General features: G+C 41.5%; 1 protein-coding gene across 1 annotated transcript; it reads left to right on the forward strand.

Annotated features, from left to right (window-relative positions):
* The first annotated feature begins 2,554 nt into the window (after positions 1-2,554).
* Positions 2,555-104,676, forward strand: gfra4b (GDNF family receptor alpha 4b). The gene is made up of 8 exons (XM_070550577.1): positions 2,555-2,741; positions 83,320-83,595; positions 84,911-84,991; positions 85,515-85,860; positions 87,294-87,403; positions 88,203-88,337; positions 103,283-103,443; positions 104,305-104,676. Exons 1-8 carry the CDS (start codon positions 2,699-2,701, stop codon positions 104,443-104,445), a joined length of 1,293 nt encoding a protein of 430 aa, XP_070406678.1. The 5' UTR covers positions 2,555-2,698; the 3' UTR covers positions 104,446-104,676.
* The last annotated feature ends 39,503 nt before the right edge of the window (positions 104,677-144,179 follow it).

A 144,179-nucleotide genomic window follows, 5' to 3' on the forward strand; every position in this document is an offset into this window, starting at 1 on the left:
TTTCTGCATTAATAGACTGAGGGAAACCCAAGGGTGATTCAAATCACTTTAGTTTGGCAGTTCTCTGCATCCAAGACCCACTGGGAAAGAGGGCAAAAAACTTTAACGTGTTGAAGGAAAACTAAAACCCTCTCTTTAATTCTCCCCATATGTTCTTTTTATTTGCACATTTTGATGTTGACTTGAATTATAGAGGCATTGTGCAAATATGTACTTCACCAAGAGATCCCCATGGCACCGAGTTGCTCTTTTAAGATTCAAAGAGCAGCTTCAGAGCCTTTCTCCCCATGTTTAAGCACTCCAGGTCCCAGCAGAGATGTTAATATATTGTTTCAGATATTCACACAGCACGCTTGTTAGAGAGTCAAAATTACAGTCGTTGAGGCGTAAAGACGTTTTACAGTTAGTTTTCCATATTTGTTTCTGCAGCAAAACTAACGTAAAATCTTGAAACAAATAGTTTGAAAGGCTGGAAATGGTGTTTCCAGGGTTGAATGTCCAGTGGAGAACTGCTGCTGAGCAGCTTTTCTGACGTCTTCATCGTCTTGGACAAAGCTGGATCATCCTTATGGGCTTCTGGGTTGGTGCTCACACACACACACACACACACACACGCACGCACGCACGCACGCACGCACGCACGCACACACACACACACACACACACACACACACACACACACACACACACACACACACACACACACACACACACACACACACACACACACACACAGAGCCTGGGTGATCCAACATGGTGACCATTTGTTATCTGCTCCTCAACAGCTCTGTTTGCATGGATCATCTGGAAACTGCATTTCTAAGGAAGTGTTTTAGAGATGCAACAAATAAATTATTCAGATTGTAAATGTAAATGATAAATGTGGCTTTCCTGGGTAGATTGCCACATCCTTTGATGCAAAACCTTAAGATAGTATTTTATTCTACTAATTGAAGATGTGCTAATAATCCAAATTTGGTCCAAGAGCACAAAAAAAAAACTTTCTGAATGGAAAAGAAAGACTTCTGGGAAATGGCCAGAGCTTTTCTGTTATCTTCATCTGAACAGCTATAAAAACTGAGGACTGCACATCTGCTGCCAGTTCTCTTCAGAAATTGTTCACACCATCCGTCAAGAACTGTCATTTTGATTTTGCGTTAACGACAACAAATGTGCAATTCTGAACAAAAGAAAAATAAGAGTTTTTATCACAAGCTTTTGCACTGAGTTTTGTGCTTAGATATAAATTTGTCACTGGTGTACAATATAAAATGTGATCATATTTAAATAAAACAGAATAAGAAGACCCAGGACACGTTGGAGGTACTATGTCTCTTGGCTGGCCAGTGAATGCCTTGGGGTTCCCCCAGAAGAGCTGGTCCAAGTAGCTAGGAGAGGGAAGTCTGGACCTTTCCATGTAGGCTGCCCCTGCGACCCGACTCTGGATAAGTGGCTGAAAATGGATGGATGGATGGATGGATGGATGGATGGATGGATGGATGGATGGACATAAAACAAAAATATACAAAACAAAATTAAATACAAATTTCCTATGTAGGTCTTTGCTGATGACTAGATTTTTCTGTGTTAATTAGAAGTGTGTTAAGAACCCAATTTTGACTGAGAAGAGCAAAATAAACTTTCTGAAATTAAAAAATAAATAAATAAACAATTCATGAAATACAATTTAGGTCAAGATGAGTCCAAAAAAACGTCTCATCTGAGAGTTCTACATTATCAGGTGGTGCCATTAATCTTTTGTTTCATTCTCTGGGAGCCCTGGAAGACCTCTTTCAGCATGGATCACAACACGTGTGTGTGTGTGTGTGTGTGTGTGTGTGTGTGTGTGTGTGTGTGTGTGTGTGTGTGTGTGTGTGTGTGTGTGCTGCTATGGGGCCAAGAGCTGCAGGTAAAATTGTAACTACACATAAATGTCCCACAGTAACTTCAACATGCGGTTTCAACTCAGTGTTTCTGCTTCTTTATTTGCTAATTTTGAGTAAAAATAAAACTTCATGAGCAAATTGAGTCACTAATGTTGAACTTAAGTATAAGAAAATAAAAAAAATTAAATAATGTAATTTTATAGCAATACTCCCCAAGATAACCAGGTATTTAAATATTTAAATTATTGTGTGTTACCTGAATTTATTAAAACAAAATATCACAAATTACAGAAGCTGAAGAGAGAAGATTAATCTGTGCATAATACAGACCTGTGTACACCTCATTGACCTCTGGGGGAGTGAGATAATGGTGTCTCCACTGCAGAATTAAAAGAAAGACACCAGTGAGAGCAGACTGCTCGATGTGCTTCCCTGCAGAAACAGATCTCTCTCCCACCCGTTTCCGCTCTTCCCATCATCCCCTCAGCAGCGGACTCAACGATATTTGCGACCACCTCGACGGGTAACAGAAGGCTTTCCTTACCGGACCTCAACGCAGCGTGCAGGGCAACTCTCCCCTCGCAGCATTACGCATGGCTCTGCCTCTGCGCAAAAGCGCAGCTGTAGGAGCGCCTCAGAAGGAACTGATGGGATTTTAAATTACTGAAACAACACCTTTATAGACCATTCAAGAATTAAAAAAATCTTAGCGCGAATAAGGATTTCCAAATGCGCGTCGATCATCCTTTTACCTTGTGAACATTCCGCTGTAGGTGTTGCATCTCCGACGCAGAGCGCGAATCCCGGCGGAGATGGATCTGTGGGGAGTTTATATGAGTCTCCTCATGACTTTTGGTGAGTAACAACTTCTATCATAATTTTGATCTGAAGTTATTTCTCGTTAGTCGGGGAGAAAGCAAAACAGCCCGCTACAGTGTTTGTGGTAAACTAACAGGAGTTCATCATTCCTTGATCATCTGGTTTGCTTAATTGATAAACTGAGAGTAAGAAGATGTGTTGCGAGTTAGAAATCAGGTGGATCCCGGCGCAGTGCGCGTGGTGATTAAAGCAAAGTAGTTTCCCACGCGCGCGCATGTGCCAGAATGTGGACACCCGCGAGCAGGCGTGCTCTCAGACATGACAGGACATTCATTTATAGCTTCTGCGTTTACTGAGGGTGTAAACCGATAGGTGACAATAAATCTCACATTTTCTGCACCCAAACTGAATACCAGGTCCTTCCACATGAAGTTTTATGGTAGAGTCGGTTTATTGTTTAATCCTGTGACCCCCCCCCCCCCCCCCACACACACACACACACACACACACACACGGGTGATCACGGCAGCTAGACATCAGTCATCACTAACGCACTGGCTCTGTGTGTAGCTGAATGAAGCTGGAATATTGATTTTTTTTTTGTGGCAGCAGAGCAGAGTCTTGTGAAAAGAGGGGTGCGTGATGTTATTTTTCAGTGATTTTGTTTTTATTATTTCACTGATAAATGTGTCCATGTCCCCCCTGCAGCCAGAGCGGCATGCTGTGTGATTACATCCTGTGTGTTTCCTGCTTTCACAAAGACAGCAAAAATACCTCACAGTATATCCTAACCCTGGGATTATTTATTAATAAGCTATCCTCTTTGAAAGTCATTCATTAAAGAAGTGAAAGGAGATGAATGGAAAAGATTTGTTATTTGAACCTCTTTGTGTCAAACCAGACCAGGAACACGTTTTAAAATCATTTAAATAAACAAAAACAATAGCAAGGTTAACGTTTTAATCCTCTGGATGGAGTTGATGTTGTAAAAAATAATTCATTAAAGTGCGGGCGACGGTGGCACAGGAGTTAAGTGCTCGCCCCTTAATCGGAAGGTTGCAGGTTCAAGCCGCACTCAGTCTGTCGCTGTCGTTGTGTCCTTGGGCAAGACACTTAACCCACATTGCCTGCTGGTGGTGGTTGGAGGGACCGGTGGCGCCAGTGCTCGGCAGCCTCACCTCTGTCAGTGCGCCCCAGGGCAGCTGTGGCTACATCGTAGCTCATCCCCACCAGTGTGTGAATGTGTGTGTGAATGGGTGAATGACTGGTTGTGTTGTAAAGCACCTTGGGGGGTTCCAGGACTCTAAAAGGCGCTATATCGAATACAGGCCATTTACCATTTACAATGTTTGCTTCACCAGTCAACTCAGTTACCCAAAGTCCCTCTGCACAAGCCCAGACGCCACAATCTGTTATGCTGAATCCACGTTTTATTTGAACAGAAAAAAATGAAATCAAACTTGATCCACCTTTTCTAAAATACCTGCATCGAAAACCAAACAACCACACATTTTCAGAAGAAGCTCTTGCTGGAAATGAGGGCCACTAAATGCTGCCATTCTTGGGTTTTCTTTTGTTGCCTTTTTGTGGGGAAACATCAGGAGAGAACGGTAAACAATGTTTCTGTGCTCAGAAACAAAATCATAGCCAGATAAATCCAGTGGATATTCATACAAACCTCAGGATTTTAGAGGTATAGGGGACCATTGTTGTGGTTGTGAAAGCAACATGCTTTATACCTGTCTCCATATTCAAAAGATTATGTTTTCATGTCACAAGAAAAATAATCATGGATCTCTCACGTGTTGGCTTTGCCTCTTCAGGTGCGTTCACGACAATCTTATTTTTTAAAGATTCTGTTGGATTTTTTATCCTTCTAAAATATTTAATTACCTTTGTTTTGATGATGCGTGAGGTCATAGGGTTGTAGACTCATCATCTGTGGTACTTCATGATAACAAAACAACTCTAATATCAGGTGAGCCTGGAGTTGTAGCAATCCAAGTCTGTGGCTCCTGAAGTGATTAAAAAGATAATTTCACGCATTTAAAGAAACTGAAAGCTCATATTGAGTCAATTTTGCTTCTACTGTTGTAGAAAAATATTTCTAAAAATGACTCCAATGTGAGTAGCTGACTGCCCATGCTTTGATCCTATCTGCATGACGAATGTACACTGGTACTTATTTTGACAGATGCACACTGAAGCTCAACATTATATAATTAAGCATTACTGTCCAAGTTGCCTCACTTTCAAAGAGTAGATTGGCATTTTCCTGCTGCATTAACTTCAAATGAGAAAATGAGCACCATGCTCACATCACAGGCATTTCATATCAGGGCCCAACGGTAGGGCAAGGTGAATATGTTTGTTAGTAATAAGCCAAACTGAAAGCACGAGGAATAATCTCAAGTGGCACACAAACTACTATAGATTCTCTGCAATACATCTAAACATGAAAATTGTAAGTGGAGTAAAGTGTGTGGTGTGTTCCTCATCTTCAGCCGTACTGCATCATATATTCATTTAACGTTTCTGACATCAGCAGGTTTGACTTTTATCCCTATAAAAGACACAGAGAAACATGATTAAGATGATTTCATATAAAACTGCTCCTGCTGGGAGATTGCATGGGGATCTGTCCCAAATCTCTCTGTAAATACGCATTTAGGAACTCATACTCAGCCAAACGTGTTCTCATGCCCTCTTCATGTGGAGGAGAATGCAGCTCAGACATTTCTATCTCCAGAGACGGAAACTTCCCTTTAGCCACCAGATGCCTATTTCCATTGATGCTGAAGTAATCAATTATCAAAGCCACGCAACATTTATATTAGCACCTTAGATTAACTGTCTGTGCTGTAAAAGGTTATTGTTTCTCAGAAGTCACTGCACTGGATCATAAATGTTTCTGCCATTTTTCACAACATTTATGTAATCATATGATATTTTAGGAATTACTTTGTGACCTTATCAAGCATAAATGCCATAACTCACCTCCTAAAGGCATTCCCGAATGAGGCTGTGTGACTGAAATGAGCACAACAAACAGTTTTTATGGCCTTGTAGTCATGGTTGTTGGTGTTGGATGTGTTTACATTTGGATTTTTACTTTTCAAATTTTGAGAGTTATATTTTTTCATCTTAACCTGTTTTATTTGGAAAAGGTTTACATTGTGCTCATTATAGTGAGTCTGGCTGATTCACTGACCACCTGGGATCAGTTTGCTGATTTTTACCACCTGGTATTCATTTGTAATCATGCTGCCTTGATCTCTTTCTTCTCTGCTTGCTCTTCTTCTCACCACTCACCATGTGGTCCTCTCTGGTTTTCTGAATTTTGCCGACTCTTCTCGTCTGCTTCTGAAAGTGTGTGTGTTCACAAAGAATCTCCTGAACCACAGGATGAATATTAATTAAGCTTTCACAAATCATCATTGGATGCACATTTACTGCTTAACATTTGGTGTCTATTCATGGTAGCAAACCTTAGACAAGACAAAAATGGCTTTAAAGGTGTGTTCTATAGTGTGACGTCATCAAATTTGAATGCCTACTGCTTCTGCCCCTGCTCCGCCTCTCGTTCTGGAAGAAGCTAAAAGCCACACCTCATAGCACACAAATAGCCTTGTAGCACTAACGGATAAATAATGACGTTTTGTTCTGTTTCGTTCCCTCCTGACTGCCAGTGGCAGTAAACAGAGTGGATGTATCTCCTCGCGCTCTGCGCAGGTCGAGTACTAATGTAAACAAAGTCACGCACGTGACACGTAGCGCACCTGGTCGCGAGTCTATAAATTACGCGCCGATAGCTACGTTCGGGTCTCTTTGATTTCTCGCTGTTGGCCTGGCGTGCTTCGCTGGTCAATCGCTCCGTAAGTCCGTGATTCGGATCTTATCGGTCTTGAGAGGTGAGTACTGTTTTTACTTGGCGTCTTCCTGCCCGGGACCGTGTGGTCGGAGCGCTCGAAGGAGCCCTCTGGGGCGGTGGATTGACGCTGTTATTTATCTGCTAATTGTTACCGAGTGCGGGTGGTGCGGCCGGCCGGCGCCGTTCGGACCGCCGCTGCCGGCTCGGATAGGGCTCGCTGGCGGTCGCAGGTTTTCCCCTGTGGAAAGGGGAGGTGAGTGCGGCCGGCGAGCGCTACAGGTAAGTGGGGCTGGACGTTCTGACCGTGGTGGTGGCACGCTCAGATTACCTAGCCGACACACACACACGTGCGTTGTTTTACAACTCCAGGACTGAATCGCGTTCTTCAGTTTTCCTCGAAGTCCTCGCTCAGTTCCTGTGGAGTCGCTGGCGTCTCCCACACCGGTAAGGATGTTGTAGTGTACGTCATGCGGGGCTCCCCTCCAGGTGGAGGACGGCCACGACTTGTGTCCTAAGTGCCTGGGCGTCGGTCACCTCAGAGAGGCGCTGACTGACCCGTGCATGAACTGCAGCATTTTGCCGCTGGCGGTGCGGGAGGACAGGCTACGTCAAGTGGAGTGCCTCCTGTTTGAGTCAGACCTGCCGCCCTCTGGTGTCCCTCGCCCGTGTTCCGGGAGACGGAGGGATAGACCGGCTGAGGAACGCGGCAGCCCGAGGCGCAAGAAGCGGCGTGTGGCGCAACCCTCTCGCCAGGAAGTGGACTCTTTGCGGGCGGAGGTGGAACAGCTCAAAGCGCTGCTGACCAGAGCCCCGGACGAGGGGGGCCCGGACGACCTGATCTCTGTGAGGGCCTCAAATTCTGAGTTTCAGTCCCTCGAGGAGGAGGGCCCCTCTCCTGGCCGTAGTCAGGGGCTGGTGATGGAGCCCCCGGGCCTGGGAGGTCACGGTGACTCGGGGATGTCTCTCCATAGCTCAGCAAGCTCGGAGCTGGCGGAGGACCCCTATCAGTTGCGGGCGATTTTGCGAGCGGCACTGGCCAGGATTGGACTGGACGACGTGCCGGTGGCCCGTCCGGCGGGGAATCTCTTCTTCCGCCGGGCTCCGGCGGCGCCCCCGTTTCAGGTCCCACCATCGCCAGCCTTTGTGGAGGAGCTGCAGCGGTGCTGGGGGGACCCGAGACAGCTCTCCCACCATGGTAGGGATGCCAGGACCCTGGCATCGATGCGGGAGGCAGGAACCTACGGGTTGGACCGCATGCCCCCGGTGGACCACTGCGTTGCCTCTCTGGTGCTCTCCCCGGATGAGGCATTGAGGGACAGGGTCCGCTGTCCGAGCACCCAGTGTCGGGTGACCGACAGCTTACTGTGCCGGGCTTACGACATCGGGGCACGGATGGCACGCACCAGCAATTCGCTGTCGGTGCTGTTGCTAGCCAAGTCCCAGATGCTGCAGTCGGGCGCAGCGGGGATGGCACTGGGCGATACGAACGACGCAGCCCTGCAAGCATTTGGGCTGATGTCCAGGGAGCTTGGTCGGTTGTTGGGCACGCTGGTAGTGGCTCGCCGTCAGGTCTGGTTGGCGCAGGCTCCGGTGTTGGATGATTGCCGACAGAGCCTGCGCGGTCTGCCCGTGGTGCCGGGCCAGTTGTTCGGGCCCGAGGCTGAGCGGGCGTTGGAACGTCGGCGGCAGTCCAGACAAGCCGCAGAGGCCTGGAGTGGGCGTAGCGGGGCAGGGGTCCTCCCCATGCCACAGTCCAGGCCACGAGGGGCACGGGACCCTCGGCGCCGGTTTCGTCCGGCCGCCCCCTTGCAGGTCGCCCAGCAGGCCGCGGCTGCGGCAGGGACTTGGAGACGCTCGGGGGCAGGTCAGGCCCCGCCCCGGGGATCCTCGGGGCAGGACAGGGGCCGCCGCCCCCCAGGGCCCCAAACAGGCGTCGGGACACGGCCTGAGGGCTGTGGGCCGGCGGCGGGCAGATTTACACCACAGCACCTGGCCCTCTGGGAGGCCCAATGCGGAGACGCTTGGGTGGTTCGAACTATGTCCCAGGGCTACAGGTTGCAGTTCCGCCGTCGGCCCCCACCCCCTTCGGGGGTCAGGGTGACTTCGGTCACAGATCCTGCACGGGTCAGCATCCTGATGCAGGAAATAGATGTGCTCCTGGACAAACGGGCCATAGAGGTCGTTCCGCCGCATTTGCAGGCAGACGGCTTTTATTCGACGTATTTCTTGGTGCCCAAGAAGGACGGGCCCCTGCGGCCGGTACTGGACCTCAGGGGTCTCAATCGGTTCCTGAAGGTGCTGCCCTTCCGCATGCTTCGGACTCGCAATGTCCTTCAGGTGGTTTGTCCGGGAGAGTGGTTTACGACCATAGACCTCAAGGACGCATACTTCCATGTCCCGATCCATCCGGGGCACAGGAAGTACCTGCGGTTTTCTTTCCTCGGGAGGGTGTACCAGTTTCTGGTTCTGCCATTCGGCCTGTCTCTCGCCCCCCGAGTTTTCACGCGGTGCGTGAAGGCAGCCCTGAGCCCCCTGTGTCGGGCGGGGTTGAAGGTCCTGCCATATCTCGACGACTGGCTCGTCTGCGCGCCGTCGTGTCGCGAAGTGGGTCTCGCCACGGCCAGGGTCCTTGCCCACGTCGAGGCGCTGGGGATGACGGTGAACCTGCAGAAGAGTTCTCTGGTTCCGACTCAACGGGTGGATTTTATCGGCATTGCCATAGATTCTGTGGCCATGCGGGCGAGGCTGACCGAGCAGAGGAGGGTCCGGATTCGGTCCTTGCTCCGGGCCTTTCGCCTTGGGGCGGCACCCCCGGTCCAGGTGTGGCTGCGACTGTTGGGGATGCTGGTCTCGGCTTCTGCACTGGTGCCTCTCGGGCTGCTCCACCTTCGGCCCTTGCAGAGGTGGTTCAACGGCTTCCGCCTGGATCCCCGGCGACACCGACGGGTCGAGCTGGAGGTCACGAGCAGCTGTGTGGCTCTTTTGCGTCGTTGGGACGATGTCGCCTACCTGAGTCTCGGCGTCCCGCTTGGCGCGGTTCCCGCCAGACGGGAGGTGGTCACGACGGATGCGTCACCCCGGGGGTGGGGGGCGCATTGGCAGTGCAGGTCGGTCCAGGGGTTGTGGAGCCCCCGTCAGGCACGGCTTCACATCAATGTCCTGGAGTTGAAGACCGTCTACTTGGCGCTGAGGCGCTTCTTGCCCTTTCTGCGGGGCAAGCACGTGCTCATCCGGATGGACAGCACCTCGGCGGTGTTCCACATAAACCATCAGGGGGGCACCAGGTCGTTGCGATCGTTGAGGGAGGCTCAGACGCTGCTGACCTGGGCTTACCCTCGCTTGGCCTCCATCAGGGCGCTGCACCTTCCGGGGTGGAGGAACTCGGTGGCGGATTGCCTGTCCCGGCGGGGTCTTCCCCCGGGGGAATGGAGGTTGCACCCTCAGGTGGTGCAGAGGGTGTGGCATCAGTTCGGAGAGGCCCAGGTGGATCTGTTCGCCTCGAGGAGCAGCACACATTGCCCTCTGTGGTTCTCCCTGGCAGAGGCCGACGCCCCTCTGGGGATGGACGCCCTCACCAATGCCTGGCCGTTGGTTCGGCTGTACGCTTTCCCACCGTCTCCGTTGATCTTACCAACCCTCCATCGGGTGAGGGACTCGTCACACGAGGTCCTTCTGGTGGCGCCAGACTGGCCCATGAGGCTCTGGTTTCCATTGCTTCTCAGTCTGCTGAATGGAGAGCCATGGCGGTTGCCGGCAAGACGGGACCTCCTGTCTCAGATGGAGGGGAGGGGAGGATTTGGCATCCGTCCCCAGATCATCTTCGGCTCACGGTGTGGCCATTGAAAGGGGCAGGCAGCCCCCAGTCGGCTTAGAGCCCTCCATCCAGCAGGTGCTGGATAGTGCCAGGGCTCCGTCTACAAGGGCCACGTACGCTCGCTGTTGGCAGCGGTTCGCTACCTGGTGTTCTGGCAGGGACGTGGACCCTGGTTCTTGTTCCCTGCATGAGGTTCTGCGGTACCTCCGGCACCTGTTCGACAAGGGCCGGGCCGCCTCGACCCTTAAGGTACACCTGGCGGCTATTTCGGCCAACCACCTCTTGGTGGATGGCAGGAGCATTGGGGCTCACTGTTTGGTGACCCAGTTGCTGCGGGGCGTGAGAAGGTTGCGTCCTGCCTTGTGCAGGCCGGCACCTGCTTGGGACCTTCCCCTGGTCCTGCGGGCCCTGTGTGGGCCACTCTTTGAGCCAATGACTACCGCCCCGTTGGCAGTGGTGTCTGTGAAAACCGCCTTTCTCTTGGCAGTGACGTTGGCTAAACGGGTCAGTGAGCTGCACGCACTGGACATCAGCCCCGCCTGCCTGCGGTGGAAGGCAGATGGGTCGGGGGTGACGCTGTGGCCCAACGTCGCCTTTCTTCCCAAGGTTCTGCCCGCGGGCTACGTGAATGCCGCAATCGAGCTGGGGGCGTATTCTCCTCCCCCATTTCTTTCGGAGGAACAACGGCGGGCGAATTTGCTGTGCCCGGTCCGGGCACTGCAGCTCTATATTGTGGCCACAAACACTGTCCGGCAGTCGAACCAGCTGTTTGTCTGTCACGGAGGAGTGAACAGGGGTCGGGCCCTCTCGAAGCAGAGGCTGTCGCATTGGGTCGTGGACGCCATTGAGCTGGCTTACGCGGCAGTGGGTGCCGTGGCTCCCCCTGGGATCGTGTGCCATTCCACCAGGAGCGTTGCTACATCCTGGGCGGCGATGAGAGGTGTGCCACTGGCGGACGTCTGTGCTGCGGCGTCCTGGGCAACTCCGTGCACGTTTGCACGCTTCTACCGCCTTAACGTTGGCCACGGGTCCGCGCTCGCTTCGGCGGTGCTGCCTCTGGCGGCTACCTCCTGAGTGACGGTGAGTTTTATGTTCCTCGTGACACTTCTGGCATAAGTCATCCACTCTGTTTACTGCCACTGGCAGTCAGGAGGGAACGAAACAGAACGGAAGTTACGGTGTAACTATGGTTCTGTGAGTTCCTGGATGACTGCCAGTCACAGGGGTCACTCGGAACTTCTCGGGCGAGAAGATCCCGGGAGACCCGAACGTAGCTATCGGCGCGTAATTTATAGACTCGCGACCAGGTGCGCTACGTGTCACGTGCGTGACTTTGTTTACATTAGTGCTCGACCTGCGCAGAGCGCGAGGAGATACATCCACTCTGTTTACTGCCACTGGCAGTCATCCAGGAACTCACAGAACTATAGTTACACCGTAACTTCCGTTCCTGTACAGACACACCTGATTCTAACTGCTGAATTATCTCGTCAGCCTTTATGGGGTTGTGCAGGAGCTGCTAATCCCTGATCACATCTGCAGTCTTTAAGCAGGGAAACGTCTAAAACGGACAGGAATCTGGGACTTGCCATTGTTGTAAAGCTACAACAGTTCCGATATAGCGTAGGGTTGAAGACAAAAAAATGACTTAGCTCCAATACACAAAAGATAAACCTCTTTTTGTTCCCCTCCCTCCTCTTCCACAGTTAGCTTGAAGTTGCAGACTGACATCAACTCAGTGCAGGTTGAGTTAGCTTTTAAACTAGTTTATGTGCGGATTGAGTGTCACCCTTTAATGATTCATTTCAGGGGACCTAAGGAACATAACAATTATGAAGGATTACCTATTTTTTACATATTTGAAATGGGATAGTCACATTTAAGAACTTTTTAAGTTACTTAAAATTTAGAAACTACGTACCTCAGCTTTAACTCAGTCAAGTTTAGAGACATGTAGCTACAATTGTCATTGGCTGAGTGCTGACTGGTGATAGAAATTTATTCAAGAACATCAGAGGCTTCATAAATTTTCTGAGCACATCTTCGCCTGAACTTTTACCTCAAAACATGAACAATTTGGTTTTTCATTACTATCTGCATAATATCAAATCTAAAAACAGATTATTTTTTTCACTAAATTGTTGGAAAATTTATTTTTCCTGCTTTGAAAAATATTACTCACCACAGAAAAAATAGCCTTCTCATCCTGACCCATACTGTTGAGAAAAAAAATCCCAAAACGAAGTAATCAACCAGGATGCTTCTTAAATCTATAATCTCCCAGTTTGATGCAACTGAGTTGATCAACAACACTTTCAGACACAATCTTTATGTTGGGGTTTTCTGCTAATAAGAAATTTGTGTGAACCTTAATAAAAAGTCAACCTTCATCTAATCTCCCCAGATTAATCACAATATAATGACCAGTGTTAGAAGAAGATGGTTCAGTTTGGGTTAAAATGTGATTATCAAGCTCTTTCCAGTCTAACTGGTGGGCTAGTGAGTTTTGATGAGCCTAATTAACTGGATTCATTTATTGTAAAGTTGGAACACATTCCTCACAAAGAGCCCTGTTAGAAGTTATTAAAATGATTTTGTCTTCCTGTGTAGGTAAATGACTATAACCCGTGAAGTGAGAGGATGAGTCATTGGCTTTGCATCTCCTCAGTACCTCCACGTGCCCCCCCCCCCCCCCCCTGAAAAAGTCTGGTTTTCTCCTGTAATCCAAACACCTGCCTGTTAAGCTAATAGATGAGAGAATTAGCAGCGTGTTGAGCCCTGTGGGCGAGACCTGTCCCAGCTTTCCTCTAAATCTCCCCTAGTGTTGACTAGACTTCAGCATCTCTGACCCAGAACAGATACACGTATAGTAAGTGCTATACCACATGACTCAGAGGGGATGCTGACTTTAAAACTAAAAGGGACTGATTTTCTCTCGAGCTACAGCTTCTTTCACATATTTTCTGACATTTTTTGAAAATTCCCACCTTTTTTCCTGCCATTCTCCCAAAAAAAAGCTTCTCTGTTTAATTATTGAGGTTTGAAAATCTGCACATTGACATTCACTTGATATCAGTCAGTCTGATGGCGCTGACCTTTAATGGTGACATTACTCACTTCCACACATAACAGTCTGCTTGCTGTATTAGAAATATGATAACTTTAAGCAATACATAAAGTTTCGGAACAAAGGAGTTGCTAAATGTCTGAACGACTGAAACAGACTATCTGTTGGTGGGGGTGTCTAAAAGTCAAAGATGAGCCATTGATTAGGAGTGATGCATGCTGGTAATAAAAATGAATGGGTTTAAACTAGGGCCCGGCCGATATGCTTTTTTTGGGACCAATACCGATATAAAACTTTTAACAAAGGCCGATAGCCGATATAATGGCCGATAAATCTCCCTCACAAAAAAGAAATAAAAATAAGATTTTTCTTAAGCTTAAACCCTTCATTCTCTGCCTTTTTGATGCAAACTTATTTCTCTATTACACACCAAAGAACTGTCTCAATGACTCACTAGGGTTTCCAAGTAAAGAAAATAAGATTTATTTAGCAGATCTCAAAAACAACAGAACACACAAACTCAGTCACAGCATAAATCTAACATTCAAGTTTTTTCTTGTAAACTGTGGTTTCCACAAATACATTTTAACTTAAAGGAATATTCCACCACTCAGTAAAATTGTGTCTTATTAAGATTCCCCAAAGTTAGACAAGTCAGCAAAAGCATTTTATAACCAGCCCAATATGATCTGGCAGCAGTTGGTTGTCTTAGTTTAGCATAAAACATCCATCCATCCATCCATTTTCTGAACCTGCTTGTCCATGTAGGGTCGCTGGGGGGCTGGTGCCTATTCTCTAGCGGTCAATGGGCAATCAGGCAGGGTACACCCTGGACAGAGAGCCAGTCCATCGCAGGGCAACACAGAGGCACACAGGACAACCAATCATGCTTTATGCTAAAACAACTGGTTACAAAATGTTTTTTCTGACTTGGCTAACTCTGGGAAGTCTAACAACACACACAGGTTTAGGGACAGAAGATCCCTATAAGAATATTAAAATAATAAAAATGCAACAATAAATAAAACGTAATACGTGTGCTTTGTAACAAAGTAACACTCTGTGGAAGTTAACTTGGTGAACTCATTCACAAAACGTATTCATAAAGCTGGCGCCATCTGCTGGATAGGTAGCACAATATTGGCCATTTCGGCCGTCTTTTTGGCCGATAGCCAATAGTGTTAATGACCCCAATATCTGCCGATAATATCGGCCAGCCGATATATCGGTTGGGCCATGTAGTTTAAAGCCTTAATCCATTATTGTGGTCGATTGCCTACAGTTATATCCCTGTTAACTAATTAGTGAGTGTGTTTGTGCTTTGTTCAGAAATAATTAATTCAGAGATGAAACACAGTGCAATGATGTTTTAGGTACATATTATGCAAAACTCACATTTGCATCATTTTGTGCTGCCATGTGGGTCTCTACTGCCTCTATAAACACTCCAAACATGAAAACATTCTGTCCTTCTGTTTTCCATCAGTGATTGGTTGTAGGAATCATGTGGCTAAAATGAACAGATTTAAAAAGTCTTCTTGCATAGAACATTCACTCATGATCAAGAGCGTGCTGCTGGAGGAGTAGCGACTGTGCTCCAAGCCCCTCCCAGATATTGGAGTGTGGCAGTGCACACCTGTGAGAGCCTGTCTGTGCAGACAGCCTGTCTGGCTCTGAGACCGGGGGTGGGTACTAAGAGTGCACAGAGAGCTTAAATAAAGAGGTATTGCATGGGTGCTGTGTGGTCTGAGTGATGTATATGAGCCAGGTGTAGCTGGTTCTGCTACAAGGAGATTCTCAGCTTATAGCAGCCTGAGAGAGGGGGAGGGGGTGTGGCCAGCTCCAGCTTGTTTTCTTAAAGTGACAGAGCCCTCAAACGGCTCATTCTGGAAGATTCTGAAACTGTCAAGAATAAAACTGCTGAAATTGCTCAGTGTGAGAGAAGTTTTATTCAAAAACTTATGATTTTTGTAGACCAAGGCTATTTAATTCCGGGCCTCGAGGGCCGGTATCCAGCACGCTTTAGTGGTTTCTCTAGTCCAACACACTAGAGTCAGTGGTTGAATCACCTGTGAAGCAGCTAATCAGGCTCTGCAAAAGCACGCTAATCATTTGCTGAATAAAATCAGGTGTGTTGAAGGTGTGTTAAAACCTGCTGCTTACCGGCCCTCCAGGCCCAGAATCGAATAGCCCTCTTATAGACCATAGGACTATTATATAACAATATATCTCCTTTAAGTTTATTCTGTACCTTTTTACAGTAAATTCAGAATCAAAGTACTTTAATGTGTTAAAGTATTTTTCCCTAAAAAAATGGCCATCCAGATGCAATGTCAGTCATCATATGCAGTAGTTTGTCTAAGCTATTTCAGAGTACTTTAGAGTTTGTCTGACCAACTTTTAGTTTCCCAGCCTGCAGCAAAATAAGAGTCAGACAAAGTAACAGTTTTACAGCTGAAAAAGTGCAGCCAGAATTATCCTCAAATAATGACAAACTGGGATGAAAGCAGAGATGGGACACATTTAGCAAACAGCCAGAGACTTGACCAGTTAGAAATGCTACAGTGCTTCATTACTGCTGGGTGCATTTATGACCTGCAACCGTGTTGTAAAATCTGGTAAATGACTCGCAAATTGATGCTTAATGAAAAGTTTTAGGACAGTTCTTTGGAAATTCTCATGGAAAACCTCATGCTGTTTAATTTAAGAGATAATTATTATTTTGCCATCAGATAAATCAGCTGTAGTTTTTCATTGTTTTAGTGAATAAATTATACAAATATGTTAAAAAGGATAATGTAAAACATAACAAAAGAATTCTGAATGGAAGTTGTGAAAATGCAATTTTTATTTTAATTCAACTATAAAAAAACACTGCATGTGTCAAACATTCAAAGTCTGTAATGCTTGAGTTTCATCTTCTTTCAGCTAACGTTTTCTCTAATTAAATATTGAAGCACTGACTGGTTGAAAACAAAGCATTCAGTTTGTTGGATCAGGCCAGAGGTTATGCAACAGCAACCACTGACAAGGGTTTTAACAAGAGAAGCCAGTGCGGTTGAAGTTGGAAGAACACTCTAACTTGTGGTTGGATGCTATGCTTCTAAAGGGAACACCTAATACTTAGTGACTGCACGTCCAGTTTTATCAAAAGTACAAATTGTTTTGTTCTATTTGAAGGCTTTAACGTTGAGCACGCTGGTTCTTTTAGTCCACAAATTCTACCCAATGGAATATTTTAGATTTGTTGTACTAAAGGGGAGTGAAAAAGCCTGCACATGCTGCAGATAGCTTTGGGGAAAATTTGCAGCAGTTTGTTGGAAAGTAAACTTGATTTAATACAACACAAGTGTGCTAGTCTTAGCAGCACTAAAAACAAATAGCTTTGCACTAACTGACATAGAGGATCTTAATTATTTACTAAAATGAAGCAAAAGCTTAATATTTTGTTCCTGGTTTGAGGTAGAAGAAGGATCAGGTGGTAAGTTTCCCATTCAAGTAGTTATGAAACTTTATTAATGTGAGGTGGGGTACAACTTTATTTATAAAGCACCTCTCAGGACAAGAACCACTGAGTGTTGTACTTTGGAAATTAAACCAATTTCTCTTTGATCTGTAAAACAAAAAGGGATTAAAACACAAAACAATACAGTACTTGGACAAATAAGCTTACCAGAATACAATTTGTGTCTACATTGGGTCCGTTATTGAATTCAGTGTTTTTCCACCTGCAGTGTTTAGCTTATATAGCCAAATTAGTGTTTCCCTGTAGTGTGGCTTGTGTACACAGATGTGAATACATTGATAGCATGGTGGTGCAGATCAAATAACTATACTGAGACTTTTTGGAGGAGGTGGTCTTCAGAGTGGTTCATTCATCCAACTTTGATCTGACACAACTACATGGGCGTTTTCCTAAAACTCAAGTTCAGCAGAGCTTTGGTCCATTAAAGGCCGGTGTTCTGTCGATGTGGTATACCGTGTCAAAATGACGTACCAGAAGATGATTTATATAGCACTATTGCAACAGTATACCAGTGTTTGGTCTTTATTCATAGAAAACGCAGGAGTGGAGGAGTTTAAGTATTTTGAGGTCTTGTTCACGAGTGAGGGAAAGCAGGAGCGTGAGATCGATAGGTGGATGGATTGATGTTGCATCTGCAGTGATGGGGGCGTTCTCTCTGTCGTGGTGAAGAGAGAACTGAGCCAGAAGGCAAAGCTCTTGATTTAGTGGTAGATCCGTGTTCCAATCCTCACCTCCTTGAGCTTTGAGTAGTGACTGAAGGAATGAGATCATGGATACAAACGACCAGAATGAGTTTCCTCTGGAGGGTGTCTGGACACCATATCAATGGCAGTGCACAAATTTTGCGGCATTCGTTCCACCTTGCTTGGATGTAATATTGCGGTAATTTTCTGTCAGAGACCGCCCCCATACCCCCTTTATATCACCATCGTGCAATCCTTTGTCAAAAGAACAAGATTGCCCAACATTACTGCCACGGTCTAACCACTTATAAACAACCTAAAGCTCAGTGATGCCACTTCAGCGACATTGTTAGAGATAAACTCGGTTATCCGGGAGTGGCTCGGAGTACAGTAGATCCGCTGCTCAACCACATTGAGAGGAGACATTTGAGGTGGATTGGTCATCTGGTTAGGATGCCTCCTGGACGCCTCCCTGGGGAGGCTTTCTAGACACGTCCAATCGGGAGGAGACCTAAAGGTAGACCCAGAACATGTTGGAGGGACTATGTTTCTTGGCTGCCCAGGGAACACCGCTGGAGGAGCTGGCCCAAGTGACTGGGCAGAGGGAAGTCTGGGCCTCTGCTTAGGCTGCTGCGCCTGCAACCAAACCCTGGAGAAGTAGATGGAAAACTTCTGTTAACAGTCCCTGTGGATTTACAAGGCATAGACACTATGTCTATATTACTCATAAACTTACCACTTGTAGTCTGAGGTATGCTGAAATTATGGTTTCAGTTTAATGCATGCATAATTCCACAAGTGTCACTGTTGTGCAGGTACATTACCCAAAGGTATGTCATTCTGATGGGTATGGTGTTGTCTCAGAGTGCAGGTTCACACAGTACAGTTTTTAAACTCTCAACATGCCACACAAGGTAGGATGATCTCGTAAAAAAAAATCTTAAGATCCATTACGATAATAATCATGCACAGGAGAGGAACAAATCAAAATGGGCATGATTGTCCTGTGAACCAGAACCACATTTCCAAACAGTGTTCATATCTGTAATCATAGGCGTCATTTTAACCGGGGACGCCGGGGACATGTCCCCGGCAAAATTTGTGATTGGCAGCTGTGTCCCCCCTACTTTAAAAAAAGCCTGCTGATGAGGATTTTTGTTTTACCAGCTCAGATCTTATACCAGGGGTCGGCAACCTGTTCCCATCAAAGAGCCATTATTACCCGTTTCCCACAGTAAAGAAAACACAGCAGCAGCTGCGGCGTTGTGGGCGGGGCCTACCCTCAGACGGCAGAGAGCTGCTCACAACCAGGTGACAGCAGCCGGTACCGGTCGCTCGCATGGGCGTCGCACCCGTGGGGAATTCAACACCCACACTTTTCCTTCTGTTTTGCTCACCTCCACACCAGTCTGGTTTCTCTATGTCACACTCACTCTGTTTGCCTCATCTCCTTCTTCACCTCCCGCTTCTGACAGCCGATGTCGGGTTTCCAGGAGCGCAGGAGAGGGAGGGACGGAAGAGCTCGACTGAATTCATAATTTTACATCTTGACATTAGCTGTACAAAGTCTGAGTTTGATAAAGTGAAGAACAACAATTTGCAGAGGTTTATAACAGGCGCGGCGCCAGGTTTTCATTTTTGGGTGGGCCACGGTAATTCTGGACGGACCTTAATAAGCAGTGACTTAGTGAAGCAGGCAGGTCGCGCTAGAAATTTTCGTTTAAAAAGACGTCATAAACGTGTTCCCCCGTCATTTTAATTTATAAAATATGAAGTAAAAACTCCCAGTTTAATTTTCATTCATTTGTCATTAATATGTAGTCTACACCCGTGCGTTAAGCGGACCATCTTCCAGTAAACGCAAAGCATCCAGCCCACCTCTCCAAATGCGTAAAATGTGCATCAGCTGCTAGTTAGGCGCACCGCGCGCACCATCAGCTACGTCAGCCCAGACAAGAGCAGAGCAAATAGAGAAAGAATAGAGGATAATTGTGTCTGGATGTGGATGTAGATTACATTTTACAGCAGCCTGATCATCATTTAAATACGTAAACCATCACCTGTCTTCTAGTCCACGCTATCAGCATTATTTTAGTTGGTGTGTGTGTGTGTGTGTGTGTGTTTTCCACTTCAAACACTGGTCTAACCAACCAGACCAGCATGTCCAGTAACATATTAATGTTACAATTAAACAGTTACACTACATGTAGGCTAGGAACATTTCACCTGCCGTGGCCCGACCGCTTCTGCTCCACATAAACTTTGTGCGTGATCAAATGTCTCTACAGGAGCTTTCTGAGGTGAAGAGGCTATTCTGCCTCAGACTGGATGTGTCATGCGTCTCCATATTAGAGACGGGAACAAGCGCTGTTCAGCCAAAGTTTCATAATTTCATAAAAAGAAAATTTTTCCAAGTGACACATTCCTCAGAGAGACCGGGTTTCCAGACCGCTTCAGTGGGAGGAAATCATCGCATGCACCGTGGTTCTGCGCTGCGCTGCGAACCCCTCAGATCTTCAGCCCACTGTCCACCGTGGGCGCTCCGAGCCGCGCTGAACACAGTGTCCAGTATAAAGCTCTGATGTTCTGATGGGAATCAAGTTACCTCCGCGATGTGCATAACGATTAAAATGTCAGCTCATCCATGCGCATCAGTGTGCGTCGGGGTAATTCTTTCAAAACAACCAACATCCTTGAGTTTATCTGTCAATATGTGGCAAGGTGGAGAAACGAGGACCCGGGCAGGATTCGATCCCCGGACTCCCGGGTGAGAGTCATACGCTCTAACCAGTCAGCCAAAGTGACATCCCCTTGGCCAAGCAGCCAGGGCGCATTATCTATCGGGACACTGTGACAGGACGCTCACACTGCCACACCTGATTATGAAACTTTGGCTGAATAGTGCTTGTTCCTGTCTCCAATGTAGCGACGCATCCAGGAGCCTGTCTGAGGAGAAGCCCAGAATCTGACATACTCCAGCTCAGGAAGCGCCTATATGATTACGCACAAACGTGACGCGTCAACCCGGTCTCACAGTAAGACCGGGTTGGACCTGTTCAGGTTTATGCAGACAATCTTTACATTTAGAATTAGCATACAGATGTAAAATTAATGCAGTAAAATATAAAGCTTTTTATTTAAATATCCATTCATTATTTTACAAGCACAGAGAGCCGCATCAGATGGATGGAAGAGCCGCATGCGGCTCCAGAGCCGCCGACCCCTGTGCTAGCCTACTTTATTGTCCCCAGCAATTTTTAAACCCCACTCAAGTGTATGGTTATTGTCCCCAGCAATTCTGAAAACAAACTGACGCCCTTGTCTGTAATACTTAGGCTCATAGGAGAGAGAGTTTTGATTAGTTTCTTCTAGTAGGCACGGGACTTTAGTAAGATAAATTTCTATACATTTCTTTTACCTGCCAACAGTTTAGGCTCCTAGGCTGAAGCCTTCTTCATGGGCTGTCATCAGGTGGATGTGGCCCACTGCATTTCTGGCATTCCCGGAGCTCGCCATGCAGGGATGAAGGAGCATACGGGCTCTCGAGAACCTGGAACACGCTCTTCAGTTCCACCACACATGTGGAAGTCCCCTTGGACACGACATTTCCACATGACTGGCCTTTTTTTTCTAATTATTCAATGAATGTCACGTCGATGAGGATGATTTTGACTTTATATAAAAATCAACAGATTAGAAAATATAGAAAAAGTTAATGAAATTATATATATTTTTTCTGAGTAAGCCATCTGTTGCAGTTAAATAAAACGTCTGATCAGTGCTTGCATACTGTGAGCTCATTGGTTCTGAAGATAATGGGAGGGTTTATTTGACAATCTGGTGTTTATTAAAACTAATCCTGAGTCTAATTGAACTATGACAACATCTAAATGTTTCTCTTTAATTTTACCACATGTGTTGGGCTTTTAACACGGAGACATCACCTGCAGGTTACGTCACACTCAGCAGAGTTGGCATGGAAAAAAAATCCCGTTTTTTAGCCCTCAGGTGTGTGGTACAAGTTAGAGCCAAACTCTATCTTTTAACCAGGTGATTTTGCATTCTGGGGTTCAGCGGAGTACAAACTTTTATATCCAACGCTTCCAAAGACAAACAGCGTGATGTGTTGCCTCACTGATATTTGGGCTGGAGTAAATGATGTTTTTCAACCCAAGTTCCTAAAATTCTTTTTTCTCACCTTCAGAAAAATCTGACCAATCATCAGACTGAGCATTCTCTGTCAAAATGAACTGTGGAAAAAAGCCACAAGTTAAACTGATTTAGGCCGGAGTAAAGGAACTATAGGTATGAAAACAGCCTAAGGTCACAGAATCTCATTAGCTGAGTGCTGAAGTGGTTATGCAGGAGGAAAAAAACGAATGTTTTGACAAGTATCACATCTCCCGTGTGACGAAAGTTTGTTACAAGCTTTTTGTTTTTCTCAGAGAAACAACTTACTTTGTTGGAATTAGGTTTTCAGAAGAAAAATACATGGTACAAAGGTTTTAATACACCGTTGTGTGTTTGGGTCCATTATTTAGCTCACATACACTGTGCCATCATAATAATCTGAAAACACAGCAGTTGTAGTGAATTTGCTGAGCTCCAGAGAAATCCAATTCTCTTAAAAATGACCACATTAGCAGATATGTGCTAACGGTGTTTGCGCTTATTTTTGCGTAGTAACAGTGAATCAGTATTGATCAAAACAGGTAGAATCTTTGGTTCCTCTATGACTTTCTGGCATTAAAAAAAAAACACGTGGAAGAAAGAGATTATTTGATGAATCTGTCACTTCGTCCTCCACAACAGCTGCTCATAATTCGCTTCTTGCTGTTTTTATTCCTTGTGTGATGACCAAAACATTGTCCATTATAATCCTCTTAAAGAAAAACACGTTTTTCAGCAGAACATCTTGCAGTAATAATAATTTAAAGCTTAATTTAAAACAAAAAGAAGCTGAAAATGTAGAAATTGTGCAAATCACTTTTTAAAAAAATGAACTCTCTCTAACTGAAAGTTGATGAATTTGCAACAATTAGAGGAAACACGGAGAAACACTGACAGAGAAGGAGCTCACACAATGTTGGGTTTCATGATGGATGCTGTTGCTGTGTGTCTCTGTGGCACCAAAGCTTCTTGCCACGGAGAACGAATGAGCTCGCTAAGAGAAAACGGTACGATGTCTTTGTCTTTGCATGTTAGTTTATAACTGCAATAACTCAGTTAAATTAGATATGACTTGATAGTATGTAATTACTGTTTTGTTGTTTGTTTACATTCCCAGGCAAATAAATTACTCTCTAGTTTAGCCTTCAGAGGACCCAGAGCTCCTACACAAGGCTATATATAAGTAAAGCTGCAGCGCCAACCAGTTTTACACTGACAATAATTTGATTTCTCATGCCTGCGGGAATCTTTTCACTTAATTAAATCAATTAAATTCGTTTATGGACTTACTGTGGCTACAATAAAAAAGAAATGACTGGAAATGCTTGTTTGCTCTAAATGTAAATGTAATTATTTTATGGAATGAAAAATAAAAATTAAGAGAAGCAAAATGGCTGTGATCCACATCTGGCTGTACTCCAAAGACCCAATGAAACCTCATGTCCTCTGTCTCTGCCATCTGAATCCACTGTTGTAATAAATAAAAATGTTTTGTAGTCTTTGACAAGAAAAAAGGTCAAATTTTGTCTGTTAAATGTCAGGCCTGGCTGTCCATTTTTAGTATATGACTCAGACCCACTCATTTACAATGAGAGTAGATCAGTTGGTCAGTAGATCAATTAAAAAAGATTTTTTTTAAAGTCTTTGAAAACCTGTAATTTTGTGACAGTAAACGTGCAATCAATATTTGTATAAACACCAATAATAGGAGTAATTTACTTAAAATGTATGATTTTAATGTTTATTAAAATGTATTTACATTGTTTTACTTATATTTTTGAGTAACAGTTTACAATAAGTGTGTCATTATTAACATTACTTAGTGCATTATTAAGCATTAATAGTCTATTAAAGTATTAACAACTGCTTAACTGTATTATATAATGCATTACTATTTTTCAGAAAATCACACTGATCAAATTATTTCAACAGATTCTTGCCACAATAAAAATATGCACCATATGTCAAGGTCAGAGGTCACTACAATACCCACTGTTAAACAGTTACAGATCTAAAGCCCATGAGGACATTGTCCTACGTGGTTCAAAAATGTCCAGCATGAGACACTCCCATGTCGGCCAGTTTGGCAGGTGTGTTTAAAAGTTTTCGCAAACACTGTTGAAGGGACCCTCGTAAAGAGTTACCTGCTTCTGTTCTTTTTCTGTTTCATCCAAAAACCAACAAAATAAGTAAACAATCTAATGACAGAACAACATTTCCATTTGGATGGTAGATTCACTTTTCTGAATCATTTTGTAGATATAAAGTAAAAAAATAATGAACAAGTAAGCACAATATACACCAGGAAATGCTGAAATGAAACAGAAAAAAACTAGCCATTTTGTTCAAAGCTTTGAGTCATCCTTCACTTATTTATGTTTTGCCTTTGAGCAGCCAGGCTGTTTTATAATCTTGTAAAGCTGTCTTGATCAATATTATTTCAGGCATTCTGCAAACCTTTCAGAAGTTTTTCTTTAGACTTTTGCAGCCTTTTTTTTAATAGTTTTTTCAGTCTATCCGACCATTTTCAGAGGACTTATTTAAATACATTTAACTTTGACTTGTAACTCGTTCATTTAGCCATTCAAAGCTCCCAAAGTCAAGAGATGAACCAGAGCTGTGTCAAAACACAATAAAAATGGGTGAATATTATTTTAACTAGCTCTTCAGACACTTGAGTACCTGTGCTTGTTACAGAGACAGTCTAATTATTGTCCTTTACTTAAAGGTACAATAAGTACACATTTTACAGTCTAATGTGGTGTTTCTCAATTCTGGTCCTCAGGACCCTCTGCTCTGCATGTTTTCCATGTTGCCCTTTCAAACAGCATTGTTTCCCTGCTACCAAACACCAGGCTTAAATGACTGAGTGATTAACAGGCATCAGTTGCACTTGATGTCGTCCTGAGGAGGGAATGCAAATATGTAAATCAGATGTGCAGTGGCAGATAAATGGAAAATATGCAGGATAGGGTATCCTGAGTACCAGCATTGGGAAGCTGGTCTAATGTCTCAATAAAGTTGGAAGGAAAGTTAGATTGGAACAGATTTCCTTCACAGCCAGCCCTTAACTGACAACAGTTACTCAAAGTGGACTTGTTTGTTTTGATACATGAACTGCAGTACCCACATTTGACCACAGGATGTCAGTCTTACTTTCTGCACCTTTTATATTTTAAATCAAAATATAGCCTCTTTTGGAAATCAATGTCGCCAGTTTACAACACTGAGCTGGCATCAGGGAGTCTTAGGTCGTTTATAAGTGGTCAGACTGTGGCAGAAATGTGGAGCAATCATGTCTTGTTTACAAAAGATTACACGGTGGCAGTACAGGGGGTATCGGGCCAGTCTCCGCGCTGCCACGGACTTCCATTAATCTTATACGCAACTTGTTTTTTATTGCGATCGAAACCATGCTAGTTACGTTTTTTTGACAAGTCGTTCCTAAAGGTGTCGGTCCCCATCAGTCCCTGTGCAGTCTCTGGTGACCTCCATGTCTAACGGAAGGAAGCTCCTGGAGCACTCCTTTGCTTCAGTTTATCATCTCAGCTGGTTCTGATAACAAAGGTGAAACTCATGGCCCGTGTTTACTTTCATTTTTAGTATAGATGCCGGCCGGAGCTCGGCAGTAACTCCCCGTAATCATGACACCACCCTCTGTTGTGCTAAGGCGTAATATGCATTCACAGGTCCGACGTTGTGGTAATATTACTACCAAGCATGGCGGCACGAATGCTGCAAAATTCCCACATTGCCATCCCACGATGCATTCATAAGACACACCGTGGCAGCAGTATTATGCTGATTTGCTGGCATGGTGTCTTCTAAAAAGGGCTTATGGGCAACATATCTGGTCCTCTTTCAAGGTTTTTCTTGCATCTCAAAGACATTACTCTCAGCCACTTTTCATTTGCTGTGTAGAGTTCTGGTTTTCTTTATGTGTCTGACACTTCTTGTGTCCTCTACTTCCCACTGAAGCTTTTTTTACGTTGCACGCTGTGTTGCCATGGTCAGGAGCAAAGAATGGCCAGAACATGTTTTGGAAAAAGCAGTCAAAGAAAATGTTAGAAAAACCTTCAGCAAACCTGAATAACAATTGATGGAGACCACTTGAAAAGACAGCAATGACAACTGGACTCCCTGGAAACAACTGATCAGAAATATTTGAGAGGAATTTGTGAAGGTTAAAATGATGCAGAGCACAGACTTAACAACTGGCTTGTAGATGTCAGCTGGAGCCAGCGTAATTTCCACTGTTGTGTTTTACTTTAAAGCAAGTGTTGATCAGAACTTCTTTTAGGGCTGACAGGTACCAGACAGGTCTGACTGTTGTAGTGACAGAATAAAAGAAGGTGTTTACTTGTAGTTTTGAAATAGTCCAGTTCTTTGGTAAATGATGCTTCAGATGCTCCCAGGAAGCTTCTTTGTCTTTGCCATCATAAAGAAAGGAAGGAGAAAACAAATCAATTGTTGCTTTTTTTTAATTGTTGGCTTTATGAACACAAGTGAGTTTATATTTTTCATTTTGTTTGCAGAATCAACCTAAATGATCAAGAAATGACAATAAATTTCCCCTGGAAACATATTTCCCCCCCATGACAACCCATTTGCTTCATTTTATGCTAAGTAACTTCAGATTTGGCATTTGAATTTCCTGTCATATCTAAACATGTTACAATTATTTTTTGTAATGAAATGAACAATTCATTTATAGAAGCAAACCAGCCAGGAAGTCAAGTTTTTGTTAAAAAATAAATAAATAAAAAAAATGCATTGAGTGAGACTTTTTAAGTTTTCCCTCTAACTCCCAGAAATGTTACATTTATTTTAGAGCAGTTCATTTAAACAAAACAGTCAATAAAGCATTTTAAAAATGACTCAACCATCTGGATATGCGTTCATGCTACAAACATCTCATTCTAAAAAAGCCCTCTATAGGTCATTACACAAACCCTGTTGTTCAGCCTTTTGATGAGGAGAGCGTAGAGAATGTTACTTGATTCCTGTGGTCTTCCAGGAAAGGAAACACATCATGAGCAAAGTAGCAGAAAAAAAACCAGCTGGAGGGCAACAGTGAGTGGGATGCAATGGCTTTACAACATCTGCTTCACACAGGAGAGGACGTCACCTTCATGTATTAACTGTTTCTGACCAGGAAATGATGCAGAAGAAATGACTGCAACATGCTTCTTATAGAAAGAACAAGATCTCATTTAGAAATGAAAAGTTACAAAATCTTCAGTTGACTTTTGGGGTTTTTGTTTGTTCTGTTTATATTTGTAAGGAATGGCATGCACCCGCTCAGAGATCAGCAGAGATCTACTGCACACTGGAAGCATCAACAAATCCATTAGAGTCTATGGGGGTGATTCAAACCAGCCACGGCGCGGCAATTTTCAGGCCTGTCCCAGAAGAGGCACGCCACACCACTAAAGATAGGATCGGGTTCTGTTTTTGCCATGAGCCGCTTTTGGGAAATGATCATTTCTGCAGTTACCATAGGGCTAGATGGGAAATGACATGGTTTTAGTGTAAAATCCCTGGTAATTTTCAAAATAAAAGTCTATTGCAACGATACAATTTCATATCAATGTAAATTGCATCAATACATGTGACCTAACAGCTCATTTAGTCGTAGCATCATTCCAGAAGTGCAGCGGTGTGTTTGTCATGGCTCATTTTAATCATGCCAGTGGAGAGGAACATGAATTTTCTTCTTTTTGGTTTAGTGGCAGACGGCATAAACTTAAAGAGCAAGTCACCCCCCAATCAACTTTTTGTGCTGATAAACTATATAAATGAGTGTCTAATCGTGTTGCAGACATGTGTAGTCACTAATTTGGTACTTTAGTGTATCTTAATTAAAATTAAAATATTCTGCCTAAAACTGTCAGTGTTGCGCCGTCAGGTAAACACTCTGCACTACATTTGAATTTAAATCTGCCATCGCTTTTGGCTAAGAGGTACCCTATGATGTTAGCTGGTACGTTATGATGTCACAATGTTATTGTGAGCCTGTGTGTGACTTGCTCCTTAAATGTACTTTTCGGACTTTTGAATATTTATGCTCACGATTGCTCCCTCAGGCCAAAAGCGTAACGGCAGCTTCAATAGTAGGCTCGTGTACGAGGCGCGCATGCTGTACGTGCACACTCCTTAATGAAAATAACAGCTGAGACAGTCCCGTGTGTGTGTGTGGCCCGGAGGACAGAAGAAAACAGCAAATTAATAAAAATAATGTCCCTCTGTCTCTGCAGCTGCACTTTCTCGTTGGCCGGCCGAACGTGCAGTGTGTGTGTGTGTGTGTGTGTGTGTGTGTGTGTGTGTGTGTGGCCTGGAGGATAGAGGACAGGAAAACACGCAGCTAATTAGATAATTTGGTTCTGTACCTTTCTCTTCAGCACAGCCGACAAAGGTTTAAGATGGTCAGTCCCCCTGCATGCTCAGATCATTCCCTTCCCTTGCTTGAAAAATTGTTCCAAAATGAAAGTTGAACCCACATCTTTTTTATCTGTGAATTCAATGCCTTTCGGCGAGTCTCAAATAAAAATTTGGGGCGTCTTATTACTGTAAAAAAAAAATACCATTAATGTAAAAAAGAAACTCCAAATAAACTATGTTCACACCCAGAATCAACCCCACGTCTTCAGCATGAGAGTCAGACATCTAACTAAGTGAGCTAAAGCACCAGTGACGTTCTTTGTATCTGTAACATTTATATCCTTGATGACAGCTGAAACAACGTCAATCCAAAGAACGGTTCGGAGCGAAAATGGCTATTTTGTTGCTAATTTGCAGGAAATATCTAGAAGAAAGTTCTACAGAAAGTAACTAATGGTCCTCAGAAATGAAGCTAAATTTGTCACTAGGTGTTAGGAACAGCGACAGAGTCACTGAGTTGGCACTGCCTCTCTCTCTCTGCTGCTAAAGCTACGGATAGCATATGCTACGGGCTATGCGTGAGCGTGAACGCGCATGAAGCAGCCTGCTCGACCCGAGCAGCTCTCTTTTTCTGTGATTTTACAGAAAAACAGGCAATCACAGTAAGAATGCCAGGGCTCATTCTACAGGACCAGGGTATTGCAGGAGAATGTATGAAGAAGGAATTTATTATTTCTATACATGTTTTGGCTGTCAAACTTCCATATAGTCCCTTTAAGGGATTTACTTATCTTGCGAGTTGAGCGAGGAGCACAGTGGAGAAGCTGCTTTGTGGCTGAGACTCTCCCGGTGTGCAGCCATCATCACGAGTAAACCATTCCGTTGCCGTTCCGTGCCGCTGATGCTTCCAGTGTGCAGTATGGGTAAGAGACAGATCTGCTCACCCCGCTATATTCTCACACCTATGCTTTTTTGCACGTCCCATTAATGGACAGCATGCGATAAGAAACTGGCTCTATTTGTGGAGGCCTTTGACTCTATCACCCAATAGATCCAAATCTGGTTCCTCTTCATGCCTTCTTAGGCCCTAATTAATTGGATCAAGCCAATGCCACTAAGCATTTGACAGTCTCTGTGAGTGATAACAGTGAAACCAGAGACACTTTCAATGCACATGCCTCAGGAGAAGCAGCACTCCAAATTAGGCCCATTGACTCTCTGCCACACACGTCCTGAGGGATTCAACCCTGCTGCTGTGATAAGAAGGGTGGTGGGGGTGAGTGCTTTGAAAGCTGGAGTGGGTTTGAAGGTTGTTTTTTTTTCATATTTTGCAGTGTCACGCTCTAACATACAGTAAATGTCTTCATAAATACTTATGGCAACTGTAGCGTATTTCTACATACTAGAATCAACACTGTTTGCTATCAGTTGTTAGATTCTGAGAATGATCAAGCACATTAGCATATGAGATTATATCATGTATAAATATCCAAGATACTTATATAATCGATAGAAGTTCATACACCAACCTGCTTGGTCTATATTTAATCCAAGGATTAATATTTAATTTAAGATGATTAGATTTAATAGCAAAAGTTTATTTTTGAATCAGAAGTTAGGAATCTTTGCTTTTTCAATAACCAGAAATATACACCATTCTGTGTTTAATTTCAAGAAGAGAGTCACGTTTTTAAAGTTAAGAATTTATTACTAACAATTTTAAACTTGACAATTAGGAACGACAATTCAGAAATGACAATTAAAAATGACAATTCATGGATGACAATTTACCAGCTTTGATATTAAAACTTGTTTTAAAGGCAAACCTGTGACTGAATGAAAGCTACATTGAAAATGCGAGTTTGGATGCGTGAATGTTCTCAGATGGTTTCTTTCAGAGAGAGAAGCTCGTTCTGGGTTGAAATGATGGTTTTGCAGCTAACTGTTGTTACTTAGAGAAACAGCATCAGACGTCATCTGTCAAAAGTGTCTACCTCACCCAGTTTCAGGAGACCCCCTTCTGGATCCGAGATGTCAGGTGGAGATGATTTCCTCCGGGCACGAGGCTGGTAGAAGGACCTCAATGCGACCAAATCAGTCCTGGGATGTCTCCGTGGGTCACATGACTGATGAAACTATTTGAGTCTCAAAATCAATAACTCTGAAGGAGTTTTGCATCAGCTGGTTATCGTGCGTTTATTCAAAGCTATTCTATGAGCGTGACAGAACAGCAGGTAGAGATTCAGGGCGGCCGTTCCCTTATCCTCAGGATGGTGGTTGGATCACGAACTGAAGTTTCGCTGCTGGAAAGTTAGTTTTAACAAACCCCTCTGAACACGCCCACTCTCAGAGCAAGAAAACTTTGGTCATGAGTCAAAGGCATGTGATGGCAGTTTACTTTTACCCTGTGATACCCTCTGTGTGAGGCTGGTTACGTGCAAATGACCTTCTGGTCTGCTGAACACACATTACTGATTATCATGAATAATAAGTATTATTCCCAAAGCATGATACGTCATTTCAGTAATTAAAAATACATTTATACTGAACCAAGAGATTATTTATGATGATTATAATAACAGTAATAAAGTCAAAGAGTTTATTAAAATTATTATTTAAAAATTATTATTGTGATCTTGAAGTGTCCTTCAATCTGGGACGGAACAGCAGCAGATATAGATGATATTCAGCAGACTTCATGGCTCCTCGCTTGTTTAATCTGTGGGGCAAAGTTATAGTCGACCCAGCTGACCCAGCTGGGAAAATGTGACCTTTGTCACAAATTAGAGGACCTTTGTGACGCTACAGCAACTTAAAGACTTTTAAATTCTGCACTCAGAAATATGTGACAGAAATAATGTGTTTGCCATTTTGTCTTAAATCTTTCTGTTGTTAAACTAATCAGTAAGCATCTTTCTAATGCTAAACAACAGGGCTGAGATGTAAAGAATGTTGTTGTCTTTATAGTACATTGAAGTGAGTGTGTAATGTGTGGAGGACCCAGAGAAGTGCAAAAATGTCTGTTTGCAATAAAAGCTAATGAGTAATACAGTCAAAATTTTTTTGTTATTTCAATTACTAACTTTTGTATTGTTTTATAACCTACACATTATAACTCATTTACCTTGAACATCTCAGCTGGTGGTTGATCTGAGTCTTTCATGCTCTGATTTGTGTATTTTACATTTAATTTGAGCTCCATAGAAGAACTCTAGTAAGTCTTTTATTAAAACAATTATCCAAACTGTAATAGTGTCCCATAATTATCAGTTATGCACTTAAGGTATTTTACATTGGTTTTGTTGCTTATAGTCTTAAGTTTTAAAGGTCTCGGTTACAACTTTAATTTAAAGCTTAACTCGTGTTTTGTTATTTTTGTGTGGTTAGAGGGTTAACAAAGAGTAAATCATGAGTTTAAACTATTAGATTTGATTTGGAAAGAACCGAGGTTGTGATAATATGAATAAAACTTTGAAATATCCTTCTAATGTTCCCAAAATTGACAGACGGAGTTAGACTGGCTGCAAGGTCTTCTTCTGAGTTTCTTGCAGAATTGTTACCGTTTTAGGATCTTGATCCATTGCTCTGCACTTCACATGGATTGCATCATTACAAGACACAGCTTGATATGTCTTTCAGACTCCCTCATTTGGACCATCAAAGATGAAGGAGGCTTTTTAACAAGATGGAAAGTAGGAAAAGGAAGAAGAATAGGGACAAAGGTGTGTACGAGGGTACTTTTGATCATGTCCTTCAAGCTGGATAGGGTTCAGGGTTACAGAGAAGGCACACGGTGAAGTGCATGATGTCATTAAAGGCTGATGTTGGTTGTTATGTCAAAACGTGGTGTTGAACGAGGTTCAGTATTTATCAGCATTGCATTCTGAGTTCCACTTGGGAACAAGGTGAGATTAACAGTTGTGGCAGAATGGTCTAGTTATTTTCTGCAACTGATTCTTGTCTAAGTAAGTTTAGTGGCACATTTTATTAAATGTCAGAAAACAGCTTGACAATAATAATTTGGTTCAATTATACATTGTTTTTGTTCTATAAAGAACAGCTTTCAGATTCTTGAGAATATTCAACATTTAAAATGATAAAAGCTTAGAATTATAGCTTAAAGGGCTTTGAGTCATACTTCTTGAAGACCACATCTGCAGCAGTCACTGTGTATACTAATAACATATAATCATATATTGTTCCATTTGCTATTGTTCCTGTTTCTGTGACTGTGGCTGAAAGTAAAGTGCCCCATGGCCTTCCTGGTGTGCACATCTAACCTCTGATACATTATGCAGCACACAGTTAGATCCACAACAATCTTTATAAAACATTTAGTTATTATCTAGCCTTGTCGGACTCAGGACTATCATTAAGGAAGACTGCTTTTTGTTATACATGCAATAATTAGAACATTTATCAGAACATATGCATTCATTTTTTCCAGCAGATTAATCCACTAGGAGACCTTGAGCAGGTAGTGGAGGTGACACACGCCACATTCAGTATGAGCAAGCCTTGGTATTCAGGGACAAAGGAAAGCACAGAAAGCAATGTGATTATCATACAAATGGTAATGTAGCACTTTTACAGAACAATGTAACCTACAGTTGTTGAATGCTTCTACGGGCTCTAACTGTGTAATCTTCAACATTTCCCTTTATTCTCTTCCACCAAGTATTTTTTTCTTTTTTATGCTGAAATCACAGGGGTGCATTCAGTTCACACAGGGACATTTAAGACACCTGTCAAGTTTGTCTCTGCTTGAAATCAGACAAATTGTCCTTTCAATTTCTGTACTTTTATCACACACCCATGTATTTTTAAAAAGGTGGCTTGATTATCAAATAGCAGTGTTAAGACACACAAATGCACATCTCATTATTTTACCTTACCTCCTTTCTCAATCACTGTTGTTTTCTTATTTTTCCAAACTACACTTTCACATTTTCTATCCTGTTTCCAAATATCTGTTTTATCTTTTTTCACTTATCTTGTTCAAAGTAGGAAATAATTTAAATGACATGTCTAAGTTGGTATTATTGGGGAATAACCACCCAAAAACTAGTTGTCTAACTGTATTCAGTCTCAGACATGTGGGAGGTCAGTTGATGATGTTGACAGTTTTTTTTTCTTACTAATTTCTTTTTTAAATTAGGATGTCATTTTAAATATTTCTTTCACTAAGTGTAGAAACAGGGTTACTGGAGTATTTTATACTATTTTAACATTATGTGAGAAAAAATACATTTATATAGAAAGTTAAAAAAACAAAGGATGGTGTGTGAGAGTAATGGCACTTACAAACTAGCATCGGGTCTACTTGGCCTGGATTGGGTTTGGAGTGTTCTCATTTGGGTATCCTTGGATTTTGCTGTACACAACCAGACATCTTTTAATGCCACTTCCAAAGGCTGTCAAAAAGTCACAGTTGCTGTATTGAGAAGAGTTGAACATGCCAAATAATTTAAGAATGTTGATTCAAAAGCTTCCTTACAAGCTTAGAGAAAAATGGAGAGTTAAAGCAAATGAAATTCTTGAAAGAAATGGTCAAAGAGCACGTTTTCTGGACATTGTCACTTTCATAGAACGCCAAATAAGAATAACTACTGATCCCATATTTGGGGACATACAGGGTGTAACACCTGCCAAGAACATTTCTAAGGTGCAAAGATCTTTAATAAAACCACAATTCAAAAGAAGCAGCTTTGTAACTAACGTTTCTGTCAAAGGAGAATGTCCACAAAACGTCTATCAACTAAAAGAACTAAATCAAAGTGAAGCAGACTGTGTGTTTTGTACACAAAGTGGGCATAATTTGGAAAAATGTAGGGAATTTGAAAAAAGGTTGCATAAAGAGAAACTAGATTTCTTGAAAAATAAGGGTCTATGTTTTGGGTGCTTTAATGTTGGCCATCTGAGTAAGAGTTGTGAAAAACACAACACCTGCAAATACTGTAACCAAGCTCATCATAGCATGTTGCACATCGGTCAAAAGGAAAGAAAGTCAAATTTCAGTTCAGCAAAGGCTCCAAATCAGGGAAATGAGCAGCAGTTTGAGAATTACTCTACTTGTGGTCATACTGGGGCTGGCTATCAGCATGGTATACTGCCAATAGTACCTGTTAAGGTGAAAAGTTCAAAGGGAGCTACTATAGTGGAAACATATGCGTTCCTAGATCCAGGAAGTACAGACACGTTTTGTACTGAGAACCTTCTTCATCTGCTTAACATGCAAGGTCAAAAAACTCAAATACATCTCCGTACTATGGGTCAAAGCAAGATCATAAAATCCTCTGTTGTAAAGGGACTTGAAATTTCTGATTTCTCTGGTGAACATTTTTATGCACTTCCTACAGCTTTTACTCAAAAAACTATGCCTGTGTCAATCGACAACCTAATAAGCGAAGAAGAGTTGGCAAAGTCGTCGTACTTGAAGTGATTAAAGTTTCCTAAAGTACATGCTGGGGTGGATTTGTTGATCAGAACAAATGCTTCCAAACTAATAGAACCTTGGGAGGTCATAAACAGTCAGGGTGAAGGGCCTTATGCCATTCGAAGTTTGTTGGGCTGGGTTGTAAATGGCTCAGCCAAAACCATCTACAGTGTAAAAAGTCAGTATCCATTGGTTCAAGTAAACCGAACCTCAGTGGATAAGCTCGAACAGTTGCTAATCAGTCAGTACAACCATGACTTTGTGGAGGAATCTTGCATTGGGCAAGAGGAAATGTCAAGGGAGGAAAAAAAGGTTCCTAGACATAATGATGTGTTCGGCACAGGTAGAGAGTAGCCAGTACAAACTTCCACTGCCTTTTAAAAAAGAAAACATTCACATGCCAAACAACATTAATGTTGCTCTGCAGCAACTATCGGGCCTAAAAAGAAATCTAAAAGCAAACGAGAGTTTTCATGTGGATTACACCGGTTTTATGGGAGAGACCATAGTCAATGGGCATGCAGAAAAGGTACCGCAAAACCAGTTACAGCCAATAGCCGGTAAGGTCTGGTACATACCCCATCACGCTGTGTACCATCCACAAAAACAGAAGTTGCGCATAGTATTTGATTGTGGAGCAGAGTACAAAGGCATCTCTCTGAACAACCAGCTTCTGCAAGGTCCTAATTTGACTAGCTCACTGGTCGGAGTTTTAGTTAGATTTCGGCAAGAGCCTGTGGCACTAATGGCAGATATAAAGGCAATGTTCCATCAAGTTAAGGTGGCTGAAGAGCACACAGACTTTTTACGTTACCTTTGGTGGCCTGATGGTGACTTAGAACAGATTCCAGAAGAATACAGTATGACTGTTCACTTGTTTGGAGCTGTTTCGTCCCCAAGCTGTGCCTGTTATGCCCTTCGGAGGACAGCTGAGGACAATGAAACTAACTATGCCCCAGATGTTGTGGAAAGCGTCCACCGAAACTTTTACATGGATGATCTTCTTAAAAGTGTGCCAACAGAACAAGATGCAGTCACCATGGCAAAGGACCTTACGTCCATCTGCAGCAAGGGAGGTTTTACCTTAACTCAGTGGACTAGCAATAAAAGAAACGTGCTTCAAAACATTGCAGAAAGCTGCAGAGCACAAATACTCTGTGACTTGGACTTGGATAAAGATAATCTACCCGTGAGTAGAGCATTAGGCTTGTTATGGTGTGTTGAAACTGATAACTTCATATTCAAACCAAAGGTGAAAGAAAAGCCTGCTACCAAAAGAGGCATGCTGTCAGTCATCAGCTCATTATATGATCCGTTGGGATTCCTAGCTCCTGTCATTCTACCTGCCAAGTTACTCTTGCAGGAACTATGTAGACTAAAGTGTAGTTGGGATGATCATGTACCTGATACTTTCCAAAAGGAATGGGAGAAATGGTTGAGAGATTTGGAAAGTTTAACAGATTTCCAAATCGGCAGGTGCCTTAAGCCAGAAGGGTTCGGAAAGTTAATCGGCGCACAAATGCATCACTTCTCTGATGCAAGCTAAAGTGGGTACGGTACAGCTACTTACCTCAGACTCAGTAACGACAAGGAAGAGATACATGTGTCATTTCTTTTTGGCAAGGCTAGAGTAGCCCCATTGAAATCTGTTACCGTCCCTCGCTTGGAGCTTTCGGCTGCAGTTTTAGCAGTTAAACTGGATAAAATGTTGCGTGCAGAACTTCAGTTACCTTTGAAGAAAACCTGTTTTTGGACAGACAGTACAGCTGTCCTAAGATACATTCAGAATGAAAATAAGCGCTTCAAAACCTTTGTAGCGAATCGCATAAACACCATCAGAGAAATTTCTGAAGTGGATCAATGGAGGTATATACCTTCTGGGTTAAACCCCGCTGATCATGCCTCACGTGGGTTATCAGGTGGAAATGTGAAGCAAAAGTGGATAGAAACCCCAAAGTTTCTTTCAGAGACTGAAAATAGTTGGCCACAAAACCCTACAACCCTGCAGTTACCCACTGATGACCCACAAATAAAACATATGATATTGGCATGTGCAACAACCAACAGTGTCAACCCTACATCAAAGCTAATAGCTTACCATTCGGACTGGCAAAAGCTAAAGGTAGCTGTTGCATGGCTTTTAAAAATAAAAGAAGTCCTGCTAAGGCTGAGCAAAGAGAGGACACTAATTTCCATTTCAGATGTCCCAGTTGTAAATCTGACTAGAAAGTTACAAGAATTCAAAAAATCATTAGGAAATCAAGGTTTATCCTTGGACAACCTTAAGGAAGCAGAAAATTCAATCATTGCCTTTTGTCAGCAAGAAAGATTTTCTGAAGAGATAACCTGTTGTCTTGTTCCAAAATGTCCATGATCCATTTACAGCAGTTAAATTGGGTTTCAGTGAATGCGTTACTTGCCCCAATGACAGCCCGCAGAGTCCTTTACACACAGCCACAGTCCTCGCCACACATTAGAAAACTGTTTGTCCCATCCAGCCACACCTGAGTCCAATCTGTGTTGGCTTAAGTAGGCTGGTGCTTCCACAAGCAATTCACCAATAACACGAGGCTAAGCCTCCTCTCAAGTCAAAATCACTCCTAGCATTACGGGAGCCTCCGATTGGCAGATAGAATTAGCATTGGGGCCTCATGCATGCCCAATTCATTATTGTTCAGCAAGTATTTTTCTGTCTCTCACTGCTGTTAGGAGCATGTGCGCGTGCACACACACACACACACACACACACACTCACACACACACACACACACACACACACACACACACACACACACACACACACACACACACACACACACACACAGTGCTGCCAGACACAGCAAAGCAGGATGCAAAATCAGAAGGCGATTTTACAAAACAATGCCATTAATTTGCCGCAAAGCTGTGGCGGCATCAGGGAGCCTTAGGTCGTTTATAAGTGGTCAGACTGTGGCGGTAATGTCGTACAATCTTGTCCTTTTTATAAAAGATTAGGCTCTATGGCTGCATAAAGTGGGTATGGTGGCGGTCTCTGCGCTGCCATGGACTTCCGTTTATCTTGCACATAACCTGCTTTTTATTGTGGTTGAAGTTAAATTCGTTAAATTTTTGGGTGTTGTCAGTCCCTCACAGTCCATGTAAAGTTTCTGGTGATCTGAGCTCCTGCTCTAATGGAGAGAAGCTTCAGAAAAGCTGCCGGCTGAGGCTCAGCATTAACTCCCTACGTCATCATGACACCTCCTTCTGTTGCGTCAAGGTGCATTTGCCGTTTTTAGAGCGAACAATTACCGTATTATTCCTACCAAGCGAGGCGAAACGAATGCTGCAAAATTCATGTAACGCCATGCCGGCATGGCACTTTTATAAGACACACGGTTGAGGTAATATTACGCCAATTTGCAGGCACGGTGTGTCTTGTAAAATGGTTCTAGAGTCTCCAAAAGCAAGACTGCTCAGGCTGCTTTTATTTAACAATGAAGACACTGTGAACTTGTCTGTGGTCTTTTGCCTCGCCTACGTGTCAGAGATGTGCTCATGGCATCACTGATATCTATTTTTCGCGCCAATTTTGGAGACTGCCCATATGCTTGTACACGTCTAATTCGTCCCTCCACTTCTCCCTTGGGTGCTGGTTTCTTCTTTGTTTCAAAGAAAGATGGTTCCCTGCGTCCTTGTATCGACTATCGAGGTTTAAATCAAATCACTGTCAAGAATAAATACCCTCTGCCTTTGCTTTCATCTACCTTTGACCCCGTACAGAACGCAACAGTCTTCACCAAACTGGATCTCCGCAATGCTCATCATCTCGTCAGAATCAGGGAGGGTGATGAGTGGAAAACAGCCTTCAAGACACCTCTGGGCAACTACGAGTACCTCGTCATGCCTTTTGGCCTGACCAATGCTCCAGCAGTATTCCAGTCCCTGGTAAACTCCGTTCTCACAGACTATATCAACAAGTTTGTCACTGTATACCTCGATGACTTTGATATTTTCCAGTAATCTCTCAGAATACCGTCAACATGTCCGTGCTGTCCTACAACGCCTCAGGGAGAACCGCCTTTTCGTTAAAGCTGAAAAGTGTGAGTTTCACGTTTCCTCTGTGAAATTTCTTGGATTTGTACTGGAGAAGGGACGGCTGAGAACAGATCCTGAAAAAGTAGAGGCTGTCCGTGATTGGCCAACCCCCACAACCTGCAAACAGCTACAATGTTTCCTTGGGTTTGCAAATTTTTATCGGCGGTTTATTCGTGGCTACAGCCAGGTGACTTCTCCCTTGACACAGTTAACTTCTGTTAAAAGAGCTTTTGTGTGGTGGGCTAACGCTGAGAAGGCTTTTCAGGAGTTAAAGACTCTTTTCACTCAAGCCCCTGTTTTGGTTCGCCCTGATCCGTCCATTCAGTTTACCATGGAAGTTGATGCTTCAGATTCTGGTGTGGGTGCTGTCTGATCCCAAATGTCGCCTTCGGATAACCTACTTCACCCCTGTGCTTTCTCAAAGAAACTCTCTCAGGCGGAGCAGAACTACGATGTGGGAGACCGAGAGCTGCTAGCCGTCAACTTGGCTCTGGAGGAGTGGCGCCATTGGCTAGAAGGTTCCGAACATCCCATCATAATCTGGATGGACCATAAAAATCTTGCCTACCTGAAGGAGGCCAAAAGGCTAAATCCCAGAAAGTCCCGGTGGTCCCTGTTCTTTACTCACTTCAATTTTATCATCTCTTACACCCCTGGAACCAAGAACGTCAAACCAGATGCTCTATCTCGCCAGTGCGCCTCAGACAGAGATCTTGAACCCGCCACTATTCTTCTTCCATCCTGTGTTGTAGGAGCTGTTTCTTGGGACATTGCTAACAAGGTGCTGGACGCCCAATGCATAGACCCTGACCCAGGTAATGGTCCTGCCCATAAACTGTTTGTGCCTCAACCGGTACGAGGAGCCGTGATTCACTGGGCACACACCGCCAGGTTTTCCATTCACCCTGGAATTGGTCGCACTCTCGCCCTGATCTGCAGGTCTTTCTGGTGGCCCTCCACGTTTAAGGAAATTAAGGAGTACATCAACGCCTGCCATGTCTGTGCCCGGAATAAAACTGCCAACCAACCCCCGGCTCTCCCCAGTCCTTCTCGTCCATGGTCTCACATAGCAGTGGACTTTGTCACCGGCCTGCCCCTCTCCAAAGGGTTTTCTGCCATCTTCACCATCATCGACAGATTTTCAAAGGCCTGCCATTTCGTCCCGGTAAAGTCCCTGCCATCCTCCACTGAGACTGCTAACCTCCTAATAAAACATGTTTTCAGACTTCATGGCATCCCATTGGAGATCTTGTCAGACCGTGGTCCCCAATTCCTCTCCAGGGTCTGGAAGGAGTTTGCCACCTTATTGGGGGCTCGTGTTTCCCTGAGTTCTGGTTACCACCCCCAAACTAATGGTCAGTGCGAACGGCTCAATCAAGAGTTGGAGGCAATGCTCCGTTGTGTCTGCTCCTCTAACCCTACCAGCTGGAGTACCCAACTACCCTGGATCGAGTACGCGCACAACGCCCACGTTTCGAATCCTCCCTTGGTTATCATCCTCCCCTGTTCCCTTCGGATCTCTCAACCTCTGTCACTATCCCTCTGTTTATCCGCCAGGCTAGGAGAACCTGGATCCAAACCCGGGCGGCTCTTCAACGCACCATGGAATGCAACCAACGGCTGGCAGATTGTCACCGCAGACCCGCGCCCATATGCAGTCCGGGTCAACAAGTCTGGCTCTCTACCAGGGATATCGGTCTCAAAGGCACCAGTAGGAAACTTTCCCCTCGTTTCATCGGTCCATACCCCATTCAGGAGCTCCTCAGTCCCTGTTCAGTCCGCCTTGTCCTGCCCCCGTCTATGAAGATCCACCCTGTTTTTCATGTTTCTCTCCTGAAACCTGTCTCGTCCAGCCCGTTGTGTCCTGTCCCTGCTCCTCCTTCGCCAATTTGTCTCACCGATGGTGGTCTGGGTTATCATGTTCGGCGCGTTCTGGACATCAGGTCCAGGGGCCGGGGGCGTCAGGTCTTGATGGACTGGGAGGGCTACGGTCCGGAACATCGCCAGTGGGTTCCCAGCTCCTGGATTGATGATCCCTCCCTTATCAGGGATTTTGACGCTGCTCGGGCTTCCTCTGCCTCCTCCTCCGCCTCCTCCTCCTCTGCGCGGCCGCCGGCCTTTTTGGGGGGGGGGGGGGGGGGGGGTACTGTCATGATCTCTGCTGAACTACCATCTCTGTTTGAGTTTTGTTTACAGGTGGGTGTGCCTTGAGAGCTCAGCTGTACCAAATCAGCTCATCAGTGGTCAGGGGATTTAAGGAGCAGCAGGACAACTCACCAGTGCCAGGTGATACTCAGTCTTGGGTAGTTTCTAGCCTTCCTCCTGATCTTTATAAAAGAATTTAGAATTTGTTTGTCTGCCCGTTCCAGCCCTTCAGGCAGTAACTTGCTCTGCCCTCCCGATTCCTCCAGGTTCCAGTCATCTTCTCATTCGTTTCTGCAATCTTACCGGAACCATCACCAACATCCCTGTTCTGCCGTTTGCCCCTGACCACCAGCTCTCTGCCACTCACCGGTACACCTACAGCTCCTCGGTCTCCCTGTTCAGCCAGGTCTGGCAAACCCTCCCAGAAAGACCCGGATAATCCAGGAAACCGTAAGCCTTTAACATTCCTCATCATGATCTCACGTTGTTCCAGATTCTGACCTCTCTTCCTCTCTCAGACCCCCACGGATCCTTTCCTGTCCGTCGGAAGAAACTTCAACCGCACCATACAAAATAAATTATTTGTTACTTACCTTCCAACTCTCTGTGGTGATTCTTCATGTCGTGGGTTAAGAAATTACCCTCCAACATGACATAAATAAAGCAAGAGGATCATCTGAACTTGCTCCTCTTGTTTTACAATCTAGAAAGGCCTCTGAGACCTGAGCGATGCTGAGGAGGGATAAGAGACAGCCGTAGTCTTTCCAGCAGAGGAAGTACATCTGCAAAATACATCAGAAGATAACAACGTGGTGCTGAGGAGACATTTGCTGTGACATATATATCTTTGTAGCTAATTTACAGGAGAAACAGGTTGAATGTTGGGTTCACTTCCTCTTTACTTAAAATCTTTAATACTTTTTTTTGCTGGAAAGCGTTTCCTCTATGTTGTCCATTCTTTCTTAAAATAGTCAAGCAAAGTGAATTGCTACATGTCCACAATGTAAATTAGTGATGGTCTAAATTATACCTATAGTCAGGGGCGCAGATAGGATTTTCAAACTGGGGGGGACAAAGTTCCAATGTACCCTCCCACACACACACACACACACACACACACACACACACACACACACACACACACACACACACACACACACACATACACATACACAAACTATCGCAAGTGCCTTAACTAGAGCTCAGTCAGTTTGTGTAATTTTATCCAATGGTTTACGTAAAAACTAACATTTATATACGTGTTTGAAGCCATTATGCAGTGAACCGCTGGCAACAAAGCTCTGCCTGATCAACACTATAAATGATAAATGATCCGCACTTGTATAGCGCTTCTCAGAGTAAGGACTCCAAAGTTCTTTACACTACAGTGTATCATTCATCCATTCACACACTGATGGAGATAAGCTACGATGTAGCCACAGCTGCCCTGGGCCACACTGACAGAGGCGCCCCACTATTTAATTCAGTCATTTGTTATTCTCCCAATCAATTACTAACCAAAACCTCATGTTTTATGCAAAACATTAAATGATTTTCAGCATACCAATCTTTACAGAAAACATAAAAGCCCTAAAAAACGGCACATAAAATATAATAAGAAACAATATTCACTTATCACTTAAAGCAGTGGTTCCCAAACTTTTCAGCCTGACCAGCAGATGTTCCTTCGTATTTTTATGTTATTTAGAAATTTTCATTATATTTGGAAAGTTTTAATTTATATATAAATATATAAATCACTTCACTTCCATACCTAACGCATCGGCATCTGCCTCTTTTTTACGGCTTTTTTTTTTACATTCTTGCTACATCTGTCACGTTTGCGGTGTTTTACCATCATTTCTACATCCATCACATCCCAGAGAGGGTAAAACCAACATCAAACCCAACGTTTCGAGCTTGTAAACTCCACACACCTCTCGTGCAGCACCAGCTGTCTGATGCTGCAGCAGCGTCAATCGTCCCAGCTGGATGAGTGCATTTCTTCATCAGAGTCAATATTCTGCTTCATAATCAGAGTCAGTCATGACCAGACAAAGTGATCAGTCAACAAAGACCAGACCTGCCTGCAATTAAACGTTTTATCTAATATTTGCGATCTTCATGCTGCATGCATCTCCTCCTCTCCCCGACTGGGAACCTCTCAGCGGGAGGCGATTTTCAAACTCTAAAAACTCCAAAACTTTGCTCAGCCTGAAGGTTACACATCTCCAATATCTTCTGATGTAAAGTAGTAACTTCATGAGGGATCATATTTGTAGATGAGACTTGTTAAAGTCAGCAATGAGGCTTTGGTGCCTATAACGAGTAAGTCCCAACACTGACAACAACGTACTGAAACTAGAACCAACATGCATAAACAGACAGATCGGTCCCGCCTACTTACACTGTTGGTCTTTTTTAAATACGCAGTAATCGTTGCTTGCCTTTTTCGCTTCATCCTGCAACCTAGCAGCAACCACTTTGGCGCCTCGGGAGTCAGTGTTTGTTTACGTCATGCTGCATTCAATGTAATTGGAAAAAGGAGCTTCAAGCGCTAAACCTCCGATTTTGTTTTCTTTCTGGCCTTAGTTGGGGGGGACGGATCGGGGTCGATCTGAATCTGGGGGGGGACAGATCCCCCCCGTCCCCCACCCTATCTGCGCGCCTGCCTATAGTGGCCTAATGTGAAATATTGATTTAAATAGCATCATTTCCACTGGCTTTCTCATTTATGTTTTCTTAATGCCCATCTATTTTTACTGCATGCTTTAGGGCTGCCCCCAAATGTCCCTGGCATAGGGGGCAGGTGCCTTCAGGGTGGTGAGGAAGCTCTTAGACTCGCTCTCAAGATTGACAGAATATTTCAAGCATTCCCAATTTAAGTACTAGACTAAATTATAAGGCATAAACATAGATTTTATTTCACAATTTTTATTTTTTAAATGTCTATTTTATTGTCTCTTCTATATATGGATATAAATGTGTATCCAGAATGACATAAATATCTTATTATCAAGCACCAGTTTATTTCCTGGTTTGTTCGAATAAAGAACATAACTGTCATGTAACTTTTCCTGAATACTCTGGTTAGTTTTGGCTTACTTGAGTATTTAGAAGACTTGGAAAAAAACAAAACAATAAAAATATTCTTACTTAATTTAGATACGCATACTGGGGTGGCTGGTGAAAAAAAAGTCTAGGAGGTGCTATGTGTGAAAAGATGCCTGCCATTTGTGTCTTTCTACCAAACAAAGCAACTGCAGTCCATAATTTCTATTTTTGTCCTTATTCACATTTTATTTAGATTTTAGTTTGTTTACTAGCTTGAGTTTATAGTCTCTGTCCCAGTTAATCAGCTGCTCCAAGCATGCACACCTCATAGCGCAATACTCCGTTCCACCAGTAAGTGGCACAATCATGACATAGAGATTGAATTAGATGTCTTGTTTAAACATTATATGCACATAAAATGAGAACAAATAAACACATTTTCTGAAACAGTTACTGGTATAATTGCAGCTCTTTCTATATAAGTAAACACTAAGGCCTTGTCCACACGTAGCCGGGGATCTGCCAAAACGTAGATATTTTTCTACGTTTTGGCCTGTCATCCACATGAAAACTGAGTTTTTTCACACGAAAACGGATCTTTTTAAAAACTCCGGCCAAAGTGAAGATCTGCGTTTTCTCCGTTTTGGGTGTCTGCGTGTGGACAGACAAAACCGGAGTTTTAAGGTCCGCAACGTCACTTTCCGCGACAAAAAAATGCTGACATCACGTGTGCGACCTGTGTTTACACTAGCCGACAGCATGGATGCCCACAGAGCTGCGCTCGCTTTATCAATTGTCTAAGCGCTTTTTGCTTGTTTGTTTTTGCAAGCGGAATTACTGCTCCTTGCGGAAGACCACAGACGAAGGACGAGGTTAAGAACGGGGGAAGTACTGCCGCCTACAGGTCTGGCATGTCCTTAACAACGTATTTATCCGGGTACGTGTGGACAGAGTTTTTTTTAAAACGAGGTGGTGGATGCAAGTTTTTGGAGGGGCGGATATTCGTTTTTAAAAAAACCCGGCTACGTGTGGACTAGGCCTATGTGTGTGTGTGAATGAGGGGGTGAGACATACGGGAGGAAGGAGATCCGACACCTTCTAGCATGGCAGCCAGCAAGTTTCTGTAGCTAGGGTGCTTTAGAGAACATTGGACAGTGGGTCCTTGGAAGAATGAAAAAATCAATGCAAGTCAATGGGGCTAAAGACGCTATTTTCTTAATCCGCTTGTAATGTGCAATGGATTTCACTTATGATGTCCGTGAATTTTAAAGACACATTCTGATACCTAAAAAGTCCTTATTTTCGAATGAGGGGAAATGTTATTTTAGGTTTTGTGAGAAAATAAGTCCAGGACTGAAAAGGCTCATCACCAAAGTGATATCAATGAACCAGACACAGAGAAATACAAAAGAAATGGCTGTAAGTTCAGTGAAGCCTCAAATCCTTCCTTCAGTAGAAAAGAACCACCACAAATCTGACCATGTGGCGAGTAGCAGCTGCGCTAGGGGAGAGGCGATTCTGTGGTGATGTCATATATGTGCTGACGTCCGACTGGTAGTCATGCTAATTACAAACTTTTACAAGCTGATAAATCTCAAAGTACATGACTGATGTGGTTGAAACACCTCTCTCTCTCTCTCTCTCTCTCTCTCTCTCTCTCTCTCTCTCTCTCTCTCTCTCTCTCTCTCTCTCTCTCTCTCTCTCTCTCTCTCTCTCTCTCTCTCTCTCTCTCTCTCTCTCTCTCTCTCTCTCTCTCTCTCTCTCTCTCTCTCTCTCTCTCTCTCACACACACACACACACACACACAAACCAGGTGACTGTTATTTATTGAATGACAATTATAAAATTTTTTGATGACAATCCAATTCAACAGGTCTGTCTTTGAGTGGCAGCGTGATATATACAATAGTTTGTGAGTAGGAACCAAACAGCATATCGTTTGTACGACGTTGTTGTATTCTGTGGAGCTGTGAGGATGAGTCAGATGTGGGTTTGTACTAACTGGACCTCAGCAGGGCTCCAGCATGTGCTTTGGAACTGTACATCCACATGCTTATTCAAATATAGAGGGGAAGTGAGATCTAAGGAGAAGTGATGTCCTGAGACACAGCGAGGTCAGATGTGAACAGATGCAGTAAAAGTAACCTATCTGTTGTCAGACTACCCAAAGTGCCTGTTCATTTTAGATTTAGGGAACTTCTTTAGTGTTTTTATTGTAAGTTTTGTTGTATTAAATGTGTCCTAACTATGTAAAGGTTCGAGAATGACTAAAGGATGAATATGAGACATTGAACCATGACTAAGCTGGAGCAAACAAAATAAAAACACAATATATAAAACAGGAGTAGCATACTTGGCATGTTTCAGTTACCGAGCCCTTTTTTTAATTATTATTTGTTTTTTTTTTTAAATATATACATAGTTTTTCAACTGATCTGTGCTTCTCTTGATCATTCCCTTTGAAGATGCATGTTTACTTAAACCACTTGCTAAATTAAATTTTAGATTTGGTTGGTGACTGGCCCTTTAAGCTCTAATCTAGACAGTTTGACTGAATGTGCAACTATGAATTTCAGAGCTGAAATTAATTAGGACATTGTTATGGTTTATTGCCAGTGGAAGTTAAACTGAAGTGAGTGAAAGAGAAATTTGTAATCATCTCATACAAAGTGCTTTTGCTCTACAAGCTGAGATGAACATGCGTAATGGGTTTTTCTTAGAATAATGGATGGCAGTTTCTGTCACTCAATGGTTCTGCCAAAAAGTTGCCAACAGAATATTAATCTGTATGCCATGCCTTTTTATTTTATGACAAATTATGATTTTTGTCATATTGGCACAGTTTATCAGCAAACATGTAAACTAATGATTTAGTTTTGGCTCTAAGATCATCATCATTATCTGTCCATTATGAGATGTCAGCATATGATTTTAGGTTTTATTTATTAAAAAAGAACACTCATGGCAAATATGTATAGTATAAAGTCTAAAAACTGTGTTTACATCTACAGTAGACATGAAATAGCCAAGGTTTTGCTAAGATTGCAGTGGCCAGTGTCAGAATTGTAGTGCCTTAATTCTTTACTGATTGAAGGCTTATGCTCCTTTTGATCTCTGGGCGATATGTTTTGGTGTCTCATCCCTCTGCAGCTTTTATTTAGGTTGTGTTACTGAGCTACTGCAGATCCCCGTCTCTTCCCCATGGGCCTGAATGATTGAGTTCTTTGCTCTGGAGTTTACAATAATGGGTTCATGTTTGGTCATGGTGACCCATATTTCAGGTTTTCTCATCATAATGTGGGCCCTAGGTGAATGATAATTTCTTGATTTCCTTCAGAAAGAGTTTTGATTATAGGTGTGAGGGCATCAGTCACAGAAGCAAATGGATGCACATCTAAGATCTAGTGCCATGCTTTGTATTATCCTGCATAAAATACATTTTAATAAGACACAGGCAACAATAAACAATTATCACATCACATGTAGAATGTGTCAATTCAACTAATAAAAATAGTTGTAAAACATTTTATTTTAACTCATATTATCTGAAGATGGCTGTAACATACTGAACGTCTTTTTTTTTACTCTGCAAAGCCTGTATTAAACATTTGCATGCTTCATTTTGTTGATTTATCTCCCCATAGAATGGCATCTAAAGACTGGCAATAGGTTGTCACGGCATCCTTTTTCATAATAGGCTTTGGGCAACAACAATGTTAAACAATGAAACAGACTTTCTGCATTAATTAATGCTAACTCAGTTGTGCCCAACATTTCATTAAATGAGTTAAGTACCTCTATCTGCTCATGTCTTAAATAAAAGTTCAGGTGCGAATCGTCCAAAGGTAAAGCCAAAGGCTTTTCAAACAAGAGCTGTTCCTGAGTCAACGCCATGTTTTTGATTTTTATCCATTGCAGCTGTAGTACTAAGCCTGCCCAACCCAAAGAGCGCTGGGATTGGTGAGACCCAAACTGTTGAGTCCAGTGGTAGACCTGCTGAGCATACAATGAAGCGTGGCCAGACCGACCTGCAGACCATCTTTTTGCTACTGCTATGGTTGGACTAGATTCCTCGGCTACATTTTAGCTAATATAAATAACTGGTAACAATTACTAATCCTGCTACCTTTTTGGCAGCTGGACATGAAATGCTAACAGTAGCTTCCATAAAAATCATATGTAGAGATTCAGTTTCAGAGATTACTATTTTTTTCTTCTGCTTTGTAAGAGTGCCACTGATAACAACATTTTTACTTGCAAAAACAAATCTAGATTTGATGAACTTTTGTTATTTCAAATTAAAAGTTTCTGTTGAGCTTGCTTTTGTGTCTTTGAGCTACCAGGAGGTTTGAGGCTCTTAACTATTTTGATTAGAATGTTTTGCTTTTTAGGGAAACACAACTCCTGGTTTTCCATCTTAATGCAGTGGAAACCAGTGAGGATGCTTTGTCTAGAAGCCTCGTCTCAGGTTTTCTGTGTGAGCTCTGCACATTGAGGATGTTTTTGTTGCATTTTTCAGGGACTAGAGACATGCTGGGAGCCTGAGTGGCACAGAGGGCTGTTAGATTCTCTCATCAGTAATCGTATCAATCAATCAATGTAGTGGAATGCATGCCCCTTCCCCATCAGGTAGAAGCTATCGAGTCACAGCCACAGCTGGAAGGTATTACGGTTCTGCTGCTGAATCACATCTGACAGAGCGCTAACTGCATACACTTTATCTAAAAGCTGAGTCAACACCAACCGTTATTGGCTTGTTATGAGTTTTATCTTCCATGACAATAAAAAGAACAGTTTGTTGTCTGAAAACAAACAAAAAAAAAAAACACTGAATAAACCACAGTAAAATAGCTCTTCTCAGGCCCTATAATGTAATTTTTAGATACATCGATTTTTAAAAAGTTTTCACGTGCTCTGTTTTTTTTACACCATTCTTGCTCCCTCAGCTTCCCGTTATTAATTAGCTCCCTAACACATGTTTGTAATCTGCCCTACTGTCCTTAGTAACCATCTTCGTGAGTAACAAGTCCTTGGTTTCATTAATGCCTTTGTGAGAATCTCCATGCCCAGCTTACTATTTGTACTCATAATCATTTTACTCTGTGTTTCATCTTATTAGCATATCTAGTTATATAAGTTGTGCAAATTGTTTCTAAAACAGACTTTGCTAAAACAAGATAGTTATACTGATCATCCACCCTGGTGCATTTAAAAAGATCATGACACATACACACATACATGATACATGCTATACTCATAATTTCTGCCTGTAGTATTTTTGACATTATTTGTATGCACTTGCTGGCTCATGTTCTGCTCAGTGCTGCAGACAGTAACAATAACATGATGTGCCATGCTCATACCCTCTGGAAGAAAAAGGATCATATGCTGATAAGTTAATTGCAATCATTACGGTTGATTCCCCCCACAGCGTCATCATTCCCAAGCACAGATAAAGCTTTTTCTTTTGTTGCATGACATTGAGCTTGTACTTGACAAACTATGACACTGACATTCAAATTTCTCCACATAGACACAGACTTTCATTTATTCATAACCCTTAAATAATCAGGGCACCTATTTTACTCACATATGAGGAAAGTGACAGAATTCAGCTTCTTTCTGTCAGTCTGATCTCCATACAAAAATAACCCTTTTATGGTGTGTTTTGCTTGCTGTTATCAGAAAATAGGTTGTGTTTCTGAAATTTTAGAAGAAAAAAAAAACCTCTTTGGACGTGGCAAAAATATGATTTTACCAGAAATCTAAGGAGTAAAGAAGTCATGGAAAATGTTCACTTAAGTTGGGGATTATATTTTTGCTTAGAGAAATTAACCAAAAGTGAATTTCTGGACAATGATTAGAAATGCTGGACAAACCCTCTGTGACATCAACTATATAGGTTGGTAAAGAGCTCAGTTGAAGCTCAGTGGGCGGGTCCAATCACCTCCATATTGATGTGTCAAACATTTCAGCACTCCCGAACAATACAAAAACCTGCCAATCAAATCTAATCATTCATACATTTAAGCATTTAATTACATCTAAGTGGAAGAGTTACAAACAAACCCCCCCCCCCTCAGAGTTGTCATGACTGTAAACTAGACCTATTAAATCTAAAATGCTTCTTTGGACCAGGCTGTAAACATGCTTATTTCTGCTGTGAAGTTGGACTTCTGAACATGGGAGTCGATGACAATTTGCTCTGTTTTGGAGTCAGCACCTAGAGGATGAGGGGGGAACTACAGTCTTGTCACTTCCTGGTTTGCTCAAAAAATTCAGACAAAGGCTGGCCCTTGTTTCTGGATGACTCTCCAATGTTTTTAGTGTGTCATTGTACCCAGGCAAATGCCCCTTGTGCCCCTTGTCAAGCCCAACAGTACGTAAGGATGTGCAGCTGAAATGCAAGTATACTAGATTTACTAGATTTAGAAGAGTGAGAATTATTGATTTTCTGAATTTCTAAGAAGCGTAATGTGAATCATATAAGTTTGGACTGACAGCGATAGCATGTGATCGGGCGTTTGCAAGCTACCGTATTTTCTGGACTATAAGCCGCTACTTTTTCCCCCACGCTTTGAACCATGCGGCTTATAATGAGGTGCGGCTTTACTGAAGATTTTCATTCACCTCCAGGGGGCGCTTTAGCAGAAAGTGAAACAGGTGGAAGTCAAAAGTGGAAATCGAAGAAAGTGCTCATTTTAACTTAGCACATGCAAGCAGCCGGCACGACGAAGAATAGTTTTTTTCAAATCCATACCCCCTCATCATGGAAACTACACGTATGAGTTCATATGATGCCACGTTTAAGTTGAAGGCCATCGATCTGGCAGTAAAGGAGGGAAACAGTGCTGCCGCACGTAAGCTTGGCATGAATGAATCCATGGTTCGGCGCTGGAGACGGCAGCGGGAAGAACTCATTCAAGCCAGCTTCACCCGGGGATGATGACAGCAACACGGACAGCGACACTGACATCGCCACAGAAAAGGTATGTGACGAAGCTCTTCTGAGGCCGTTCAACTCCGACACTGAAGAAGAGGACTTTAATGCTTTTGTGCGCAAGAGGAAGATGAGAGTGAATGACTTTTTCTGGTAGGCAAGTGTGTTTTATTTACTAACCATGCATGTTTTGTGTGCAGTTTTTATTTTCTAATCATCCAGGGCTTATTAATCCTGTGCCAGCGCTGTTCTTTTCTTCTAAACATGCATGCAAATTACCGGTAATAATGTGTCAGTTCTGTTTTTATTTTATAACCATCCAGAAATATGAATGCTATCAGTGCTGTTTTCTTTTCTAAACTTGCAGGCACGCTCACCCGTGTTTAAAATTAATTTTGTTGAATTAAAACAACAATGAAAAACCTCTGTGTAGCGTCTTCCTGTCCAATTATCTTATGTTATGGTCATACATGCGCTGTGTGCTAGAGACCTGCATGTGGCTGCTGCGCCGCGGCTTGTATTCGGGTGCGGCGTGTGTGTGTAGAAAACCTTTTTTTTGGCTGTGCGGCTTTTATTGAGGTGCGCTCTATAGTCTGGAAATTACGGTATATTGAACTATGTCAAAGTTTCATAGTTGGATGCAGGTATGATGTGCTCATTTATTAGCATTGGAGTGTTAATGGCATATAGTGAGTGAAAATTTAAGGGAAGGGAAGTTACAGGAGAATAAAAGTACTAAGTATTTAAAGCTGAATTCTTCTGGTAACTATGATTGCTTAGTCACAGAAACAAAGTGGCTGAGGGTGGTTTGAATTAGTTTATATTAACTCCAATGGTACTCAATATAGATGCATAGTGGTCCATGTTAATTACTGTGCTATTCATTATCTGCATTCTTTTTTAAAAAGATAATCTAAAGAGAATCTACAGAAAATCTACAGTTTTGCAGTTGTAACAATGTTTCATGTTTTGGATGCTGTTGTTTCATCTTGGCTCAAAGTCTTATTGTTTCAATTAAATTATGATTGCCACACTTCTTTTTTCTTCCCTTGTGCATTTGGAGACAAGTAAAGTGATGTTGTGTCTGACAATGACTCATTATGTTTCAGGCAATAAGATCTTATTTCTGAATCTAAACATGGACAAACATTCCCACGGTGCCAACTGTCTGAAAGCAGAAAACAATCCTGAGGGCAAAAGGCTGCAGGATGCAGATCAAAAAGGAAAGTTTTAACATTAATTGTTGATTTTGTTTTGTATTGAAAAGAAGCTCTCTCTCTCTCTCTCTCTCTCTCTCTCTCTCTCTCTCTCTCTCTCTCTCTCTCTCTCTCTCTCTCTCTCTCTCTCTCTCTCTCTCTCTCTCTCTCTCTCTCTCTCTCTCTCTCTCTCTCTCTCTCTCTCTCTCTCTCTCTCTCTCTCTCTCTCTCTCTCTCTCTCTCTCTCTCTCTCTCTCTCTCTCTCTCTCACCGGTCCCTATGACCACCACCAGCAGGCAAGGAGGGTGAAATGTCTTGCTCAAGGACACAATGATCGGCACAGATAGAGCCTGGCTTTGAACCGATAACTCATGGAGCACATAACTCACAATACCTTTTAAAGTGAAGTGTATTGTCAACACTCTCTTAGTCCAACTGATTTTCAGGGGTTTACATTATAATGTGTTACAAATAGGCAAATAATAAACAACACAATAAACAACAGATTTAAGATGAATGTGTGACGAAATATAACTTCACATACAGTTATATACTCTTTACCCTCCTGACCAATTTTCTCTCAGCAGCAGGTGATAGCTTGCGTTTTCTTCCTGATCTTGGCAGTGATGAAACAGTGCCATGCACCTTATACTTACAAACAATTGTTTGCACTGTTGCTCTTGGGACCTGCAGCTGCTTTGAAATGGCCCCAAGTGACTTTCCTGACTTGTTCAAATCAATAATTCGCTTTTTCAGATCCATGCTGAGCTCCTTTGACTTTCCCATTGTAGCGTTTGTGGGCGTTTGTATCCAATGAGCCCTATTTACCTGGCCTAAGAGAAGTCACCCGCTGTAGTCACTCATAATCACTCACAAGAAGTTAAGAGGCCATGCTATGAAGCTCAGTTCACTGACACGTTTCTAAGTCACCAATATTGCTAGTTCATGTTGCTGTATGTATATTTGTGACCCAGCAAATGTGATCACTTTTCTCTGTTAACCCATAATAAAGACATTAAAGAACCAAACTTCATGAATGTTTTTTGTGACAAAGAAGTATCTGTTCCAATCACTCTATCAGAGAAAAATCAGAGTTTTAGAAATAACGGGACACTCAGTAGAGCCATTATATTACATTTTTTACAAGTGTATGTAAACTTCTGACCACAACTGTATCTTGTAAGCCTCTTATCTTCACAGTCAGAATAAAATGAAGTCATGAGACTGATGTGATCTGAGGATGAATCACAGCTGATCAGATTGGACTGAGATATAATCTTCCTGTAACACTTCCAGGAGGTTTGCTTCACTGTAAAGCCTTTCTTCTTCCCCCATGGCAGCAACAACCCTTTGTGACTATCAGTGATCTGATGTAATATGACTGACAGGACTTATAGCCTGAGTCCTCTTAAAGTGGCTTTGATAGAACTTGATTAATGTCAATAAATATTTTTAAATCCTGAGCTTCTTAAAAACTCTCTTTACAGGTTTGACTCAACGATTTAAACCCACACCACTTTTTAAAACAAACACATTCAGAGTCAAGTTGTTACTAGTCAGGTCATACTTCCAACAGCCAAACAAACTTTAATGCCAGGGAACCTTTGTGACTGCACTTGTCTGTTTCACAGCATCGAGTCCTCGGATCAAACTGACATTGATGCTCAGTTGAAGCAGCAGTCCGAGTCATGAATATCAACTATGTTCTTTGCCTCATACAGATATAATCTTTTGTTTATGATTCGTTTCCTTCACTCAGCAGCTCTGGCATTAGGGGATCAATTTGCATCTTTCTTGCTTTCACAAGCAGGATTGAGAATTTGTGAAATTTGAAGCTATGGATGAAAAAGTAATTTGAAACATGCATCAAAAAACATGTATGGACAATAAACAGTTCTGTTGCTGAAGAGACTGAACTTGCTGTTTACATGTTTTGGTTCACAAACCTGTGTTTCAGTGTGAGGATATGGATCATATCTAGAAATGCAGCGAAAGGGAAGGATGAGATGTTAAAGGTGTGGTTCACTTCATAGCCATTTTTAGTCATTATTGGCTCAACACTAAAGTGGCTCACTGCTAGTTCCTGAAACAGGTGCACCAGGGCGTTTACACATGTTGTTAAACACTCATTTTACCTATAGTAGTAAAACCTTAACTCAACAACTATTTCTCAGGAACTATTTATTCACCATAAACATCCAGATGATTAATGCAGAAAACACTAAAACATAGAAACTTCCAATAAAATGTTGATTGCATGTTTGTTTTATTTCCGTTCATAATACGACTACCAGCAGGTGGCTACAGACTAAATTTGAATTTAATGTACCATTATAACAGTTAATAACAACCGCACCTCTTTGTTGTATAACAGGAATTTTGTTATTAGTGACATTTTATGTAAGGGTATCCAACAACTGCACTGATTTGAGACTTACTCAAATCCTTAAAAACACCTAAGCAACATTTATTAGGCAGATTGGATATATAGTCCAGATACCCATGATGACATTCTTACTATTTATACAACACTTCAGATATTGGACAAATGATGTCACATTTCCCATTCATGTGTATTGGGTTTGCAGCACAAGACTGAAGTTCTGACTATCTGATATGAAAATAGTTCTAGTTTAAATGTAATATTTTAGCTATTGTGTTTATCTGGAACATTCATTTTTACCAAGAACAACAGATTGGATCAGAAACACATAATCAGAATCAAAAGGGTTTTATTGCCATCCCAGTGAGCATCTCATTAGGAAATTGCTGCAGTACTTGATGCAAGAAAAAAATAAATGATAAGCAAAATTAGAATTAAGAAAATAAACACAATTAAATGATAATAATTTAGGGAATCAATAATTAGAGAAGCTGTTGCCAATAACCAGTCTGCCTAATAAATGTTTAAACAGCCAGAGAGCCTAGCTGATGAATAACACTGACTAGCCAGCTAACTCTACTTAAACATGTCCTTTGGGACGTTTTAACTTACTTTATGCTCTTTTATGAGAAATCTCCTGATGTCTTTGGAGGGATTAGACATGGACACAACTTATTGTGGGATAGTGACTTCTCTTCCAGCCTCAACAATCCTGCCCTGAAGTTAGTTTCACTTTGGCTCATTTTCATTTTAATTTTATTTTATTGACAATCCTGTCCACATGTGTGTGCACCAGAGCAGAGCAACCAGGAACACATGGAATGAATTTCAGCAGACTGAGTAATTTCTAATGGATTGAGTGGAATGGATTTCTTTGAGAACGCTGAAAAGAACGCAAGGCAGACCAAATGTATGGGGGGAGGGGACCAAATGCCTCATTTTCCAAAGTGTGTGTGTATGTGTGTGTGTGTGTGTGTGGGGGGGGGGGGGGGGGGGGGCAGGTCCTCTACTGACATAATGGTTCCATTGCCTATGACGTTTTTAATCCATATTGAAAATTTATCTTGAATATCAGAATACCTTCTGACCTAAATCACATAATATTTGTGAGATCCGTGTCCATTAACATTCTCATCAAAGCAGTTAAAAAGCTCAATGAGAACAACCAGAAACAGAGAGTGGTCTATGAACATGAGAAGTAGACATTGTATGTAACATCTGTAACCAGTTTCAGAAAATGTTCATCCCATTTTACCTGTTTTGTCTTGGTAGCCCTTTAATATCGCCTGAAATCTGAGCAGACCCTCTACTTGATGCATTTAAGTATATATGTATGTTCCACCCAAAAGTTCCCACAAAGTGTTTGAGTCAATGTTTGTTGAGTTTTCTGAGGAAAATCTTCCAGGCTCAAATTTCTCTGAGTGAAAGCATTGGTTAAAGAGACAGCTTTTCCTGCAAAGCTGCAGAATGGGAGATGGTTATCAGAGCTCTAAATGGTTTCATCCAGGACCTGATGCAATCTCAGAGACATGGAACATCACTTGGAGGAATATGGGTTTTAAGTGCCTTAATACACTTATGTCAGTGTCACTCAAATGAGGCAATTCTGCAAGTGCCGCGGTGGTGATCGAACCTCACATTACGGAGAGTTTACAGGAGCTGTGCTGAAGGCTAGAAAGTGGACCAAATCTGCTTGTTTCATTACTTCACTAAATGATCCCTGAGCCTCTAACAACAAAGGAAGGGCACTGAAAATACATTTCCAAATATTCATTTTCAGAGTGAACAAAGCGGAAGTTTTCTTGGTTTGAAAATGAAGAACTCAGCATGTTCTAAATAAGAGGTAAAATACACAAACTGATTAAGAAAACCTCTTTAAGTGGGAAACACCAGTTACCTGCAAATCCACACAAATCAATGAGGGCAACTGATTGACAAGAAGTCAAAACAGCTCGAATGGCAAGGGCAAATAAACAAAAGCCCTACAAAACACCAGAGCTTCTGAACCAGACTATTTCAGCACTTGGAGGTGTTTGGTGGTAAAAACTCTATTTTCACTTTTTAGCAGCTGTATTTATTATTTGATTTATTCTCAGATGTTTTCTCCGTTTGTCTTTGGAGGTGCATGTCAGTTCTGTAGGGTCAGGAGGATATAACCACAATCTGGATAGGAGGTATAAAACATTTTATTAGTTTGAATCATGTGCTGAAAGCAGAAACTGTTCTAAAATGATTTAATAGATGTTTTAAAGAACTCTGTAACCTCATGTGTTCTGCTGAAAAAGCGATTGTGTATTTTATTTTAATTTTATAACCTTCATGCTGTGGAGCATACTGACCAACTTATACCGTTTACTGACTACCTCATGCTATTTTTGTCTTCTTGTGATGTTTATTGATAGTTGGTAAACTGAGAAAGCTAACTGCTAGCATTTATTAGCTATCGGCAGAGTAGTCAGCTAACAGCCTTAAAGTAGGTAAAAACTTCCCACATGGGCTTCCTACCTGTCCCTCAAAAAACCTATGAAATGCAGTTTGTGGTCAGCAAAGAGCTGTTGGTAAAGTTTCTACCTACAGGATCACTGAAACTCACTTTTAAAGGAATAGCCTGAAGTGTTAAATACTATTTATTGTTGCTTGATAAACTCTTGGGCAACGTACAGCAAATGTATAAATCTTGTTCAATATTATATAGCTGAAACAAATAAATTACAAAAGTTAATTTTTGTTAGTTTCACCTCTTAAGTTGAATTACTATCACATGACATAGACTCTTCGTCTTCGTCTTCGTCTTCCTCCGCTTATCCGGGTCCGGGTCGCGGGGGCAGCATCCCAATTAGGGAGCTCCAGGCCGTCCTCTCCCCGGCCTTGTCCACCAGCTCCTCCGGCAGGACCCCAAGGCGTTCCCGGACCAGATTGGAGATGTAACCTCTCCAACGTGTCCTGGGTCGACCCGGGGGCCGTCTGCCGGCAGGACATGCCCGAAACACCTCCCCGGGGAGGCGTCCAGGAGGCATCCTGACCAGATGCCCAAACCACCTCAACTCATAGACTCATTACATGCAAAGCCAGATACTTCAAGCCTTTACTTGTTATAAATGTGATGATTATGACTTCTCAATTAGAATATTGTGAAAAGGTTCAATATTCTTAACTCAAAGTGTCACACTCTAACAGCTAATGAATCCAGAAAACCTTCAAAGGGTTCCTGAGCCTTTAGGTCAGGGGTGCCAAATCCTGGTCCTGGAAGGACAGTATCCAGCACGTTTTATAGGTTTCTCTGGTCTGACATGCTTGATTCAGTGGGTGAATCACCTGTGCAGCAGCTCATCAGGCTCTGCAGAAGCCTGTTAATTACCTGCTGGTTGAAATCAGGTGTGTTGAAACAGAGTTAAAACTGAAAACTGGCCCTTCAGGACCAGGATTGGGCATCCCTGCTTTAGATGGTCTCTCAATTTCAGCTGAATACTGACATAAATTGCGTTTTGCACTATATTCCAATTTTTAGAATTTTACCAGTAAGTGAAGAACAGACCAATGTTAATTGTGTCTACTGTGCCAAGACCAACAACATATCTACAGTATGTGAATCCTATTACCATGGAGGTTTAACATGTTTAGAATAGAGTGAAAGTGTGACAACTGCAAAAAACTTAGGATTTCAAGTGAAATACTCCACATCCTTTAGACCAAAATTTACTCAGAGTGATTTAACAATATGTAAGGACATTTAAATAAGAAATTAAGTTGCCAACTTGTAATGCTTTCAAATCACCATATCCTCTCTCTCATGTCAGAGACTATAAATGAAACACACATTTCATTCCTGAAGTCATGTAATGACTACACATGTTTAACTGCACAGGAAGAGGGCTCTAGGCTGCCAGCGAATCAAAGAAAACAGATTTTATTCTCAATATTTTTACAATTTACGAGCAACTGAAATATTTTATTTGCATTCTTACATCACATTTTCACCTCCAGTTTCACACATTTAAAGTGTTTGAAGGTGAGGGTAACATTCCAGCTGACTTCATTAGGTTTCATTTTTTTGTCTGTGCTGAAGTGGACCATTAGCTTGATGTGCAAGGGTAACTGATCAGCTAATCTTCCTGTGATTTATGTGGCAGAGAAACAGAGGGCTTACTGAACACACTGATTACTGACACAGTTAATAGGCTAAACCTACTGGTACACCAAGACGGGCTTATTGGAAATGTCAAATCAAGAGACTCATTTGCATGCATGATGTATGACATCTATTTCAGCATCTGCCAAGGCAGCACAAACTGATACGTGTGGTTAAAAAAAGTTCCTATAATTTTTGGCCTTGAATTTTCAACTGACGATCTGGCTGTCCAGGTTGCTGGCACAGGGTTGAACCTGTTCTTACCCTGATCCAAATGTGTGTGTTGACTGTAGCCGACGTGTGAGGAATAGTGGATGCGAGTTTGCATTACTCCTGATGTGAAGCTCAATACACCTGTGGAGTTGGAGTAAAAATCCAGCCATGGGAACTCTGATAGTATATGATAACGATAGAAAACAAGTTGTTTATTTAACGTTCTGTGAATGTATGTTTTAGAGATCAAAACACATCTGAAGAAATCTTGCTCCAGAATACAGTGCAAACAAGCAGCAGTAGCGTGGAATACAAAAACGTGGATTTGAGGCGAAGGCTAAACAAAACTGTGAAAGCCAGAGATAATATGAGGTTTGGGCACGTGAAAGAGGAAATGCATTTTGTTTTCTGCAGGTCAGATTTTTAAACATGTTTTCAGAAAAATGTTCAGAACAAATGTGAAAGTTTAAAGGATTCACAAAACATTCTCACATTCAATTCAAAAATACTTTATTAATCCCAGAAGGAAATTGGAGTATCAGTACACACAATTCAGAGATCAGACATACATACATAGACACATGACAAGAATTGGTGACTGTGGTCATTCGCAACCCGAGTCGCGCTACTGTATCAACAGGGTTTATATGAGGACAGAGTCAGGGGGAGGGAAAAAAATGCACTTCAGAGTTACCCTCCACAGAGAGGGCAGCTTTGCTATGCAAAAAAAAAAAAAAAAAACCTCAGACAGATATGCACACAGACTTCAGACATTACAAAACATAAGTGTCCACTAGGTGGGGAGGTAGGGTTGGGACTCCTCACTTCAGTGCGTGCAGCCGCATGGAGCAGCGCTCATCACCTCTGTTTGGACAGGGGAGGGAGATAATGGGTTAGAGGGCACAGCAGGGGCGCAGATAGGATTTTCAAACTGGGGGGGACAAAGTTACAATGTACCCTCCCCCAAACACACGCACACACACACACACACACACACACACACACACACACACACACACACACACACACACACACACACACACACACACACACACACACACACACACACACACACACACACACACACACACACACAAACTATTGCAAGCGCCTTAACTAGAGCTCAGTCAGTTTGTGTAATTTCATCCAATGTTTACGTGAAAACTAACACTTTTATATACGTGTTTGAAGCCATTATGCTGTGGAACGCTGGCAACAAAGCTCTGCCTGATCAACACTATAAATGATAAACGATCCACACTTGTATAGCGCCTCTCAGAGTAAGGACTCCAAAGTGCTTTACACTACAGTGTATCATTCATCCATTCACACACATTCACACACTGATGGAGATAAGCTACGATGTAGCCACAGCTGCCCTGGGCCACACTGACAGAGGCGCCCCACTATTTAATTCAGTCATTTGTTATTCTTCCAATCGATTACTAACCAAAACCTCATGTTTTATGCAAAACATTAAATGATTTTCAGCTTACCAATCTTTACAGAAAACATAAAAGCCCTAAAAAACTGCACATAAAATATAATAAGAAACAATATTCACTTATCACTTAAAGCAGTAGTTCCCAAACTTTTCAGCCTGACCAACAGATGTTCCTTCGTATTTTTACGTTATTTATAAATTTTCATTAAATTTGGAAAGTTTTAATTTATATATAAACATATAAATCTCTTTTTAAATGTTATATTTTACTTTTTTTATGATTATGTGGCACACTTGACTTCCATATCTAACGCATCGGCATCTGCCTCTTTTTTACGGCTTTTTTTTTTTACATTGTCGCTGTCACGTTTGCGGTGTTTTACCATCATTTCTACATCCATCACATCCCAGAGAAGGTTAAACAAACATCAAATCCAACGTTTGGAGCTTGTAAACTCCACACACCTCTGGTGCAGCACCAGCTGTCTGATGCTGCAGCAGTGTCAGGGGCAGATTTAGGACTGAAGAAGATCCGGGGCTTAACACACACACGCGCACACACACGTGACACACACTAGTCAACAGCATTTATGTCTTTTAACACATAATTTTTAATCTGAAGCTACATATTAAGCATTTTCAGGGCAGAGTATTGTTCCTGTTAGTGTTTAGTGTGAGATGATAGTAAATATTCCCTTTCTTTCTCCAACAACTTTACATGATAGTAAGCTAACTTTAGGCAAACCAGCAGCACAACAAATATTTTCAAATAAGACTCACAAACCTGAGTCAACACCAGTCTCATCAAAGCTGGGGTTCTGTTGCGGTACTTTTTGTCTAAAAAAATGTCCTTATGTCCATCGTCACTCATGCGTTTCAGGCAGAGAGTGTAGAAGAAGCCGGCTGCTGAAGGTCTTCTTCTTCAGTGGTGGAGGCTCAGTCAGGCTGTATACAAACTACTGCCAGCTGCTCCCTCTCTGTTGGACTTTGGTACTGCATGTTACTTCCGCGATTTAGATCCGGGGCTTTTCATGAAACATCCGGGGCTTCAGCCCAAGTAGCCGGGCCTAACGCCGCGGCTGGATGAGTGAATTTCTTCATCAGAGTCAATAATCTGCTTCATAATCAGAGTCAGTCATGACCAGACAAAGTGATCAGTCAACAAAGACCAGACCTGCCAGCAATTAAACGTTTTATCTAATATTTACGCTCTTCATGCTGCACGCATCTCATCCTCTCCCCGACTGGGAACCTCTCAGCGGGAGGCGATTTTCAAACTCCAAAAAGTCCAAAACTTTGCTCAGCCTGAATGTTCCACATCTCCACTATATTCTGATGTAAAGTAGTAACTTCATGAGGGATCATATTTGTAGATGAGACTTGTTAGTCAGCAATGAGGCTTTGGCACTCATAACGAGTAAGTCCCAACACTGACAACAATGTACAGAAACTGGAACCAACATGCATAAACAGACAGATCGGTCCCGCCTGCTTACACTGTTGGTCTTTTTTAAATATGCAGTAATGGTTGCTTGCCTTTTTCGCTTCATCCTGCATCCTAGCAGCAACCACTTTGGCGCCTCTGGAGTCTGTGTTTGTTTACGTCATGCTGCATTCAATGTATTTGGAAAAAGGAGAAAGTGCTGTGCAGGGAGGGAGAAGAGAAAAAAGCGTCTGTACTCACCAAGAGCTGGAAGAAGAAGTACATGACACTGAGGTCTGGGGAGGGTTTGCATAAGAGCTGGATGAACACTTTAGTTGCTGTGGAATTAATACAAAATAATAGGCCTAACTAATAATGATTATTATTAATTTTTTCTATAAGAGTAAATCAATAGATTTTAAACAGTGTGTCATAGAAGTGCCTATTCTATAAAGTGTAATTTGATGAATTTTGTATTGAATTATTTCAGTGTGACAAACTAATTATAAAAATGTGAGAATTTGTTACTTTTTCCCAAAGACGAAAATTACTTCTCAAGTTTGTTCAAATATAAAGTTGACAAAATATTTTGAATGTTGTTAATCTCATGATTCCAATAGTTAACTTGCAAATAATTGCAAATTTATCACAGATTATAAATGTGACATGACATATTTCAAGTTTTCTAAAGTTCTTGTAATTTATTATCCTAGAAATCTTGACAGACTATAGCAGAAGGCAAAAGGACTCTACAGTTTAATCGCACTCCATTGGCACCTCAGCAGGCCCAAACGGTTTTATGTCTGGCCAATCACAGTGCTCCATTGGTTTGGTGGGCAGGATGTTACTTCAACTGAGCAAAAAAAGAAAGATGGCGTTGGCTCCTTTGAAACGTATTTGGCCTCACCTTTGGACTACTTAGACCAGGGGCCTCAAATATAAAGCTTGCTAATGCACGAAACGGCATCTTGAATTGCACAAGTGACCTTCCATGCAAACTTTGTGATTTATTAAGAAAAACTTCATGGGAAAATATGCGCAACTTTAAGCAGACTTCGGACCTGGCGTAAGAACATTTGGAGACGGTATGATGGTAAAATGCTTAATTTAGGACACATTTTCAGCCTTGGAGACCCTCGCACGTACAGTCCCCCATCTCTGAACTGAGAATAAAAACTATATAATCAAAATAGTGTTTTAAGATGTGATCATATGTATCTACGTCTTCAAATTACTTATTGATGCATTGATTGTGTAAAGCTCAACAGCGTATCTATGAATTAAAATTAAAACTGCACTGCAGCAAACCGGTTAGAGGTTCAGCTGTCGAGGTTTCCTTAAATCCACTCATCCCAGCAGGGCTGATATTTGTTTGAATTGAGGAACAATATTTTCAGCCTAAAGCCCTTTTGGGTTAAATTAAATGTTTTCAGTAAAAGTTTCCCTTAGATCTGGAAAAACTGGGTGATTGTTGTGTCCCACAGGGCCGCCTTTATTGATAGCATCAATATTTTTTTTCCATCTTAGACTATAGCTGACCACTTCTTTTTTATTTTTTTTCGTCAGCTGTGATAGTTTTGCAGCTCAACAGCCCACTGCTGCAACAGAGCAGTGCCGCTTGAATGTAATAAAACTTTTTAGTTTCATGCCGACATCACCCCCCCGAGTCTAATAAATAAAATTTATAATTTATGGTTATGAACGACACAATACAGTATAAAACACAGCTATAATAATATAATGTAATAATATATTGTCACTATACACAAGTACAATGAGATTAAAAGCAGCTCCTTTTGCAGTCAAACAAACAGTAAAAACAATAAGCAAATGATGAAAAGTTGCATTATATACATATTGGATATTGCAGTTATTGTCAATAGCATATAGATATTGGACATTGCACAGATTGATGAGCAGAAGAGAGACTTGAGGTTGAGTTGTGTCAGTGCATGTGGGAGTTTAAGGTGGTTATGGCTCTCAGGGGAAAAAAAACTGTTCTTGTGCCTGTTTGTCCTGGTTTTGATGCCTCCTGGAGGCCAAGGTGTTGTCTTTGATGATGGTTTTGGCTCTGCTGAGGTGTAAGTATCCATCAGGGAGGGTAGGGAGCAGCCGATGATCTTCAGTGCTGACTTCACAACCCTCTGAAGTCTCTCCCTGTCTGCCATTGTGCAGCTGCTGTACCATACTGTGATGCAGTAGGTCAGCAGCTCTTGATTGATGAGTGTTAGAAGGTCAGTAGCAGGCTGGAGTCCAGGTTGTGCTTCTCAGGAAGTGTTGTCACTGCTGAGAGTTCTTGATGACAGCTGTGATGTTGTCTGTCCAGGAGCCATTAGTACACTTTCATTTACATGGCCATGCTTGGATTACTACTCACCTACATCTTAATCTTAATTTCATGGAGAAGTGTAATTTCTCACAATCTGCATGCAGACGATCAGTTGTTATTTTGTTTTCCATTTGCTCGCACCAAACTGGGCAAAAGGGTCTTCGTTCACTCTGCTCCTTCTGCATGGAACAGGCTGCAGGAAAACTGGAAATTAACTGACTTTATCTCCTTAAATACATTTAAAACCAGCCTGAGAGCCCTTGAGACAGATACCCTGTGTTGTACATGTAACTGCCTTCTGTAGTTTTGTGCACAACATGTCTGTGTAACAGAAACATTTTGTAACTGTAACTTTGGCTGCCTCTTGGTAAGGAATGAGGTTTTTATTCTCAATGGGTCCTTCCTGGTTAAATAAAGACTAAATAAATTAAATTAAATATTGGCAGAGAAGAGCACGCCAAGAAACAGGAATGCATGGACCCTCTCCACACATTCCCAATTGATGAAAAGGGGGGCTAACTCAGCACTGTGCTTCCTGAAGTCCACGACGATGTCTTTAGTTTCCTTGGTGTTTCTTGGAGAAGAGGTGGGGTCCGAGTCTCAGTCTGGAGACGGTGGCAAAGTCCTTTACAAGTGAGAGGGGGGAGTCTGATGGTAACCAGCTTGGGGTTGAGAATATCAGGAATTTTTGTGTTAAAAGCCGAGCTGTAATCCACAAAGAGCATCTGGATTTATGTTGTCATAGTTAGAAAAAAAAAACAGATTATTGATCTTATTTATTTAGGAAAGTTCCTCCTGTATTGTTCTTTCTTAAAATATCTTTACAGTCTATTTTTCTCTAAAAAATATATCACTAATACTTTCATTTGGATGTTGAGTGTTTTTCAGATGCTGATTTTCTTTTAAATAACGTATTAGGTCTTATTAAAGCTAAATAAAATGTCTTTGTGTTGAGTTATGCCAACCACATGGCTGCACTTAAAAGCTAAAAGAATACTCATGCTGAATACCAGGTTTTTGAAATATTAATACTCTTTCAGGTTTAAAATAATTCCAAGTATAAAAATCATCATTTGTTTTAGTTTTTTTTCCTCTGTGCCTACACAACCTGTACTGCTAACATACATTTCCCCATTTGGATTCACATGAACAATGTTATCACCTCAACAGAGAACTGTGGCTTTTAAAAGGGACATATATTCAACTTTTGCATAATTGTCTGCTACCATGTGGGTCAACTAGAGCCCTGCACGGGCCTAAAATCTGAGCCTGTGTCCGGCCCGGCCCGAGGGGGTGGAGCCCCAGCCCGACCCGGTCCGAAAAGGTTTTCAGGATTCTCTGGCCCGACAAGAGCCCGACTTTTATTTAACTTTTCATAATGTTTTAGCGTGATAGAATGCTCATCATTCTAGTTATCTGTGAGAAGCGTTCTGCAGTAAAAAATAAAATAAAAAAAGAAAAGAAAGAAAAACAGCATTCATGCAGCTTCTTTTTCTAACAGAGCGTATTTTTCGAGCGGCAGATAAAATTTACGAACACTATATTAGTTGGATGCATTTGTAAATTTAATCTGCTCTGAAAATCCAAGTGGTGCTCGCTGCAGAACCACAAAGGTGGAGCTGCACCAGAGTCAGCCCCGCCCATTCCATCAGAGTCAGTCCAATTCTTTCCAGTTGTCAGACTTGATAGCATTCTGGAACCAAAGAGGGTGTTATAGCTAATATCATCTAAAATGCAAGATTGAGGACGGAGTTGAGGTTCCATGTCATAAAAAATCTAACTTTTGGAACTTTTTACCGTGTTATATTGTCATTCCCTCATAGGAAACACGCCAAAGCCATTTTTGGCCTCTTTCATGCATTTTCCTCCCATCTCAGCTTCAATTTGGTCTCCTTCCCTGAAGCGGGTCTGGTCTTGGTTCTCAAATTGGATATTCTGTGAATTTTCTGACAAATAATTTCTGAAATGACTTCTACTGAGACACCGCCGGAAAAACCATACATCCCATCTACAAAGACACACTGGATGGCACAATTACATGTTACAGGTTCGCCTCCCAGTAGCGGAAGTATAAAGGTAGTTTATAACACTTTTTCTTCTTTTCTAGCTACACTTGCCAGTACTATGTTTACAACAATTTATTGGTATACCGTTTAATATATAATGACTAATGTGTTTTTTTATTATTATTTATTCATTTATTTAGCCAGTGTGAGTCCATTTGTGAGCAGAGTTTCAACTAAAATGCTGTTTAGGAATGACCAAATTCAAAGAACTTTTAGAGACATAAATATTTTGAAGAAAATAAACATTACAACTAAAATATAAACAAATTAAATGTTTCAGCTGGCTAAATAGATTGTTGCCGACCCCACCGAGAGTTGAACCAGTATCAACTGAGGGGAAAGCAAAATTTAAATCAGACAATCTTGCCACTGGACTACCAGAGCACACAATACTGTAGGCTGCTTTTGGTACATCTTTTGTGGGCAGATATTTGCTAAAAGGAAACCTTTTTGTTTCGGGATATATCCAGGCTTTGTCATGTAGCAAGTTATATTTATCTTATTTAATTGTAGCATAGAACATAGCATTAACAATTGTAAACTAGTAACAGCCGTAATTCATGTGGGTCAGGTTAGTTTGCGATAAAGTTGAAAAACCAAAACAGAAGTCAGTGGGCTAGGCTGAGTTTGCATGAATGGGCGAGGCTGACTCTGGTGCAGCTCCGCCTTTGTGGTTCTGCAGAGAGCACCCTCTATGAAAATGCGCTCTTGTGCAATTAGAAAAAAAGCTGCATTCTAATTTTCTAAACGCAGAGCACATTTTCAGAGTGGCAGATTGAATAAACGCCCCCAATTAATATAGCGTTTTTAAATTTTATCTGCCGCTTTGAAAATGCGCTTTCCAGTTAGAACAAAAAACAACAATGAATGCTGTATTTTTTTTAACTGCTGAGCGAATTTACTCACAGAAAAATAGAATGCTGCCGTTTTCATGAGAATAAACGAATGGTTTCTTACATCAAAGTGGACATAACATGGCATATTAGAATAGGGGCACATGTTTCAATCAGCAGTTTGAATATTTGTTTATATAGGCACATTTATAAACCACACAGACCTTAACTGAGCTAACGGGTGCCGGTGCGTGAGAAGCAGGCAATGCTGCGTTTAAGTATTTAAGTTTTTTTTATGAATTTGATTCGGCCCGTGTCTGAGGTAATTACACAGTTGTTGGCCCGAAGGGCCGGGCCGGGCTTCGGGCCAAGGGCTTCAGTGCAGGGCTCTAGGGTCAACTGCCTCTATAAACAATCCAAACAGGAAAATAAATGTCCATTCATGTTCTGTCAGTGTTTGGTTCTAGAAATGATATAACTATAAAATCCTTACTGCAAAAATCACAATAAGGAACATTACCAAAGATTATACACAACTTTTTGATGCTGGAGCAGCAGCGGCTCTACTCCGAGCCCCTCCTGAATATCAGGATTAAGCAGGCTCAGTGGGGGAAGGGTGGGCCCTGAAATGTTGCATTCTGGAAGGTACTGAAAATGTCAAGAGTTAAACAGCTGAATTTTCTTTATGTGAGAAGGATTTAGTGCAAAGAGCTTCATGATTATGCTTTGCATAGACCTAGTATAACTTAGAAAAGGGTTTTATATGTCTCGTTTAACATGTTCTTCAGTTTATTTGTAAAATGCAATACACACTTTCAATGTAAAACATTGGCTTTACCAAACAGGCTTTACTCTTGCAGAAGAACTGAGAGTCAAATCCATCCAGGAGAAGGATGAATTATTGAGAGTAGATTCTCACCAACATAAGTCAGGAATGCTTTACCTTCACTTTCTGGAGCTGAACACCTTCTTTAGCCTTGGAGGTTTTCTCTTGACAGGTTGCTAATGTTGGAATCTATGAGGCTTTTCACATAACAGAATACAAACTTAACTCAAGACGATCTTTCTTCCAACTCATATTAATGCTTGGTCAGGATTCGAGGTTTCTAGGTTAGAGCACTGGGTTGGGCAGACTGCCCCAGAATGGTTTAAAGGGATACTATGCATTTAAAAAAAATATTTATTTTTTCTTCAGCCAGTATGTGCTAAAGTGACCTTTTACAGTGTTGATGAAATGTCACTCAGACCCCTACTGGCCTGTGTGGACAGAATACCCCACTTGCAACTTCAGAGTGGAGGGCCACTCTTTAGGTTCCACTTTAGTCTTGTTAATGTGGAGCTGACGTGCCTGGCGCTGGAGTCTGCTTCCAGCACATTTCCTGATTGATTTAGATAGTGAACACAGCTGATTTGTTTGATTTAGTGATGACCCACACTTGTTGAAACTAATGAAGGTTGAGGAGAAATGTCCGCTGTTAGATTAAGGTGTTAAAAAGATGAACACACAGGGAGGAGATAAGTTTCACTTTTGGTTCTACAAAATAGACACTGGCGGTGCTAAAAGCAAGCTAAACTGCCTAGTATCCCTTAAATCACATCTTTCAGATCAGTGCATGTCTGTTAGCTTAAGTTACTTCCCCGCTACTCGGGTTAGTTGTGGAGTTCTACAGGGCTCCATTTTAGGTCCCCTGCTGTTTTCTTTTTAAATGCTACCTATTGGGTTTCTGTTTCAGAAATACATCATCACCTTCAATTGTTACGTCAATGACATGCAGGTTTGCATTCAGGTGAGACAATGACTCCTCTTCCATCAAGTTGCTCTTGGACTGTCTAAACTATGGAAAATCTTGGTTGTTGCACAACTTCTTTTGATTGAATGAAAACAAGACAGAACTCACTGTCTTTAACCCCAGTGGCTCCTGCAGTGGTGCTCATCAGTCCCATCCCAGGACTGATTTGGTCGCATTGAGGTCCTTCTATCAGCCTCGTGCCCGGAGGAAATTATCTCCACCTGACATCTCTGATCCAAAAGGGGGTCTCCTGAAACTGGGTGAGGTAGACACTTTCAACAGATGACATCTGATGCTGTTTCTCTAAGTAACAACAGTTAGCAGCAAAACCATCATTTCAACCCAGAACGCGCTTCTCTCTCTGAAAGAAACCTTCTGAGAACATTCACGCATCCAAACTCATATTTTCAATTTAGTTTTCATTCAATCACAGGGTTTGCCTTTAAAACAAGTTTTAATATCACAGCTGGTAAATTGTCATCCATGAATTGTCATTTTTAATTGTCATTTAAATTGTCGTTCCAAATTGTCAAGTTTAAAATTGTTAGTAATAAATTCTTCAATTTTTAAACTCTGCCTAATCTTTGAAATGAAACACAGAAAGGTATAAATATTTCTGGTTATTGAAAAAGCAAAGATTTCTAACTTCTGATTCAAAAATAAACTTTTGCTATTAAATTTAATTATCTTAAATTAAACATTAATCTTTGGATTAAATATAGACCAAACACGTTGGTGTATGAACTTATATCGATTATATAAGTATCTTGGATATTTATATATAAGCTTCATATGCTAATCTGCTTGGTCATTCTCAGAATCTCTACAGCTGATAGCAAACAGTGTTGATTCTAGTATGTAGAATACGCTACACTCATCATCACCAGTGTGTGAATGTGTGTGTGTGAATAGGTGAATGACTGACTGTGTTGTAAAGCGCCTTGGGGGGCTCCAGGACTTTAGAAGGCGCTATATCAAATACAGGCCATTTCCCATCATTGCACTGTTTCTGTGCTGGTCGGCTGCACAGTGGTTAGCAGTGTTGCCTTGCAGAAAGAAGGTCCTGAGTTCAAATCCAAGGCTGGGTTCTTTCTGCGTGAAGTTTGTGTGTTCCCCCTTTGCATGCGTGGTTTCTCTCCGGGTACTCCGGTTTCCTCCCAAAGTCCAAAAACATGACTGCCAGGTTGATTGGGTTTTCTACGATTGTTCTTAGGTGTGCGTGTGTATATGCTTGTGTGTCCTGTGTGTCTCTGACTTGCCCTGAGACTACTGGAGATAGGCACCAGCCCCACGCAACCCAGCGTGGACGAGTGGATTCAGATAATGGATGGGTGTTTCTGTGCTATATAAATATTTTTATATCTTGTGCAGCACTTTGGTCAACGCAGGTTGTGTAAATGCGCTTTATGCGTTAAGTAGAGTTGAGGAACTCTTCAACTTTAAACAGCAGGTTTGTCTTCTTTTGAAGAGAACATATCATGGGTTTCTCTTTTTAAAATGCATCTATAAGCTCTTCTCTTATTTATTTCTGCAGTTTAAGCGAGAAATCAGACCCCGCACTTTACCCCACAGCTTCAGTCAGCTCAAGAAGCTATCTCAGGTGAATAAAAGATACATGTTGGGTTCACTGGTTGAATTATCTTCATACTTGAAAACCTGTTGTAGCCCATGGCTATGTTTTCACTTTACATGTACATTAATGTTTGCACAGCTGTTTTAGCAGATGGATGACAGGCTTCAAGGCTGTAGACATAGATAGTATGATGTCAAGCAAAAGAAAGAAAATTTAACAGACAGAGAAAATAATGACTTTCCTTTTCCTGGGAAGGTTTTGCAGGTATGAAATACATTAAATAAATAAAAAATGCTGAGATCTACATAGTAAGCAGATGAATATTTCTGGTTAAATGTTTTAAAGGAATACATTTAAAAACTACATTTGTGGGAGGATTAGATTCGGGCAGCAGGAAGTGTTATTAGTGTAGGATCAGAGTGATTTTAAAGAACATTATCTCAATTTATCCTCGAAGGATAATAGAAACACAAAAATTGTTGAGTGCCATGTTTTGTTTTGCTCCTTACTAAAGCCTTTCATCTCATTGCTTTGAGTGAAGTGCTAGTTTAAACCAAGGGGCCATTTTGGTCAGCATTTTTTGAAGCCAAGAAGGAGTGGCTAAAATTGCAGTTCCACCCTCCTCCACTAGGGGCTGGCACCAGAAATGAGCAAATCCTCATTGACTCTCATGTTAAAAATGCCATGAACACAACAGAAATCAACATCTTTAAAGCCTGGTTTAATATATAGTTTACATTCATGCGAACTCTGAGGGGGATTATTTTTTGTAACTCTTCTGTTTAGATGCAATTAAAGAGTAAGTAACATCTAAACCATCTCAATGGTTCCTCAAATAAACACTGTGGTACAATTGTGCTTTTTCCAGTTGTGTCGACTTACATGTCTGAAACCATTACTGAAGAGGAGGCACTGAGAATCAGTGATTCACACGTTTATAACCTCCCACCTTAACTATGTCAATGCTCTTGGCACCCCTGACTCGGCTTTGAATTGCCTTCAGGTGGTTCAGAATGCTGCTGTCAGGTTTCTGACAAGCACCAACCACCATAGTCATATTACTCCTGTCCTACGGATTCACTGGCTCCCTGCTACTTTTAGAGTTTGTTTTAAGGTTTTGATTTTCATGACAAACTAGTTCATGCATTTATTACATCAAGACTGAGTTACTGTAATTCATTACTCTCAGGAAGTCCACAGAATGTAGTTTAAAGTCTTCAGCTTGTCCAAAATGCTGCAGCTAGAGTTCTGATGAGAATTAAAAAGAGAGATCATATCTCTCCTGTCTTAGCTTCCCTACATTGGCTACCTGTTAAATTCAGAATATATTTTAAGATCCTCCTTCTCACATATAAAGCTCTAAATAATCAAGCTCCATCATACATCAGAGACCTGATTGTTCCATATGTTCCTAACCGAGCACTTCGCTCTCTGACTGCAGATTTACTGGTGGTTCCCAGAATATCTAAAAATAGGATGAGAGGCAGATCTTTTAGCTATCAGGCTCCTCTATTGTGGAACCAACTCCCAGCTTTAGTCCGTGAGGCAGACAGCTTGTCTACATTTGGCTTAAAATAGATTGATAGTGTAGCGTCACACATGATAGCGTAACGACTGCATATTTACTTATGGCCAATAAGATGTGATGATTCCATATAAATATGAAAAACCAACCTGATTGATCTTTGAATGTTTAATCAGAAGAGTTTAGGATTATTTGCTTGTTCAGGGACCATAAACACACTTCGTATTAAAGCTGCTTTCCGGAGTTTTCCTCTTTCAGAAATTATGTATGATTTGTCAGAAATCCGTAAAAGTGATTATCTTGTCATGTACTGTGATATAATATAAGCAATACGTCTTTTTTTTTGCTAAGCACGCCCCCTGCCCGGCAAAGCTCCGTGCCATAGGAAACTGAGCGCCGACTAGAACTAACCATAGTGTTCGACTACCGCTTAGATGCTTCACATTGAAGGAATACCTCGACTGATGCAGAGTTGATGAACTTTTCACAGACAAGAAAGTCTCTAAAATATAAATATATGAAAACACAACATGACATGAGAATAATACTCGTAAAACAACGTGTTTTAGCTCTGTTTGCTAAAGAAGCACGTTTATAAACAGAAATGTGAAGTAGCCATCTTAAAAAAAACAGAGGAACAGCGGTTTTGTGTGATACGCTTGTCAGCCACTAGATGGTGCCATTGGATAAGAGAAATACTCCGGAAAGAAGCTTTATTTCAGGCAGTCAAGTATATAGTTAAAAGGAATTGTATTATTTTCTAAACTGATAATATATGACAAGCTATGAATAATGATATGTGATGGAGTGCATATGTGGTGATGTAATGTGAGTTGTAGGTGGTGTGGTGTAAAGTAGATGTATATCAGAACCTTTGTATTTGTTGTGTCTCCAAACCCTGATTGGAGACCCCCATTCAGATCTGGAATCTCAGGAAGTCATACAGTGGACTTCAAGGCACCGAAGTTCGTAGAATAACCGCAGTGCGACCATTCCGGTCTCGAGATGTTTCCAGGTCACAACAGACAGGAAGGTTTGTTGCGTCTAAGACGGATGCTCAAGGAGCCGTATGATTTTTTCAGCTGGCAGTGTGCCAACAGGTTTGACTGTGTGTCAAAGAGAGAGGCGTCTCAAGGAGGCTGGTTCCAAATTGGCCGCTTTGGAGTTCCGCTCAAAACTGAATAACTCGGGAAGTCACTCTAGTTTTAATAATCTAGAGTTTATGATTTCTGCAAATCAGAATTTGACATGTTTGTTGGCTTTACCAAACATCCCTCAGAAAACCACACCTTCCAGAAACAAGATTTTCTAGTTCTGTGGATAAAGCATAAAGAATAAAGATGGCTCTCCCTTGCCCTGCCTCCAACATGCCTCTATCTAAAAAGCTAGGTTATCGAGAATTATCTCTGTAGTTATGCTGCTATAGGCTTAGACTGCCGGAGGATACACTGACCACTTTTCACACTCTACTACTTTCTACTACAATCTACTGTTTAACTGTATTGTTTTCTGCAATTTCAGCGGTTAACTTTATTTTTTCTCTAAGTGTTTTTCTCCCCAGAAGAAGCCACAATGATGTTCTGCTGAGCTGTGGTGGCCTCAGGGAGGGGGCCATCGTCTAGCACACTGCTGCTAACCACTAAAACATTATCCCTCTCCTGATAATAACTTTTTGCTTTCCTTGACGTTGGATGTGCTACTGCTAGTTTACCCGTTTAATTATAGAGTCACTGGGATGAATACAACAAAGTTTATCTCTCGCCAAATAGAATATTTACTAAGAAATCACAATGTAATCATAGACACATTGCTTGGTGCGTGTGTGTGTGTGTGTGTGCCTGCTCTGTCTTCTCGATCCCCAGTGAGTCGTGGAGGATGGCTAAATGCTTAGTATCAGGATTGCTGTAAAGTCACTGACACTAGTCAGTGACTTGATGCAGTTTGCTGGGTTCCTTATATAGGAAACACTTTTTCTGGCTGGCTTAATGAACTGACCTGGATTGGAATGTTTATTATGTGAAGTGCCTTGAGACGACTCTTGTCGTGATTTGGCGCTATATAAATAAAATTTAATTGAATTGAAAGAATCTTTTCAAACTTATGTGAGATGGCGTTAATCTTAACTTGCATCTAATGAACATTGTGTATGAGTGTAGATAATGATTCACTTGTTAAATCAAACAGTACTGTGTAAAAGAGTTAATTTACATCTAATTAAGGACCCGTAAGACATAAGATTCCATAATGAATATGAAATCAATTTTACGGACCGTTTGGTTATTTAACCAGAAGATTGGAACTTTTTATTGCAGGGATTATGTAACACCTTGTATTAACTGAGAGACAAGAGAAGAGAGAGAGTCCTTTAAAATGTTTAAGATGATTTATTTCTAAACAATTTAAGCAATTTTAAACAAGACTAACTCTAAACTCTTAAGTGATGGATGGATCTGGTGTAATGAGAAGTGAGATGAATGGTGTATGTGTGAGTGATGTTATAATCAGAACTCTCATATCCGGAGAAGCAAGTCTGAATGATGTTGTGATGTTTTGCTTCAAGCTATGATCAGAGTTTGATCAGAGTTTCATAAACACATGAGACGCCATATTGTCGCTCCACACATACCCCTGAGATGAGACCTCCGTACAGATCCAGAATGCCAGGTCCTCGGACCCCCCTTTTGGTACAGGAGCCGGTGAAACAGCGTCAGCAGTACGACAAACTGGTCTTTGGATTGTCTCCAGGTAAAAAGCGACAGGTGGTTCACAGCGTTAGATGGACTCCCCTTGGGTCAGTGAGTTCAGCTTTTATTCTGAAAGGAACCGTTGCTTGGTTGATAAAATGCAACAGATTTTATCCAGCTTGTTGGTTCTTTGCTTAATAAGGAAGTCCGGATGGCCAGTCTGATACTTCGCTTAGCATGCGGTGAACTCCAGTGAGATCTTGAGAACTGAACTAAGATGGCGTGGAAACTGGTTTTATTAATCTGGATGTTTTGATTTCTGGTCAAATCAAAGTTGGCAGATTTATAAACACCATAGAGACTATGCCACGCTTCAGAAAGCAAGGTTCTGATTGGATCAGTAACAGCAATGTGTCATGCGTTTACATTACGTGTAGTCAGCGTGTCTAGTGCACTAGATTGAAGTCATGTTACTTATTAAAGCATATTAATCATAGCATCGTCATTTCACAGATCGGTCAACATTATATTATTGACTAACACTTTGTTTGATTAGCTTAATTAAAAATAGAGTTATTTGATTTATTGAAAGGAAAGAGTCCTTTATCTTCAATCTTCTCTTGAGCTGGAAAGAAAACAGTTTTAGAAGCGAATGCATGACCTTGAGGCAGTCTCATGCAGTTTAGTACTGTGTCAGAGGCATCTGTGGAGAGAAGGTAAATAACCTTCGGAGGAATAGCTCCTCCGTCACGTTACAACTGATCATAAGATGTAAATGGATCATTGTAAGACAATATTCATTTCAACTTCACTGAATTAGGCACAGAATATTCAAACATTTCATATAACATCTGGTTCATTCAACCATATTATTTATGATTATTTAACTTAAGAGTTGTAAAAGTTCACTTTTCATTCAGGGTGTGGAATCCAGCAGTCTGAGATAAGTTTGACAATCTTGTCTTCATGGATAGTCAACACGCACTGCAGAATCTTCTGGGTGTTATAAGATAGAATAGAAAATCCACCTAGATAGTGGAATTATTTCTGTAGATGACCGATCACTATGCAGGTCAATATATAGGTCAAAATTGACTCTTTCTGGATGTTACAATAGGGTCTATGGTTAAAATCTGATGTTAGCCCAGACCTGGACAAGTGAGGGAGTAGAGGGAGGTGGAGTGTACAGTCGGTAAAGACGGCTCTCCCTTGCCCTGCCTCCAACATGCCTCCATCTAAAAAGGCTAGGTTATCCAGAGTTATCTCTGTAGTTATGCTGCTATAGGCTTAGACTGCTGGAGGACATACTGACCACTTTCCACACTCGACTACTTTCTTCTATAATTTGCTCTTTAACTGTAATATTTCCTGCTATTTCAGCTGGTAACTGTATTTTTTCTCTAAATATTTTTCTCCCCAGAAGAAGCTACAATAGTGTTCTACTTTCTTTGACATTGAATGTCCTACTACTAGATCACCCCTTTAATTATTCACTAGGATAAATACAATAAAGTTTATCTCTCACGAAATAGAATGTTTACTAAGAAATCACAATATAACCATAGAAACATTATTTGGCATATATGTTGTGTGTGTGTGTGTGTGTGTGTGTGTGCTCTGTCTTCTCGATCCCCAGTGAGTCGTGGAGGATGGCTGCTTATACTGAGCCAGGATCCTCTGGAGGTTTCTTCCTGTTAAAAGGGAGTTTTCCTCTCCACTGTCGCTGCATGCTTGCTTAGTATGAGGATTGCTGTAAAGTCACTGACACCAGTCAGTGACTTGATAAAATTTGCTGGGTTCCTTATATAAGAAACTTTTTTTCTGATTGGCTTAATGAACTGACGAGGGGCCTCATTCATCAAGCTTGCTTACGTACAAAACGGGGTCGGAAAACTGCGTAAGCAACTTTCCACGTAAACTTTGGGATTCATGAAAGAAAGCTTAGCGGGGAAATGTGCGCAACCTTAAGTTGACTAAGGACCTTGCTTACGCACATTTTGGACATGGAGAGCACCTGCAGTGCTGCTGCTGAGAAGGACACAATTATGAAATCCTGCAGCATTATCACTTGTACCACTTCGTTTTCACACAGAACAAGACCCCCCACATGCACACTAGGGGTTGTATGAACTAGTCGACTAGTCGACTTCACTCCTCTGTAGTGACTTTTTATGCCTGTCATCGACTAGTCGCTGTCACGTGATAATGACAAGATGCAGTCCTCGGAAAAGACAGCAGGTGACGAGCCCCTGCGCGTCTGGATCGAGTCGGAGGCGACGCGCTGTGCCAGAGCATCGGTACTGACACCTGCCGTAAAACGGACGTTTAACCAAATTGTGACCTTTTCCCTCTTGCGATTTAACCTTCCCCTCACCCCCATCCTAACCTTAACCAGCTTGCGCATGCAAAGCTCCAATTGTTGACACGCTCCAGACATCTGCGTCCTGAGCACGGCCACAGTAACATTATCAAATCAGGTGTCACCACTCAAAAACAAATGTAACGCGATCGTTCATGTCGGCTCATTTCCTTTTATGTTTTCTGTCTTTTATTCTTGCCTGATGCACCCCGCTGCTGTGGAGTGGGGCGCATCATCTGATTTGTCCTCCAGTGACGCACCTCACTGATGCGGCCGGCGAGCAGCTCACACTCTGCTGTTTTTGCGGTCGGTAGATCTTTTAGAACTGCAGTTCAAAGGTAACTCATAAGGTGAATATATATGAACCCAGGTAGCAGTTTTTCTTTAGGATTGAGAGGAGATGCAGGAAGATAATAAACAGACAGGACAGAAAAATAGTCAGATAAAAACAAGTTAGTTTTTGTACCTGGTTTTTGCAACAAACAGACACCATTGAAGGTAATCAGAAGTGAGGAACAGACATGAAATAATTATTTTAATGTTTAGAGCAGCAGGAACTCTGAGAGGCAGCAGGCACATCAGTGAGTTTGCAGCCGCTGCACGGGGGGAGGGGTGTGCTGAAGCAGGAACTACCGTTGTTGAAAGAAATGTGTTTAACTTTGAAAATGTGGGCTCAATTTTAATTGTCAAAAACTCCAGCGAAACAACCAACTGCCCCCCCCCCCTCCCCGCGCCGCCTCAGGTGTATGACGTCATCAACGACTAGTCGAAGTCGACTCGATTTTCATTACTTGACTGTCAACTTTAAAAAAATGAAGTCATGCAACCCCTAACGCACACACACACGTGCGTACACACTCTCACACACACACACGCGCGTGCATGCACACACACATACACAGCCTGAAGCGCAGAGTACGACGGGGACAGATTGAGACAGAATGTCATGCGTCTGTGACAGTGTGTGTCCTGTCACTGTGACCCGATTGATCATGCGCCCTGGCTACTTGTACAGGGGAGATATCCGTTTGGGTGACTGGTTAGCACGCGTGACTTTCACCTGGGAATCTGGGAATTGAATCCCAACTGGACCATTTTTTTATAACCAACACAGATCTCTTTGAAGAATTCACAACCTTGACGGCTTCAGCAACAGTAAGTGGGCGTGGTGAGCAGGGCCGTGCAGAGAACTTTGACGGGGCGGGTGCTCAAAGTAAAAAAAGGGGCACTTATAGAGCAATCCAGTAAGTTAGAAAATTCAGATAATGAGACCCTTGGGTTCAAACAACATAATAAAAATATATAAATTAGTGTAATTACTGTTAATGTTAGTTCATAAATAAAAGTTTTAGTTTTTAAAGCTGACTTATATCTAGAGATGTTTCAACCACATTTCTGCCCCGATCCGAGTCCAAGTTGTTTGATTTTTGATTATCTTCCAATACTGAGTCCTGTTCTGATACCAGGTGGTGATGCAACACATTATAAAAGAAGAAATAAGTCGTCCTTCTGTCTGTATTTGTCATTTTGTTATTTTAGCCTGAAAAGGTCACTCATTCAGGAAGTACATTTAACAGGAATCAAGATACTTTATTGCTATTGCACAGGTGTACAACCAAAGATATGTTGTGCTTACTAAAGACAGCTCTAGTAAGAGGTAGTAAAATAAATGTAAAATAAATGCACCACAGAGACTTATCCAGTGTGATCTACAGCTATGTTAGCTGAGATCTTTTTCCTGTCAGTAGAAAATTCTTGATCCCATTCCATGATCTCACTGAACTTAACACTAAACATGAGAGCTCTCCTACCAACCCAACAACAACACCCTTTACACAAAGGCACCATCATCACATACGTGGCAGGAGTCTCAGAGAAACTTAGAAGAATCTTCTCCAAACACAAAATCCCGGTAAACTTTAAACCCAACAACACCCTCAGACAGAACCTGGTCCATCCAGAAGACAAAACACCCAAATAGAAGCTCAGTGGGGTCATTTATGCAGTCCAGTGTAGGAGCACTGTCCAGATGTTTACATTAGAGAAACTAAACAACAATCACACAAGAACATAACACAACACAGGAGAGCCACCTCTTCAGGTCAAAACTCTGCAGTCCACCTTCACCTGAAGGACAAGGGACACATCTTTGAAGATGACAAAGTCCACATTCTGGACAGAGAAGATAGATGATTTGAGAGAGGAGTAAAATAAGCTATCTATGTAAAAACGTGAAAACCCCACTTTAAATAGGGGCGGGGCTTAGATTTCACCTTTCCAGTACCAATAATGCAGCTTTAGTCAAGGTCAAGGTCAAGGTCAAGGTCAATTTTACTTACAGAACGCATTTACAGCAGCAAAGCTACACCAAAGCGCTGTACAAGGTAAAACAAGTCAAGATACAACAAATCAGCAATAAAAACCTAAAATATGATGAGCACACAACAGTCACAATCTATGATAAAAACTGTTAAAAACTATTAAGATGCTAAAGTCAGCCTGCATTAAAAGCCAAATCAAAAAATTGCGTCTTAAGAAGGGATTTAAAATGCTCTAGATTCTGTGTGGTCCTGATGTTGAGAGGTAGCTTGTTCCACAGTTTGGGCCCAACCACAGAGAACGCTCTGTCGCCGCGAGTCTTGTGGCGGGTTTTTGGAACTGTTAAAAGAGCTTCAGAGCTGGACCTCATGGTTCTGGCAGGGACGTAAGCAGACAGCAGCTCAGAGATGTAAACGGGACAGGCCATGAAGGGATTTAAAAACAAAAAGTAAAATTTTGAAACGGATCCTGTAAGAGACAGGAAGCCAATGGAGAGACGCCAGAACCGGGGTTATGTGATCCCACTTGCTGGTTCCAGTCAGCAATCGAGCCGCTGCATTTTGGACCAGCTGAAGTCGGTGTGGGGAGGACTGGTCCAGGCCAGAATACAGGGAGTTGCAGTAGTCCAATCGGCAAGACACGAACAGGTGGATGACATGTTCGAGGACATTAGCAGGAAGGCATGGCTTCACCTTTGCTATCTGCCTTAAATGAAAAAAACCTGATTGGACCACTGCACTCACCTGTCTGTAAAGATTAAAAGAACCATCTAAAAACACACCAAGGTTTTTAACACAGGGTTTTAGAAAACCAGAACAAGGACCAAGAGGACCAACAGCGTTGTTTAAAAGATTAGAACTTTTTTTTTGAATCTCATTCAGTTTCTGTCTAGGTCACACCTTCCTGCATCTAATCAACACGATGACTCACCATCAAGGCTAACGACTCATCAGGAGATGGAGAGGTGGGGTACTCAGAGTAGTTTCTGCTCTTTAAATAACAACAGACAGCTACAGCTTATAAGCTTGACTCTCCCATTTTCCAGTTAGAAATGACAAAGCTCCTCAGAGGAGAAGTGAAATGTTTTAAAGAAACCAAAGAAGTCCAGTTGCCTTCATCTGAGCTCTTTGGAGTAATAGTCAATAATAAAAAATACATAATAAAGTAATAAAACATATATAATTATGCTCACATTCACTTTTACCATCTCTTTGTGGGAGGCGGAAAATTTATCACGTTTAACCCTCTTATGATCATAAATATAACAAGTATTTTTTTGTTTTATGGCTTTAAAATTGTAATAAAAGTGTAAAATGTTTGTAACTCTGCTCCTTTTTTCAGAACAACCTCAGCTTTCAGTGTCTGGTTTGTATTTGTGTTTATGTTTATTAAAGTCTGTAAAACTGCAGCTTAAATGAAAAAAAAAACAGATTTGAATTTTCTTTACATTTATTACTAAACAGGAACTTCTAAATGACTTGAGCAAACTATGTCAAAAGAACTACCGGTATTTAAACTCAGAACTGTGTTGCAAACACTCAGAAAACAGTGTGACCCCTGACCTCATGTTAACCAGTTTAATGACTGCAGCCTGTCTGTGACCACAGGTCTACGCTCTGGTCCAGAGAACGGGATACAGAAAAATAAATACTAGGTATCATAAAATAACACTCATGGGCTACTTCACACCTGTAGCATTTCTACCAGCATTATGAAGATCAATAAGCCAGATAAAAGGTTAAATCTAAACATTTCATTACAAAAAGTCAACTAATAAAATTCTGCACTGATAACATTATATTTTCAGCTAAATAAATATTTATTGTACGCATAAATAATGCTGGAATGAAGCTGAATCATTTTTGTAAACAGTTGAGTGTTCAAATAAAAACCAGTGTGGCTTTAATCTGTCCCTCCTCGTGTCACCATCTACAGAAACAGCCTTCTGGGACACCTGACCAACCAGGTGGATTTTATTTGTGACATTTCCATAACTTTATAAAAGCTGCTGATGAAGATGATCAGACTGTCTCCTCCCTTTGGTTCTCGCTCTCCCGTCGCGGTTCGCTCCGTTTCTTTCTGTGACGCTGCAAAGCTGGTTTCCTTCTAATAGCGATTTTTGGAGTAACATGAATTACATCATGTAATACCTCGTTGGAAAGCTCGTTTCGTGTACTTTTAGAACTCGTTTGAAGTATTTTTATTCGATTAGTAATTCAGAAGTTATGACCCAGAGAATCTAGAGTGAGACACATCCGTGATTCTTTGAGTTTCTGCAACTCTTCAGGAGAACTCGCTCTCATGTCTCATTTTCTGTCCCAAACATGCAGCTACCTGACTCTGCTCCACACACTAACCACGGACTCAAACGCACGCAAACAAAAGCTCTGATATTAAAATCTATCCAGCTGACGTGAAGCAGGCAGAAAAAAAACTTACACATAGATGAACGCAGACTCCTGTCCGCAGTGAAAACACCGGTCTATCGTCTCCATGGCTACAAGGTAGAGCGACAGCAAGGACAACCAATCACACGCTAGTATGATGCGGCAGAGCCAATCAGTGAGCTTGTAGGCGGGTCTAAGGGAAAATAGCCTTCAGCTTGAGGCGGCTGCCTCCGCATGGTCCTAGTGCCCGATTTGTATCACAGTATAACAGTTTTGTATGGTAAAATCTGACGAACGACCGGAAAAAGGGCACTTTGGGCACTTCGCACAAAAGGGGCAGGGTCTCAAGCACCCTTCGCACCCCCCTCTGCACGTGCCTGGTGGTGAGGGCGGGATGTGACTAAAAAGCAGCTGAGAACATTTCTAGATAATGTCTGATTTATGAAGCAGAGATTGCGTGCAGCTGTGCGTACTCCATGTTTGATAGATCACAAACCTACTTGGCGTAAGTACATTTTTTTTGCTGAGCTTAAATACGGTTTTAGTAAGGATTCTACGCAATGTTTGATAAATGAGACCCCTGCATTGGAATGTTTACTATGTAAAGTGCCTTGGCACGACTCTTGTGATTTGGTGCTATATAGATAAACCTATACTGAATTGAAAATATATGATCCTGAATTAGAAGTTTGTATTTTATTTTGACCTTGAATAAAATAATTAGTTTTAAAACTTCTTGGTTATGAATTAATCAACTCCATACTATTCAACATTACACCAACTAAACTAAACTAGAAAACAAAAATAATATTTTATATTTCGACACATTTGACTTAAAATATATTCATTGCTTGTTTATCACACTTGAAAATTGTGTATGGTCTTACCTTTAATGAAGTCCAAGAACCTGACCTCTCCATGATCACTCTGTTGTAAAAATCATCCTCTAACATCTCCTGTTCTAACTGAAAATCCAGTTGAAATAAATCCTTCAGTTTTTTGTCATAAATCTTCCATTCAGTCAGAGCAAATTTAAGTGAGTTCACTCTTACAGACCTGTCGGCTCCACTTACCTGGCGTGAGTGTGTGTACAAGCAGCCAGTTTGCACTGGTGTCTATGGAGCTCAGCACTGCCCCCATCAGGGAGGCAGGATACTGCCTGCCTCCCCCAGTGCATTTTCACTCAGAGTTTATGGCCCCTCAGAAAGACTACATTTGTCACACACTGTTATTGAATATACCAGAAATACTGTAGAACATCATCATGTGCAGCACATGGTAAATAAGAAATATATGTTGGCGATATAAAGACAGAAAACGGTGAGCATGCACCAACTTCCTGTTTCAGTGAATGTGTGCAGCGCTGCTCTGCGAGAATGGAGGCAGCTCTCATCTCTGTTTTCCCTCTCGCTTCTGCATATGTATTTGATCAGGGAACAGGTACATTTAGCGATTTTGACCATAAACATGAAAAAGGAAAACTAATGTGTAGACCAGTCAGTGGACACGTTGACTTTAGATTAAATCATTATTAGTATTTCACTTGTCACAATGACCACACGTCACTGGTTCAAACGTGAAAAACCCACATGAAATATGGGTGGGGGGCTTAGATTTCATCTTTCCAGTACCTATAATATATATAAAATGTTCTAAACAGTAGCCTGTTGTTTTTGTTGGAGTCTCTGACCCTCCCTTGAAGCGCCTCATTTTTATCTTGATAAAAGCGCTATAGAAAAGATCTTGTCTTCTTCTTCCCTAATCCTTCTGGTGTTTGTGTTGTGGCTTTCTCTTCTACAGCCCTGTTAGATGTCATACTGACCAGCACAGACTGTTTGGTGGCTGGAGACTTGTGCTCGAGTGATGAGGCGTGTAGTCCACGTCTACGAACTTTGCGTCAGTGTGTGGCTGGTAATGGCAGCATGAAGCTTGGTCCAGGCGCCAGGAGCCAATGTGCCAAGGCGGTGTCCGCCCTTCTGTCCAGCCCCTTGCATGGCTGTCAGTGCAAACGAGGAATGAAGAAGGAGAAGAACTGCCTGAGCATCTACTGGAGTCTTCATCAGTCTACTGTACATGGTCTGTAGAGCTTATTTAACATATGTACAATATCCTTTATGTTTTAGCCATCTGACTGATTAGAATGACTGTTATCTGTATTAACATTTAGAATTAGATGCAGCGACCTTTCACCACTGCAGAGGATTTTAAGTATCTGTCTACGACACAACGCTGAACTATAGTCATGAGATTTGGATCTCGACTAAAAGAATGAGATCCAAGCAGTTAAAAGGGCTGCCTCCTTGACTTTGCTCTGTCTCAGAGATAAGGTGAGAACCTCCATTTAGGTGTTTCTCCGCATCAAGAGGAGTCAATTGAGGCTCAAAAATATCCATCTTCTGAGAATTTTTGGGTTCATCCCACTGAGAGGAGACCAGGATCCAGACCTAGAACTCACTGGTGGGGTTAGCTTCGTTTCCACTACCGGAACTTCAAGATAGATTTACAGGAACCTCTTGACATGCGCAAGTCTCCACTTGACCGGCTGGCTGAAAGGCCTTTTTCCTGGCCATTTTCAGGAACTTTCTTAGTACCTGCTCAGGGGTAGGTACTCCGAACGGCCCGGTGGAATCAGCTGAGCAGAACCTCCGGTTAACTCACACTTATTGGTTGTAACTCAGTAGGAAATGACATCAGCAGACGTCGTCCAAAACAATCGGCATTAGTAAAATTAGAAGAGTTGCTGGTGAAGCAGACAGGATGCAAAGGAAAATAAGCACTGATCGCATTTAAAATCTTACTCCCAACACCGGAAAACACAGCAAAATTCCCTCAAAGACTTAATTAATGGGGCTTGTCTCACAGAGCGCCGTATAAAACGACACTTCTTCTGGTCATTGAACATCAGATATCTGCTCTTGTCCTCTGAATGGATTAAGACATGATATAATTTGATAGAATAAATGCTTTTATTTATTATTAACATTACTGTGGATGTTTTTTGACGCTGATCAGTGACATCATTCACTGCCAAAGCAGTCTCGATATGCTGACGTCTGTGCAAAGTTCTGAAAGAGTTGAATTTGAATGGAGACACAACAGCTGAGAGGACTGGGAAATCCTATCTCATGGTCAATGTCCCCATCCCAGGAACTACCCTGGAGTTTGGTAATGGCAACACATCTATAATCTGTCTTCTCTGAGCTGAATACAACTTGGGATCCCCTAGAAGGATCCGAAGAGTGCGGCTGTTGAGAAGAATGTCTGTTTTCACCCTCTGGATCTGTCGCCATCAGAACCTTACCTTACATAAGCAGCAAGAAATACTGTAGAATAGTTAGAAATATTACAAATTTCTTGTTAATGTTTCTTTACAAATGTTTCTGTCTTTCAGGACTTAATCTTGTGGAGCGTTATCCCTATGAGACAGTGCAGAGGGATTACGATTATGTCCGTTTAGCATCTATCACAGCAGGTAAACTGACTTACCGTTAAACCCATAAAAAAGACCCTTAAATCTGCCAAAATAACAACATGTATTCAGCTACTGGTTACACATTTTCCTGTTGATTATTTTAGCTTAAAATCAAAATACTCATACAACATTAATTCAACATTACAGCCAATAACCGTTATACAAAACACTGTAATATTGGAATGGGCTACCACCTTAAACATGATTCTCAGTTACTGTTGAGAAAGGTTGAGTAATCTATTACATCACGTAGTCATAACTATAGGACCAGAAAAACCACATACTCATATTAAGCTCCAGAAAAAGTATATTTAAGCCCACAAGTCTGTGTTTACATATTTTATGAAGCTGTTGTCAAACAACATTTTTGCAGAAGGTTATATTTTATGCAAAAGTTATTTCTCATTATAATTATCAAGAAGAGAAGTACACAGGTTACACACACTTACCCACTGAACATTATTGACCTTTTGCCATTAGTGTTCCAGTGACATCTTGTCTTTGACCCTCCTTTCATCCACAGACACGGATGTGGGCATGACAACCGTAAATCGCTGCCTGGATGCAGCCAAGGCTTGCAATGTGGACGACTTGTGCCAGAAGCTTCGCACAGAATATGTTTCAGCTTGCATCAAACCCATTGCCAAGTCAGGCTTGTGCAATCGGCCAAAATGCAATAGGGCCCTGCGCAGGTTCTTCGACCGGGTTCCTGCTGACTACACACACCAGCTGCTCTTCTGTCCCTGCACAGACACAGCATGTGCAGAGCGTCGAAGGCAGACCATCGTACCCAGCTGTTCTTATGAAAGTGTGGACAAACCTAACTGCATCACACAGATGAGGATCTGCAATGCTGACTATGTGTGCAGGTTAGAAATGAGCTCAATAAAAACATTTAATTGGGTTGTCTTGATGCTAATTTCTGGTTTGTGACCATTAGAAATTATGTTATCTCATGTGGACACAAATTTATATAGGTGTACTATTACTGTTATTTATCATTTGATTTTGTTGGATGGTCCATTAAATTTTTTGTGATTTCCCTAAAAATTGATATAGGTATTGGAGTTACTACGTGTTGAACAAAGCTACCGTAATTTCCGGACTATAGAGCACACCTCAGTATAAGCCGCACCTACTACGTTTTTAAAAACACATGGAACTGTACTTATATAAGCCGCACCGGGCTAAAAGCCCCAGATATCTACCTGATATCTACTGAATTGAAAACGTAGTTTAACTGAACGTAACTGAACTGATCAGTATCAAACAAATCAGAAAAGTTATTGATTAGTTTATTCATCATCCTCCTGCGCACTGATACCACTGAAGTCCTCTTCTTCAGTGTCGGAGTTGAACAGCCTCAGAAGAGCTTCGTCACATACCTTTTCTGTGGCGATGTCAGTGTCGCTGTCCGTGTTGCTGTCATCATCCCCGGGTGAAGCTGGCTTGAATGAGTTCCTCCTGCTGCCGTCTCCAGCGCCGAACCATGGATTCATTCATGCCAAGCTTACGTGCGGCAGCACTGTTTCCCTCCTTTACTGCCAGATCGATGGCCTTCAACTTAAATGCGGCATCATATGAACTCATACATGTAGTTTCCATGATGAGGGGGTATGGATTTGAAAATAATTCTTCGTCGTGCCGGCTGCTTGCATGTGCTAAGTTAAAATGAGCACATTCTTCGATTTCCACTTTTAACTTCCACCTGTTTCACTTTCTGCTAAAGCGCCCCCTGGCAGGTGAAGGAAAATCTTCAGGAAAGCCGCACCTCATTATTAGCCGCATGGTTCAAAGCTTGGGGAAAAAGTAGCGGCTTATAGTCCGGAAAATACGGTAATCCGGATCAGGATTCTTTGAAACTTAATTAACAGCTAGTCAGAAAACCCAATGGTTCAGTATTTTACCTTAAAGCTTTCTGCCACCATTAAAAAGAACACCCCAGAGAGAAAGTGTTAGAATAACATGTTAAATATTTAGCACAGATAAAGAACCAGATGGGTTAGAGTTATCGCTCATTGCTATCTCTTGTGCATAGCCATTATTTTTCCACAGCCACATTACGCTCAGAGGGCTTTACTAATGATCCCAGGTCTGGGGGATGAAATATATTACTCTATCACTTTTGCATCACAGTTCGGTGATTTCCCTCCTCTCTATGAAAACTATATGTCTTCATCTAAGTTATATTAATTAAAACCCCAACAGAGAAAATTGACAATAAGAATTCTAACAAACCCTGGAAAAAGTAGACATTTCTAGGGTGTTTTTACCAACCCGTGCCCATTTTGTGCTTTTTCAGGTCTCGTCTGGCACAGTTTCAGTATGACTGTGAACCCTTGGAAACATCTGCCAATGGCTGCAAGCAAGGGAACTATGGAGCATGTCTCCTCGCCTACACAGGGCTTATAGGTAGGTTTGCTTTAGAGATGTAGCATAGAGAAATAAAAACACTTCTTGCAATGTAGAGGAAAAAAAAACAAGTATAGAAGAAAAGGGGAGTGAATAAATGGAGTGATGTGCCATATGCTAGGGGAGAGGACGGTGCAAGTAAAACATGAAGGAATGAGAGAAACCTGGCTGGAAGCTATATGAATGTTTACACAACAGGTTAGGAGTGAGTGGGAGACTGGAATTAAATTCAATTTTATAAGCCAAACGACAAAGTTCAGGTTGCTGAAACTTATCAAAGCGTAAGGCTTTCTCATTATTGCAAAACAGATGCACTTTCTATAATGTAAGGGTTCAGTTTGCTTTATAACGGTCCGTAAAAGGAAAAAGAACAGCCACTTCATTTTCCACACAGTGGAAGGAGGCGCCAACCTAATGCATTTGAAGACCGTCAAATAGTGCCCCTCAGCACAAACACACGCTTGGCATTTTCATTCCGATCTTGTATTTATTAAGGCACTTGAATCCCACCTCCAGTGCGTTGGAACAAAAAAAAAAAAAAAAGATTAAAACTTCTGTGACCTAAAAAAATGAGAAAATTAGAGCTTTCTCTTGCATTTCTTCATTTCTCAAGTCAGTGCACAAGCTCTCAGACCTGTAAAATTACATTATTATTATTATTATTATTATCTCTTCACTGCAGGTCTGTGTACAGGAAATCCGGTGTCCATTAATGGTTTAGAAAATAAAGCACAGCGTAGAAACTCGGAGGAGAATGAATATTTAATACTGATCGAAGCCTGGTGCTGTCTGTCTGCAGGAAGCACGATAATTCCCAACTATGTCGACAACTCAACATCCAGTGTGGCCCCGTGGTGCTCTTGCTCAGCAAGTGGGAGCATGAGGCTGGAGTGTGATCGTTTCCTGGGATTTTTCACTGACAACATCTGTCTCAGTAAGTGTCACTTTATTTACATCAAACAGAGAGCTCTACACGATCTCTACCATCTTGTTATAAATCAGTTTCTGTATCTTCCCATGTATGTCGATGTGGAAATAGGAAACTCACCTATTGTTTTTGAATCAGTGGAATGCCAATGTTAGTGAGCACCAAGATAGCAGAGAAATGAAGAGCTGGATAGGGAGTTATGAGAATTGCCCTTAATGCTATAAAAATGTCATTAGAGGACGTACCAGAAAGCACACAAGAGGTAAAATCACAGGTAAGATCATGCTTTCGCTGTTTTGGCACCTACACTCTGGAATTAACTACCTTTGAATATTAGACAGGTGGCATCATTGCAGGTTTTTAAGTCAAACTTGAAAACACATTTTTATGCTCAAGCCGTTTCAGGCTTCAGTGGATTGGCAACATTGTGCTAACTTTTTCCTTTTAGGGTTTTTATTTTCCCTTTTGGGGCATTTATTGTTACTGCTTTAATATTTTTATTGTCTTTTTAAATTGTTTTTATTGCATGTTCTTACTGGATGCAGTTTTTTATCAAATGTTTGTATTCAGCACCTTGGGCTTCAGCTGAGGTAATAGAAGGTACTTTATAAATCAAACAAATAAAAATGAAATGAAATAAAATTAAAACACACAGAGCGTGCAAAATCTACCTTACAAACCTGTCATTCATTGTTAAAACAGATCATCTATAGGGGTGTGTTGTCTTAGGTATCTCACGATTCGATTTGATTTTGATTCAGTGTCCTTCCATTATTAAGCCATTGTCATGATTACCATGATTACCACTATTTTTATGCATTTTTTCACCTTTTAGGTTTTTGTTCTCACGTCATAGCTTTTTCATGCATTCAAATTAATTCAGCACACATTAATTTGTTACCAAATACATTTTACTCCACTGTCTTATTCATGTAAGACTGAACAAATACCCTACATACTTTTGCATGAAATCTACAGGGTAAATGTGAAAAATGAAAATGAAAGTAAACATGGGCAGTCATTTCTGATTTTGTAATCAGCTGAGATGGCAAACTGGGGTGATGCAGAAATCCTGGAGCTTTTGGATTTCGATCTGAAGCTTAGATCACCAGACTGTTCAAGGGGACTGTGAAGGACAAACACCTTTTGGAGTGGCTTGTGAAGAAACTTAAGGAGTGTTGCTTCAGTCAGAATAAAAAACAAGTTATGTTTAAGATAACAGGAAGTCCGTGACAGTGCAGAGATGACCCTTGCACCCACTTTAGAACCACCAAAGTGTAATCTTTGTCCAAACACATGATCGCACTACATTACCGCCACGGCTCAGCACTAATACAAAATGACCAAAGTGGCGCCGTAGTTTTGTGAAAAAGTTTGGAGTTGTGGGCAAGTTTTGTTAATGTTTCCTTGATTGTTAGCTGGTTAGAAAGAACAACCAGTAGGTTCTTCTCTTCATCTAACTTGGGATGGAAACGTGTAAGGTGTAGTTGCATGTTGGTAGTGTTGCTGTTGTGTTTTATTTTGGTTTTACACAACTTTTCTTCAGTCCTGAGGCCTCATTTATCAAGCTTGCTTACGCACAAAACGGGGTCGGAAAACTGCGTAAGCAACTTTTTGCGCAAACTTTGGGATTTATGAAAGAAAACTTAGCAGAAAAATGTGCGCAACTTTAAGTTGACTAAGGACCTTGCTTACACACATTTTGGACATGGAGAGCACCTGCAGTGCTGCTGCTGAGAAGGACACAATTATGAAATCCTGCAGCATTATCACTTGTACTGCTTCGTTTTCACACAGAACAAGACCCCCCTCACGCACACACACGCACACACACATGTGTGCACACTCTCTCTCTCTCACACACACACACACACACACACACACACACACACACACACACACACACACACACACACACACACACACACACACACACACACACAGCTTAAAGCGCAGAACACGGAATGCAGAATATCAGCAGGGGGACTAATTGAGACAGAATGTCATGCGTCTGTGACAGTGTGTGTCCTGTCACTGTGACCCGATTGATCATGCGCCCTGGCTACTTGGACAAGGGAGATCTCCGTTTGGGTGACTGGTTAGCACGCATGACCCAATTAGACCATTTTTTAAATATCCGCCACAGATCTCTCTGAAGAATTCACAATATTGACGGCTTCAGCAACACTGTACCACTCCATGGATTTTCTCTTATTTGTTTTGCAAAAGCACTTCCTTTCATTTCTCCACCTCACCCACAAGTACCTCAACTTCTGCTTCTGTGAAATTGTGCTTCCTTGATCTGCCTTGATCTACGGTCGCCATGTCATTGGCGGAGCTCTGCAACAGCCGGCTTATGTATATGCCTGAGATCCACAAGGCACTTTGCATTGACTATTTATGGCAGTAAGTGGGCGTGGTGAGGGCGGGATGTGACTAAAAAGCAGCTGAGAACCTTTCTAGATAGCTTCTGATTTATGAAGCAGAGACTGTGTGCAGCTGTGCGTACTCCATGTTTGATAGATCACAAACCTACTTGGCATAAGCACATATTTTTTTATTTTTATTTTTTGCTGAGCTTAAGTATGGTTTTAGTAAGGAGTCTATGCAATGTTTGATAAATGAGACCCCTGATGTGTAAATCTCACACTCAGCGGCTAAAGCTAAGAAACAAGCATCTGGGCTGCACATGTAACTCTTTATGATTTTTCCACACTTTGGGGGGCAGCTTTTTGGCATTTATTTATAATCGTTCGTTTACAAATCAATTTTGAATCGGCTCATAGTGATGCATCGATTAAATGGTGAATCAGCACACTTCTAATAATTTTGGACATACATTTTGCAATTTTCACTAAAATCTGCAATCCTAAATTAGTTCCACATTGTCACAATACAGTGTTTGAGCATTTTGTTCTCTAAAGCTCAAAAAGAAAGAATTTCTACTATTAAGTAATCAAGTTCAAGTCAGTGTGTCCAATAGTTGTCAGAAGCTGCTATCCTGCATGCTTTAGATAGTTCCCTGCATCAATGTGTCCAATAAAAAAAATAGCTCATTAAATTTAGCAGAACTTCGCATGTAGACATAATTTTAATAAACTCTCAGATCAGGAGTGTTTAGAGCAGGGAATTAACTAAAATGTGTTCTGTGCTATGATGAATTTTGTCACAAATTGGTAAACTGCAAAATAATTTTGAAGAAGAAAGAAGAAAATATCATTTCTATAGCGCCTCTCAAGATAAAAAACACGAGGCGCTTCACAAAAACAAAAACGATAAAAGAATTGTAAAAATATAAAAAAGCATTTAGAAAATGTTTTAAAATATATTTAAAATGAGCAAGAATAAGCAATTGTGATTTAAAAGAAAAAATGTTAAGAAAGAGAGAGAGTGAATAGGAAAGAGGGAAATCAGTGGATCCTGAGGAAGGTGGAATAGGTGGGGAGAGCAGAATAAAGAGAGAGTGGTTGAAGAAGGTCATACAAAAGCCAGCTTGAACAAGTGATTCTTCAGCTGCTTTTTGAAGGAGACCACTGAGTCCACTGATCTCAGGCTCAGGGGGAGAGGGTTCCAGAATCTGGGGGCCACAGCAGCAAATGATCTGTCACCTTTGGTCTTTAGCCTGGTGTGCTGGCCTCAGGGACCTGCTGGGGGTGTAGGGACTAAGAAGATCACCAATGTAAGATCGTGCTTGTCCATGTAAGGCCCTATAGACCAGAACCAGGATCTTGAAATGAACCCTGAAGTTGACTGGCAGCCAGTGAAGCTGGAGGAGAAGTGGGGTGATGTGGGTGTGTTTGGAGGACTTGGTCAGAAGCCGAGCACAGGCATTCTGAACCACCTGTAGAGGGTTCAGGGAGGTTCTGCTCAGACACGTGAAAAGAGAGTTACAGTAGTCTAAGCGTGAGGAGATGAAGGTGTGGATAACTGTCTCAAGTTCAGAGCGAGACAGAATGGGACTCAGCTTAGCAATGTTCCTGAGATGGAAGAAGGAAGAGCGAACAAGAGAACTGACATGAGAATCCAGGGTGAGAGCTGGGTCAAAGGTCACGCCAAGATTCCTGATGGAAGGTTTGGTGTGGGAAGCAAGCTGACCAAGAGAGTCTCTGACTTTGGGAACCAGCTTGTCTGGGGCACAGATGAGGATCTCAGTCTTATCTTCATTCAGCTGAAGAAAGCTCCCAGTCATCCAGGTTTTGATAGAGTCTAAGCAGGTGTGTAACAGCTGCAGCTTAGACATCTCATGGTGCTTAAAGGAGATGTACAGTTGGATGTCATCTGCATAAAGATGGTAGGAGATTCCTTTGAAGGAGCTCAGGATGTGCTGAAGAGGAAGCAGATATAGGAGGAAGAGTAGAGGCCCCAGCACAGAACCTTGTGGGACACCATGGGTAAGAGAGGTGGTGGAGGACCTAAACTTTGAGACGGCCACTGAAAAGGAGCGCTCAGAGAGGTAAGAGGAGAACCACTCCAGAGCATTGCTTGATAGGCCTACCCAGTCTCTCAGCCTCTCCAGTAGCAGGTGATGGTCAACAGTGTCAAAGGCTGCAGTCAGGTCAAGCAGGACCAGAGCAGAGCAGTCCCCTGCATCACTGTGAGTCAGAAGGTCATTAGAGACCCTAAGAAGAGCTGTTTCAGTAGAATGAGCTCTACGAAAACGTGACTGGAAGCTATCATAGATGTTATGTTCATCAAGAGCAGCTGTGAGTTGTTTAGCCACAACCTTTCCCAAGATCTTGGAGATGAACGGAAGTTTAGAGATGGGTCTGAAGCTACTACGGAGAGAGGGGTCGAGACTCGGTTTTTTAAGAAGCGGGTGGATTACATCATTCTTAAAGTAAGCAGGGACCTGACCAGAAACCAGAGAAGCATTAATTATAGAGAGCACGCTGGGACCGATGGACTGAAAAGCACTTTTAAACAAAGATGAGGGTGAAATGTCGAGGGGGCATGCAGAGGTCTTCATAGAGTTAACTAGTTTGGTTAACTCAGGCAAAGAAACAGGAGCAAAGCTATCTAGGATGATGGGCCTGGTTGCAGTCGGGAGAGGCAGCGATAAGGCTGAAGGAGAGATGCTAGATCTAACCTTATTGACTTTGTCCACAAAGAAAGACAGAAAATTCTCACAGTCTGTAACAGAGTGGATGGAGGCTTTAGGAGTAGCAGGAGAGACGATGCTGCTGATGGTGTTAAACAGCACCTTGGGGTTCCCTTTGCTCTGGGACACCAGGTTGGAGAAATAGGAAACCCTCGCATCTCTGACTGCAAAGTTAAAGGATGTCAGAAGATCCTTTAGGTGCAGCAGATGGACGTGGAGATGGGTTTTCTTCCACAAACGCTCAGTTTTTCTGCATTGGCGCTTCAGGCTGCGAAGGCTGTCATTAAACCAGGGAGTAGGGTTCACTGCAGGAACTGATCTGGTTCTGACAGGACAGATGTTGGCCAGAATGGAGAGGCAGTGCTCGTTAAACTGAGAAGTTAAGGAGTCTGGGTCGTTATCAGAAGAACAGGGTGGATCAAAAGCAGCAGAAAAATTGCTAGCTATGCTCTCATTAAGAAAACGAGAACTAACCAGACGGCGAGCAGGAGGTGGGGACGCAGAAACTGACAAGTTAAAGAAAATGCAATGGTGATCTGAAATATAAACGTCCTCAAGACAAACACTGTCAGCATTTAGACTCAGGGTAATAACAAGGTCTAGAATGTGCCCCCTGGTGTGTGTGGGGCCAGAAACATGCTGGGTAAAGCCGAAGGTGTCCATAAGGCTGGAGAAATTCATGGCAAAGTGATCTGAGGGATCATCAACGTGGATGTTAAAATCACCAACAATCACCAGTCTAGACAGCTTCACAGTGGGGGATAGAAAGTCACTTAACTCCTGAAGGAAAGAACCGCTTGGACCAGGTGGACGATAGACCACAGCACAGTAGAACGGCTCCTTATGCCCGACTTTAATCAGCTGCAGTTCAAAGGAAGCAAAGTGACCAGAGGTTGTAGAGCTACATGGAAGACGGTCTCTGAAAACAACAGCTAGGCCTCCACCACGACCAGAACCCCCGAACTGGCTAAGAAAAGAATAACCACTCGGGCAGAGTTCAATCAGACCAGAATAATCAGATGTTTGCTGCCAAACTTCAGTCAGAAACAGAAAATCCAGGTTTTTAGACAGAATTAGATAATTGAGCAGGAAAGACTTATTGTTAACAGAGCGGGTATTTAATAGAGCCATGCTGAGTGAGGTGGAGGAATCAGAAACTACAGAAACAGCTGGAGTTAGTGGACGTAAATTGGCAGGGTTAGATCCACTGTGTTTATAAAAACCACTTATGGAGGGAACAGGAGGAGAAACCACTGAGGAATGAGGATAAACCGACCTTAAAAAACTTGGACGGATGAACCGCACTGCAACGCGGCCTGGCGGGAATGCGGAAGTGGCGCTCAGGTCACCAAACAAAGGACAAGAAGCTAGAAGATTGCGCCGATGTTTACCAGATAAACCACGCTTTAAGAGAAGTCTTATTCTCACCTGGATTCCTGCTCGTTTACCTCTTTTCCTCCGACGTTTTCCCGGGACCGGACAAACATTGCTAGAGGTGCGCAGCTCTGGATCGTCGTTTGGTTCCCGGCCGGTGCGTCGCTCAGGTAAACAAACTGGATGGTAAATCCTCGGTGCATCTTGGGCGATCGTGAACGAACGGAAGGACAAAAGAGTCTGGCGATCATAGGAGATGGTAGCAGGGACACTACTGAAGAAGATCGCAGACAGGAGCAAGGTGGAAAAGAGGAGATTAGTGGAGAAAAGTTTGAAAAAGTGGCCGGTGGCTGCGGCTAAGCCAAGCACAGGCGCCATCCTGTTGCCGACCACACAACAAGGACTGTTGAAAGCAGCTCATCACCACCAGGGTGTGAATTGAGATTAAAGAGCACAGACTCACTAAACCATTAATGCTGCTCAGAAAATGATAACTTAGCTTCAAGAACTTGAGAAGATTTAGCTTTTTTTCCTACTGTTAATTTAATTCATATCATGAACTTCAACTTCATATGAACACTTGTAATTATTGGTCAAATAATTAAACAAAAAGCATGGGAATGTATGTTTGTTTTGTTATTTCTTTGCTGAAACCTATTAATCAAAAACCTTTACAAGAACACACTTGGAAGAAAAGGTTTGTTTTTAATGACAGTGGACCCAATTCTAGGAAGCAAAAAAAAGAAAAAAATGTTGCTTTACTTTAAACTGGTGAATATATTCACTACTTTTTTTTACTTGTACACTTACATAAACCAGAATGTTACACTATAAAAGATCTTAACATTAACACTAGGTCTCAAGCTCTGACAGCAACTACTATAAAGTCCATCTAACTCTTTTCACATCACATCACACACTGCAATCACCACTCTGACTGAGTAAGATGGCGCTCGCGCGGGTGCACGCTGCGAGCTGCTTGTCCTCTTTATGCAGTGGTACCTTGCTTTTTACTGGTTTTTATTGGCGTTTTATTGGCTTTTGTGCATTTTTGTTGTCTTTGATGACTTTTTTTGAATGGTGTGGATCCTCTGCTGACATACGATCGAGCTGTGCTGCAGAGGCTTCGTCCTCCCGTTGATGTAGCGGGTAGCGCGAGCTGGGAACCTCACGGATGGTGCTACTGGTTGGACTGCCCATGTGCTCTCTCCCCCCAAGCCGTGATGTGTCAGCCCTCTGTCCGCCCCAGCTCGAGAAGGAAGCATCGGAGAAGACGGGGAAAGAGAGGTAGCCGGCGCATGAGACGTCGGGCTGGATCCCTGAAGAAGCGGCTGGTCCGATTCGGCACAGCTTCTGACCCGGTTGTTCCGAGATGTCTTACGGATTACTCCGCGCCCTGCCTAGGGAACTTGGCCGGCTCTGAGGGTGAGCTGGCACAGCGCCACGGCCAATCGGCTCGAATACCTCGCGAGACTGGGGTTTGCTGGGAGAATCTGCGCTCGGTTACAGGCACAGAGTTGGAGAGGACTGGGCCCGTGCGCGATCCCGGTGCTGCAGCCCCGCGCAGACCCAGTTTGGTCTAGTCAATGCCAGGCCTGTGCTGAACAAAACTTTTATTCTTTGTGACTTTTTTATTCAGCATGACTTGGGTTTTCTCTTTATCTGTGAGTCATGGATCCCGTTTGGTGACTCAAGCGCCCTGCTGGAACTGGTACCACCTGGCTGCTCCTGTTTTAATATCCCCAGACCACGGGGCAGAGGTGGTGGGCTGGTTGTTGTTTTTAAATCCAGCTTTCCTTGTAAACAGCTTACACCCACCATGTCATTTTCTCCCTTTGAACTGTGCCTATTTGAACTGTGCATCTCCCCCCGCCTGCTCGTTGTGCTGATTTATCGCCCTCCAAAGACTGACTCTAACTTCCTTAATGATTTCTGTGATCTTGTGGCAGACTGCATCCTAAAACATGACTATGTCCTATTTTTTGGTGATTTTAACATCCATATCTGCTGTCCTGAGCTTGCTAAAGGCTTTTTGAATTTGCTAGATTCATTCAATTTGACTCAATGGGTATCGTCCCCAACTCATGCCAGGGGACACACCCTGGACCTGGTTATCTCTTTTGGTCTCCCTGTCATGAACCTTGTGACTTTGCCTCCTGTGTTCTCTGACCACTCTCCTATACTCTGTGATGTTACGTTGCCATGTCCTGTCCCTGTGTGTGAAGCTCCAGCTACTAGTTTCAGAGCCCTGGATGCAGAAACTATTTCAAAGTTTGTGGACTGTATGTCTGTAAGGTTAGAGACCTTTAACCCTGATCCATCTAACGTTGATCACTATTCACAACACTTTGATGTACGTTGTAATCAGGTCCTGGACGTGGTTGCCCCTCTCAAGCTTTGCAAGTCTAGGCCTAAGAGGGTGCCTTGGCTATCTGATGTCACACGGGCTTGTAGGCGGGCGTGTAGAGCTTCTGAGAGAAAGTGGAAAAAGGATGGCCTACAGGTCTCGCGTGAGTTGTTCAGAGCATCACTGGTTGCTTATCATGATGCTGTGAGGGCTGCTAGAACTGCATATTTTGCAGACATCATCGAAACAAACTCCAAGAATCCCAGGATTCTCTACAAAACACTTAATTCTGTTCTGGTGTATCAAGAGCCTAGCTCCATGTCTCCTACAGCTGCTGGAAAAACTGAAGATTTTCACAGATTCTTTGTTCATAAAGTGTCGGGCATTAGAGCAGCTATTTCTGGTAACTCTGTTGACCCTGTTCCAGTTCCTCCATTACCACCCACCCTGAGCTCCCTCAATACTGTTTCATACTCTGAGCTGAGTAAGCTTGTTGCGAGGCAGAAGCCATCTGGCTCTCCACTTGACGTTCTGCCGCCTCGTCTCTGGAAGGCTGCCTTTCCGTGTCTTGGCCCTTCACTTGGACAGATTATCAATGGGAGCCTCAGCACAGGTGTTGTCCCAGCAGCTTTGAAAGCAGCAGTTATTCCGCCAACCCTGAAGAAACCTGGTGCTGATGTCTCTGTGATCACAAATTACAGGCCTATCTCTACCCTGCCTTTTACATCAAAACTGCTTGAGAAAATCGTTCATCAGCAGCTGGTCTCACATTTAGCTGACTCTGATCTGTTTGAGGTTTTCCAATTAGGGTTCAGGTCCGGCCATAGCACAGAGTCGGCTCTACTGAGGGTCTTAAATGATATCTATCACTAGATCAGGGTACATCTGTGGTGCTTCTGTTGTTAGACCTGACAGCAGCCTTCGACACAGTTGACCACGCGATTCTAGTCGATCGCTTGGAACGATGGGTTGGGATCAAAGGGTCTGCTCTGGACTGGTTTAGATCGTACCTCCACAACAGGACATTCTGCGTTAAACTGGGTGATGTTTTTTCATCTTGGGAGGGGCTCCGCTGGGGGGTCCCACAGGGGTCGATCCTTGGTCCTCTTTTGTTTGCCATTTATCTGCTACCTCTGGGGTCAATCTTTCGTAAACATGGCCTATTATTCCATCTCTATGCTGACGATTGCCAGATTTACTCTCCATTGTGTCAGGAGAAAGGTCACTCTATCCAATACTTTGTGTCCTGTCTTAACAAGGTGAAGTCTTGGCTAATGGCCAACGTTCTACATCTGAATGAGGGAAAGACAGAGCTCATTGTTTTTCACCCCAACAGCAGGAATGTGGATCGTTATGTTGATCTTAGCCATCTTTCTCCCTACTCAAAACCAGTTGTTACCAGTTTGGGGGTGAAAGTTGATGCTGGACTTAAATTTGATGCTCACATCAATTCTATGATCCGGTCCAGTTTCTTTCACCTGAGACGCCTTGCATATGCTGCCGAGAGCCCACCTGGAGTGGGTACTGCATGCATTTGTAATTTCTAGGCTTGATTACTGCAACTCTCTATATGCAGGGTTGTGTCAGTCATCACTGCGTCGCCTACAGGTTGTGCAGAACAGCACAGCCAGGTTCCTGACTGGGACCAGGAAACGGGACCACATCAGTCCGGTTCTGGCCTCCCTGCACTGGCTTCCGGTTTGCTATCGCTCACAATTCAAAATCCTCATCTTTGTCTACAATTTCTTCCAGAGTAATGCTCCTCCCTATCTGGCCACGCTCCTGAACAAACATTCCCCATCACGCGCTCTGCGCTTTTCTGACCAAGGCCTGTCCCTCGTTCTAGGTGTCGTACTCCCTGGGACCGGGCTTTCTCAGTCCTAGCACCAACACTCTGGAACCAGTTGCCACCCTCTGTTAGGCTGTCCCCATCTCTGCCAGTCTTTAAGAGTCGCCTAAAAACACACCTCCTCTGCTTGGCGTTTCCGGAACATGTTTGATTTTTGTCCCGCTTTTATGTTGAATTTATTTCACAGTTTTCATTGGTTCACTCTATCCATTGTCTTACACATTTGTCTTGTACCAGAATGTTTCACCTATTTTGTAATTTGTATTTTGTAATTTGACTTGCTTTTATTTTTGATTTATTCAATATATTTACCTTCAACTGAACCATGTTCAGCGCTTTGGGCTTCCTGACAGGGTTGCCGAAGGCGCTTTATAAATAAAGCTTTCATTGATTGATTGAACTCCAAGGACAAAATATGAACTTTTTTTTCCACAATGTTCCATTTTCCATAGAACTTTACACACACACACACACACACACACACACACACACACACACACACACACACACACACACACACACACACACACACACACACACACACACACACACACACACACACACACACACACACACACACACACACACACGCTTTTAAATCAACTGGCCCGCATTGAATGTGTGAGTATTGAGAATGTGCTTTAATTTACTTCGTAAGGGCAGGAAAGGCAGCTTAGTTATCTTTCCCACTGCCCAAATGCTCTATTCATTTATTTTTCTTTCTATTCCGGACTCTCACATTTAATACATCTACCTGTTCATATCCAAATATTATAAATAAACGTTTGGTCATAAATTTGAACACACATTCTAGGAGGCTTTTGGACATCTAAACAGAAATAATAAAAATGCAGAAAAATGAAATTGCAGCTTGTTCTGATTTCAAAGCTTAGCATTTTTAGTCAAATCAAACACAACCGTGTATGCACTAATCAGAATAATTTGTATTTTATAGGCTGTATCTGTCATGACACCCAGTCTTTCACCCTCCTCTGCCTCTGCTGCCTCCTCATCAAGCCCTCAGCCACTTCACTCATCTCACCTGTCCCTGTCATCAGCTCATTACACACACCTGCTCCCCCTGCTATATATATTCACCAGCCAGCCACCAGTCCTCTGCAAGATTATTGAACACTTTTTGTTTGTAGATCTTCCAGCTTTGCACCTTGCTTTCACAGCCTCTGGACCTCGTTTTTTCACCTGACCCCTGCCTTGAACTCTGCCTGCCACCACGACCCTCGCCTGTCTACTACCACATCTCCAGCCTGCTCCCTGTACCTGCTTGTCCTGATCTGGTGTTGATCCACGCCTCCTCTCCGACTCTGTCTCCTGCCTCGCCCTCCTCTAGTAACGCTACATCAATAAAGACTTTTTATGAAACGTTTACTGTGTTTGGTATCACAGGTCTTCCAAGTTCTGGTCGTGACAGTGTCAGGGACTATTCAAACAGACTCAACATGTGTAAAAAAAATCTAACTGAGCACCACCTCACCCCTGCCACGTGGACCTCAAGGGATAAACCATCAATCCTGCTCAATGGTCAACTTTCCTCGTGGGGTCACCCATAAAGACAGTGGAAGGGTATAACACATGTTTAAATATCAGTACCCATCCTCTGGGGGAGCTGTGGCTGTGCTCGGGAACCATTTGGTGGTTTAACACCCCAATCCAATCCCTTACAGCTGAGTGTCAAGCCGGAAGGCATTGGGTCCCATTTTTAAAAAGTCTTTGGTATGACCTGACCAGGATTTGACCCCAATCTCCCAGTCTCAGAGCAGACACTCTACCACTAGTCCACTGTGCTAGGTTTCTGTTAGTGAGGTGTTTCCAAGTTAGACCTTTTGTAATTTGTGCAGCATTAATGGTGTGCTCTTTGTTTCCCATTTACACACTCACTTTATCCTTTTCCATTATTACACCATGATTTTCTTAAGTTCAATTTTCAGCTAATTTATACAAGCAGAAAGATAAAAATGAAACTAATGTATTTTTTTCTGAATGTAAATCCCCCCAATGCAAACAAAAACGCATGAGGTGAACTTGTTGGGTCGTTTGGCTTCAGGTTGCTATAGTGCATTCGTAAGGAGTCATTTATTTGCAACAATGTAACTGTGGGTGGTGTTGCTAAACACCAGCTACAAGAATGCATGGACATGGGATGTCCAATACAACAGAATTTTTAAACTCTAATCACATGCTGCTGACCTCATGTTTAGACTTCTAATCAAATGTATTCAGTTCAGCAAAATCACACCTTTATCCCCTTTTTGTATTTCTCTGTGTGTTTCCGTTTACCTATTGGTTATTTCGTTTTTGTCTATAAATTCAGAGTTAAAGAAATCCTGAATTACTTTGAAACAGTAACACAAAAAGTGAGTAGCATTATGAGTTGCTTTTATTTATGATGCAGTATTTAAATCATTTTCATTTTAAGTCAGTGAGCCTAAGTGGTCCATTAATGCAGTTTAACCTATTTAAGTCTCCATAGGTGTAATAGGAAGAAAGAAAAACAATCCCAACATGAAGACTGAACGTGTCCTAGGATTAACCCCATGTGGGTTGCTACGATTCAGCCACGCAACGTCCATTTGAAGGATTGAACCATTTCCACACCACTGAAGTAATTTAACTGCCTTCCTTGTTTTATTATCCTCTTCCACAATCATTAACTCAAGACATGCTAATTGCAAAGTATCAGCTAAAGGGTAAAAGTTTGAAATGCTGGCATGAATCCACAGGACTACCAGGAGCCAAAAAAACCTGAAATACATTTTTTAAAGTTTTTGCAAGGGTGACTATGAAACAAACAATTCTGTTTAAAACCGTAGTAAGTGAATCATTAAAGCATCAAAAAGTTGGAAAAAGGAAAAGGTTGATTGTCATTTGAGGTCTACTGAGCCCAACAGTGGTCAGGCGTTGAAATAAATACCTGGTCAAAATAATCCATTTCACCATTCTAGTAAACAGTTGACGGAGTTTGATGTTGGGCTGCAGCTTTAGTAAAGTTTGATGCATGTTCTTAGATTTACACTTACAGTGTCAATATGTTCCAGATAAGGTGTAATTAAACCCCAAACCATGTTCTCTCTAACTGTGGCATGCAACCCCACATAAACACAAAACAAAATTGCATTTTTTTTTCTCATACAAGTTTGCCTCAATCAAAAACCGGTGAATTTAGTGACCTGGGGCCTCATTTATAAACTTAATAAAACCCTACTTGAACTCAGCAAAAAAATATTCACACAAAGCCATTTTCTTACCTATAAAGAACTGCTTATGCGCAGCCACTTTTTTATACATTACACCTGTCCTAGAAATGTTCTCAGGTGTTTCTGGATCACATCCCCCTCCTACACACCCGTTTTCTGCCAAAGACAATGCAAACTACATTATGAATACTGTGCATGAAAATAAACCTGTCTCCAAGTCTGAAAGTGTCATTTTACCTTCTCACTAACGTCTCTGCCAGGTTTCCCCATCTCCAAAATTTTCTCACGCCAGGTCTAAAGTATGTTTAAAGTTGTGCACATTTTTCAGTCAAGTTTTTCTTAAATCATGAATAATGTATACAGGAAAATCATGAAGCTTAAAAAAATTATTAAAAAAAATATTTTTTGACACCCCCCCCCCCCCCCATACATTTTATTCCAAGCCACACCTCCGACCAAAACTAATCACACTGAAACAGTTTTTAGAAATGCTCTGAGCACAGAAAAAAAGAAAACAACACAAAAATAAGTAAATAAATAGTGTAATTACTCAGCTATAATTTCTTTAGCTGCATCTCCCCTCAATTCTGCTAATGCTCATTCTAACTCCTTTGGTGTCTGGCCTCTTGCGACCTTCTTCCCTAAAGTGTAAAGTATTAATGTCCTTTTTGCTGACCGCAGTGAGTCTATGCCAATCCATCATGGAACCTGCACACATGGTGATTATTTTTGGGTTGGTGGTAAGGTGAATTTTCCTGGTGCGTCTTTGCTTGGGCCCCCTACCTTGCAAATATCCAGAAAGAAGACTCAGAGTTATTTGGCCAGTTCTAATAGTTAATTAGGTGGATGTTAAGAGGAACGTGGAGCATAATAACTCAAAGAGAATACTGAATATTCAGTTTTTCCCTCATCCATTAACAAAATATAATGGTGACCAGGAAATCCAATAATACATTTATAATGCATAACTAGAGGCATCTGTCAAAATTAATTGAGACCTGGGTGGAACTCAATGAATGCATGGCCTATGTGATAAGGAAATATTTTTGTATGCGTCCTTTTTTTCCACAGAAAATGCTCTGATGATGTTTGAAACTGAACCAGACCAGCAGTCAACTCTTAGGCAGACCAGCACACCCAGCCACAGCAGGGGAGAGAACAGAAGCAGCACTTCTCAACCAGAAACCATAGAAACTATGAGCAACATTCTGGATGCAGCAATGCCAACACAGGTGATTCTAATCATGGTCACTACAGCAACCTCGCACAATACATTTTAGGAAAGTGATGCATTCTATTTTCCACTCTCCTTTTTTACAGTTTGTATACAGTACATCTGAACAAAAAATAAATAAATCATCGCACGCTACTTTTCTCACACTTTAAGTTACAACCTAATTCCAAAATGGATTAAATTCATTTCACAGTTCAGTTCAGTTAAAGTAGTTTATTATCCCTGTTGAGGAAATTTGGAGCACATTCATTTCGCTCAGAATTTTGCAAACTACACTCCATAATTACAATGTAAAATAATTTATTTATTTATTTTTTTTGAGAAGCTCCAATTTCCAGAAGGGCTCAAAGTAGAGCTGTTCCTCCAGCAGCAGTCCTCTCTTGCATTGAAGAGATGATTCTATTACAATGTCCCCATATGTGACATCACAATTGGAAGCTTTTTGCAACGGCTTGTTTTAGGTCCACACTTCCTAAAACCAAACACTGACAGAAAACAAATAGACACACTTTTTCCACATTTGGAGTGTTTATAGAGGAAGTAGAGATTGACATGGCAGCACAAAAGGATACAAACATTGAGTTTTATATAATATGTCTGCTTTAAGTCTTAGGATTGCAATGTTCTAAAAAATGAGCATCCACACCTACAGACCTTCAACATGCATTGTTGCACAAACCATAAAACAGAAAAGTTCAGGGTAAAATAACCCATTTAAATAATATAAAATAAGCAACTGCAAAGAACATCATAAAAAAGACATGCGATTTTACAAAAAATGCAAGGGTGTAATAATGCGTCTATTCTCTCCATGAACAACGGCAATAAGTGATTAACTACGTTTCATTCTGTTTTTCAGGTTCTTGGGAATGAACTGCTGGTAGGCCATGCCACCCTACCTTCCAGCGGCCACGCAAACTCTGCCTCATCACACAGCCTGATGCTTGAAGCTGCCTTCCACATTGTGTTATTACTTCTTCATCTCCTCTCTGGACAATAAAAGCTGCAGGGATCTGGCTGAGGACCCTTGGAACAGATAGGAGTACCAGCTCAGTCCCAATGACAATGAACCATGTGTTATTATTCCTCCATCTAAATATGTACAGTGATTCTGCTTTTTTTAAACATATATATGAATATCTTATTTTCTAATTTGCATCAAAACAACCCTCGTTATTATTCACAGTGTGGTGAGCCTTCAGACAAGTCTGTACTTTTGTACATTGTGAACAAACCGAGCTGAATTGGAATCAAAGTACTTCTTTTATGGACTGTAAGACAATATAACACAGATATGTGTGCTGCTGTAAAGTGCCATGATGTATGTACCTGTAAAGATCTGAACATCTATAGAAAATTATTGCAGAAATCCTGTGAACCTTGTGTCTACTCTGTCCTAAGTATCAGCAAGAACCTGGAACCGTTCTTTACAAAACCTTCTGAAAAAGGGACACCATTTCTAATCCGTACAGGAACAATGGAGTAACAGATACAACACGGACCTACAAAATGGTCCGATTTACTGAACAGATGCCTTCACTGGAAGGACATAAAAACAATTATCACTCACTCTGTCAAGACTGTATAACTTTGCAGGAGATTGCTCTGTGATGATACTTGGGCTTTAGTGATAACACCACAGTTTTTAGAAGATAAAAGTTCTTCATTTTTATCAGCAAAGACTCGTGATTGGACCTGAGAAGCAGTATGTCTACCTGTCGCTGCTGTGCTTTGTGTTAACGAGTGTAATGCCTTTGATTTCTTATTGTGTTTGTGAACGTTTGCGATGAGGTGCTCAGAGGTTTTTCAAGACGAAGGAGGTCTGGTCAAAAACATTCAATGAACTCTGAAAAGAACCAGATCAGCATTACATATAAAAGTCACAGATCAATACTTATTTGTATCATTCAGTATTTTAAAATAAACAACAACTGCTTTTCTTTGAAATAACTGAAGTGAGATCTCTTATTTTTTAGGACAGTGTAGCGCAAATGATGGGTTTTACCTAAGCTAGTTAAACAAGGATTATGATGAGGTGAATTATTCAAATGCAAATAAAAACTGCATTTACAGTGTTGTGTAGTTTTTGTTATCATGTCTGATTAGTTTTTTTAAAAAGCTCACACTTTGCTCTACTTTAGCAACAGATTACTTCAGGTTTAATAAAAAATAAAACAGATTCCTAAACATCCTGCAAAATATCAGCACTTTAAGCTTTTCATGCTGGCGGAGGTTCTCAGTCATGCAGGTCATGGTAATCCAAAAGGGTTCAGATGAAGGCAACTGGACTTTTGTTTCTTGAGGATTTTTCGTTTCTCATCTGAGGAACTTTGTCAATTCTGACTGGAAAACTGGAGAGTCAAGCTTATAAACTGTAGCTGTCTATTGTTATTTAGACTAACATCTTTCCCATGTCCACCAGATGAGTCTTTCCACATGGGTATTCAAGGAATGAGAAGCAACTCATTGCAGCAGTTGGGGTTAAATAACTTGCTGACAGCTAACAAATAATCGCCCATGTAGCAATTATCCAATAGCAGTCCTGTACCTGTTAGCTTAGTTAAATCCAGGTGGAGACTTTTTTTTATTGGACCAGAGAAGTGAGTAAGACAACATAAAATCCATTTTTTCCACTTGAAAAAGATGTTAGAAAAAGAGACTGAACAGAAGAAGATGGATATGTTGAGAGGTGTTTTGGGGAGAAAAACAAATCTAGTAAAGCTATTTTTGTAATTTCTCCAGGTGACAGCATCCACTCAGCTTAGAAAACAATGAAAAGGCATAAAACTCATCACATATAAGCACAACGTGTAACAACTTGTTCATAAAAAAAAGAGATGTTTACCTACAGGAATTATAATTCATACCTCAGCAACTCCCATTGCCTCTACGGGATTTACATATGTTCATTATACTAAAGTGTAAATGAAAATCAGATTGTTCAGATGAATCTGGACGTCCTGAGTAGAATCTGTCCAGCTGACTTATCTTAGAACCATCAGTGATCCTTCTTCATTCTCTCTTTGCAGCTCACTGAACATAAACAGCCTAGTTAGGAATAATCTCATATCTCCGATGATTCATTTAACTATTTGTCAGACTGAAGGTTCACACTACAGAACCGCAGCGTGTCAGAAAGCTGAACTAGAATCCCTGCCTCGCCGATGCGGCTGCTTATACAATTGCACTTTACTTCCATTTCTGTCCAGACCTGTATAACAAACAGTGTGATGAGGACTGTAACGGAATTTAAATGACTTGAGAGTATTAAAAAGAAGTCTCTTAATTTCATAGCGCATTAGTGAGTGGGTACAATAAGTCAGTGAAAACTTAGATCAGTCTTTGGATTTTTTAATAAAACATGAACATTATGAATAAAATCATTTGTATCATCAAATACGAGGTTTGGCTTAAATTTAGTGAATATTTATCTTTGTAAAGTAAACAATTCAGCAGAAGTAGGGTTTCTGCTCTGCCTTTTCACAAAAATAAATAGCAATGTATCGACAGACTGAAAGTTATTGCATTGAGATTATAATCCACTCTGACAGAATTTGGATTGTAGATCTGAACAGATGGATAAAATGCATTGGTAATCTTCTGAACAGTTTGGGATGAACACACAAGACATTAAAACCAGAATTTTAGCATTACAGTTTTTTTTTACAGCAGCTTGTGATATTTACCTTATTTAGCTTTGTTTTTGTTTTCAAGACTGAAATGAGTGCATTTAGTATAAAAGTCAAGTGTTTATTTCGAGATCAGCATTCTTTAAAGAGAACCAACTTAAAGAGACAATGTGTAGTTTTTACCGGTAATCACTAGAAATACGGTAAATGGCCTGTATCTGTATAGTGCCATCTTAGGGTTCTACAACCCCTCAAGGTGCTTTACAACACAATCAGTCATTCACCCATTCATACACTGGTGGTGATGAGCTACGATGTAGCCACAGCTGCCCTGGGGCACACTGACAGAGGCGAAGCTTGCCGAACACAGGCGCCACCGGTCCCTCCGACCACCATCAGCGGGTTTAATGTCTTGCCCAAGGACACAACAGCAGCATTGCCTGGTCAGAGCCGGGATTGAACCTGCAACCTTCAGATTACGGACAACCCGCTTTACCTGTTGAACTACTGCTGTCCATAATGAATATCTATCAAAATGTTGCTGATGTAGCGTTGTGGTTTTATGCTCTTTTATGAAAGAGGAACCATGCTACGTATTAATTCGGAATATTAATTTTTAATAAATCAATAACCAAGTTTTATATTGTTCAGAAGACTCAAAGGTTGTTTTCATCGATAAACTGCCGATAATATCTGAGTGTCTGTGTTTCAGTTCAATGAGGAAACCAGTTTGATGATTAAAAGTTTTAATTCTTCAAATTAAACTAATGATTTTGAAAATTGACAAACAGGAAATACAATCAACATTGGTCACTTTGTGGGACAATCTTTAACAGTTGATATGCTGTTCTTGCTCAAATAGACCTTCTGGTGAATTTATGAAGATTGAGAATGTTGTGAGTTGTGAGAGTGATATGATGTGATTATGAATGCGTGTGGGTGCAAAGTGTGGTGAGATGAGGTGAGATGGATGCGTGTGTGCATCTGATTTTGCTTCAGGAAGAAACAGGTGTCTGAGTGAAAAGTGATGGTTTGAATAAACTTAGGTTTAGTTGAAAAAAATGCATCCAAACGCTAAACACCGTGCTGTCTCACCGAACTCTTGTGGACCCTCTTTCGGATCCGGGCCGTGGAGGATGTTGTGGTTCATCCAGATGACACTCAACGGCTGACAGGGAAGACGTAGGTGTCGAACGGAACCGGTCCAGAGTTGCCCTCGGTACACGTTGATGGTAAAGCGTTTTGTCGACGCGCTTTCTTAAGTTAATTCACTCAGAAATCAAAAGACTCGGTAATGAGTCTGCGTTAGAAGTTGCGATTCAGCTATTCTGTCTGGCTGACAGAAACAGCGTGAAAGGTGGGGGGGGGGGGGGGGGGGGGGAAGAAACGAGCCAACAGGCTCTGTCCCCCCTTCAGGTCCTCTCTCTTTCGTTGTCAAGCATGAACTGAAATCATAAGACTGAAACTTACCAAAAACCTTTCTCTTCTCAAAGCAAACGTGTGCGTCATCAAATGTGTCTGGAGTTTACTGTGGGAAGATGTGTGTGGGTGTGTGTGAATGTTTGTGTGCTTGAGTGTGTGTGAAGGTCAGTACCAAACATTCAACATTATCTACTTAAGTGTGGATTCATTAATCCATTATAATTACCCCAAAGCATAAGAATCATTCATTTGATTAAACACATTTATAATGAGCAAAATGATAATGGTTACTTTAACATTAAAATCAAGAAAAAGAAGTTTAAACTTTATGTTTTGACTTGGTCTGGGTACAACTCATGGAAACACATCTTCTGGTAGACTGCAGGTGGCTGATGTTATGGTTTCCTCCCAGACTCGCTGGCGTTCAGGTCTTAATCTGTGGGTGAAAGTTCTCAATGACCCAGCTTTGACCCAGCTGCGTCCAACACCACCATTGTGACAGAAAAACCCATATTTCCTCACGTTACAGATCCCCCCTTTTTGTGACGACATGGTGGTCAAGCAGAGGCCACCTGGCGACACAACCACAATAACGTGATGTACTCGTGAAGGTAGACATCCCAGATGAAGGCAGGAACGATGAAGCGTCACCACAGGTCTCGTGTAGAAGGGAGTCTATCCTGATCAGATGATTAAGGCCAAAACTGTTGCAATCATTGTAAGTAATCCACTTAGGGAATCTTGAAAGCAGAGCTATTTCAAAAGCAGTTAATTTTCATCAGCAATAATGCCAAGGTATGCAAAGGATAAGCAGCTCGTGTGCCACACGGAGCTGGGCAGGTGATGTGTTCCTCAGGCGTAATCCAAGTGAAGTCCAGCGCAGACCTCGACCCATCTCGAACCACGACCGAAGCCCCATGCGACAGGAAACCAGTTGAAGGATGGTGAAGACGACCCCTCTGATGGGATGTAGTCCATACGAGCTCGGAGAAGGAGACAAAGTGAGACAGCCCACACGATAGATAGCATTTGATGCAAATCAAAGAAATCAATCAAAACCTATCTATGGGTGCCTCTGGGAAAATGTGGATGCCTTTTGTGAATTATCTAAAGAAGAAATGTTCTGCACCCTGCTCTACATGTCATGTAAAAACGTGATGCAGAGAAAACACAAATAAAAGAAAGTAAATCCTAACTGATATGTGAGACTCAGCAGGCTGCATTAAGTAAAGGCATACATATAAAAGAAATAATCATGAAAATGAAGGGCAAATTGGCTTGTGGCCCTTTAAGGGAAATAGTAACAAAATAAAATTAAATTTGTAATCAAATACAATCATGCTACACAAAGCACTAATAAAAAGATAGAGATGTAAATCACTTCTAAAAATGTAAATCAGTAGGTTAGTAATCCCTAAAGATGTGAGTTAGTAACAGGACCCTGGCTGGAGGCAGGCAACCTGAAAAAAAACTCAAAGGATATCACATTTGTTAAAAATTCATCCCACAAACGAGAGAATTTGTAACGGTCCACCAGTTAGTGGAAAAGAATCCGGTCAGAATAGAGTTGGTCAGAGTAGAGTTTTGAATCTGGTATTGCGGACCCACAGAGACACGAGTTTGGACGTATCTGTGGGAGCAGGCTCATAAGCGATTTGGTTATCAAACTGTTTGTATCTTGTGTTACGAACCCACAGGGAAACTTGTTTGAATTTACCTGAGGGTTCCGTCCGGAACTCGAGTGAAGCTGATGGTTTAGCTGTTAGATCAGAACCCGATGTTACCTGCTCAAAGTTGTGTTGCAGCTTTACGGAGGCGACTTTGTTGTGATCAGAAATAGTAGTGAACTGGAAATGCGAAAATGATGCTCGCAAAGCAGGAGGAGGCTCCCCACCCCCCTTTTGTTTCTCATACTTATGCCGTGTCTGTGAGACAGGAGAAGCATAACAAAGAACAGTTCTTAAGCTCTTAAAAGCCCTAATACCAAGAAGATGCACAGCGTCACCTGAATAGTGCTGAAAGAGTAGGTGTTCAGATGTCCAATGACCTGGAGGTGTTGGACTTGGAGGTTCTGAAAAGGAGTGATCTAAGGATGGTTGTGTCACGGGTGTCAAAGCAAACCTAGCCATGTTTAGAATCAGATACAGACATGACGCTAGCTTTAGGAACATGGTCTGTCCTGAAAACTGAAGCCAAGAATACTTTATTCCCAAGAATGATGGAGGTGCCCACACAGAATCAGAAAAACCCGGTTTAACCAGAGTATTTACAGACTGACTAGAACTCCGCCCCGTAGAAGGTGCAGCACCTAACTCCGGGTCGGAGGTCAATGTCGTCAGCTGAATTGGTGGAAGGTCAGTGTCGATTTCTGCAATGACCCGCCCGCTCGGAGGAGGCGTTCCCCCGAACCGGTTGAAGTCCGCAACGGAAAACTCAGTGCCACTCGGCACCCCCCCTTTGTCAGGAGGGGCCCCGAGCAAGTTTCAGAGCGGAAATGCAGCTTTCCGACCTGAAGAGATTAGAGGCGCGGCGGCGTGTCAAAACGGGCAGAATTTAGTCAAAAGCACAACTCACACGTTCGCTCCGAAGGCGAAGATGGGATAAATCAAAGTTAGGTTTGTAATTTGCGGTCAGTTTGAGATCGGAGTTCTTCCACCGTCAAGTTCCCACCAGGACGTCTCCCGGAAGAGTGACTTCAGCGGAACAATTTCCGTTTTTTCAAAATAAGACATCAAAGTGAAACACAGAGAAAAGGCGAAAATTGTGAAAAATTCGCTTTCAGATGTTAGAAATCAGATATATCGCAGATATAGAAGTCTGGATACGCTCGCCATTAATGTAGCGTTGTGGTTTTATGCTCTTTTATGAAAGAGGAACCATGCTACGTATTAATTCGCAATATTAATTTTTAATAAATCAATAACCAAGTTTTATATTGTTCAGAAGACTCAAAGGTTGTTTTCATCGATAAACTGCCGATAATATCTGAGTGTCTGTGTTTCAGTTCAATGAGGAAACCAGTTTGACGATTAAAAGTTTTAATTCTTCAAATTAAACTAATGATTTTGAAAATTGACAAACAGGAAATACAATCAACATTGGTCACTTTGTGGGACAATCTTTAACAGTTGATATGCTGTTCTTGCTCAAATAGACCTTCTGGTGAATTTATGAAGATTGAGAATGTTGTGAGTTGTGAGAGTGATATGATGTGATTATGGATGCGTGTGGGTGCAAAGTGTGGTGAGATGAGGTGAGATGGATGCGTGTGTGCATCTGATTTTGCTTCAGGAAGAAACAGGTGTCTGAGTGAAAAGTGATGGTTTGAATAAACTTAGGTTTAGTTAAAAAAAATGCATCCAAACGCTAAACACCGTGTGCTGTCTCACCGAACTCTTGTGGACCCTCTTTCGGATCCGGGCCGTGGAGGATGTTGTGGTTCATCCAGATGACACTCAACGGCTGACAGGGAAGACGTAGGTGTCGAACGGAACCGGTCCAGAGTTGCCCTCGGTACACGTTGATGGTAAAGCGCTTTGTCGACGCGCTTTCTTAAGTTAATTCACTCAGAAATCAAAAGACTCGGTAATGAGTCTGCGTTAGAAGTTGCGATTCAGCTATTCTGTCTGGCTGACAGAAACAGCGTGAAAAGGGGGGGGGAAGAAACGAGCCAACAGGCTCTGTCCCCCCTTCAGGTCCTCTCTCTTTCGTTGTCAAGCACGAACTGAAATCATAAGACTGAAACTTACCAAAAACATTTCTCTTCTCAAAGCAAACGTGTGCGTCATCAAATGTGTCTGGAGTTTACTGTGGGAAGATGTGTGTGGGTGTGTGTGAATGTTTGTGTGCTTGAGTGTGTGTGAAGGTCAGTACCAAACATTCAACATTATCTACTTAAGTGTGGATTCATTAATCCATTATAATTACCCCAAAGCATAAGAACCATTCATTTGATTAAACACATTTATAATGAGCAAAATGATAATGGTTACTTTAACATTAAAATCAAGAAAAAGAAGTTTAAACTTTATGTTTTGACTTGGTCTGGGTACAACTCATGGAAACACATCTTCTGGTAGACTGCAGGTGGCTGATGTTATGGTTTCCTCCCAGACTCGCTGGCGTTCAGGTCTTAATCTGTGGGTGAAAGTTCTCAATGACCCAGCTGCGTCCAACACCACCATTGTGACAGAAAAACCCATATTTCCTCACGTTACACTGAAAAAGAATTAAATGATGTCCAATTGTTGAAAAATGTTGGCGGCTTCATAACACATAACCATAAAATCTGGTCTAAAGTACATGGTTGCGGGTCTAAGTCACTGGACAACACCATATTAGATGCCATGTTTCTTTCTATGGGAGCCTGTGAGGACAAAAAACATTTACTGATTAGTGACAAACGGTTACAAAACTTTCTCCATTCATAAATGTTGGCGTTTTACACATTTACCTCTTCACTCGCTGCCAGTGATGAAAGGGAGTCTGATGTGCGTGTTATTTTTCTGGAGGTTGGGCTCCCAGGGATTTTGACCCCAATGGCCATCCGTTGGTAAGGTCTTACTTGAACACAAAAATACTGCTTGCTTGCAATGGTTTAGGTATGTACTGCCCCCTATCACCAGGGAAAACTCACAGTCACTAACATTTAGACAGTTTTACTGCAGCTTATTTTCTGTCTACTATCTTTAAATCAATATACTTAAAAGGACTTACATTATGTAAAAGTTATTATGCCTTGTACTCTCAGATAAAATAATAAAATCAACAGTGTGTATGTGTAATGCCAAACCATGTAACTTAGTGGTGAAATGAGGTGTTTGTTTGTATGCTGTTGCAGATCCACTAAACAGCTTTACATGTACGTATATTCCCACTTGCCGGCTCACATTTGTGTTTGTATGCAAGCCTGCGTGCTCATGCATTTGAGTGTGAAGCATGTAGGCGTACTCTGCAGACATCTGTTGTGTGTGTGTGAACAGTATCTGTCTGTGCACATCACTATCTTTATGCACAAATGCATGAATAGTTAAGGATAATTCTAGCTTCTAAAGGAGATTTCTTGCTGCTTATATGTGTGTTTTCTTAGAGGAAGAGTACATGGTTTACTTCTTAGGATGCATTTAGCAGTTTCCAGCTGCTTGCATGCTACAATCTGAAACAACAAGTATTTAAATCGCTGTATTATGTAGAAAATACACGTCCCTAAGTAGTATCAACACATTCTCACTTCCAGCGCGTCAAAAACAAACGCTTGGTCAGCTACCCTCCACGTCAGACCCCTGACGCCAAAAGTGCCCTTTTTCGTTACTTATGTGCGAAAAGGGGTTTTTCCCTTATTTGACTGCAGATCCCAATGCAGCGTTAAACTGACGTCATGGGATGTCCGCTACCGTTGCATCCCAATGCAGTGTTACACTGACATGATGGGATGTCTGCAGCCAGGGCACCAAACAAGCTCATTGTACCTCACCTTAACCGTATCCTCTTATTTAACCTTCCCCTCACCCCTATCCTAACCTTAACCATCTTGCCAGCGAACACGTTGGTGATGTGTCGATCGCTCTAAAAGCCGGCTCTATGAAGTGAACGGCGGGAGCCGCCTCGTCATTGATCGAGTTTGGACCGAGCCAACAAGAGGGGGAGGTTTCAACTACCAAGGTGGAGGTTAAAAGTAGAGGGTATTTGTAACCTCGCCAGATGGTATGTTCTAACGTTCCCCTTGGGCGGCAAATACGAAAATTGACTGTCAGAGTCAGAATGCATGGGAAACAAATGCTTGATCACAGTGAGAGTAACGTTTTAGGTAGCAAGAGGGTTAAGGTTAGGATGAGGGAGAGGGGAAGGTTATAAATAGTGAAACGTTAAGGTTTAGGTGCGGTTAAATGAGCTGGTTCGGTGCCGCATTTAAGGTTTAGGTGCGGTTAAATGAGCTGGTTCGGTGCCGCATCAGCGGATATCTCATCACGTCAGTTTTACGCTGCATTGGGATCTGCAGTTACAAAAGGGAGAAACCCCTTGTAAGTAACGAAAAAGGGCACTTTTGGCGTCTGGGGTCTGACGTGGAGGGTGGCTGACCAAGCGTTTGTTTCCGACGCTTAGGGTGTGAGAATGTGTTGGTAGTAAAGTATTAGAGAGGTAGGAGCTGGACTGTAATGAACAATGACCTTTTATTCATGAAGATTTTTTGGTCTTTGCTCATTCAGGTAAAAACTGGGGTCTCAGACACTTTTTCTATTCTCCATATTTTTCATGAAGGAGTTCTTTTTCACTAATTGCTCCCATTTCATGGAAATCTCGACAAATATAAACTATGGTATCTAGCTGTACATGAAAAATATTATATTTTAACATTTGGTTCTCTTATTCTTTGATATTGAGACACTGAAATATTATCTTTTTAATTTGTCCTTTCGTATAACTGCAAACTAGAAGCTACAATATTTTCAAGAATAAGATTATTCTTTTTGTGTTTATCACTACAAATTTTACTTTTAAATGTGTGATTATTTGGTCAAGCCCAAATTTATTAATATGGTTTTTATTTTTATATTTGTTTTTTTACCTTTGAATGGATCTCACCTAAATGTAAAATGCACACTTCATCAGGTTTTTCTCCATCTTGAAAAATGAAATTTCCTAATGTCCTCTCTTAGCTCCAAAGGTGTTACAAATTCAGGATTTACACTTGTAGACGATCACTAAAACTTCACAGGGATTGAGCTTGTCAGTAACATTTTGACGGAACAAGCTTCAGGGGCTAAGGCATTAAATAAATAAAGTCATAAATAAATATGTGGATAAAAAAAATAGAAGAAGTAGAAAGAGGAGTGGTACTTTCACACAAATGTGTTGCTGCTGTTCCAACAGTCTTTAATATTCTCTTGTTTTACCAACATCACCCACAGGAAGAAGCCCCCTGCCCACAGTCCCCAAACACATCTCAGTATGAAATGAAATCTTTATACCTCTGATATTGCAGCACCACAATGCGGGGACAAACTAGAGATAAGAAGCCAGCAGCTCTGAACTTCTCACCCCTTTTGACATTTTTAAAATGCCATCCCCAATCTTAACTTGGCTTGAATCATGCTCCACATCCAAGAAGACATGGCATCCAAAAGTTTATAGGACAGATCATACATTACAGAATGGGAATAAAAATATGATTTTAAATGTTTTTAGGCATTTTGTTATGGTTTACACCTCATGATTGTTTTTAATGTGAGTCTGTAGTGTTGCTTGAGTCTGTGGATCATCATTAGTAGTTTTTGTTTCAAGAAAGACCTGTTAAGTCCTTTTTCTGACTTATGTGGTGATTTTTTATTAAAGGAACTCAGAACTGGATCGAGTCATCCTGCCTCCTGCATTTGGGTTTATTCCTGTGTACCCTCGCGTGACACATTTCAATTTTGAAATGCAAGTTATAGCAGTTAATTTATAAAAAGTATTCAAAATGTAAACAAAACATTTTTTACAGGAAATATTTAGTAATGAATTACTTTAAAAACATTTTTTTTCCACTGTGCAGATGTAAAACTAACATTTTGTTGGCATTTCATTTTAACTCTGAGTATGAAATGAAATGTTTTAAAGGACCGGTTGGTGTCAACATCAGGTTTTAAGAATCATTTGTTCTCTGACTACAATCAGTCTTACAGATCTTTAAAACCCAGTGTGAAAACTGCAATACTGCACTTTGAAACTTGTTGTTTCGACCCTCTCAGGCTCAAAGTAAGTTTTGATAAAAGGACGAACAACTAAGTCCTTCAGGGGTACTTCTGAGTAAAAAAATGCTCACCCATTGGAGTAACCAGGTGGGTAGGTTTTGACTGTTGCAAATCTGCAACGCCTGCCTCCAGAGGGTTAAGAGGCTCAAATATACAATTACAGCTTGTTCCTGAGCTGTGTGTACTTAGTCCAGTAAGCTTGAGTTGCATAGTGTGATAAATATTCACAAAGGCAATGAAGCGGCATCCATATATAAAAATGCAAAACAACATGAAACAGTATAGCATTTTCAGTTTCCTGGTCTGTGTGCAAAACATAGCAATAATCTTTTCCTAAAAGGAGAACCATCTACCTGTGTACTTCATGTCTTTCGTGCAACAAAAACATGCAAAAGCTCTCTTTTCCAGCCTAATATGGAAGCCCATTACCGCCACTCTGAAAATATTATTAAATTTTTATGAAATACTATCTCATTATTTTGAGAAAGATAAGTTATAAATATAAGACAGTATTGTATAATAATGAAATAAAAAGTATTTTTTATCAAAGTGGTAGGAATGGGCTTCCGCAGTTAAGAGAGACACTTGAAGCTTATCCAAACACATATTTTATGATTATCATGATTTTAGTCCACAAGACATATATGAATTTTTAGCATGTTGGTTCAATTGTGATTTTATTAGACCATAATGACATAAAAAAGATGAATGACTTTGACATGTGTAGCACATTTCTGAGTCGAAGGACCCAATTGGACTTTACACTGCACTGTCCATCCAAACTCACATTCACACAGCAGAGATGAGTGATGAGCTACACCATAGCCACAGCTGGCCTTGGGCACACTAGCAGACCTGATATGCAATCTAAAATAAATTTAAAATAAACCAGACGGCTGTTGGAGGACCCTTACAAATTAAAAATGTAAACCTAAAGATAGAAATGTAACAATGGCCTAAACACAATGTGGGCAAGATGTAATAAAAGATGAGGACCTGACATTGGAGGAAAGAACACCAGGAACTACGGAGATGAGGATTAAGCAGAGGAAGTTAAATGAAACAGGATTGGGGGTGTGGGAAAGCAGAACTTAGACAACCAAGGAATGAGCTAAGGAATTAAACTGGAATCATATGACCATATGACAGCCGTTAATGTTGGCCTCTACATTACAGTTCCTTTATTCGTGTCCATCCTAGAGCTCCTCTCTGACCTTCATGCTAATTTAGAGCAGCTGATTTTTAAAGTTAGCAGAGTTCATCCTTGGTAGTGGGTTCACTCACTCATTTAAAGATATCGGCCAGAGGCAAAATTTGTTTGAACAGCATGTGTAAATGTGTATTAAAACCTCAGATGAAAAATGTTTTTGGATTTTCACGGCTGGAATTGTAAGAAAATCTGATGTTTGTGACCAGCGAGGGAAAAACAGAAACTAACTTCCGGTCTAAGTCCTGGTCAGCTGGTGACGTTTCACATGGAGCTCTGCTGAAACAGCTGTAGTAAACAACGCCTGACTCCGCTGTTTCTGCGTTAGCGTCATAGCAGAGAACAATGCGTCATCAGTCAGATGTAGCTTCTGAAGCCTCTACTAGTCGGTCAGATTGTTTTTTTCTCTGGGATACGGCGACGAGAACGGATATTGGATTACCGGAGAAGTTCAACCGAACTCCGACCCCGCCAGCTGGATATCACTACCAGGGTTGCAGACATGTTTTAGACCATTTGACTCAGGAGACCTGCGACCTGATTTGGACATAGAGGAGGATTCTGTTCATCTTCAGAACCAAAATTGGTACAGTTTGTTTACTTTTCTTAAATATTTCATTTCTGTGCTCCACTGGGAGGTCTAACCCCTGCTTTCCACAGGAGCCGTCAGCAGCACATTACTGCAGCAGCACGTCATAGCTGCTGATAGGAACCGCTGTGGTCAACAGAACCTTTTCCACTGGAGCCGTCAGCAGTGCGAGTCGACCGCGTCTCAGGAGCAGCATGTCGCGGCCTTTAGGCGCCGGTTCTATTTTCTACGTGCGACGCCTCTGAAACGGGTCAAGTTCGACATTTTTGGGGAAGGAAAGACGGGAAATCGGACGCGGAAATGGAGAGAAGCTCCCGAGATTTTCAGAATAAAGAAACATACTGCCTTCTGGTTGCTTTACTTTTAAAAATGTGCGACCCCGTGAGAAGTTATCACCTAGCTAGCGGTCTCCTTTGTTTTTCAGGTCCGTATTGGCGATTATAAAACGGACAGAACATAAAACACAAACCTTTTGGAGCCATGTTGCAGTTTTCTCCTGCTTGTTGTTGTGTTTACTGACGAAGTCACTCGTGTGACTTCGTGCTCGGTCGATGACAGCGGCTCCCCTGCTGCTACGCGTCTCGTGGGAAGGGCCAAACAGCAGTTTACGCGAGCAAAACGTGCTGCTGCAGTAACGTGCTGCTGACGGCTCCTGTGGAAACCCGGGGTAAGCTGACAAGTTCTCAGCTGGTCTTAGCTCCATCATGTGTCGCAATATAGTTCAGTAATCTACAGTTTTACTGCTGTGTGCTCTGGAAAATATTTAACCGACAATTTACCAGAATAAATCTTCCTGATACTGGAGTAATGCCTTTGCTCAGCTAGTTGTTTGCACTAATCCAGGATGTCATGGAGGTTCTAATGTTGAAATATAGAGATCATCTTTTAGATTATATCTCTGTGTGTGTGTGTGTGTGTGTGTGTGTGTGTGTGTGTGTGTGTGTGTGTGTGTGTGTGTGTGTGTGTGTGTGTGTGTGTGTGTGTGTCGTAGCTTTCCCAAAGGACTTGTTCTTTCCTTACCGGAGCTAACACGGTTAGCAGTTTTGCTGCAGTCATGCGAACGAGACTCATCTAGAGTCCAGAAGTAGCGGTGCAGTTCTAGATGGATTTATAGATGTAGATTATTTTAGATCAGACCTGTTATTTAAACATGCGTGTAGGACACAGACACATAGCTCAGACCTTTTGCTGCAGCTGTAAACGCAATTTTATGTAATAATTAGGAGCTTGAAAGTAAACAAATAACAGTGATTCACAATACTAGCATCAGCAGCTACCTTGTTTTACGTGCTGGAGTGACGTATGCGAAACACAGTTCTTCACTGTCTACAGGAGAGGATTTGGATTTTCTGTAATGATTCATGACAAAAGTCCTTAACAAAATAAAAAACTGGACCCAGTACATGTTTATATAGATGGTAAAGTGTAGTTATTTTGCATTTTTACAATTTTAATGCTGAGCCAATACCTTTAACCAATCACCACTGAAACCAGATTGTTCATTCCAATCCTCCTAAATAATCCTCCAATCATCCAACTGGAATCCTTAAGGGTCCCGTAACGTCCATCCTGTCAGAACAGGCCTTGGGAGCCCAGGTGTTACTAGAACTAATGGTGTCTCCTCACCAGCGTGAGCCTCCAAATTGTGAAGGTTGGTCTCCACACATGAACTTTAAATTCATGCATTTATCTCCTCTTGTAACACTTAAACATGTTTAAAAAGGCTTGTGTCATGTTACACCTCCCAGACCAAAGATAGGTTCAATATAAGATAAAACATTATCATAAACACTGCAGAGACGTCATTATTTATGAAATATAAGTTATTTTCCTGAGCCATTACTTCAGCCAAGAAATAAGATGCATGGATTTGATGAAGTCATGCTGTCTCATGCAGTCCTATATGTGTAACACACACACACACACACACACACACACACACACACACACACACACACACACACACACACACACACACACACACACACACACACACACACACACACACACACTGCAGCATGTTACAATCTTTTGAATGACTAATTTAACTACATTGAACTGCTTTAGTAATAATTTAATCTCTCATTCTGGAGTAAAATAAAGAAACAAGCTAAATCATCACATATCTGTGGCATCAAGAAGAAGCATCTTCTGAGTTCAAACACAGGGATGGAGAACAATGTTTACACCTGAACAACATCAGGATGTCTTAACTCACAGAGGCCTGCAGGTCTTCTGTTTTATGAGCAAAGCGCTGAGAATCCGCTTGTTATGAGTGCTAAACATTATTTTGTCGCTCCCGTGCGGAGCGGCAGGGAAACACATTTCAAACATGGAACCGAGTCTGGTTAACGAACCAAGCAGAATTCTGATGATATCACACCGGTGCGCGAAGGTGCGGGATCCAACCCACAGAAGAGGAGGGAGAGAGGAGGTAAAGAGCGAGTGGATCATAGGGACTGAGCTGATGTTTTTGAGCAAAACTACTGTAAAAATGGCTGTTTGTCCTCATTGTCTATAATGTACAACCCCCCCCCTTCCCCGGTTTAGATGCGGTGTATGTACAATATCTGCTCGGGTGCAAGATCGGCTCGGGGTCCTTCGACTGCCATGTCTGCCGCTAGTTATCCTGGGCTCTGTTTATGTTTTTGAGGGCGCAATGGCGGTGGTGTAGATGACAGCGGTGCCCTGACCAATCACAATCTTGCGTTCTCCGTCTCATTCGGAGGATGTTTAAAAAAGTGGGCTTGACTCCGTACGTACTTGCGTGCCTGCCGGAGCCCTACGCAAGGACGGATAATGGCGATAGGTGTCTCCACACCGACGCAGACGGAGAAGCATGAATCAGCCTTTACTTACATCTGCGCTGCATCTCTTTAAAAGCAGTCAGCTGCAGTTCATCAAGCAGTTTGAGAGATGTGTGGAAACGTGTGGTCTCTTCTTCCGCTAGGTAACTTGACTTTGTCTAGTTTGTTGAAAAAGCTTTTGATTATTGAAAACTTAATTGAGTTTTGTATTTTCTTTAGATATAGCTTTGGCTTGTTGATAACTGCAGTGAGTTTTTGGTTTCCTTTAAATTTGGCTTTTAAAGAAGCTTTGCTTTGGTTTGTATTCACAACACTTTAATTTAGTGACCTGGTTTTTGGGTTTGTTTCTCCACACGCTCCAGAGGGAGCTTGATTTTCATTTGGGGTTTCTTCTTCATTTTAAACCCCTTTGCTAAGGACAAGTTGAGTTCTAGTCTTTTGTTCGTGTCAACTTCTATTTAGCCTTTAGTTTTGTTTATAGCCTTTGTCTCCTGAGTGGGTTAAATTTCAATGTAGTTATTTTGTCTAAAGAATTGTTTAAGGCTTTTTAGGAAAGCCTCCCTTTTGGTTCACATTCATCGCCCCCTCCTATTTCCTGTTTTGTTTATTTAATTTTCTATCAAACCCTTTTAGTCAATGCAACATCTGACTTGTCTATTTTATGTTGACTCCTCCTCACCTTCCTAGCTAAACAGAGGAGGTGTAACAATCTGTCTTATGGGCTCAATAATCAAGGCATTCAGCCATCCATGCATTAACCTCTGTCAGTCAAGGAGCTTTCAGAGAATCAGGTTTACCAAAAGCTCAGATTAACCCAACAAAACCAGACCCAGAAACTTGCATAATTAACAATTGCCACAAGAAATTGAAACCAATTATGGTTTTAATCACTGATCTCAAAAATCAAACTAAGGAGCTCAACTGATAGATGGCTAACAATGCTTTTTAACTGAGCAAACCCTTCTGTCACATGGTCATGATCATAAAATGGTTCAGAGTGATGTTTTGCTTCTTGTGTTAAAGTTTTCAGTTTTATTTCAGGCCTTTTAGTTAATTTAATTCTTTGTTCCTTTTTCTTCAGTTTAACAAAGAATGTATAAAAAGATGGCCTCAGTCATGTGAAATTTTAAACAAAACTCAGCAATAGATGACCCAATGAAAAGAACCCACTACTCTGTAGCATAATGGCTCTTGAGCGTTAAAGCAATAATTCTAGGTCAACATCAATTAAAGGAAGAAAAGTGTTGTAAATTGGATTTATTATCCAACATGTTAGACATTTAAGAGCAAGCTTGTTCAAAGAGCCCACTACATCATCACGTAACATGTTCCCAGATCAAGTGAATGCCATCTATTGATTCACAGTTGCACACACTCTCTTGGGCTTAAAGACTCATGATTCAAAACGTTCACCTTGGACCAATTCCCTGATGGCGATAGTTCAGAGTGTCTGTCTGAGTTTCTGGTCCGCTGCTAAATGAGACATTCTGAAGGCAACAGGCTGGGTAGATGGGTGTGTGGGTATGTCGTTTCACATCCACCTCTAATACCACTGCTGCCCTCACTCAGTCACTATCACTGCATTGAACCTGCTTAGACTTTACCAAGCAGCGCTTTAGCCTGAAGAGGAGCCTCTAAAAAGAAATGGGCAAAAAGATTCTTGGTCTCATTCTTTCCTACAGCCAGTCAACTTTTCCACAGGTTTATCTCCTGTTGTAAAGCAGGTCAGCACCTGCTTATTGGCTGCGGCTATAATAAAACCAGCTTCATCCTCTACAATGCAAGGAGCAAACATATTAACAGACCTTCAGGCAGAAAGCTTAAGGAGTAGTTCCTTCTGTTCTTTAATGTGTTCTTTAATGTTTGTGTAAAATCAAAAGAAAGGTGGGATTTTCATACAAAATAGCAGTAATAATTTGTGATAAATCAGAAAATTGGCATCTTTGTTTTTAGTTGATTAGAAGAAATTAAATCAACTGACCTAATGACTCTGCTAACAACTCTACTACGTTTGAGCATAATTTACCACTTTTAAATGTCAGTGATTCAGGTAGTGAAAGATATAAAACAAACAAAAAGAAAGATAAAACACACTTGCTGGTTATGATACAACCTGGAACCACCACTGTTAGTGTCAGCCCACTAAGAAAAATGTAGTTTTACCATTATGTTTCTCTTTTATTTAAAATGTTCACTTTTCTTCAACAATGATCCAATAAAGCAAAAAAGTTTACATTGTTGTTGTTGTAAAATCACCGCTTAGGCTGCACTGCCCCCTGATGATGCTGAGGATCAGTACAGTTGTTCCATCAAATCAAAGCAGCTTTTCACATTTCTGTCTGCAGAACATCAACGTCACATCGAGCCACAGCTTTAATTGAGAATAACTCAAAGTGTCATCTTTACTGACATTACTATGCTGCTGTCTCTAGTGAAGGTCAAACATTCAGAGCTTTTTAAAGTAACCTGCAATAACTATGGCGTCATGGCAACTGCTGAGAATACACGGACTCTATGCAGACGCTCACACAATCTCAATAAAGCAGGTCTAATTACACACAACCCAAGGGGAAATGTCAAATGAAAATGGCAAAATGCAAAATGCAAATAGCATTCACAGGTGATATGAATTTTTACACCAGACTGAAAAATGACGGGCGCAAACACTTTAATGAGTCTGGCTGAAACATCTGGGCAGGGGCGTAACCATCATCTCAAAAGTGAGGGGGACAATTTTTTTTCAGAGTCATTTATCATCTTCTCGCATTCAATCTTAAATTTCTTAGTAAATAAAACATATTTAATCACTGGTTTAGTTATTAGTGAAGTGGTTCAAAGACAGTCATGATTATTACTATTATTTAATTTTAAAGTTACAGAACGTCACCTGCTTAGCTGGAACAGTAAAAGCACAATGCTCCTTCAACAACTGGGATGAAATGAAGCCATGGGAAAGTCACATACCACTCTCTCTCGGATATGTAAGAGTTTTATCACTCAACTTGACACACAATGGTCTTGGGATCTGGCTGATGTGGCTTTAGAGTGGTCACAGGAAATCCATCCCCTGCTCAATACAGTCTGAAGGCTCTCCCTGACTGTCAGTGCTGCAGCCTGATCTCTGCCCCGACACATGGCCCTCTTCCTGGGCTAAATATTAAATTACAGAGAAAAATTGTTTATGTGTTAATGAGAATAATTCTGAAAGATCTTTGAAAACCCTTTCCTAAGGCCTGCCTGGTTTCTTCCATCTCTTACCAAGTTCTAATCTCTCCTTACCTGGAGACACTCATCACCATCCCTGATGCTGTCCTTTGGTCTGATGTCTCCTCCCTGACTCTGCTCATTCTGTTGTGGCTATATAGGTAAAGGTCTCGTCTCGTCTCTCGTCTCTTGTCTCTCGTCTCGTCTTCCTCCGCTTATCCGGGTCCGGGTTGCGGGGGCAGCATCCCAGCTAGGGATCTCCAGACCGTCCTCACCCCGGCCTTCTCCACCAGCTCCTCCGGCAGGACCCCAAGGCGTTCCCGGACCAGATTGGAGATGTAACCTCTCCAACGTGTCCTGGGTCGACCCGGGGGCCTCCTGCCGGCAGGACATGCATGAAACACCTCCCCAGGGAGAAGTCCAGGAGGCATCCTGACCAGATGCCCAAACGTCTCTCCTCCTTGGACCGTCGCTCCTCCTTGAACCGTAACCTTATCGTGGTGGAGGAGTTTGAGTGCCCTAATGATCCTAGGAGCTATGTTGTCTGGGGCACTTTGTGCCCCTGGTAGGGTCTCCCATGACAAGTTGGTCTTAGGTGAAGGGTGAGACAAATAACGTTTCAGAGGATCTTTCATGGATTTACAATCAAAGAGTCAGAGTACCCGGCCCAGAGGGTTACCGGGGTCCCACCCTTGAGCCAGGTCTGGGGTTGGGGCCCGTGAGCGAGCGCCTGGTGGCCGGGCTTTCGTCCATGGGGCCCGACTGGGCCCAGCCCGAACTGGATACATGGGCTCATCCAACTGTGGACCCACCACCCACAGGTGGATCGCGTGGCAGACCGAGGCAGGAGCCTTGGCGGTCTGATCTCCGGACAAGGTAAAGGTGGAAAATAAAATATTGGAACAGAGTTAGGATAAGCACCAGTATTATTACTATGAAAATTAACCTCAAATCTCTTGATGCCTTTATTCTCAGCCACTTATATTATATTTTCACCTACAGACTCTCTCACACACTGCTCTGTCTGTGTGGCCAAATGACAAATAAATGGAAAATGTGGAAAGCAAAGTGTTACAACACAACTAGGATGGGTTACAGTTAAAGTGGAAAAAAAATGTTTAAGTCCCTTTATGCCATTATTTCTCAGCCACTTACCCTATTCTCGTTTTACCTACAGACCCTCCCTGATTCTCCTTTTTATCGTGACAATATTTTTTCTTTCATACATGCGGAAAGTCACGGTGAGCACAAGTTCAGCACAGAAATAAAATAGAATTGGGTTTATTCCCAGCAATAACTAACTAGCAAAGGAGAAACACAACATTGTTACAACATTGGTAATAAAAAGTTGTCTAGTTTTCAAAAGGACTAATGGTGTAGGTGTGGCTATGTCTCAAATATAGATTTTTGGGTTAGGGTTAGATAGATGTTAATGCACCCTCTCAAAGAAATATTTGCAAATTGTTGGTAATTGTAGTCTTAATGTTGCCACGGGGCCCCTTGCAAACATTCATCTCTTTAAGAACTTCTACAGAAAAAGGTCATAATATGCCAGTATGACTTTCTTGTTTAATCCTTGTAGCTGTGTTGAGTGTTAACTTGAAAAGGTTTGTACACTCTTTGAGCCTGTTACATCCACCAGTTTTGCTCAGATGCCTGGAAGGCCCCGCCGCGTGGTTACAGCTCTGGTTTTAGAGGACGTTTGTTTCAGGACCATGGACAGAGCTGTGCTGGAGCCCTGACGAACCGCGGCTGCGAGTTGTTAGACTAATGAGCACGCCAACAAAAGAATTCAGAAGCACCACCTCTCCTTTGTTTAACCGTCTTTAGTTCTCTTAAGCTCCTGCTGATTGATTTCTATTAATTAAAATACTGTTTATTGTTTACTGAATGTTTTGGCCCTTCCCCTGAGTTTCAGGGAGATTTTTGGTTATTTATGCCGCCTGGTTCTTAAGCAGGAGACCTTTGGGAAGGCCTTTTAAAAAATCAAAGCAGTTTAAATTACCCTAACTGTCTCGCCTTTTGTTATGTTTCAACCCCATACCTTCCTGGACATGAGGGGGTTGTAACAAAGCCCCTAGCTGCCTTTTATACACAACAAGCTATCCTATCCAATCCTGATACCATTTAAATATAGCTATCATCCTATAAATAAGTCTGAGATACTGACTCAAAAATGGAACCACAATTAACTACCTCCTCTACATAGATGACATAAAGCTGTACACCAAGAGCGAGCGAGACATTGACTCACTGATCCACACCACCATAATCCACAGCACTGATATTGGAATGTCATCTGGACTTGAGAAGTGTGGTCGAATGTTGACAAAGGAAGGGAAGGTAATACATTTGGTCTCACTCCCAGAAGGAACAAAATCAGACATTGAGGACAGCTACAAATACCTTGGTGTCCAACAAGTAAATGGCAACCTCGATGAGGCTGCAAGGAAATAAGCCACAACCAACTACTTACAATAAATAAGGCAAGTCCTAAGAAATCAGCTCAAGGGCAAGAACAAGATTCGAGAAATAAACAGCTATGCCCTGCTAATAATCTGATATCTGTCAGGAATAATGAGCTCGCCAAAAGACAAAATACAGACCACAGATGTTAAGACACAAAAGCTCCTAACCATGCATGGATGATCCCACCCCAAATCCAGCACCCTGAAACTGACGCTAGCAGCAAGGAAGGACTCAGAGGACTAGCTAGTGTGAGAGCTATGATCCAAGATGAAACAGCCAAGATATTTAAGTACATCAAGGATAAGGCCCCAATAGAGCTCCGGGAGTTGACGTAACTTCTCCCAGCATGCAACAGTTCAAATCGAAATGGTGCCATATTGGCAGGTAGAAGCCCGCAGCTGGACTATTTGTTATTGTCAGAAAACTCAATTAGACAGGAAATATGGTAGATTCCTGTTGTGCCCCAGGATGCAGAGCAGACGTGGACGACATAAGGAATGAGCCATCTACAGGATTCCCCAAGATCAGGAGCGCCGCAAACGTTGGATCATTGTAATAAAACGCGCTAGTGACCGGGCTAAAATGAAACTGTGGGATCCCAAGAGTAAAGGTTTTAACTTATGCAGCAACCACTTCATATCAGGTACTTAAACCAACGTTTCCTCAACTGTGTATGGTATTTATTTTAAATGCTTTTATTACGATTCTTAGTGGGCTTCCTAAACTTATTTTGGCGTGGCTTTTTCTGTCTTATTACTCACAGCAACAAGTAAACATCACGTAAAACGTTGCCTCATGATTTCTGCGTGCTGCCGTTTACGTGTTTTATGATCACAGCAATTAACCAGCTAAGCTGTATTTAATTTTTAAGCACTGGTTGATCAATTGTCAGATCACACATAAAAAGATCACACTTTGGATTGCTATTATCTGTCTCACCGAGACAGATCTCAGACAGATCCTGAGACGCTCCTGCCTGACATATTTATTTTATTCACGGAAAAAAAAAAATCAGACTAGTGATTTCTCTTGGCGTTCAGTTTATACATTCAAACAGCACAGCACTCTATTTAAACTACTTACGTGTAAATCTGTTATTTGTCCATCCATTTTCATCCACGTATCCGGAGTCGGGTTGTGGGGGCAGTAGCATCGAGAGGCCCAGACTTCTCTCTCCCCAGCCGCCTGACCCAGCTCCTCCGGGTAAATCCCAAGGGGTTCCCCGGCCAGGTCCGGTAAGAAGTCCGCTCCGACAGCTTCTGGCGTTTGTAAAAAGTATCCCAGGGGCACGGTAAGGGTCGGAGATGTTTAGTCTATTTAATTTCTGACTATATAAAACGATTTCTTCGGTTTTAAAGTGTGAAGAAAACTCCAACGAAGTAAAATCCAAGCCGATCCCGTTCACGTTCATGGTTAGATCCATGTTTGTTTATCTTCTTTTACCTGCCAGTATGGCATCTACTAACTGAGAGTCACGTGGGGTCCGGAGCTCTATGGATGACATGCTCAGAAAATGTCACAGACAATGACAAACAGAGGAGCAGGTGCTGGAAATACTATTCTGGAAGGACACCCCTACATGTGATATGCCACCGACAGGACATAGGACAACTAAGACAAACAAAAATTGAGGTTTAGGTAGCATGAGGTTGAGGTTTCTGAACATAAACGGTACTATAATTGTTAGCTTTACCTATGCAATCTTCTGAATTAAGATTTCTGAAGATTATCCTGGAATATGCCCATCTCTCTCCCAATTAAATGGTCACAGGCCCAAGTGCTTGATTGACCACTGTACTTCTGAGGCCTTGACTCCCCAAAAATCCTCTATTTCCTCTTTGATTCCTTTGTAATGTTAATAAATAGTATGTTGGTTTATGTAAATTGCTTTCAGAGCTATTTATATTATTAACACCACTTGAGACCAATAAGCTGTGATACTCTATTTAAATATAGAATAACACCTAGCCTGGTCTTTATTTGTTTTAGTCAGAAAAATCTAGGATTCTTTATTCATTAGGGAATTGTACACACTTCGTTTGATTCAAGAAACAGTCAGGTTTATAAAAGTAAGAATTTATTTTTCCAAACAAGTAAAACTTGTCAAATTGGTTAAACTATTATTTACTGTGAGTGGATGGAACTAAAAGGTGGTGTCTGGAACCTATGTGTGAATATAATATAGTCAGAATCTCCGTATCTCAGAGTGCTGAGTTCTGGATGAAAAAAAAATTGGTTTGAGTTAAGCTATAAATAGATTATTATCAAAACCACATTCAGACACAACCTCACTGTGTTCTACGTACCCAAGCGGAGACGCCCTTTGTATCCGAGATGTCAGGAGGGGGTCGGAGACCCTGGTACCGGAGTAGACTAACTTCTCGTACGACCAGGTCAGTCCAGGGTCATCTTCCAGGTAACGACAGTTGGAACTAGTTTGCATCTCAGGAATAACTCTTAAGGAGTTGTAACAATATCAGCTTTGTCCTGCAGGAAACTATCTTTTTGTATCAGCTTCACAGGTGCAAAAAAGGTTTAAAAAGGTTTTGATGACGTATCAAAATCTTTGATGGTTAAAGAGGTTTTGCAACAGATGGCCGGTCTGAAGCTTGCTCTAGAACTCCAGAAAACTCAAGTGTGATCTAGTTTTAATGGAACGATATTATGATTGAATAGCCAACCAAAAGTTGACAAGTTTGAGGAAAATTAACAAGAATCTCAGAGACACACCCTCTTTGATCCGGAGTCTCTAAACTGGGCAAAAGGTTAACTATCTGTCATGCGTTCACTTAACTTACTTTGTTTTTGTGAGTGCAGATGGTGATGACCTCATCAAGTAAACATGCTAAACATATGTCATTAAGCACAGATTAATGAAACATGTAATCATTTTATAATTATTATAAGTAGCAATAAACAAACGTTTATTTAATGATTATCTTTAATTTTAAAATCTTCTTTCTTCTTTCTTCTGTGAATCGAGGAGTTCATTTCATGCGTTCCTCTGTAAAGGGACCTTTGTAAGGTTATGAAGTTCATCATTTTCAGCTCCACACAGCTGCCCCCTGTGCACAGTAACACCCGTGTTGAAAACGCCAAGGTCGGGTGTTCCTCAGACTGTTTACATTCCAGGAGAAGAGTCCGAAGGAGAAGAACGCTTTTCAATAATCAAAGTACTTAATTTGTGATTAAAGCTATTCGAAACAGATGTTGATCAATAATAATCAAGTGAATGATCTGTGAAATAAATATGTCATGATTTATGTTTAATGAAAACAGGACTATTGCACAGACAGACTGATCCTCATCTCCATAGAAACGCATGACACATTGTTCCAACCAATCAGAGCTTTCGGCTGCCGCAGGAGAATCTGGCTTGTTGACTTAAAGTATCCAATCCGCTTTACTAAAACTTATCAACAATTCAGAGATATAAAACAAGGCAACGCCATTTTAAGCTCAGTTCCATTTTGACTTCAGTTCTATTCACCGTCATCCTAAAGAAAAGCACAGCCTGGCCAGATGTGTTTTCTTCTTTAAACTAAGAACTGTGAAGTTGGAGATTTTCGTCGATTAACAACCAGACGACATCCTTTCAAAATAAGAGCACCTGCTGACGCTGCCGATTGGTACCGGGGTCGACCCTTCAGACGGGCTTTGAAGTGCTGCGACCGCTGCTCCGACAGCTCCAGTACACATCCGAGGTTCTTGGACCTGGCATTTCCTGATCTACCTGGGAGGCCCCCCACTGGGTATGTACACGGCAAAATAGCAGCTCATGTCATCACTTTATAAGCCTCGTGATATCTAGTCATAACAAAGACTACCAGATTCAATGACGTCAGCCTAAGGAGTCTGAACCAACCACACACACACACACACACACACGCACCAACACAACATCCAAATCCATTTTCATCCATCACAGAGTTAGTCCTGGTAGATTGTGAAGAATTTATAATTAAGAAACTAAAGATTCTTAAACGATCCCAACTCTCTCTCTTTTCTTGTCTCAAAGTCAATACAGAGTGTTTAATTAAACTCCCTGATGATAAAAACAGCCTATCTTCTGATTATAACAAGTGATCTACTTACAGTGTATTAAATACAACTCTAGATAGTTACATCACTTCAATTCCGTTACACCTTGGTAGGAGAGACTGTTATTGTTTGATTTTATTATCTCTTTCAGGGCGTCAGGCATTCAGTCTTCTGTGAGGGAAAATATTGTAGGTTGGAGTCGTAGCCAGGGTAAAATGACTTGGCTGTGGACTTGTCCTGTGGCTCTCAAAATCAGGCCATTTTGTGACGTTACACCTTGATATTTTGAATGTTATATATAAATGTGTATACTGGTCTCATAATGTATAAATGTCCCCTTAAACCACGGAACAGTCAGAATTGTATGCTTTTATAAACAGACCTCATAAACCCTAACTGTCTCCATAAACCACCATGTTGTCATGTCCTCATAAGCCTGTGAAAATTCATATGGGAAATGTATGCATGTTCTGATAAGTTTTTCTTATTTTTGAATTAAGACTTCCTTCTATGGGTAAAATAAAAATTTTTGACATACGTTTCATGTTCACCAGATGCAGGGAAAGCATCATGCAGGAACTGTTTTCCACCTAAAGGTCATCTCTCCCTCTCTCCTCATGAAGAACTAATCTCCTTGAGATATGGCTCAAGGCCTTTGATGCCTCTGCATCTAAACTGTTTAAACTAGCTGTTTGCCTCCCCTACCGCTCAAGAGAAGATCAGAAGAACTCTGTTAAATAATAATCAAATAACTTTGTTAGTCCAAATAATCATGTAAAGCTCAATGTTAAATCAATCTGTGAAATAAGAATATTAATTACTTGATATTATAATACTGTAATCAGTAGTTTTGTATAAGAATTAACTTGGAACAGAAGCACTAGACACTCCTATCACAAGTAATGTTAAAGTCACATGACACATTCCTTTGTCTCTCCAATCAGAGCTTTCCTTTCTGACCAGTGGTGTGGTCTGTGCGGTGTTTATTTTTCATGGACGTCACTAGGATTGAGATATAGGGGGGGCTTAGCCCCAGGAGCTTGACCTTGAACATTTTTTTTCACACCCTGCAAAAACTTTGTCAATTAATTCATTATCTGAAGAACATTTAACAAATTCTATTTTTTTATCACTTTCTTTTCCTTTCCTACCTTTGTGCATTTTTTCTCTTCTTTTTATGAAAAAACACTTAATCAGTTCATTAGTGGGGTCTATGTTGAAGAAAGATTTTATATAAGTCCATTAAAAATTAGATATGTTATATTTCCAAATAAAGCTATTCATTTCAGTCTACTGCACTTAACATGGGGAAATGTTGCAGTCATTTGTTTAATTTGTTTAATTACAAATTGCTTGATTATAAATGTTACTGAAATATGACAAAGAACAAATGAATAATTGTCAAACTTTTATTCTGCCAAATGAGTGTGCAGTTGACAGTTTTAATATATGAATAACACTGATATGATATGGAATAAAGGAGTATGTAATTAACAATTACAAGACAAAATAACAGTATATATAAAAATTAGGGCTGGGACTTGATTAAAATTTTTAATCTAATTAATTAGAGGCTTTGTAATTAATTAATCTAAATTAATTGCATTTTAATCGTTCAGGAAAATGTGCTCTCAAAGCAAAACTTAATTAAAATTATGAGACAGAGAATTAAACATTAGACATAGTTATTACTGTAAAACTAAAGCTTTTAATAAAAAAATGCATTTTAATTAATCAAATGTCACTGTGTGATATGAAACAAGACCCAAATCAACTAAAATTTATAATTACAAATAGAAGGTTCCTGAGCCTTTAAATAGTCTCTCTGTCTAGTTGAATTACTGAAATAAATTTGACTTTGCACCAGATTCTAATTTTTCCAGTTTTACTTGTTTGTATAATTGGGAGTTTTAATTAGCATTTCTACTCATAATGTAGTAAAAACACATAAATAATAATCCTTCAAAATGACAGTAGAACAGGCACAAATATGATCTAGGACAGGGGTGTCAAACTCATTTTAGCTCAGGGGCCACATTGAGGGAAATCTATTCCCAAGTTGGCTGGACCAGTAAATTAAAAACAACTTCAGATTGTTTTCTTTGTTTTAATACAATCAATATAAAACGAAGTTGGAGCCTGAGGACAATGTATCCAAAATAGTACAAGTACAACACCTGAAGTGTACTTGAAAATTTGAAAAATAAATAAAAATAAAAAACATTCCTTAGTGATTCAAAGAGCTTACAGATCACATGGCTAGATCAGTTTCATGCAGCACTTAAAGTATATTTGACTCATTTTACTTTACATCTTTTAGCTTTCACCAGAACATCAATATCAGAAGTCACATCCTGAGTGGCGGCCAACTTGAGGATGTGATTCAAGTTCTTGTGTGAGCCTTGAGCGCAGCTTTGTTTTAGTTGTACTCATTACAGAGAAAACTTGCTCACACTGATAAGTTTATTTTCACTCTACATTGTAAAGTAGGAAAATAAAGTTTACACAACCATCTCGCGAGCCGCATTCGGCCCGCGGGCCACATTTTTGACACCCCTGACTAGGACTTAAATGTACTAACTTTTAACACCAGAGCAGGCATGACATATTCTGAGAATGATCAGGAACACTAACTGGTTCCAGTTGGATGACTGGAGGATGATGGGAAGATAAAAGATCATGGCGAGGAAATAATGATCTGACGAACAGGTGAGCGGGCCTTCCTTACATGGGAAGTTCTGCTGTCATGTTAATACGGGGATACTGCAGACCCGCAGATTCACACCTGCAGCAGCGAATCTGGTGTGATCTCCAGCCTGACCACAACTTTCTCGTTGCCCCTGATGCACTTAAGCATCCGCCCCTTAGCTGATGACAGATTCAACACACCTTGCTGCTTAATGATAGTAATGCATGCAATGATGTTTAGACAGAGACTCGTCTCAGAAACGTATAACTCCCCGACAGAATTGTTTAGAAAATCATCAGAAAAGTTTTAGAGTGTTTCTGTTTTAACTTAAACTTCTGTTTTCAACTTTAACTTTCACGTTGTCTGTGATTGTTTACAGAGTAGTGAGAACACGGAGCGTTCTCCCAGCGGCAGCCAGGTGCCTCTCGTTTGTCTGACAACTTTCATAAACTACTGTTAGGGCACAGAATTATTCTGTCTGGTGCTTTCAGCGCTGCACAGATGTTACGTAAATGTTAAAAATATAGCTTACTGCAACTTTTGTAAAGTTTCCAGTGCCATCGGGCAGCCGAAGCAGAGACGATCTCTGAAAAATGTCCGCGACATGGACTCCGTTGTTGCCTGGAAGTTTTTTTTTCAAGTTAAGAAAAGAGGCGGATGTGTTTCCTAAATCCTGCATCAGTCCAAGCAAGGCAACTATTCCGTTTTAGTAGCCATTTGCACTGTGCATTGTTGTGTGCGTCAGTGATATTCTGTCTACGAGGAAGTCGTGCAATGACAAAGGTTCCGTCGTGCTCGAAATGCAAGCTGCGATTAAATGCGTGAAATTTTTTTAGCGTGTCGTTTTTTTTTCTAATTAATCAAAATAACGCGTTAAGGTCCCAGCCCTAAAAAAACTCAAAGATAGGGGGGCTTGTGATTATTTTAGGGGGGCTGAAGCCCCCTTAAAACGGACCTAACGACATCAGCGTTATTTTTGTTGTCAAATTCTGATTCGACCATAAATCAAAACATCTGAATTATAAAACTAATTCTAAAGTCACCCTTAGTTCAGTTCAAACATTCTAGAGTTTCGAGCCTGCCACTCATAACTTTTTAAGCACAAAGAACCTTGACCAGCTGGATAATAAAACCTGTTGCAAGCTACACCAGACACAACGCTCCTTCAGAGTAAAAGCTGAACTCACTGACCCTTCAGGGTCCCGCTGACGCTGTCAAATACATGCCGCTTACCTGGAGGCAATCCCAAGACTAGTCTGTCGTACCGTACGCTGTTTCATCGGCTCCGGTATGGAACTAGGATTGGGACAATATTCAGCGTAACTTGTACAATATTCAGCGTAACTTGTACCAGGTTTTGTAACTTCAAATATGTTTCATCACATATAACTTTGGATTCGTAACTTGTAACTTTGGATTCGTAACTTGTAACTTTGGATTCGTAACTTGTAACTTTGGATTCGTAACTTGTAACTTTGAATTGGTACTTGTATTCTTGTTTTGTGACAGGAACATTGCATTTTGTACATGTATTTTTTATTTTGTAAAATCAAACATTCATTCAGAAACATGAAACTTTTGTTTTGTAACTAGCCGACTTCCAAATTGAAAAAATCAAAGTACAAGTTTCAAATCAAATCTCTCAAACACACATTTCATTCTACAGGTACAAACCTCAAATCCTACGATGTTACAGATCTTTTTGTCTCGATTCTAGCGTCAGTGGGAGGAACTTGGGTGGAACCAATGAGAGCACGAGTCTTAGCTACCAATCACGTTTCTCGAATTCCTGTCCAATCATTGGGAGAGGAGGGCACTGTTCTGTAAACCTCACAACCAAACTTGCTTACTTTCGCGCGCATTCGCACGCTTGGGTGTAGCGTTTCTGCTCGCGGATCCTCCGGCAGTTTTCCATCAGTATTTCCAGAGCAAAATGGCAGAAAAGTCACAGGTGAGTACTTTAACAAATAGCATTGTTGTACGCCAGTTTATGTTGTAATTAACAGTTAGCTTAGCTTGAACATTTTAACTTGAAGGGAGAGTGTAAATTTCAATGTTTGTATGTAATTAGCATGGGTTGCTATTCACGAACGATTTTCCTAAAGTCCTGTAGCTACCAGAGTGTGTTATTTATTATTAACTAAAGTCATTGTGAATAAAAGTGGATTAGGACATGTTTCACAAGTCTGTTTAAAACATTATAATTTGATAAAAAAAAATAGGGATCAATGGCCTAACAAACTAGCGGCGCGAACAGTTGGAGTAGGTGTCTTTAGTCATGCCTGATCAAAGTTTTTACATTTAACCAACTCAACGTCTACAAAGAATTATTATTGTCAATTAAATCTATTATATGTCGTAATGTTCCTCATAGGTGAAAGATATTTATGTTAAATGCACTTCTGTTAAATTGGTAAAATTTTGAAATGTTCCGGCGCGCAGCAGGCAGCACGGATGCAGTCCTTCTTGCGCCAGCTAACCAGACGTACTTTTTAAAATTAATTGGGGAAAGTAAAAGTCAAGTGTCGTTACTTTATCGTTCAGTTTATGGTGACAATAGAAAAAGACGCGTGATTAGTTGTTACGTGGTATCGCCATCATGTCCACAAACTCCGGGTAAACAACTCTGGTTAAACATCACGGCCAAAATGTTTTCAACATGTCTTTGTTCGTTTACATCAAATTCGGTTCTGCTGCCATTTTTCTTATCTTTGATGAGGGACAACAGTTTAAAATACAGAAAAATTACAGCTTTCTAGTTTTTTTTTTAATCAAAATAAAAAAAATCACTTCTATTTTGTTCTATTGAAAGTAGAACCAGCGATGCATTGATTCTAAAGCTTGTCAATACGTGTTTTGCCTTCTGGTGGTCATTGTAAAGTGTAACACATCTTCAGCTCTGTGAACTATTACAGTACCCATTATATTAAAGTTTTTGACAGTAATAATGCACAGCTCAAGTTTTTTTGTTTGCTTCATGCCTAAATGTTACTTAAATATTGCTGTTGCCAGTTAGTACCAAGCTACAAAGCAGCAAATTATCCTCAAAAACTGATTACAGCCTGTATGCTAATTAAAAGTTAATTCTTCTTTCAAATTAAACATTTTCCATCAAAAGTTCTGTTGTATAAATTGTATCAAAATGTTATCTTTCCACCCACTTTCATGAAGTGAAGTTTCATTTATTATTTCCTTTACCCTCTGGTCAGGGAGATCACCCAGAGGTTATGAACATGGCCCGTTCCCTAATATCTCTTATTTCAAGGGGTCTAAATTCTCCAGCACTGGGGACGTCTTCATCAGCCAGCAGCAGAGTTCAGAGCAGTACATCAACTCCTCCACAAAGTCTGGCCCAAAATCATGTGTCATAGCTTGGAGAATCTGTGGCTCCCCATACCCCAAGGATAACTTTACAAACAGAAATGCAGAGGTAAATTAATTTTGTCAGTTTGTGTGTGTCATCGACATTTATGCTGGACAACCAATGTCTATGTGGAGTTATAAGTTTTTTAGAGAAAATGAGAGGGTCCCACCACTGCCATTGTCACGCACAGGCAAAATGGGAAAAGAGGTGGAGCTGAAAGTGGGGCTGTTATGGTAAGAACAAATGAATCAGTGTTCACTAGCTAACCCAAGAAGCTAAGTAGGGGCTCTAGGGTTGCTTTTAACAACATTGCAATTATTTATTTCACAGTCCAAACAGTTTTTCTGTCTTTTATTTTTAATGTGGTTGTTACACCCCTCTGTGGGCTCAGCTAGGAAGGTGAGGGGAATAAACATAAGATGGACCAGGATAACAAAAAGTGACCCTCGTTGGGGAGAAAAAGGCTTGACCAAGCAAAACCAAACTCAAAGTGTCCTTGTGTTTTCAAAGGTTTTATTATAAAAAAAAAGAGGAACCAAAAGAAGGGCCAAAAAACCCTTTCCTAGAAGTTATCCTACTAAGTTTAAATGAATAACTGAAAATGTCCAGAGAACCAACCACTCTAAATCCTAAATAAATCTCCTTTATTTAAAAAGGGAATGAAACTCAAAAGGGGAAAAATCCCACCCTTCAATTAATTAAGGTTTGTCTAAAAGACAAAACCAAATACTAAATTAACTAAAGTTGCCACAACACAAAATATAGCTCAGGAAACTGAGACTACAAAAAGGGGAAAAAACCCACCTGGTAATTTATCCACAAGGTGGTCTAGCAGACACACCAAAACCAAAAACTACTGCTTAACTGAGAATATCCCACACACAAACGGTTCTAAAGTTACTTCTTCACAAGAAGCCAACCACAACCTGGTATTAACCACAAAATCTCTGGTGACCACCAACGGGGAGAGAACACACGTTGCCTCTGCAACCACAAACATTTCTCTCCCCTGATGACCTCCAGCTGGCCGCTTTTGAAGGGCCGGCTGATGAGATGAGAAGTCCCAGCTGGTGTGACTGCCGCTCCGGCGCTGTCCATGGTGCTGGAGAAAGGACAGCTTCCCAATGAGTTGCTGTCCGTGGTGCTGCGCTGCTGCACAGGGAATGGAGCGCAGCACACCACTGGGCTCCAAAACGGCGGCGGCCGTAACAGTGGTTTTAAAAACAGGATTACTTTTATTGTGTGTAAATGTATTTTTAATTAACAGATTTTTTTTATTCATGTCAGGAACACTGTCCAATTTGTGGAAAGCAATTTGACAAAGAAACCTTAGCATTCCACACAAGCTACTGCGGTGATGGGTATAAGACACATTATTCTTTACATTGCATCGTTTAAAGCAGTGGTCCGCAAATGGCATCCTGCGGGCCACGTGCGGCCCGCAAGCCCTCTCTTTGTGGCCACCAAACCCTGCGCGCACTCCCCCACCCCCATCACCGACGGCCGACCGAGAGGTGTAGGATAGATAGAGATGAGGAAAATAATGAATAATTTATGCATGAGATGCGGGCATAAAAAATTCTGCATCATAGAAGAGTACCATGATCAATTATAGTGGAATGTAGTTTTTTTTATTTTAACGGCGGCACCAGCGTAGTATCCAAATCTGTCTGAGCAGGTGTTCTCCACATTTGCCAGGTCGGAAACTTTGGTCCGCCTTTTTGTGGTACTGCTGGGCTGAGCGCTGGAGTTATAACCTGAGACCGAACCCGAACCTAATCAGCCCGATCAGTTCTGTTGGATTTGGGCCGTGAATTATGTTAATTGAGCGGGTTGTCACGCAGTGCGCTCCATCAGCGGACTGACTTGTGAGTGGCCCTCGGACCATTATAATTGAGGACCACTGGTTTAAAAGAACACCACATTGTTATTTAAAGTTTGTACCAATATTCTAAATTTGTGACCTCTCTGCTCATTATGTAAAAGTACAGTCAATTAAGTTGATCCGAGCACAAATGTTAGACCTTTGAATTCAACAATGGCAAGACAAAGAAATAAATAGAAAAAGAGTTTTTATTCTTACATGTCAGTCTAAGAAATGTCTCTGCTAATTAGTTTTTTTTTCAAGAACTTCATCTGACTTATGGCCATTGTCACCAGAAGAGGATCCTATGGAGGGAAGTTCAACTCCCATTGTAAGTTTAGGTTTTTCACAAGCCACAATGACGCTTAATGAAGTTGGTTCATCAGCCACACAGTCTGTGGAAAGACAAGGTATAGTCTTCCAAAAAGTAAAATTTTTGTTAAAGGATGTTTGAATGTTCTAAATAGATATCTGGGTGTTTTCCTTCACTAAAACATGATGGGCACATAAAGCCAATTTTTCTATTTTATAATATTTGTCTTGCGCCGGTATATGCTAAATTTATCCCTTGAGCAACAAGTGACTTCACCAACTAGACAAATCAGTGGCCACACACTCGATGCTGGCCGGACTCAGCGCACTTGTAATCTCTAAGGAGAAGGGACTAAAATAGAGTAAAGTGACAATAACAAACAATGCTCTTGGAAAAGGTGGCCAGGCCAAGCTGCACTAATTCAAGTTACTCTGAGTAGTAGTGCTGTTGGAAAAAGCAGAGCAGTAAAGTGGAGCTGACATGCCTTTCACTGGAGTGGGCTTATAGCAAGTTTTCTGCATGTTGTAGATCAGTTGAACCCAATATGCAGCCCCGGCTTGGGAGTACCCTTTTTGTGGCATTTGAAACACCAGCACACACCCTACTCCACCCTTGACTGCACTTTTAAAAACAGGAGGACTGCCATATTGTGATACTGTGTGCCCCACTTAAGTGTAGTTTATGCGTCCGCAATATCTGTCCATACGAGGGCTCTCCAGGAGGCAAGCAAGGATGGATGGGGTTGAGCTCTCTTTTCTAAACATCCGTCAAACAAGACAGAGAATGCAAGCTTGTGATTGGTCATGACCCTGCTTCTGTCAACAGCACGGCAATTGCCCCCTCCAAAACATAGCTGAAGATATCTAGCAGCAGACATGGAGGAGCTTGAATAATACCACACGGAAATTTAAATATCAATGTTTTACTCAACCGTGACTGAAGGAGGAAAAAGATACGCAGCAAGCATTTGATTATTGGATGGGAATAATGGGGAACTTGGGTTTACAGGTGGCGAGTGCATGAAGAGGTGGAGAATTATTGAGAAATTTTTCCGTGTAAAAAATGATAAATGACCCACACTTGTATAGCGCCTTTCAGGGTCAGAGGACTTCAAAGAACTTTACAGTACAGTGTATCTGATGAACTTCACAATACATTAATGATATAAAAATCAATCAAAGCCAATGTCGATTTTTTATTTTATTTTTTTTCATTTAGAGTGGAAGACCATTTCTGACCCCTTGAAAGCAGCAGAAATGTTCAAGACATGGATTACTCTTGACCAAGAGAATGAAAAACCACTTCGCCTCATTGCTGACCTGCGAGTTGACCCTGTTGAGTGAGAAAGGTCCATCATCGCCTTCTACAAAACCTCAAGATCAAAGTGGGCCATCCCACTTCAGTGTGTGTTAGAGGGTGAGAGTATGTCATACATATATTCATGTCTGTGTGTGAGAATGAGCACACGTACAACTGACATGACAATAAATTCTAAATGGCATAATACGTCTGTTTAAGGAGATCCAGCAACTGGTGATGGAGTCAACAGGTACTTCATAAGTCTGGCAATGCAGATTTTGCAGAATGGTTTCCATATGAATTATGGTATGTTGACTGCTAAGAGCTTATTATATTTTTGTAGCCATTGTTTCCATACTGCTTTACCTGTTTATTTTAATGAATTTTATTTTGTGTGTAATGCAGGAAATGGTTCTGTTACAAGACAATTTGAAGGACAGAAGGATCATCTCATCCCCTGTGCATCTCAGCAGCTCCTGGACAGTGACCTTTTTTTAATGGCTGGTAGGATGGTGGGCCACTCATTCCTTCATGGTGGCCCTGGTCTGGCAGGGATCATTCTGGCTGTGGTCCATGTCCTTTTAGGGGGTACACCTGAAACTTGCACCCTGACACTGGAAGATTGCCCTGACCTAGATCAAAGAGCAGCAATCAAAGCAGTAAGGGCAACATCACTAAAGAATGTACATTTCCAAGAAGATTCACTTGTTTTGATTGCACACTTGCCATATATTCCAGTCAAGAACAGAGATCACAGTCTTTACAGCCATAAGTATAATTTGTCAAAGCATTACAAAACTAAACCATATAAAACTTATTTCAAATAACTCTTAGCAAATTGTTTAGCAAAAGACTGAAAATTTTCGTTTGTCTTTTCCAGCTGGAAGGAGATGTTGAGATGACACAGGATCAGAGAAAAGCTGTAAAAGATCAAACCGAAATGTGGGACCTTCCAACACCTACATCGAAAAATCGAATGTACCTACATCAGTGCTTACTGAAGCATGCGGTAATGCACAAATATCATAGAAATTGGAACAAGGCACTGAATTTCAACTGTAAAATTAGGAATTTACTAAGATTAGGACAATAAAGTGATTTCTTGCTAAATCGAATATTTATTAATAAATCACAATGTAGCCATAGAAACACTTATTGGTATATATGGGGATTGCTGTAAAGACACTGACAGTAGTCAGTGACTCAATGCAATCTGATGGGTTCCTTTTATAGGAAACTTTTTAGTGATTGGCTTGATTAACTGGAATTATTGGAATGTTTACTTTGTGAAGTGCCTTGAGACGACTCTTGTCGTGATTTGTCGCTATATAAGAAAATTTTATTGAATAGACTTAAAGATTGGTGGGTAGGTCTGTGGATGTTATTCCAACCACAATCAGGAGACAGGCAAGTTTCATCTTGACAGTTGAGCAGTCTATCAGAAACATATGTCTCTAACCTTCTAGATTTCAGACTTTGGCGCAAAAACAGTATACCTTCAAAGCACCAAATGAGAACATGAAAACTACACACAGGTTGTAACTCATATTGTAGAAACTGGAAATTTAGAATGTTATGCATATTTATTTAAGTAATTAAACTCAAAAAGTGAAAGTAATCTATAAGATAGACTTATTTAATGCAAAGTGAGATATGGCTAGCCTTTGTTATAATTGAGATAAGGATCATTCTTACCAGATGTTGGTGGTGGCCTTATGAAACATGCACATCTAAATCAACAAGCCTTCATTTTCCAGGATAACAGGTCAATAATATTTAGTAAATGTTTTTGTTAAAATCATTTAACAGGTCCTGGGAAGAACCATGCAGCAAATTAAACAAATGAGGAAAGGTTTGAAGGAGACTGGAGTTTGGAAATTTCTTTCAGAAAGAAATGATATTGGCAAAAGTGTCTTTCACCGTGAAGATCAGCTCGTCTGCTGCTCAGAGGTAATACTGAAAACAAACAACCTGATGACCAAACCCTTGTGGGTCATGAATGACATTTTTCTGTATTTTGGCAGTTCTATCCTTTTGTTAGAACACTCATGGTTTCCTCTGGCACTTTATAAGCCTGGCGGCCCACCAGCCTTTGCTTGGCCACCTGCCAATGTAAGCCTATAGCAGCATAACTACAGAGATAACTCTGGATAAGCTAGCCTTTTAGATGGAGGCATGTTGGAGTCAGGGCAATGGAGAGACGTCTTCACCGACTGTACACTCCACCTCCCTCTACTCCCCCACTTGTCCAGATTTAGGCTAACATCAGATTTTAACCATGGGCCCTATCAAGTAAAAATGTTTTAAGCCTATTCTTGAAAGTAGACACGGTGTCTGCCTCACGGACTAAAGCTGGGAGCTGGTTCCACATTATGTTGGGCATAATAAGGTGCAATACAAACACGTGCCATTTACCATTTATCTTTTCTTACGGTTCATTGTGTCTTTTTTCCCCATTGTGGTCATCGATGAGAATGTTTCATTAGATTTCATGTTCAATGCTATTGACTTTCATTAAAATTGGCTTTTATGAAATTTAAAGGCATATTTATAATAGTCATCTCAGAACATTTAATTTTCATATTCTTCAGGTCATCATGCATCACATTGTTTGGCCAAACATGGAAGAAGACAAGGACGGTGATGATGAGGACTATTCCCCTGAGACAAGACAAAAAATAATGAACTATCTTAAGAAGTTCATCATGACTGGTAGGTTGCAAACTTAGAGGATATGAAAATATCCTATAGTTAATAGTGTTAAGCCTAATTGAATGCACTGTAATCTAAAACTCAGTTACTCTTGTACTTTTATATTTTTTATATTATTTTGAACTTTTTTAGCATCTCCAGAGACCACGAAAGACCTCATGAGATTTTGGACTGGCTGGGAGGTGCCTACAGGAGAACTGAAAGTGGAGGTTGTGCACCGTGATCTTCCGATATCTCACACCTGTTTTCAGTCTCTCAGACTACCTGGACACTTCTCTTCATATGAAGATTTTGAACAAGCGCTCCACAGTTGTATAAGCTGTAATGATACAGGATTCGGCCTTATTTAGTGTCTGTATACAGTGGAAACAGAAATGTTAAAAGTAAAGGCCCATGTGGCGGTGCGCTGTGCAGTGTGGTTGCAGAAGGACACAGGTACAAACATTTCTGTATTTTGTTGATTTGTTCAGTTAATGGCCACTTTTCAAGAAAGGCAGTAAAGTTCTTAGTAAAAAGCTAAATTTTTGCACACCGACTCTGCCCACATAACTATTTGTTTATTTTTTTTTCTTTAAATAGCTACTTTTAATAGATGGCTATACAGTTATTAGCAAAATGCCAATTTATTGCAGTGTTCACTTATTAGTATTAGCAATGTATTAAAAAGTTCATACTTTGTTTAAATCTTGCACATTGGTACATTTTTAAAAATATATCTTGATGTTAAGTGTCCTCAACTCCTGTCACTGCTATATTTTTTGCTATTACAGAAAATATGTTCAATACACTTGAAAATAATAAAAATGGTTGAGTTACATTATTCTGAGTGAATAACATTCAGTAAATCACTAAAATGCATTGAGAAATAAATGTTACTAATTTTCATTTTCATGCATGATCTGTTCATCATTTACAGACAATTGTGCTTAAAAGCAGCAGTCAAAACGACTGCTAAAGGCCATTCTAGAAATGACAGTAAGGTGGCTCATCTAGTGTTAAAGCCTTTTGAAACTGTAAAAATCTTACAATCAGTTTTGGAGGTAAAAACATTTATGTAGATCATTTCAAAGCATATTCATAAATATATGCAATGTGTGTTTGCACAGACGTTGGCTCAGCTAATTCTCCTTTATCTTTTCACAACATGCAAGACATTTAGAGCGCCTTCTTGAAATCTGATGAGCAGTTTTAGGAAGGTCATAGGCTGCCTGGGTCTTCACCTCGGCTGCCTGGGCCTACACCTCGGCTGCCTGGGCTTCCACCTCAGCTGCTTGGATCTCCACCTCGGCTGCCTGGGTCTCCACCTCGGCTGCCTTGGCCACCACCCCGGCTGCCTTGGCCACCAACGCGGCTGCCTGGGCCCCCATCTCGGCTGCTTGGGCCCCCACCTGCTGT

This window comes from Nothobranchius furzeri, chromosome 1 (assembly GCF_043380555.1).
Source record: "Nothobranchius furzeri strain GRZ-AD chromosome 1, NfurGRZ-RIMD1, whole genome shotgun sequence".
NCBI lineage: Eukaryota > Metazoa > Chordata > Actinopteri > Cyprinodontiformes > Nothobranchiidae > Nothobranchius > Nothobranchius furzeri.

Coding starts and splice junctions, on each gene's coding strand:
- gfra4b (XM_070550577.1), top strand. CDS start 2,699: ATGGATCTGTGGGGAGTTTATATGAGTCTCCTCATGACTTTTG. Junction 84,992..85,514: donor TTTAGCATCTATCACAGCAG/GTAAACTGACTT, acceptor TTTCATCCACAG/ACACGGATGTGGGCATGACA. Junction 87,404..88,202: donor CGCCTACACAGGGCTTATAG/GTAGGTTTGCTT, acceptor GTCTGTCTGCAG/GAAGCACGATAATTCCCAAC.